The sequence below is a fragment of the Mytilus galloprovincialis genome, chromosome 6, assembly GCF_965363235.1.
Source record: "Mytilus galloprovincialis chromosome 6, xbMytGall1.hap1.1, whole genome shotgun sequence".
In the NCBI taxonomy this organism is placed as follows: Eukaryota; Metazoa; Mollusca; class Bivalvia; order Mytilida; family Mytilidae; genus Mytilus; species Mytilus galloprovincialis.
In genome coordinates this window covers 95,207,534-95,344,515 of record NC_134843.1, presented here as the reverse complement: position 1 = coordinate 95,344,515, position 136,982 = coordinate 95,207,534, and the positions used below count along the sequence as shown (strand labels likewise).

The 136,982-nt window shown below is 31.3% G+C and overlaps 4 protein-coding genes across 8 annotated transcripts; 2 read left to right on the top strand and 2 right to left on the bottom strand.

The window, feature by feature from the left end:
- Nucleotides 1–18,321: 18,321 nt before the first annotated feature.
- LOC143080796 (E3 ubiquitin-protein ligase MARCHF6-like) lies at nucleotides 18,322–44,543 on the bottom strand. Its single transcript, XM_076256833.1, has 25 exons — nucleotides 44,460–44,543; nucleotides 39,031–39,127; nucleotides 38,379–38,452; nucleotides 37,413–37,556; nucleotides 36,871–36,943; nucleotides 36,262–36,415; nucleotides 35,469–35,652; nucleotides 35,223–35,284; nucleotides 34,154–34,186; nucleotides 33,410–33,461; nucleotides 30,829–30,887; nucleotides 29,072–29,181; nucleotides 28,456–28,570; nucleotides 27,900–28,103; nucleotides 27,582–27,632; nucleotides 27,280–27,380; nucleotides 26,609–26,792; nucleotides 25,961–26,122; nucleotides 25,096–25,165; nucleotides 24,238–24,419; nucleotides 23,031–23,165; nucleotides 22,726–22,815; nucleotides 20,755–20,887; nucleotides 19,445–19,580; nucleotides 18,322–18,674 (listed from the first exon to the last, which is right to left on the bottom strand). Exons 1-25 carry the CDS (start codon nucleotides 44,491–44,493, stop codon nucleotides 18,590–18,592), a joined length of 2,724 nt encoding a protein of 907 aa, XP_076112948.1. The 5' UTR covers nucleotides 44,494–44,543; the 3' UTR covers nucleotides 18,322–18,589.
- Nucleotides 44,544–44,665: 122 nt separating this feature from the next.
- On the top strand, nucleotides 44,666–55,105 carry LOC143080797 (WD repeat-containing protein 88-like). Its single transcript, XM_076256834.1, has 11 exons — nucleotides 44,666–44,846; nucleotides 45,630–45,829; nucleotides 46,366–46,429; nucleotides 46,857–46,995; nucleotides 47,712–47,838; nucleotides 48,386–48,499; nucleotides 49,104–49,174; nucleotides 49,502–49,584; nucleotides 50,127–50,195; nucleotides 50,581–50,673; nucleotides 54,903–55,105. The coding sequence occupies exons 1-11, from the start codon at nucleotides 44,754–44,756 to the stop codon at nucleotides 55,035–55,037; spliced, it is 1,188 nt and encodes a 395-aa protein (XP_076112949.1). The 5' UTR covers nucleotides 44,666–44,753; the 3' UTR covers nucleotides 55,038–55,105.
- Nucleotides 55,106–60,257: 5,152 nt separating this feature from the next.
- Nucleotides 60,258–74,601, bottom strand: LOC143080798 (uncharacterized). The gene is made up of 5 exons (XM_076256835.1): nucleotides 74,127–74,601; nucleotides 72,925–73,059; nucleotides 68,700–70,739; nucleotides 67,936–68,019; nucleotides 60,258–63,189 (listed from the first exon to the last, which is right to left on the bottom strand). Coding segments are annotated over exons 1-5 (2,388 nt in total). The 5' UTR covers nucleotides 74,128–74,601; the 3' UTR covers nucleotides 60,258–63,061.
- A 20-nt stretch (nucleotides 74,602–74,621) lies between these two features.
- Nucleotides 74,622–122,976, top strand: LOC143080800 (TOX high mobility group box family member 3-like). 5 transcript variants are annotated; one of them, XM_076256839.1, is made up of 10 exons: nucleotides 74,622–74,720; nucleotides 85,438–85,499; nucleotides 98,302–98,388; nucleotides 101,437–101,856; nucleotides 104,601–104,725; nucleotides 105,267–105,402; nucleotides 109,323–109,403; nucleotides 114,450–114,899; nucleotides 118,204–118,334; nucleotides 120,084–122,976. In XM_076256839.1, exons 3-10 carry the CDS (start codon nucleotides 98,344–98,346, stop codon nucleotides 120,145–120,147), a joined length of 1,452 nt encoding a protein of 483 aa, XP_076112954.1. In that variant the 5' UTR covers nucleotides 74,622–74,720; nucleotides 85,438–85,499; nucleotides 98,302–98,343; the 3' UTR covers nucleotides 120,148–122,976. The 5 variants fall into 5 exon arrangements, with proteins under 5 accessions (XP_076112954.1, XP_076112953.1, XP_076112955.1 ...); XM_076256838.1 differs by lacking the exons at nucleotides 74,622–74,720; nucleotides 85,438–85,499 and adding an exon at nucleotides 88,444–88,557; XM_076256836.1 differs by lacking the exons at nucleotides 74,622–74,720; nucleotides 85,438–85,499 and adding an exon at nucleotides 92,726–92,897.
- Nucleotides 122,977–136,982: the final 14,006 nt, after the last annotated feature.

Below are 136,982 nucleotides of genomic sequence, written 5' to 3'. Positions count from 1 at the left end.
GTGTTATGTAATACAAAAGGTAAACGACCGAAGTTTTAACAAATACTGTTTACATTATTGCGAACATTGATTGTGCTTGAGCTATCTTTCACTTGTTAAAATTTCCTTGTTCTATATGCACGGTTAATATTTTGAAGTATATCTTTCTGTGTAAACAATTGTAAATTGCGGTCCTGTTATACGAAGCAAAATGCATTCAATAAAATTGAGGTCATATGGGAAAATATTGTCAATTTTTCAGTGATATGTTCATTTTATTAAAAATTTCCTCATCTCACTTAGCAGTGTCGTGTCCTCCTTATAAATCTCGTAGATGTAAAATTGTTGGGGTAAAAAATATTTTTTATGATGAAAGATGATTTAGCATATCACGGATTCTTTAAATTGCAAACGTGTGCCAATATATATTTGTTTAATCACGTTCTGTTCCTTGATTAGATCATATTGATGTTGATATTTATGATACCTGTTTTTGTATAACATTGATTCCATCAGAATTGATTGATTGAACAAGCATCACTAATCATTAGCCTGTACTTTTAATCATCAACTTTAACAGTATCAATTCTTCTGCATCTAACGCGCATTTTAATAATGTAATTATTGTAATGTTCGAAGCCACAATATTAGAAATTTAGAGAGTTATCAAAAAAAATGATTATAAACCAAAATCACAAAGTATAGCAAAAGCTCATAATTTCCCCAAAAGATGTAACCGCAACTTTTGTTAACATGGTTAATACAATATCCGTCTTTTTCATGCCGATATACTGGCTTCTGGACTCCTCCTTGGAAGCTAACAGGGTACGCTATTGGGACAGATTCGGTCGTTTGTTCACCTTGCGAAAGATACAAATCGAATTAGAATCGGATTGAATACGGGATAATCGGGACAAATTTCGGCTGGGAACAGCGGAATAATGAGCTTCCGGGGCAATATCTTATTGTTGTCTGATTCAATGAATATGTTTACAAATTTTAATTAAAGTTTGAATTTCCAGCAACAATTCACAGGATTTTTTTTCAGACTTTTGACAACTTTAATCAGGGATGGATCTGTCGAGGGTTTGTAGTAAAAATCGTGAATCCGTGACCCTGGCTTAAAGGACACTTACCGGTTTATTAGAAACTATAGTTTTTGTTATCAGTACTGAATTCAATCTCATTAATGACAATGTCGCTTTATTTAAATACCGGTAATAAATGAATTTGTTCTCGTCTTGAGTGGAGCAGTTTTTAGAAGGGCATAAGTTGTCATATTCGTGATTACCGATTTGAATTAAATTCTCATATTCAATTTATAACATGCTAAACTATAGAATATTTATTTCAAAAAGTTAAAAAGAAAGACTCTAAAATGCAAGGACTTGTTACAATATATCATGAACATTTTAGACTAGACGCCATCTAATTTACAATCACGGTAAACACAAGAAGACTGTCATGCGCCATTTACCCGATATAAACATTAATATCAATATAAATAGACTAGCAATCATTCGCAGTCGTAACATTGCGATCTTTCGAGATCTGTTTGATTTAATTAATTTTTTTTTAGGTAAAACTGATAACCAAAGTGTTACTTTTATAAATTGTTGGTCTTCAATGCTCTTCAACTTCGAACTTTATTTGGCCTTTTGAACTTTTTTTTATTCGAGCGTCACTGATGAGTCTTTTGTAGACGAAACGCACATCAGGCGCAAATAACAAAAAATTGTTCCTGGTATCTATGATCAGTTTATCAATCTCTTATTAAAGATTTGTTTGTGGGTCTTATCAGTTAATGGAATGGTTCTGTCCTTGTATTTCAATGTATATTAAGAAATATATACAATTTTTATTAAATATTTATTTGTTCCCATGCTCGGGCATACAATACAGTTACAGGGGAGGTAATGACGTTGCAAACGTAAAATGTGATTTTCGCGACGTCAAACTATGACATATCGGGAAAAGATGCATTTGTGACTGATTTTTATCATTCAAATTGATTGATAAAAAGAAGTCAATAATGTACAAGGTTCAAGAAGGGTTAAAATTGGCCGTAAGTTTTAATGTTTATTTTTAAAGGGGCCAAATTTGTGACTTGTTTGGTGTTTTATGATAAAGTTGATATTTTAGGCCATTTTGTGCCACAAGTGAATCTTGTCCTTTGAAAAATATACAGCAAAATATACTTTTTTTTCTTAATTCATGAACATTTTATACAAATTAGTTATTTCTTGGAAAAAATGAACACATTTATTGAATACTAATATAGAATAGATATTACAAGTAATTTAACAAAAAAACGCTTGTGTTTATCTTTTAAAACAAAAAAATGTAATTCTTCAGAAAGGAAAAAAAAGTCAACAAATCAGAATTTCGAAGAAATATCTGAAATGTCGACCTCATTTTACACAAAAAGTAGCACATGAAGGTATATTTTATATAACATATTTGATTTTATCAGGTACAAAATAGCCTACATGCAAATTTTCATCAAAATTTCAATATGGGATCAAAACTGTATCGTAGGCCCTTAAAAATACCACTCGAAACACAGCCAAACCAAACATGAAGTTTAAGAGCATTAAACAAAAACATCCGACAAGTTATGGAAAATATGTTTAAGGCACTCTATGCATTAAGGGGGAAAACTTTGTTTGACTTTATAAATATTTTTATATGAGCGTGACTGAGTCTTATGTAGACGAAATGCGCGTCTGGCGTACTAGATTAAAATTTTGGTACCTTTGATTAAGTTAAAATAATTTTAGTTTTTTGTTAAAAATGCGCCTTGAAAACATGTAATGTTAAAACCAGTATTCACACGGAGAAATGGAAACCATTCTATAGTATAACCCTATTTTTGATGAATATTATAAATAAAACCATTTACAATTTTTTGTTTTGATCTTTTATTGTCGTATACTTTTTATTTCAAAAATGCCGCATAGATTGCAAAAAAGTAAAATAAGAAAAATGCCAAAGCTCTGATGACAATTCAAAACGGAAAGTCCCTAATCAAATGGCAAAACCCAAAGCTCAAACACATCAAACAAATGAATAACAACTTTCATGTTCCTGACTTGGTACAGGCATTTTCTTACGTAGAAAATGGTGGATTAAACCTGCTTTTAAGGCAAGCTAAACCTCTCACTTGTGTGACAGTCGTATAAAATTCCATCATAATGAGCACGATATGTGAACAAAAACAAACAGACATAATAGTTAAAAATGCCAAAAATAGGGGTACAGTAGTCAACATTGTGTTATAATCCTTCAACACGGTGTACTTAGAAATGGATAAGATATAGGCAGATTATCATGATTCGCGTTTCGCTCTTGAACATTATCAAAAGTTTGCATTGGGGTTCCGAGATGTTTCATTGAGTCGCAGAAGTTACTAACGATTAAATAACTGTTTTCGTTAAATACTATTGTAACCATTCGATTTGTTTAACTTATCAAAGTATATCACTGACCTGTCATGGTTGTACGTTTGCTTTTTATCAAAGTCTCCTTGGGTACATATTATATGTCGAACCCTTTTTTTTCACTCTGATTTGCATGCTCTTAGTGGATCATATGACACTATCAAGTACTTTGATAATATCATTATCCTACAACTCGGTTTAGCCTTGAATAATCCATGTAATGCACGTGATAACTAATGTACAGTCCATATTTGATGACTATACATCTTTACAAATTAGTATCGACAACCCATCTTTAATGAGAAGGTTAGTTACTGCAGATTGATTATCACCAAATAAACTTGTAAACCATTATAGTTAATTACATGTGCAAATTATTTCCTCATCAAAGGTTTTAACTTGAGAAATCTCCTAGGACTTTTCTACCTCAGGAATAGATTATCTAAGGTGTATTTGGCAAAACTCTTACAATGTTTGGTCCTCAATGCTCTTCAACTTCGTACTTTTTTGGTCTTTTAACCTTTTTTATTCGAGCGTCACTAATAAGTCTTTTGTAGACGAAACGCAAATCAAAAATTTCAATCCAGTTATCTATGATGAGTTAGATTTCGAAAGGTTATAAAAAACGACTCTCAACCTCAAAAACTACAAATCTGGTAATAGATCAGAAACAGATTGATTGTTTGTCCTTTTTATGCTTGATATTCGTTTTGATCAAGGCAGTTAACTTGCTTCAATATATGTTCATATAACTTTAATTATGTAAATGTCTGTACTAGGCATACTTTCGGCAACAGTAGCAACAATTATGTCAGTGTCATCAGCGCCGTCTTTGGAAAGACGACTGAGTAATTATCACCCAAAACAGTATTTGATATCGATGAGAGGAGAAAGATACAAATAGGATATTTAAACTAATGATATTGCATAGTTCTTGGATTGCTGATTTTATATACTAGTGGGTTTGGTTGATAATAAATCTATCTGTTAAAACCTAATGAAAAAAAACCAGAGAGGATTGCAAAGGAGCAATAAAAACCTGTATGTTGAAAACAGACAAATAACACAAAGATGAACACACACAACCCAGGTTTAATCCACCATTTTCTACATTAGAAAAATGTCTGTAACAAGTCAGGAATATGACAGTTGTTATTCATTCGTTTGATGTGTTTGAGCTTTTGATTTTGCCATTTGATTAGGGACTTTCCGTTTTGAATTTTCATCGGAGGTCAGTATTTTTGTGATTTTACTTTTTACACAAGAAATTACAATATACTAAATAGAACACTAATGAAGCATTTAGTCAGGTATACCTGTCTAAAAATAGAAGCAACATGACCATCATCACTGATCTATTTCCGAGGTCAGATTAACAACTGACACACGGTCAATATCAAAGTTTGGATTGTTACGTAGTGTTGTAGCACTGATAAAATGACGTACATGTTTAACCTCACGATTGACTATGACAAGTTATGCAGTGTTACCCTATATTTCATATCTGTATATATATCTTTATAGGTTAACATTGCAAATTGATACGTTGTTGCATTCATGAAATAAACCTCATATGTTACTACATTTGTTAATGTTGAATGTATTTATTGTTCGACTACTCAATTTCAAGTGGACTTTTTGAAGAGAAAAGTGGTTAGGTTTTAGTCGTGGTTTGGGCGGGATCAACTAAATTATTTTGATGATGTGATGTTAGACCATATTTTTTCTTATAAACTACTGTCGACTACGTAAATGCAAATTTAACAAGGTTTTAATTACATACCGTTTGAAGTAATTTTGAAAGTCATCATTTACAATAAAACGATATGTTGGTGTCTACAATCTGAATCAACCATTTATTATAATTTATCTCTTTCACATCTGCTAAAACCCTTTCACAATTGCTTGACAAAAATCTCTGTATCTCTATTAACTTCAGTTGTAAATTCTGAAGTTGAGTAGATCGCGAAGAATGTTGGTAAAAACATGGTTTATATGTCGGTTGTCTTTTCCAGTTTATTTTTAGGTTATGCTGAACATTTACAAATAATTATATTTTTGATATTATACAATGAATTTTAATGCTACACATCTAAAACTTTTTTTTTTAATTTTTTTTTTTTTTTATCAAAATTATTTTTTTATCAAATGTTTATCAAAATTGAATTATGAACATCAACTATCATTGAACATTTTTCCATTAGAAATTATTGTATTGTGCCTTGTACCGATTAAGATTTCCTAAACGGTAACAACTGGCATGCAAATAATGCATATTTTTCTCGTTACCGCTCAAAATTCTTATTATTCAAACTGTTTTTTTGTCCGTATGTCGCTACTGGCAAATCACATTGTTTGAAAAAAGTATTTTAACCACACCTCACCTCATTATGTCTGTCCCAGGTAAAGAGCCTGTATGTCGATGGTTGCTGTTGGTACATATTTGGTTTTTTTTTTCGAAAATTGTTCTGTTTTTCATTTTACTGTAAGTTTTCTAGTTTGAATAGTTTCGCATTTTTCATGTTGGGACCTTTTGAAGCTGTCTATACGATATTGGGTTTTCTCATTGTTGAAGTCTCTATTGTTACCTTTAATTGCATATTTCATTTATTTTAACTTTGGTGGATAATGTATAGTTGTCTTATTTACCATCTCCATATTTGGTTTGGTTCCTATAATAGTCATGCGTTTGATAGGGGACTTATTATTTTTAAAATATGACATATGACATATCACGAATTCTGACTACTATGATAGCATAAAAAGAGGGACGAAAGATACCAAAGGGACAGTCAAACTCATAAATCTAAAACAAACTGACAACGCCATGGCTAAAAATGAAAAAGACAAACAGAAAAACAATAGTACACATGACACAACATAGAAAACTAAAGAATAAACAACACGAACCCCACCAAAAACTAGGGGTGATCTCAGGTGCTCCGGAAGGGTAAGCAGATCCTGCTCCACATGCGGCACCCGTCGTGTTGCTTATGTGATTACAAATCCGGTAAATAGTCTAATTAGGTAGGTCAAATTCATGAAAGGGAAGGGGATTGTAGTTACGACGTGAGGAACATATCCGATATCATTTGTGAAATGGTTATTCCATAACGGTCAACCAACTCGTGATGGCGTCCGTAAAATTTACGAAGGGATGATTTCAACTTCACCATTTGGAACTCTTGATTTAATAGCTTCCTTGTGAGCAGTAACCCTCTATCAAGAAAATCATGATAGGAAATGCAAGCACGGGAATATCGTATCAATTGAGAGATATATACCCCGTATGCAGGTGCTGCTGGAATGTTGCTACTTAGAAATGGAAAGTTCACAATTGGAAAGCTGAAATCATCTCTTTTGTCGTAAAGTTTTGTCTTCAACCGACCCTCATTGTCAATTTCTAGATGTAAGTCAAGATATGAAGCTGACTTAACTGTATCTGTAGTATCCTTTATCTCCAATTCGATGGGATAGATGCGTTCCACATAGTCACCAAATTTTGAATTGTTTAGTGAAAGAACGTCATCTATATAGCGGAAAGTAGAGTTAAAGGATATTGCTAACTTCTTATCTTTCTTCCTAAGAAGTTCCTGCATGAAGTCAGCCTCATAATAATAAAGAAACAAGTCAGCAAGTAGAGGGGCACAGTTTGTTCCCATTGGTATGCCGACAGTCTGTTGAAAAACACGTCCTCCGAACGTAACAAATATGTTGTCAATCAAGAAATCAAGCATCTTGATAATATCGATTTCAGAGAATTTTTTGTTTGAATCAGAGTGATTCTTTACAAAGTAGGATTTATCCCTCACTAAGACAAGATACTTGTATCTACGTTGGCCATTCTTTTTTATGAAGCAAAGTAATACCAACTCTTTTAATTTGTCTTTAAGTTTGGAATGTGGAATACTTGTGTAAAGAGTAGAGAAGTCAAATGTTTTAATACTGTTACAAGATGAAAGAGAGTTAGATTGTATGTACTCTAAAAGATCTTTGGAATTTTTAAGTATCTTTGGAATGTGTTTAGCCAGCTATAGATCACACTAGTGTTGGTATTTTCAACATACGGATTGTTTTTATTTATTTATCAATTTTACTAAGAAAATAATTAAACGGTATCAGTAAATTTAAAACATAAAAAACAATTACCACTTATAGTCGAATTTAATGATAAGAGTATAAACTATGAAGATAACAACTTATAAGTTCCCAAAATTCCCTTGGAATTATTTGTAAAAATTTCTTCAACAATAGATGTGTTAATTGAGTTCACCTAACATTATCAAAACGTAAGAACTAAACCGCAGTTTTAAATAGTTATAAATGTGCATGTGTGGTATTTTATTTCATTCATTTATTCGCTATTGTGCTTTTTTGTTGTTTTTTTTAATTGCCATTAATTTTTATTACTGTTGTGTTGACCTTGTTGAATCTTGTTAAACTTCTATGTTTTTTTCTATATTTATCTTGATCTCTGTTCTAGTGTAATCGACTTTTGAGTTCTAGATAAATCTGATTAAAACCAGATCTACAAAGTAAATAGTTATGGGATGAATATGAAAGTATAGTTATAACCAGATAATGAAATTGTGGGTTATAAACTCAATGCGATAAAGGAATAATAGAATGGACAGGTTTCAATACATAAATGTCAAGCTATAGCAAATAACTCAAAATATATATTTGTAAATAAGGATCAATACTGTATTAAATATTCTTGTAGAAGTCTGGACAATAAGCAAATAAGATATGGGTTCCTCAGGTACTAAAGTCCTTTGCTAGTCTTTCACTAAAGTGCTTTCTTTAGAATAGATGTTGATGTCCCGTATATGAAACATCAGACATGATATCTTCATATTCCTCCAACATTGTCATATTCTTAGAACCAAAACTCTCAGATTGTAATTCGTCTTTATGAATATAAATGGCCATTGCACAAAAATTAAAATAGATAAATTAAAATCATTTGACATTGTTATCGGGCCTTTTCAACAAGTTTGTGTAATCATTATCCAAGCTTTGGATAACAAAAGATTTAGATTTACTGCTTGAGTTTTGACTGATATATACATTCAGAAGTATCTAAACCCTTTGACAGAAGATTACCGATGGGCAATCAAGACATGTAAGTTGGCGACACAGGAAAGGAAAACGATCATAATTTCAGTACACATTCAGTATTATACCTGTCCTATAATAGGGGCAGTATGATTATTACCACTGAATTATTGCCGAGGTCAGATTACAAACTGACACAAGGCCAATGTCAAACCTTGGAAGTTTTATGTAATAATAAAGGACAAAACGACGTACACTTGATATTTAAACTTCTATTATCTTATTAGTTCATTTGAATGAACGAGTTAATACGATTTTAATTTAAACAATAATTACTAATTCTTTTCACAGATAGATTATTTTTGTTTGATTTTCAATGTGTTTAAATTGGCGTGTGAAGGATAGGTAACTCTAAAATAGTACTCTACCAAATATCAATAAACACTAAAATGGATGATATGGGTTTTTTTTGCGGGATAAGTTATAGGTGGCACGGTAGTATTTCCTGGCCCATAAGGGATAATGATAGCCTTTTTAGAATTTTCACCACTTTCTAACACTGCAAAAAATTCTACATTCACAGTTAACTGAAGTACTTTCATTTTACTTTTCATAAATGAATTTGAATATGTATCATGACCGTTTACTTTTTTTTGCTATTTTTAAAAACCTAAGGCCACTAGTACTTTTAGGTCTTTTATGGTGCAGTGAATACAAAATTCTCAAAAATTCTCAAAAATTCATTTTCATCTGTATGTAAAATTATCTCATATTTTTCTACACCTGATTCATCCCTCAGTTTGGGAAAGTATGTTCAGTTGATACTGTATTTTTTGTCCAATCACACTGTTTAGATACATTTACCTAAGTAGGGTACACAAAAGAGCAACCTACATTCTGGAATGCAAATACTACCGTGCCACCTATATCATTATAGTGATGTGACGTAAGAAAATATTTTTAATATCAACTACTGTCAATTATTTGCATTTCTAACGTAGTTTGTTCAAATAAACGAAACAATAATGTGATCATCTTTAAAAGCAATTTTTAACAATCTACAATTTGAATCATCCCCCGCAATGTTGTTTGGGTTTTTTTAATTGCTGAAAATTCACTGTTTACAATCAGTTTGCGAAATGTTATTTATATAAATGGCAATTAAAGTGTTCAAAATATGAAATTTGACGAGTTATGTAATTAATGTATTCTACTTTGATGACATACATGTGGAATGTGTTGTGCCATATACAGACACTGGTCGATAGAAATAAACAGAGGGAAAACATTCGAATCGTTTTATACCAATCGAGGTTTATTTATTATGTAATAAATTCAAGCAAAGAAATGATATTAAGCATAAGACACTTACCACTTATAGTCGAATATATCAGTATAATAATTTAATATCTAATAAAATAACATCTTATATATTAATCCGATATATTCGATCGGAATTTTTGTAAAGTTTTCCCTCACTATAGCGATGTTTTGACGGACATACAAAATAACACATCAATAATTATTAAAACGTAAAAAGAGATGTCGTAGTCGAAAACAAAACGCAGTTTACTGGTATTGTTACACATGAGTGTGTGTCTTTTTCAAATTGTATCATTTATTTAATGACTTAATAACTGCTTTGTTTGTTGTGGTGTTGTTATGTTGTTTTTGTCGCTTTGCTCGGGGTTTTTTCATGTTTTTGTTGTTCTTGTTGAATTATTTTTTCTCATCTTGTTTTCTTTCTATATTTATCCTGGTCATATGGTCTTTTGAAGGTAATCGACATTTGTGGTCTAGAAAAAACTGATTAAAACCAGATCTTTTATGTGTCGCATTATAAAAACAGTAACGGAAAATAAGTATAGTGAATAAATGGTAATTAGAATTATATGTCAATGAAATAGCCAAACAACTGGAACCTTAATGGGTCTGCAACAATTACTGCTTACAAGGAAGTGTAAGCAGTTTTTTCCGTGTAAGCAGTAAGTGTTCCAACTGGTCAAGTTGAAATCATTCCTTCGTAATTTTTACAGACGCAATCACGAGTTGGTTGACCGTTACGGAATATCCATTTCACAGATGATAGTGGATATGTTTCTAATGTCGTAACTACAATCCCGTTCCCTTTCACGAATGTGAACTAACGAGTAAGACTATTTATCGGGTTTGTTATACAATGAGCAACACGAAGGTACTACATGTGGAGCAGATTCTGCCATTCCGGTGCACCCAGGATCACCCCCAGTTTTTGGTTGAGTTCGTGTTATTTAGTCTTTGATTTTCTATGTTGTGTCTTGTGTACTATTGTTTGTCTGTGTGCTTTTTTTCTAAAACAAAATAGCCATGGCGTTGTCAGTTTATTTCTTATGTATGCGTTTGAATGCCCCTCTGGTATCTTTTGCCCCTCATTGACAAGTTTCAATACCACATGTCAAGTCCAAATCTGGACAGGTTAATCTTAAACTTGCTATAATACTTCATATTGAAAGAAGTCTAGAAATAAACAATTAACGTACGTTTGGCTAAAATTGATTGCAAACACTTTATTTGAACTTTGGTGGAAAGTTGTGTAATTGACAATCATGCCACACCTTCCTTCTTTCAATTAAGATATAAATAACCACAAGCACAAATGAGGCTCATGCTTTATTCGGGTTAATAACATTGACGTTACAGATTATGCATTTCGACAATAATTGTCTCTTCAATGATGCCCGCGGCATCATAACCGAATTTAAACTTTAAATTTGATCAAACCAAAAGAAACTATCGTTTAATCATATCTCGACAGGGAATCAGAACTTTGCAATGGGAGATATGTTCCTTAACTTTTAAAAGAATCAAAATTTATAACAGAACATTTCAATCATAAAAAGTCCATCAACAGAGGTTTCAATAAAAGTGATTTTCTTAGAATAAATATCAGTCACGAATATGATACATCAGTTAATTCATCTTCATATGTTTCATAACTTTATCATATGTTAAGCATAATAACCTAAGAAAAATAATTCGCATTTTCGTTTTATAAGTGGCTAATTATCCCTGTCTTTTGTTAAAGAAAAATTATGAACAAAACTGAAACAAAACATAACATTAAATAAAACAATCCTTACATACCTTTAAATCATTGTTATACCAAACATAACTATCATAACACGGGTTGTACGTAATAAGCTTTGTAATGAACTTATACGCACCATCTTCCAGTCTCCAAGAATTTGAAAAAAGTATGTAAACTAGTAAGAGAAACTGATTAGTCGTATTACACAGGGGTTGCAATGAACAGATTTGTCAGAAACCAACAAATAGAAACAAACATGAATGTCTGTCAATAATAAACATTCGACGAAAGACAGCTGGCCAGCAAACTAACACTGAACACTTAAGAAAGACGTCACTTACAAACCAGGATAACATAACAGAAAAGGAACTTACCAATAACATTAAAACGGAGACACAAAAAAGTTACTGCAACTACAAAAAAAGAGTTTACACGCTGAAATGTCTCGCCTTCTTTACTAACCATTGATCTCATGTTGATAGTCCTAAATATAAAGCTTTACTTCAACTATCACTTCAACTTAACATGATCCAAGAAAATGAGGTCAAGGTCATATAAACAAAACAAGAAATACATACATACATACCTTATAATCTTTCAATGCACTAGATTTAGTTTACCTATTGCTTATAGTTTTTAAGAAATAGACTTAACCAAGAAAACTAAACATTGACCAATGAACCATGAAAATGAGGTCAATGTCAGATGTACCAAGTCTGGTTCAACTTACAATCCTTCCATACAACAAATATAGTTTACCTATTGGTCATAGTTGAAGAAAATAGTACAAAATATAAAAAAACAAAATCTTAACACTTAGCAATGAACAGTGGAAATGAGGGTAAGGTCAAATAAAACCTGTGAGACTGTCATGTTCATCATAAAATACTTCCATTCGCCACATATAGTTGACCTATTGCATATAGTATTAGAAAAAAAGACCAAAACTAGAAAACGTAACTTTAACCACTGATCCATGAAATGAGGTCAAGTGAAAACTGTCGGACGGACATGATGACCTTGCAAGATACGCACATTCCAAATATAGTTGTCCAATTACTCATAAGAGACAAATTTACATTACAAAAAAATCTGAACGTTTTTTTTTTTTCAAGTGGTAACTGAACCATGAAAATGGGGATAAGGCATCTCTGTACAAAGGATGAAGACTCCTGGTCTTCCATCTTCTAAAATATAAAGCTTTAAAGAAGTTAGCTATCGCTGCCGTAGCCGCAGTCGCCGCTTCCGGATCACCACTTGTATGTCGCGCTTTCTGCAACAAAAGTCGCAACTCGACAAAAACGTGGTTAATATTTTTTCAAGAGAAAGCAGAAGGAAAACACGCCAATTATCAAAGGTAATTAATTGAGTGATTGATTGTTGATTGTTTATCGTACAACAGCGAATATTACATGCATGTTCATAACAATAATGTTTGTCGAAAAGGAATCTCACAAAGGAAACAGCACAAATGTTTACAAATAACCAGGACAGCAAGTCACAAATAAGTACAAATTTTAACTTATCATTAGTAATAAGGAAGCTTTTCAATGACCGACTATTACACCATATGCATGCATGCATACTAGTTGTCTATAGCCAGGGGACTTACAAGTTTCTTTTTTTAGAAGGAAACGATCTTTGTTATTTATATAATAATAATGTTAGAACTATAATCAGGTTAATGACAATAATAAGCCAATAAAAAAAGTAAAGCAGGCCGATAACCAGTGTTTAAAATTACATAGAAGTAGGCAATGGTTACAGCAAGTGAATTATTCAGTTTCAAAGGTTAAAGCAAGGACGCGTTCAGTTAAACGATAGCTTTAAAGAAGTAAGTATGATAATAATGAATAATTGTAATGATCTGAATTAACCCCATCAGACCAAAATCTGAATATAAAAATTAAAGCATATTCTCCGAATTATTTTAAGAGACTTGTCATCTTTCCCACCATGCAGTAACTGTGATAAATTTTCTTGGTCAATAACCGCTTAGTAGTAAATTCGTAAATCTGTGTCAACGCCTTATAAGACTTAATGATGATTTGGTTACATATGATTGAAACAAAAGGAGCATGTACTTTCCCAAGATAACATTAAAGAATAATGCCAGGAATAGAAACTTACAAATTAAATACTGTGACAGTAATCAACGATCAAATGCAAGAACATATCAATCATTTATTATTACAGAGAATATATTCCATCGAATAGTAAGAAATTTGGTGACTATGCTAACTGCATCTGTCACACAAATTTTGACGAACTTGACAGAAAGTATACCACAGATACAGCTAAGAGTGCCTCAATTCTTGACTTAAATTAAGATTTAAGGTCCAGGGAAAATTAAACTTTGCGATAAAATGAATTATTTCGGCTTTCTCTTTGTGAACTTTCTATTTTTATGGGGCAAGATTCCAGCAGGATGCATTTAAGGTATATACATGTATCTCTTAGTTGAAACAATATTCAAATCTTGTTTTCTTTTATGATTCATAATATAAAGTAACTGCATAGAATAAAATTGAGAAAGGAAATGGATGTGTTTAATTAAATGTTTCCATAACAGTCAAGCTGAGGTCATCCCTTTGAACGTTTAAGGGACACCATCATTATTTGGTTATGAATTATTTGTGTAACAGATGACGTCAGATATATAGTGCCTACAGTCCCTTCTTTTCTGACATAATTGCATCATATGTACTAGATTTCTTAGCTTGTTTTAATGAGGGTAACTCGACAGGTTTTTGGTGGTGATTGTAGTTACAATATAAGTAACATATCCTAAGTCAGGACCCTGATGTTTAAAAGTAGTTGACCAATGTTGATGTGGTTCATAAGTGATTCTTGTTTTTTTACATAGATTAGACCATTGATTTTCCTGGTTGAAAAATTTGACACTAGTCATTTTTGGAAACCAAGGCTATGTGTTAAAGGCTGTACTTTGACCTATAATGGTTTATTTTTACAAATTGTAACTTTGATGGAGAGTTGTTTCATGGACACTCATAAAACTTCTTCTTATATCTATCTTAATACTGGACATATTTTTACAATGATTATCTAATTTTCCAGGAAGATTAGACATACAGATAAAAATCATGTGTAACATTTCTTTTGGAACTCACTTTATTATAGGTTTTCCCCCTGTAGGTTTTTTCCTTTAACATATAATACCTAGTATTCTTAGCTGTGTAATAATAACAAAACACTGAACAAAGGTACAAATATTTACTTTCATAAAATAAACAAGAACAAATACCTTTAACTTTTACATCTTTTCTTACAGAGACAAAACATTGAATTAAAAATAATTAACTTTAAGGATCTCCAACAAACTCATACTGTTTCACCATGACAAATAATTTAATAAATTCAAAAATTATTGTGATGTTTTTATTGATGCTGATGTGCTGCAGTTTAAGGTTGGCATTGATAAAAACTTATGTTTATGATTTCAACAGTGATTTTTCTTCATAAATTTTTGCAAACAATTAATTAGATTGTGAATTTTTGTCTATGGTCAATGATTAACAAAAATAAATGCACACATTAATTTTTGAATTTACAGTCATGAGCTTTCTTCATGGAATACAGATCACGAAAGCAATACTTTTAACAGAAGGGAAGAAAGTTTTAATTTTTTCGTTTGATTTTCAGAAGCATCAATGAACAAGCACCACTAAATTAGAGTAACTTTCATTGAAAGTTTAAGTTCTAATTTTTGATTCGATGATGTACATCTGAGTTAATATGATAAATAGATTTAAGTAATATAGGTTAGGTTTGGTCTCTTAACATAATGACAATATGACACATGTTTAAGTAAATAAGGAAGATACTATACAGACATGCAGAAAATATCTAACAAATATTATCTGCAGGTCATATTCTTTACAGATTTTTTTGTATTTTATGATAAAAAAAAATAATGAACATGGTGACAAAATATTTGGTAAAAGTAAAATTTATGATTGACAATAATTTTCTTAGAAATCATGATCATAACCAAATGTTTAAATTATAATTTTTCAAACATGAATGTTTCAGAAATTAAATGCAAATCATTATTAGTTTCTTCAAGAAACACTTCACATGAAATTTAATTTAATTACCTCAATTTACTCTTTAACCAAGCACTCATTCATTCAATAGTCGATGTGAAACACAACTATACCAGGTTTTCACCACACGATCATATCTATGCACAATGTTCTACAACACACATATCTTTCAGACACATACCCACCCATTCCATTAAATATATTCTTCTATTAAAAATAAATACAGCAATTACATAAATAACCTAGTTACCTAGCTACTTTTATATCATTAAAATCTGAAGCCTGTAATCTAATCTAAATTTGTTTGTGCCTCGATGTTGCTCTTGCATTTAAATAATAGTCACCTGCGTAGAACTTTTTTTCAAGGAAATCATAATGATATTTGATATTCAATACCATATTACTGATTTCTTTTCAATATGCTTATATGATAACTGAATGCATTTCATATTACTTTGTAAATTAAATAAGTGTCAACCAAACATCCAAACCATTAAATTACTAGAACAAAAATGAAAATTAAATGTTTAAGCATGTGAAAATTTCTACTGTTAAGTGACTGTAAATGCTTACATACATAGAATATTATCACGAATGCTTTATATTTTATAATGTATAAATCTTTATAACTAAAAAAGTTTAAAAAACTCTTTACACTTCGGATTTTTTAGCAAATTTTTAGGGATATTAAAGATGAATTACTGATACATTGTACCACAAAACCCCTGAAAGTCCATATTTTTTTTTAAATAGAAAGAAGATTTTGTGTATTGACATACATGTATCCAACTTCATTTTTAATGACATCATTTTGCTTTACTATATATATATCATTTAAAAACATTTTGTAGTTCAAAGTAGTCTAAACAATAAACAATAACAACAGTAAACACCATAACTCACAGGTTAGAAATTTTAAAAGTCTGTACAGATATTCTAACTAGAAAATAATGGTTTCAGTAATGTACTGCACACACAACATACAAACATCAGGTACATACATGATATATCACAGCTTCCACAAATGTTGGATAAATATTATCAGTCAATGGGAAATTCATATTTCTTATCTATCATCATTCACATTTATAGGAATTCTGGTTAATATTGGTAAATGCAATTACCAAAAACAAAATATCATCCTATACAATTGACTTTACTTTTTTGTATATGCTTAAATTAATGGAATTTAACTAATGAATTTATCATATCATACATCTCAAGTCTGATTCATTCTCTTTTATAACAATGAAACAATAATTCCTCATAAGAAACAAATCTCTGTAATACAAAAGATTACTGATTAACATCTTCTTTAAAGAATATTAATATAGCATTACAAATTTAAAACAAGAATGTGTCCTCAGTACACGAATGCCCCACTCGCACTATCATTTTCTATGTTCAGTGGACCGTGAAATTGGGGTAAAATCTCTAATTTGGCATTAAAATTAGAAAGATCATATCATAGGGAACATGTATACCAAGTTTGGAGTCGATTGGACTTCAACTTCATCAAAAACTACCTCGACCAAAAACTTTAACCTGAAGCGGGACAGACGGACGAACGAACGAACGAACGAACGGACGGACGAACGAACGAATGGACGAACGGACGCACAGACCAGAAAACTTAATGCCCCTCTACTATCGTAGGTGGGGCATAACAAATGTACACAAAATGTAGGGTGTAAGGGACAACAAATTTTAATATACTCTCATCAAAATCTACCTAATTTGTTTATAATCATGATACATGTAAGTCTTATTGGAATCACTTATTTTGATCGATAGACAACAACCGCAAGGCATTCCAAAATCACATTTCCCAATAAAAGGTAACATTCATGATTGCACTTGCTTTCCATGAAAATGTCACAACAATACATAAATAAAAGCGGAATATAACTCATAACTTCAAAGTTGTGAAAACAAAATGTATTTAAAAGAATTGAAAGCTAACTTTTCTTTGTTTCCCCCTAATTTAATAGTTTGACACACTGATCTTCAAGAGATTAATCGTCCGATCAGAAGCCTAAATAAAATTGTCCCATCAACACCCAGCGGTGGCCCTCTTCTGATTAGCAATCCTCTTTGTAACAGTTAGCAGTAATTTTGTATTCTATTGTTTCCCTGTTTTTAACGTAAATACATCAGTTTATGAGCACCAATTGAAGAAAAGATCTACTTTCATAGGTATTATGCTTCCATCTTTGGCAAACACACATGTATATAATGCTGATTGCAATTAAAATAGATTATTTCAAGGTCCATCATATACTACTGATACTAAATCACTTATTACATAATCTAATTGACATAATACAATCCTCAACATCAAGTTTGGTATTTTAAATAAAAAAAATTTGAAAAGTTTCATTTTTTTCAAATACAATAAAACTATGCAACAAATTCTTACCAAAAAATTACAACTTTTATCACATCAAGTAATTAGATATTCTACAATGCAATATTGCACTTAAATAGAAAATAAAAATGTACTGTTATCATCCATTAATTTAAATGCCAATGGTTGGAAATTGTCAATTAAAATTACAATTGACCCTACAATGAACAAACAGCTCTAATATCATTGTTCATTAGACTAGATATCAATGACTATTCACCCATTTAACAAATAATTCATCATTTCCTTGTGATTTTTATCTACAGTACCATGGCTACAGGTTAATACAATGACTTCTATTAATTTTCAGTTTGAATAGACTCCTTTTTTATTGGTAAATATTAAATTGCATTAAAGCGGTTTATGTAATTCTAATTCTATTATGCTGGGAAAGCATCATTCGACAGATCACATTATCTGATTTATGAACTACATAAAAGCCATACACAAGAAATCATCAGCACTTTTAAATTATATACCCTTACAATGTATAAAACCTTACAGATGTATCAGTCTTGTTGGTAATATAATCAATATACAACTTGGTGGTTGTCAGAAAAACATGATAATGCTATGATGATGATTGCAAACTCTGAGTAGGGAGTTTAATTAATCTTCTTGAATCATAGTTCACCAATCTCTGACCTACCAGATATCTGAAACAAAATATCAAACTTATTTCAAAATACTGCACATCTTGTATCATCTATTAATGTGTCAACTGCTGATATTGGAGTAAAATTTGCTGTATTTAAACAAAAAATTATAGAATCATATAATTTTACATGAATATAAAATTACAACATCAGCACAAAATTATAAATGGTGTAAATAAAAAAGAATAAGTTATTTTCTATGTATGATTAATTAAAATATAGTTCTGTCTTTTGTGTTTCAATTACAAAGAAAGCCATATCGTGATATAATCTATGCTAGCAGCTGTTTGTGAAAGATTTAAATTATCTTCTGTCTCCATTTTGCTTGAAACTATTCCTGGTTACATGAAGTGGATAATTAACATCCTTTTTTGTGAAAATATATATTTTTAATTTAATTTGACAATAACCGAATTAGAACTTGCTTAATTCTAAGTTTTTCTTCACATTCCCATTCATCCCTAATGTTTTTGCATAAAACAGCAGCCATATTGTTTGATTAACAAGATAATCTTGAAAACATTGTTTTAAGTATACATTTTTCAACAACCCAGTATGATGATTAATGTCTAACTCATATCACTGTGTACCTTAAACAAAATATCTGTCCTGCTGCAATACTATAAAACCGGGTTGGTAGAAATCATGTTTACTTTATGTGGTCTTTATTGTGTATGTTTAAAATGGGCATTTAAATAATTCCTGTACAGTTATACTAACTTGTCATTTTTAATATGGTCATACAATCTCCTGAACTGTCTAGTACTTACTTGTCATTCTTAATATGTTCATACAATCTCCTGAACTGTCTAGCTTGGAATACTCCAAATAACACAATAATTAAACAGGCCAACAGGCATGGGTAAATTCGTCTTAGTACTAAAACTTGTGCTTCATAACCAAAACCTGTAGAAATATAAATACCTGAATACACAAGTTTGTGTCCATTGTACACGGATGCCCCACTCGCACTACCATTTTACATGTTCACTGGACCGTGAAATTGGGGTCAATTCTTTAATTTGGCAGTAAAATTAGAAAGATCATATCATAGGGAACATGTGTACTAAGTTTCAAGTTGATTGGACTTCAACTTCATCAAAAACTACCTTGACCAAAACTTTAACCAAAACTTTAACCTGAGCTTCGCACTATCTTTTTCTTTCTTCAGTTGACCCTGAAATTGGGGTCAATACTTTAATTTGGCATTAACATTGGAAGGATCATATCATAGGGAACATGTGTACTAAGTTTCAAGTAGATTGGACTTCAACTTCATCAAAAACTACCTTGACCAAAAACTTTAACCTGAGCTTCGCACTATCTTTTACTTTGTTTAGTGGACTGTGAAATTGGGGTCAAAACTTTTATTTGGCATTAAAATTAGAAAGATCATATCATGGGAAACCTGTGTACTACGTTTCAAGTTGATTGGACTTCAACTTCATCAAAAACTACCTTGACCAAAAACTTTAACCAAAACTTTAACCTGAGCTTCGCATAATCTTTTTCTATGTTCAGTGAACCGTGAAATTGGAGTAAAAACTTTAATTTGCCAGTAAAATTAGAAAGATCATATCATGGGGAACATGTGTACGAAGTGACAAGTTGATTGGACTTCAACTTCATCAAACTACCTTGACCAAAAACTTTAATCTTAATGCAGTACCAACAGACACACGGACGATGGAATAAATGGACACACAGACCAGAAAACATAATGCCCCTCTACTATCGTAGGTTGGGCATAAAATCTCCACAATAAATTATACGACGTCATTTTTTTATGTTTACTTCTTTAAGATTTTTCAATGGTTACCATGAAAATATTACATTAGTATTTTTATTTACATTTTGCTTTGACATCAAGGTCTTTTTGGCAGTCACATGATTTCTTTTTACATTTCAATGTTTTGTTGATCTCTAAATGTTTTGATGTCATTTGTTTGTTTGTCTCATTGAACGATTACACACAACTCCTTTTTGCTTTAATTTAAAGATAATTAACTGTTTACAAGAGGAAATATCCCCCCCCCTATTTAACACTGAAAGAATAATGAATGATATAAAAATACCTCACCTAAAAATGGTACAATACTATTGGCAACAACATAAGGGGCAGCCAAGGACATGCCCAGAACACCTATCACAGGAGCACACAGTTTTGTAATGATGAATCGCAGGTTGATGTTACGTATTCCATCATTATATATCTGCAATATAATCAATTTTTTAATCAAATTTAAAATACAGTTTTACAAATTCATAATAAGGGATTCGGACAACGAATGCATTCCTAAAAACATCTTCTTATATCTACTCAACATTAAAACTTTCAGTAACAAGAATGTGTCCAAAGTACACGGATGCCCCACTCCCACTATCATTTTCCATGTTCAATGGACCGTGAAATTGGATAAAAAATATAATTAGGCATTAAAATTAGAAAGATAATATCATAGGGAACATTTGTACTAAGTTTCAAGTTGATTGGACTTCAACTTCATCAAAAACTACCTTGACCAAAAACTTTAACCTGAAACATGCACTTTCATTTTCTATGTTCAGTGGACCGTGAAATTGGGGTCAAAAGTTTAATTTGGCTTTAAAATTAGAAAGATAATATCATAAGGAACATGTGTACTAAGTTTCAAGTTGATTGGACTTCAACTTCATCAAAAACTACCTTGACCAAAAACTTTAACCTGAAACATGCACTTTCATTTTCTATGTTCAGTGGACCGTGAAATTGGGGTCAAAAGTTTAATTTGGCTTTAAAATTAGAAAGATAATATCATAAGGAACATGTGTACTAAGTTTCAAGTTGATTGGACTTCAACTTCATCAAAAACTACCTTGACCAAAAACTTTAACCTGAAGCGGGACAGACGGACGAACGAACAGACGAACGAACGAACGAACAGACGGACGGACGAACGAACGAACGGACGCACAGACCAGAAAACATAATGCCCCTCTACTATCGTAGGTGGGGCATAAAAAATAAAATTTCAATACTTTTGAAATATTTGGCTTTGCTTCCAAACAGTAGTGCAAAAATGTTTAACTATTTATATACCATGTGACATAAATTATTAATTTAAATGTTACAATTTGAGTTTTAGTGGCAACAATAAAATATCAAATAAATTTTACCTTCATAAATTTAAATACGACTATGTTTTAAAATCTTTTTCAATACTTTTTTCGTCTTTTATATGAAAATAAACACAGGTATCTGAATGGTCATTTGAAATAAAGTCAGGTATCTGCTTACCCTCCGGAGCACCTAAGATCACCCCGTAGTTTTTTGTTGGGGTTCGCGTTGTTTATTCTTTAGTTTTCTATGTTGTGTCATGTGTGCTGTTGTTTGTTTGTCTTTTTCATTTTTAGCCATGGTGTTGTCAGTTTGTTTTAGATATATGAATTTGACTGTCCCTTTGGTATCTTTTGTCCCTCTTTTAAACTTGATTTATCATTATAATATGAGACATTTCCTTAATGGATATTGATAATTTGAACAGAACCTATTTCCTTTTTAACAGAATTTTTTCCCAGAATTATACATTCTGTGGATTCATTTATTTTCGTGGTGGAAGGAAAACTTGCATGTCTGTGGACAGTATATATTTCATGGTTTTGCCTAAGTCTTTATAAAAGCCTTTAGAAAAATTTGTCATTCGTTGAACATATAATTTCGTGGTTCACCAGTCCTATACCCACAAAATCCATTAAAAATGGTATTGGAGGGGTCCCAATCCTGAAATCCCGCATTTAAAGAAATTCAAATGCTGACATACCTAAATTTAAAACAAGAATTCCTGGATCCCCAAAGGATCAATCCCAAAATCCTTAAAAAAAAACCTGATCCAGTCATCCCAAAAAAAGGTCCTCCCCCCTCAAAAAAGGTTAACAGATCTATTGATATTCATTTGCGTGAAAGGTCGATTTCCATCTGACCCAGCTATTATGCAGTTTAATAAATCTTAAAGAAATGATTAACATGATAAATATATGAAAAACTAATTTGGCTGTTATAAAAAAAATGTACCTGTTCTATGACTCGTTTTAACCACCACTGTGGTCCCATCATTGTTATTGCACAAACTATCTTGGCATGGAGAACTCCTAGAGCCCAATCCTGTGTGAAAAAAAATACAAAAATATAGTTTGTTGTAAATTAATATTCGTTCATCAGTGTTTCCAATTCACTAAATACATGTATAAACAGAACATGAACTTATCATTATGCTTGTACATGTTGTATATCTCTTAAATATTGTGTGGCAATTAATGTTTTCTTAATTTCCAATCATTTCCCATTAGGTGATGAGGTGTAAAATTCAATAAACTCACCTGCCAAGGAAAGAAAATAGGAGATTGGTCAAGAGGTACTCTGAGGGGAGCTACTATGACTAATTCAAACAACAGCCCCAGGAGTAAAGGAACAAATCCTATCAGTAAAGCTGCTACTATGAAACACTTCATGGCCTGTAAGATAAAGAAAAGAAATTAGCAACACACACCTTTCATACAAATTATGGATCTGCATTCTTTTATTACAATATGGTATGGAGTTAATGTTGAAAAATAATATTTTTTAACAAGTGATTTTAAAAATGTTCAAAAGTTAAATTATTTGAGTATTGTAGTAAGTAGTAATAACTATCAATCTCACCCTTTATGTTATTGATGTTGAATTTACATTGTGTCATAGATCAAATTTATTCGTTTAGTGTATATTCACTTTGTTTATTTTCAATGTCTTTTGATTGAGTTAAGCCAATTCAATTGATATTTTATAGTGTGTCTTTCTATGTTGTGATGTTACACTAGTGTTCCAGGTAAGGGTGAAAGTTAATACCTATCAAAATGTTTAAACCTGCTGCAGTTGTTTGCACCTGTCTATGGTTTTACACTAGTAATTTTTTAGGAGCCCTTAATAGCTTGCTTTGGTTTGTGCCAAGGCTCTGTGTTGAAGACCATACTTTGACCTATAATGGTTTACTTTTACAAATTATGACTTGGATGGAAAGTTGCCTCATTGGCACTCACACCAAATCTTCTTATATCTATATACATTTTAGCTTCAATATTGCTTCAAATACAACTGTGGCAAACAAAATTTGTGCATTCTACATATTCATGTGATTTATACTTTTAATATTTTGTTTGTGAATAAATTTAGGTATGCTTTGTACTGTTATTTTTCAAGAAAAGGTGCAAAAATATTACAATTTTTTGGTACTTTTTCAACTTCGTACTTTATTTGGCCTTTTCAACTTTTTGGATTCGAGCATCACTGATGAGTCCTTTGTAGACAAAACCCGCGTCTGGCCTATATACAAAATTTAGTCCTGATATCTATGATGAGTTTATTTACAAAGAAATACCTTCATTGCAAAAGAAAATTTTAAGTACTTTTTTGACAAGGATCATATTTTCATGCACATTTTTATACAGCATATAAAGATTATGAAATTTTACAGAAATCTATCAAAAAGAGAACATTTGCTGGATAATAATAGAACGGAGGTTAAAATACTAAGATATGCAGACTTACAAGAAGGAACCATTCTTTGACTTTATTCAGTATGGCTACTGTTCCCTGGGGTATCCAGTTGTACATGACAGTACCAATACGTAGGAACATCCAACAGATATACAGACCACAAGCTGCTGTATATAACTCGTGGACCTTAGCCTCTCCCATCCACAGGGCCATCAACTGACGACCACACCATACTGTAATACAAAGAAGTATAGATAACAACAGATGTACAGACCACAAGCTGCTGTATATAACTCATGGACCCTAGCCTCTCCCATCCACAGGGCCATCAACTGACGACCACACCATACTGTAATACAAAGAAGTATAGATAACAACAGATGTACAGACCACAAGCTGCTGTATATAACTCATGGACCATAGCCTCTCCCATCCACAGGGCCATCAACTGACGACCACACCATACTGTAATGCAGTGAAGTGTACATTTCAGTTTTAGAAACATCTGATAAATAATTCCTTGTTGATAGAAATTTTTCAATGATCCTATTTTATTTAGAATAATATCAGAATGTTAAATATAACCTGGTTTAAAGGTATATCCAATCTCAGGCTGAATTGTCATTAACAAACAGTGGCATATTATAGCAATTAATTTGATAGGCAAGCACATGTCTCATACCATAATTATGAAACCAACATCAAAATAGATTTTTTTCAGCAAATGTCAACATATTTTACGAGATCAAAGTCTCTATTGGTTTTTTACATATTGAGTCTAGCATATATATGAAAACAAACATTCAAATCATATCTGCATTCAAACTGGTGTTTGAAAATTTTTGAAAAATTTAACGCTGGTAAAATACATGAATATTAGCTCCCTTGGCCACCATTATTAAAACTTACCAGGTAAAACCAAAGACAAAAGACTACAGAAGAATAGGGTAAAACACATCAGCAATACCAACAGAACAATCTGAAATTAGAAAATTATACAAGGTTACAACAATCTACTAAAATGTTGCATCTGTTTTCATCAGCAACTATTTCCTAAAGAATCACTCAAAACTTCAGATTAAAACAAAAAAAAAAAAATATACTAAGAATGAAAATATTGATAGCCGAAAATATTGCTGTATAATGTTGAAAACATTACTTTCAAATTATAGTGGTTCTGATTTAAATATGATTTTGTTATGTTTTTTTTGGTGCGAGATTATTTTTTTTTTATATTACAGCTACCAATTCCAATGGGTGTTACATGCGGAACAGGATGTTCTTACCCTTCTAGAGTAGGAGATCACCCCTGGATTTTGGTGAGATTCGTGTTGCTCAATCTTGTGTTTTGTGTACTGTTGTTTGTCTTTTTTCCCCTTTTTTTGTATTTTGCCATGACATTTTCAGTTTACTATTTGACTTGAGATGGTTAAATATTCCTTTGGTATTGATAAGAATTGCACATGAGGTGTTCCTGCTACCGCTCTCCATGTACATGACGTCACCATTGTTGTGACGTTAGCTATTCAGAGTTCCAATACAAGTATCATTGCAAACAGACGTTCTTTTTACTAAGCCTTAATTTGTGTCCGATACAACCACTCTACGATAGGTATCTTTTTACTAAGCCTTAATTTGTGTCTGATACAACCACTCTACGATAGGTATCTTTTTACTAAGCCTTAATTTGTGTCTGATACAACCATTCTACGATAGGTATCTTTCACACTATTTTTTGTTATTATAGATTCATCCAAAATCATATTTCACATACTCTAAAATGGAATACTGATGGTCTTTTATAGGCCTGGAATCCAGTTGGCCCACCTCCCTGGAGCATGGCTTGGTGAGCAGCTCCTAATCCTCCTGGCTGAGGTTGGGGCAGGTTAGCTGGGGCAGGATGCTGTACAGGCTGGTCACCCTCTACCACATTGTCCTAAAATATATTGTACAGATGTAATAAAATGTATGTCCAAGTGAATAAAATGGGACAGACAAAACTTTTGTTAAATAGCTTCAACATTTAATTTCTCTTTTATTTAGTAGTAATGATAAAAATATATATTTTTCAAATATAGATTTCATTTTTATAAACTCTACTACAAAAAATATAAAGCAAAATTATCTCGCTATGTTGAAGACCAATTGTCTTCTGCTGTTTTTTGCTCTTTGGTCGGGTTGTTGTCTCTATTGACACATTTTCCATTTCCATTCTCAATTTCATATGTTAATGAGATAAGAAACAGGACAGAATATAAAAATGTATGCATGAAATATGTATCACTTTGTAATCTTCTCTGACTGGATTACCCAACTTCTGTATGATTCTATACTTCTTCATATTTCTTTAAATTCAAAGTTTATAAAATCACAACCTTAACCCTATTATAATTCAACTTCAGGCACTTGATTAAATACTTACTGCATTGTTTATTGGTACATCCCCGAGTAGATATGATCTCAGGCCAAGAATATAAGCCATGCCCAGCGTCCATCCTCTGACCATACCCTTCAGCCACATCCTTGTGTGGCCTTGTTCCAGTAAAGCTGGTAGTACAACTTGTAGTAACAATAACTCTAAAGATAACTCACTAACTGGGGCATCACTGAAAAATACATATAAATTATTCATCCTCAGTATTGTTGATAATGATGGACTAATTTTATTTTAGCCTGTTCTCTCCTGCACTGGAAAAACACAATTTTAAAATCAACTATGGTAAAAAAAATAAAGGCAGTAATACAATACAGCAATCAAACAAATGGTCAAAATATTCTACAACACAGAAAAAAGAAGTTTGAAGATGTTGAATAATAGAAACATATCAAGAATAGGTAGAGTTCATAAAAATTTATTGCAAAGTGAATCCATGAATATATTACTCTGTGAATATATAAATCATTACATGATAGCATTCTTTATATTTACAAATTTGGGTTAGCTTTACATCACTTTAACAAATACTTGTTTTTTTGGTAACTTCTTACATCTGTACCACAGTACAAGTATATCTGTTGAATAAATCACAATGTTTTAATGTTTAATGCAGTATTGTAGTCACATGACTCCAAGGATATATGTATTCATAATACCTAGATAACATGACATGATAAGGCAGGAAACCAGTAAATATCTTCCTGACAACTCGAACTGGTAACCACAACATCAGTAGTACTGTACTCCCAAATATAATCTGCAAAAAACAAAGAATTACATTTTTGTTCAATTTGCTTAATTTTGATCTGTATAGCCTAGATAAAAAAGTTCTTAAATGGTAAAAAAAAAAAATGTGAAACTATCCCTTTCATATATAGTCATTTTCCGATAAAAATACATATAACGAATACAAATAACTAACAAATTATCTCCATCTATAGTGAAAGAATGAACATACCACTGAAGCTGTAAATCTTCTGGCATGTCTGTATACTGGAAGATGAATCATCTGAAAATCACAAATCATATTAATATAGAATAATGACAATAAATTGTAATTTTTTAAGATTAGTTTTTCCAAGTCTTCCCTCATATATTTTTTATCTTATTTTATAACAATTCCATGAATATTGAATAACTGTTCTTGTAGTTTAAACAAATTAAAACAGCACCTTCTTATTTTTTGCCTGACAAATAATACTTCAAACTTATAAAATAAAAAGCAATTAATATGCACGTTTAAAATAATATATTTCTTAAGGTATCACAACATTACCTCTTGTATAGGGTTAAATTCTGGGTCATTCAAATTCCTCAGGAACCACAACACTCCTGGTCGGAGAACCTCTCTCAGTAACAAAATAAAGGAAGCAAAGTAAAAAACATAAACCATTCCCACCAACCAATGGATAAACATGGAGGTTCCTGGTGCTAGGTGGAAACTATTCTTCCTGTCCTTCAGGGTAGCATCAAACATGGACTGAAAAATACATTAGAACAATAAAAACTGTCTTCACTCTTGCATCTGTACCATTATATTTTGTCTACATAAATATTAGAAGGAAAATGTCTAATGCAGCAATGTTTTTGAGATATTGTGTCTACCGTTAAGCTATTTATTCATAAACATATATCATGTATATAGAGATCAATGTTTAAATCATAAGAAAAATTATATTCACATCAACACAATTCTATAGGATTTTTTTTTTTTTCAATAACAAGTAGGAATTTTGTGTCATGAATTATTACATACATGTTCCATTTCATATGAAATTATACACAGCTTTTTACATTAACAACATAAGATTTAGAATAGTTGTGCTACATACCAAAGAACATATATCCAGCCACCACCCACAGATAAGAGGGAAGACTCCAATCTCTATAACTACCAGTAACATCACTTTAACTACAATATAACATAATCCTAGGACTCGTCTGAACCTACAAAATGTTAACAATCAGTATATAAATTTTAAAATGAAATCCAATTTTTTTCTACAAATTTACAGCAATTGTAACATTCTCTTCCTGTTTAATGAGAGTTAAGGTATAACAAAAGTTTATTTAGATCGCATGATATTTGTCTATGTTTGTACCTTTCTTTCATCCTTTTTTTTTTAGAGTTTCATGGTTTGAGTGGTTCTGTTGTACTGTCCACTATTTTTGGTGATACACGCTGTACCTTTTATGTACATATTTCATTGCAATTGAAAAGATAAGATATTGTTTTGTTCAGGTCAACAACAAACATCATGAAACAGAATTTTTTTATAGATTTTTTAATTACTTAAAATAAATTTCAGGTTCTTAAAGTGAAAATTGTCTAACTTTACAACATGAAAAATGCTTGATGTTTTATTCCCTGCAAACCAAAGACAGAATTCATTTCTTCATTTTTTCAATTCAAATAATATTCCAATAACCAGAGCAGTAATTACTTACTTTTTAAGCCTGGCAATGGCACACAACATGTATAAAACTACCAGAGAAAATGCTATCACAATATAGCCAATCATAGTCGTCAATAGTCCCTCATAATGCGTAGATTCCATCTGAAAATTTTTAAAATAAATATATGGGTTATTATAATCATGTTATAATATAATAAACAATCTTAATTAGGTCTTTCCACTTTTCTGTGGAAAGACCTATTGTTTTTCTTCTGATTATTTTTTTTTTTTTTTTCTTCCGCCTAATTTTGTTCTTGCGATAAACATTTGTTTCGTAATATGTCGCTTTGATATTTGGTATATGATATCGAACAGTTTATGCGCTTTTGAAATTTACCCTGCGTAACTGAATACTTTTCTTTGTAGGAGTTATCTCCCCAAACACTGTTTTCCTTGTGCTCACAACTCCTTCGCAACCGTAAAAGATAACGACAAATTTATTTTACAAAATTGCTCGTTATATCCTTTGCATGATTTGTCCTATTTTGACCGAAGCAATATGACCGCTCCATATGAGAGTTATTTCCCCTTATGCATCTGATATAAGTGATATGCATTTCTATCTTATAAACCATAAGTGATAGAGACCTAGGATCTTTTGATTTGAGGTCCTTGGTCCAAAAAAATGAAAATTAGGTCAAGGTCAAAGGTCAAGGTCATATTTTAATATTTGAATTTGGCTTATTTTCACTTATATCCAAAGACCGTATAAGATATCAACACATTTTTTTTACTAAATTGTTAGTTGCGACATGTCGTAACACATAAATTTTTATTGCAAGGGCACGTTGAACGTAAAAGGGAGTTTTCTCCCCTCTATTATTTAAAAATACGTGTTTGGTGATATAAGTCATTAACCAAATATAAGTAAGACCTATGGTCTTTTGATTTGAGGTCCTTAGTTCATGACCTTGAAATTGATCTCAAGGTCATAGCTTAATTTGACGTTCTAGATTTTGACCTTTGCTTTTATTTTATATGTATACATGATAAAGCTATGAAACTTTTGGAAAAAGGTATCAAACCATTTAACCTTGAAAGAAACAACCGGAAGTGACCTTTTGTAAACCGGAAGTAGCTATTTTTTATACTTTATTAATATAAAAGTATATAGAACCAGATATTTTTGGAATCAGTGTCAAGTAAATATCCAAATATAATCGTAAGTAACATTTTTCAAACCGGAAGTAACAAATTATCTCCCTTATTTAAAAAAAATGTATGGAAACCAAATATTTTTGGAATCAGCGTACTAGAAGCTATCATTTGACGATTCAAATGACATTTTAAACTTAGTTTCACAACTTTCATATCAAAATACATTGTTTTGATGGAAAGACCTTCAATTGTTCTCTGAACAATTGGTTTTTAATTTTGAATGGAGTACTGTTATCTTACTCTTATAATAGGATTATAGTATTTGACCAAAATACTTCCAGATCTAATGAAATTCATTCAAGGTGATAGGTTGAAATAAGAAATTAAACAGAACAACTATTAATTCAGAAATAATTTCATAAGTTACATTATTTCGAAAAATGGCAGAGATAGTTTTTGCAACAAATTCAGTTTGCTTGGCGGGCTTATGTTAAAAGAGCTTTTTTTTTTTTTTTTTTTTTTTTTATGTCCAAGAGCCATGGTATCTGTTACTTTCCAATTATCAAATAATATGGTCTCTTCTACATTCAGAAATTGAACAGAAATAAATGCAGGCATATATGTTCTGAAACTATAATAGAAATAACTTACAATGTCATCTAGACGAAGTCCAACTAACGTAAAATGTCCAATATGGAAAGGACAAAAGGCTGCAATCAAATATATATATCAAAATATAAAAACATATTTCAAACAACTAAAAAATATTTTAATTGGTGTTTTTATAATAATTATAAATACATTAAGGTGACTAAATATGAACAGCTGTAAACAAAATATTCTTTTGATATGCATATATATGTAATGTTTTTCATCTAATTAAGGAATGACTGTAATATTTTTTCTGTCTATGAAGAAATAACATAAAAAATTTGGTGCACACTGAATAACGCGCGTAGCGGGTTATTTAACAGTGTGCACCACATTTTTCATGTTATTTCGAATAGACAGAAAAAATATTAGTCATTTCTTACAGTTTAATTCTAAATTCCATTTTAAACCGTAGAAAACCATGAGAAACGTTGATGACGTCACGGTCACATGACTAAATTATGTCTATGGGCTCATAACAAAATAACGTCAGCCAATCAGAAGACGTGTTACATCCAAAATTAAATTATTAGAAGATAGTAATAACTTAACGTAGAAGTAAAGAAAATTAATTCATTAGAATTGTTTAATTATATGTGTATGTTACTACTATTAGTACTACTAGAACACACCCGCGAAATCGCGGGCATTCAGAGCGTAGTTTAAAGTATGTAAAGTGTTGTTGGAAGAATTTTGTAAAATACAGAATGACTGGAGAATTTCAGCAAAAGTATCATAAGTCATAGGTTATTGGGGACAGGAAAATGTTTTTTACCCTCCACCTTTATTTCCAAAGTTCCCAATTTTTGGTTTTCTATCAATTTCAATATGAACATACATTTAGTATGTTATGAACATGTATTTAAGTAAGGAGCCTGTAATTCAGTGGTTGTCGTTTGTTTATGTGTTACATATTTGTTTTTCGTTCATTTTTTGTACATAAATAAGGCCGCTAGTTTTCTCGTTTGCATTGTTTTACATTGTCATTTCGGGCCTTTTGAAGCTGAGTATGCGGTATGGGCTTTGCTCTTTGTTGAAGGCCGTACGGTGACCTATAGTTGTGTCATTTTGGTCTCTTGTGGAGAGTTGTCTTAACATGGCAATCATACCACATCTTCTTTTTTTTATGTAATCAATGAATTTTGTAAAAGATATAATGACTGGAGAATTTCAGAAAAAGTATCAAAAGTTCACATGAATAATTTTAGCGCTTATCTGTATATTATGAACATTCATTACTATATAAATAAAGCGTATTTACTTTCAATTCTAAGTTTACTAATCGATCCATGGTGATCATTGATATACTATACAGACCCTCTCTATTTAATAAACTCTGTGACCGCCGTGGATAGTAAACTTGAAAATGATAGCAGATAAAATTCTGAAAATACACTTTATTCGTAGTATATGTATGTTCAAAGTATACAGAAAAACGCAAACCGGAAGTCTAATCTGACTTAAAATTTCGTACAATGACGGGACAATATCCGGATGCCTTTTTTCTCGTTTTTCTCCTAAAATAACTCAATCTGAATAATCATATGAATGGATGACAAATGCGACTATGCACTGTACCTATAGGATACAGAGGCATGTTGATTAATTTATTCTGGAAAGAAGAGAAGCGACACCAAAAATGAGGTCTTCTCGTTTAATAGTATAGATACTATCCACATACTTATTGGGGTTTTTTTATTATGTTTTTCTTTGTTCTCTCTGTGTCCTTATTTTCAATCTCAAGCTAAAGGATTGAAACTGATTTTTCTGAATCCATTAGAGAAACATTCGCAATGTTGTCATAAGGTTAGGTAATTGATGTTCCCTCAGAAAATAGCAATATGCATATTATCTATGATCTCTTTATACTAAATCTCAGAGCTGTCCCCTTTCATTGACAATGAAGCCAAGTAACTCCTCCAACTTTTCAGCACCAAAGATAATCTATAATTATCATAAGTATACAAAACTTTCATGATTGACTGATATCAAGTCATTTAACTGAATAACAAATATATATTTAAGAATATATAAGACTTACCGAATACCAATATAAACAATATAAGACTTACCAAATACCAATATAAACAATATAAGACTTACCAAATACCAATATAAACAATGATATAAGACTTACCGAATACCAATATAAACAATGATATAAGACTTACCGAATACCAATATAAACAATGACATAAGACTTACCGAATACCAATATAAACAATGATATAAGACTTACCGAATACCAATATAAACAATGATATAAGACTTACTGAATGCCAATATTAACAATGATATATAAGACTTACCGAATACCAATATAAACAATGATATAAGACTTACCGAATACCAATTTAAACAATGATATAAGACTTACCGAATACCAATATAAACAATGATATAAGACTTACCGAATACCAATATAAACAATGATATAAGACTTACCAAATACCAATATAAACAATGATATAAGACTTACCAAATACCAATATAAACAATGATGTAAGACTTACCAAATACCAATATAAACAATGATATAAGACTTACCGAATACCAATATAAACAATGATATAAGACTTACCAAATACCAATATAAACAATGTGTTCAATGAAACCACCCAAAATACATGTTCCTGAAAAAGAACATAAATATTATTTATTATTGCATAACAATATAATATTTCCCACAGAAAGTAACGAAAAGTTAGCGTGCAATAAATTCTAATATTGCACTAGTGCAATAAATCTTCAAAATGCATGACGTCATTAACGACAAAATCTTAGTTTAAACCAGTTTTTACTTTTCAAATATTATATTGCTATACAATAAAAGGGTTATTGCATGAATATTGTTGAATATTGTCCCTCGTAGAACATATATTGCACTCGCAAGCTCATGCAATATACAATTCTACTCGGGACAATATTCCCCAATATTGATGCAATAACCCTATATTATGATATCAACCTGACTTTGAGTATTATGTATTTTTCTAATATTGAATTTAATAATAGAAAATTTACTTTTCAGATAGGGCTTCACTAGATTATGTTTGTGTTTAATAAATAAACGATAGATTGTTGATGCATACAAAGCAATACCTGGGCACAGGATCTCTTTTTTTGTGTACAAATACACTTTTACTATAATAAAAAAGTTCTTACATGCATATTACTAAGTTTTTCATGACTTTCAGTTTGTTCTTGTAGATAATTCTATATTAAACTTATAGTAAAAGTCTTGGAGGTTTCATGAGGTATATATGTATTTAAATTTTAAACATCTTGATTTTTCAACATAACTTTACATCTAACATATACTTACTAAGAATACCAATGATCCATCAAGTCCAAGAAGCTAAAAAAAAAAGAAATCTTCCAAATAAAATCAATAAACAAAATAAATTATTACAATAAAGCCTATACCTATCTAAACAAACAAGCCTATACCTATCTAAACAAACAAGCCTATACCTATCTAAACAAACAAGCCTATACCTATCTAAACAAACAAGCCTATACCTATCTAAACAAACAAGCCTATACCTATCTAAACAAACAAGCCTTAAAGTTGAAGAATTTTACTGTTCTGATAGGAAAGCAGAAAAAGCTAAATTTTATGAAAGTTTTATAATGCCATATCATTAATATATCAAATGTAATATTTAATAAAAGATGTGTGGCAATAAGGACAATATGGCACTTCATGGACTGGTCAGAAATCTGCCAAAAACTATATGGATCAAACCAAGCTGTAGCCCATATTATAATTTGTTAGAGATGATAAACTGCCATTCTGCACAAAGGGACATTTGTTATATTATACTGAACTGTTAAAGTGATAAATAAATAATTAGCACAGTTTCATTTGGACTATGACATGAAAAATAGTTTTAAAGCACACTATTCAGTACAAATCTTTTTTTATAAATATATTTAAATGTTATTGCTCTATTTTGGATTACAAACTGAATGGAATGATTTTTTTATTATCTTGAAACATTCATCATTTTTTTTATAAAGCAGACAAGGCGGTATTCTTAAAATTCTACCCCAATGAGTTCCAAGGCTGGATTGTATTTTAACATGATATTGCCTTCTACACAAGAAGGTATAGCTGTCAGTGGGGTTCCTGTTGTTTATTCTTTAGTTTTCTATGTTGTGTCATGTGTGCTGTTGTTTGTTTGTCTTTTTCATTTTTAGCCATGGCGTTGTCAGTTTGTTTTAGATTTATGAGTTGGACTGTCCCTTTGGTATCTTTTGTCCCTCTTTTGAAGATTGGCTGTGCCAACAAACATCTGAAAATGATACCAATATACGACCAAAAAATTTTCAATTTTTGCGGTCGTATAAAAACCATAAGTACTGCTAAGTTGACAATAACTGTTACCTACCCTTTCCCAAGTTAATTCTTCTGCTGCTCTGTCCCATTCTATTGGGTTCCAGTTTATTTCATCTGAAACATTGACATTGATGGCGTTCAATTTAGTTTTGTATTATAACCTTTCTTATACAATATTTAACCATATAATATACAAGAGAACATAATTTTCATTTTACAGATTACAATAATGTTCAAATGTAAAGGTAATAATATGAATCAAGTTAACAAATCAATATGAATCATGCAAATATCTGACCTTGAGCAGCATTGTTTCCATTGTTACCACCTTCAATCCCATCATCCTCTACTTCTTCCTCATTGACTTCTCCAGCAGGTGCTTGTTGGTTGTTATCTTCATTTTGATTGGCTGGTGCTGCTCTAGGAGCTCCACCTCCAAAACCTCCAACTAAGTTATTGACCATTCCTGCATCCAAGAAATTCTACAAAATACAATTATAAAAATTAAAATAAAAAGGTGCTTTAACTGCCAACCATAACTAAAGGCTCTGAAGAGCCTGTGTCGCTCACCTTGGTCTATGTGCATATTAAACAATGAACACAGATAAATTCATGACAAAATTGTGTTTTGGTGATCATGATGTGTTTGAAGATCTTACATTACTGGACATTCTTCTTGCTACAATTATCTCTATCTATAATGAACTTGGCCCAGTAATTACAGTGGAAAATATATTCTAAAAATTTAATGTCAGATTTGCTCCAAAATGCTTTGGTTTTAGAGTTACAAACCAAAATCTACATTTTACCCCTTTGTTCTATTTTTAGCCATGGCGGCCATCTTGGTTGGTTGGCAGGGTCACGCCACACATTTTTTAAACTAGCTACCTCAATGATGATTGTGGCCAAGTTTGGATTAATTTGGCCCAGTAGTTTCAGAGAAGATTTTTGTAAAAGATTACTAAGATTTACGAAAAATGGTTAAAAATTGACTATAAAGGGCAATAACTCCTAAAGGGGTCAACTGACCATTTCGGTCATGTTGACTTATTTGTAAATCTTTGCAAACCACATTAATTGATAAAGTATACCCTTTGAGGATTCTGTCCTTGGTCATCTTGTTCTAGCCACTCTGGTCCTCCACCATGAAGGATCTGTTCACGTAACCATACCAAACTTATAAATGCACATAATGTACAAGTGACAACAAAACACCCATAGAAACAATCTGATGCTATGTTTTCCCTGAAAATAAAAGTATTATGAACAGTATATCATGATTTATCAGATTTCAACACGAACAATACCAGGTTGGACCTGTGGCACTGCATGAAATTTTTTGAGGTAACATGTGCACTGAAGCATAACTGATGAAGACAATTTCCAAAACTATGTTCAATTTGACTTGAATGAAATACTGTTAATAGATAAAGTTTAAACATTCCCTGTACAATGAGTATTTTAAATTTGAAAATTTTCAGGAAGAGCCTGTACCGTATAATTCAACTCTACAACTCAACATAATCCAATCACAGATCAAATATGAAATCAGTCCCTTTCATAGAAGCCAAGAAACACTGACGACAATTTTCTATCCAAGAAATAATTGCAATTGGTGATTGCTTTCACATTTTGTAGTTAATATATCATGCATATTTAGGGCAACATATTTATATCGAACTTCTAGATCTATTACTTACGTTGAAAGCATATCTAATGGCAGTGTTAACAAAGAGCTGACAGATCCCGTAAACAAACATCTGTATATACGACCTGAAAAAACATGAAGACATTCTGGTGTATAAGAGCAGAAAAGGCAATCTATATAACATCTTGCATAGTTTTTTAATGTTGATATTTCTAACACTGTTGAGTTGCATGTGTGCCATAAATAATACTTTGCTTTCCATTAATAGATGTTTCAAACTGTCATAATGTCCTTTTTGTCCTCAATAAATAAGCAAATGTGTTTGCAAAATTTACAGAATGTGTAACATTAAAAAAATATGAATAGAATTTTGAAGTGGTAAATAAAGATTTATGAAAAATTCATACATTAGTATGTATTAGTATCTTTTCTCTTTTATTCTCCCCATTAAAAAAAAAAAGAAAAGTGTCAACATTAAGAAATTTTTCAAGAAATTAAAAGTCTTTAGACTGGGCATTAAATGATATTTGGATTTTATTAATTCAAACTAACTAGAAAGGAAGATTATGCAGTATTCGATTTGATCAAACTTACATGCTGTTAATGGTACAACTCCAAGCCAAGCAAAAGCTACCAATGTATAATGTAACCAGTATCTGACAGCTCTGCCTATGCTTTTCAATAATCCACCAAATATGTCCTTTACCGGTAACCTCTTTGGCATATCAGGGGAATAAACTGAAATTACAAGTCACATCGTTAATCTATTTTTACATGAGGATCTACCGAAGTTAACTAGAACTGTAAGTGAACTCACAAATAGGATACACCCAGCCCAGAAATACTGTTAGTTGTATAAAATATAAATCTTATAATCTATTATGGACATCCTGTGTAAATTTTACCGATATCCATCCTGCCATCAAGTAAAGTAAGATTTCAAAAGACCACATATAACAAGATTAAAGTAAGATTGAATACATCACTTTTACATGAAGAACTGCACATCCTCTTGTAGTGATCTATGACTGTGCAAAGATTTATCAATATCAATCCAGCCCTTTACTGCTTTAGTAGCAGTTGCACTTACAAGACAAATGAATGGACAGACAGACAGAGAGGGAATTCCCTTATTACCCCCATCCCCCCAAAAAAAAATGTTGTGTGTGTAGGGTATACAAATAAAAATTTCTTTCTACATCAGCAATACCAAAAATATTTAGAACTTAAATCAGATATATACATGCATATAATACTCTTTGCAAATCATTTGAATATTAAATGAATAATTTTGGATTCATCACTTGTTTCATAATGTCTCAAACTTTTTGTATTATCAATAGGTAATTTTTATTGATAAACGGTTTATTGGTTCTAATGTTTTCATATGACTTTGATTATAACATGTAGGAGTTATTGTTCATATTTCTTCATATGCCTTATAATTAGATGTATTGGATTAACTCTTTTTCTTCTTGTTTTGGGGAATTAAAATGTTCAACCAATATACTGATATAAGTAGATAAATCAACATGTAAAATATTATCAAAATAAACTTACTAGGTGTGAATGCATATCTATGTTTACATAATTCACAATATTCCTTTCTACTGTACTTCAACCATTGTACCAAGCTGTAACAGAAGGAAGATACATGAATATATATTATGTGTACATTTTAACCAGATAGATCAACACAGATACATTGTAAGAGATTAGAACATTTACCACATAACCTGTAACCATTTGATTTAGAAAATTTGTACCTAAATTACCCTGGGAAAACAAGAAGAAACACACATATCTTCTTAGCAGAACTTTTTGTCATTGATATACTACAGATGATTTAAAAAAGTAAGGAATGACTCCATCAGACACAGATGATTCCCCCACTTGAATATAACATTATAAAGGGACATAACACAAGATGGATAAAAGAAACCATACCCAAGTTCATGCTTGATCTAAGTTTTGTGGTAATTAGCATTGTGTATAAGTTTCATAACATTTGGTTGAGGAAAACTTATATTTAAGGATATTTTATTTTACCTGCAAACCTACAAAAAATGCGCACTTTACTGAACCTGTAAATTCCTGTGGTTTTTGCTTGACCTGCATTTTGTACATGATGTTTACCCATGACATTTACTAATTAATGTACAGTTTAAGACTTAAATATTTTAAAGTAAAATACAATTCGATGGAAACCTACCACTCTTGGTGCACAAACTTGATACTACCAGTACAGACACATGGATGGAACAATGGTTTGTCTGGTGTACTCTCACATCGACACACTCGACAAATGTCTACAAAATAAAGTATTTTTATGATGTGAAAAATTAGTTAACAAAATAATTATAGGCATTTACCTGTAATTAATTTAGCTTTCAATGGTGTGGTACATTGCACTATTATTTTGTATCTTCTGTGAACTGTGAAACTGGGGTCAACACTCTAATTTGACATTAAAATTATTAGAAAGATCATATCATAGAGTGCATTTGAACTAAGTTTTAGTTGATTGGATATGATAAAAAAAAAACTACCTTGAGCAAAAACTCTAACCTGAAGCAGGACAGACAGACCAACAGACTCACAGACCACAAAAAAAATAATGACCCTAGGTGGGGCAACAAAAACATGTTGACACATCTACAATGTATGTACTCCTATTCCATAAAGCACACAAGTGATCCCAGAAACCAACAGGCATACTGTAATAATGTGGGAAATCTGACAGAGTTATCTCCTTCTGTCAGGAATTGTGTTGAAATTGCAGGTCCATTATTGTACAAAGAAAACCAGTCATTCTATGACAAAAATTAAAAAAATAATCTAAAGGTAATGTCGTTTCCTTGCTGTGATTTGATATGGGGAATGAAATAAGTAATGATATAGCAATAAAATCTTATCTCCTTAATAATGCTTCCAGATCATATCAATATATCCCTTGAGTCGATTTCACCAAAAAACTTACAACTAAGATTGATTAAAAGTCATAAACAATTCAGTAAACTTACGACTCCTGGACTCGCCTTCAAAAAATCATTAGTAAAACAAGAATGTGTCCCCAGTACACGAATGCCCCACTCGCACTATCATTTTCTATGTTCAGTGGACCGTGAAATTGGGGTAAACCCTCTAATTTGGCATTAAAATTTAAAAGATCATATCACAGGGAACATGTATACTAAGTTTGAAGTCGATTGGACTTCAACTTCATCAAAAACTACCTCGACCAAAAACTTTAACCTGAAGCGGGACAGGCGGACGAACGAACGAACGAACAGATGGACGGACGGACGAACGAACGGACGCACAGACCAGAAAAAATGCCCCTCTACTATCGTAGGTGGGGCATAAAAACAAAATTCTGTATTCCTTCAACAGTAAACCGGGTAATTTGAATGTGACAAAGTCAATCATAAGAACAATACTTTATTCTATTCCTTTTTTCTATTTTTAATTTCTGGTTAAAACAAGATTTAGTTTTATTCATGACCAAAAAAACACAAATTCATAAAACATGTTAAATGGGAGCTAAACTACCAAGCATGGACAGGAATCTGGTCAAATGAATGAGTGTGAACATGAATCTGGGATACAATTTATATACATGTACATGTATGAATTTGATTATTTGTTTTTCCAGATACAGGAAACCAAATTAAATGACCAGGAGGAAATTACACAGAGGAAGGTCCACATAGTATATAAAACTCACCAAGGAGAACAGGTACATGTGCCATAAGATTGAGGACATATATGTACCAGAGTAACCATTGTTGAAGGCTGTACAGTGACCTATTTTTGTTAATTTCTGTGTTATTTTGGTCTCTCGTCAATGCTTGTGGAGAGTTGTCTCATTGGCAATCATACAACAACTTCTTTTTTTTACATTCAGGCATTGGAAATACGCCAACCTCACAATTTTTTTTTCATAATCGGTTGAACCACGGTCAATCTGCCTAAACAACATTATTGAACAATAGGTTCTGGATCTCCTGTAGTTGGTGATCGCAATACTGGTATACTAGTATTGTAACTTTTACAACAAAAAAAGCAATACTGGTTTGTTACTGTACAATTTGTAGCAGATATATCTACTGGTACAAATACTCAAATAATAATACTAGACAAGCACTCCTACAGTAAGAGAGCCATACAGGTGCTATCTAAACAAGCTGGAAATCTCATAAGTGTAAGGGAAAGTCCACAGACTGAATACCTAAATATCAATATAGGAAGTGGGGGTTGCAGAACTGCTGATGATACAGAAGCTATAACAGCATTAATGTCAATATAAAATTCGCTAAAATATACTATTGAGTCTTGGAAAGCAAGAACTGGAAGAAAAGTCAAGAGTTTGTTGAGACAGTACGGTTCCCTTTAGAAAAAAACATCAGATTTAAAACTTTCTTTGATTACATATGTACAATCACAGTGTACCATCTATGGCATCATCAGTTAAACACATATGTACAATTATTCCCTATCAAATTGTCATGTCATATGTTAATATCATTATGCATATATATTTGACACCTTTAATAAAAGATTAACTACTTATATGTATTGTTTATTTTAAAAAAAACACAATACTGGTACAATATTGGAATACAATACTGGTACACATTTTTTATACCAGTATTGTGCCCAATACTAGTGTACCAGTATTGCGATCACCAACTACAGGAGATCCTAGGTTCTTTCTGTGACATGGGAAATTGAGGGGAAAGTGGACGAAATAGAAAGTGATCTCTACATGTACACCTTAAGTAGGCTTACTGCTATTTCGAAATCTGTCCCGCTTGAACTTAACCCTTTCAACGCTACACAAAAAAATAGAAAAATGGCTGCTGCTGCTGCATTTTTTTTGTGTTCATTCATTAGAACAGTATTTTCCTTTTCAGACTGTTGTATCTTTTTTATTATAAGAGATACAGAGAAAGTTATTGCATGAAAAATGCTCAGGAGAGTATAAACTGTAATGTTAGACAGTTATTTCAGTAAAATTTCTATCAGGTTACCTGCATTTTCAGGTAATTAACAGGTAAAAGGTGTAATTTATTACATTTGTGTTGAATTTTGAATAAAAACTACTTTTAGTCTTCATCTATTTTGTTTTTTATCTGCCATATAATAAAGAAGACACCTATTGCTCAATTCCATAGCGTATTGTACCATACACAACCAGCGTATTCATTAAGAGCCGATTGCCGATTGAAATGGTCGTTTATAATCAAATCCCCATCGGTTGTTTTTCTGATGTCAAAAAAATATACTTTTAGTTTTAGATCGTCGGTCACTATCTAGGACAATCTAGAGAGATATATAACGGCATTTCTGATTGGTTTATAAAATTGAATTTCCGGTAAAATATAGATTTAGCTGCAAAGTACTATAAGATTTTGTACTGAAACCAGGAAATGTATGCATTTGTAGTAATAACGAAATTTTGTAACCAGTCAATAAAGAAAAAGTTTTCAGATTTTTTTCAATCAACAACAAAGCGAAAAAAAGGTTTGTTCTATGACATTTGTAATCAAATATTGAGACACCCTCCTGGGTAATTCTGTATATGATCTTCACCTCCTTTATAGGTCTGGAGATCAGTGATTTCAGGTAATGTTCATGAAGTGCATGATCGTCGTCCTACCATGAAATGAAATAAGGAGCAATGTCTTGTCTCGTAAAAGCAGACATCACATTATTTTCATCAAGTGATTTTCATTTTCTTGTTTTCAAGTGATAGAGCCTCTTAAAAGCACTCTTCATTTTTACCATAAATCAAATGTATACCTGCCCAGTGGCCCTTCTTTTGAAATAAAAGAAAAAATTGTATATACATTTGTACATGTACTTAGAAATCGATTATCTAAAAACATGCTCCAAGCCTGTATGAAAATTATGCATGTTTGTATAAATGGTCCTGATATGGACAGTCTAAAAAATCCAATGTTATACCAAAAGCAGTGGAAACATTGATAGGAACTAAACACAGGAGGAAACTTGCAGTTAAACAAAATTGTAGAATGATAAACCAACAAAATCCTATTCCAAAAATAGACAGAGCCTGTTAAGCATGATAACTTTTGTCCCTCAAAATACATGGGTAGATTTTTTATTGTCAGTGGAGCTAAGCCATGAATGTTTCTCATTGATAGTCATAAAAAAATATAAATTAGAATGTAAATATTTATACTGTTACACATAAAAACATCTCAGTCAAAATGAAAATATGGTATGATGTATGGGTGCAGCCTATGTTAAATTATAATATTTATTCATGAAATATAATAATATATTTTCTTGTGACAGACACAGTCAGTGTCTTGCAGGAAAAAACACTGAACCAAGAGGATTGAAATTTATGATTTAATCCTTGTACTACACATTTTCAAAACTTTTTTTTTATGCTTTCTGGTAACTCATCAAAGGTACAGCATTGAAAAAAATGCCAACATTACAAGTTATTTTTGATTAATTTGACCTATCTCCTTTTCCTTAAAACCCAGGAGCTTCCGGGGGGCGTTGCACCCCTGGACCCTACACAGGGCTTCGCCCTCGACCTGACCGGGAGCCTGAGCGGCCCCCTGGACCCCTCGCTTGATCTGCTAGTTTTCACCTATAATCAGTTACTTCAAAACTTATTGAAAACCCTGCACAACGTATTATGTAATCGTGGCACAAATCAGTGGCTCAGTCCTCAAAATTTTCAGTAGACCTCCGTTTTCCCCCCTTTTTCTACGTCTCGTTATGATCGATCAAATCATATTTCCCACACGAATTGAATGTAATACACACATTGAGATAACAAGAAACCTTTTAACTAATCCTCGTCGTCAGTTTCGCCATAGAAATGCTGAAATATTTCCATATTTACAGCTTCGCTTCCGATTTCCGCCATTTGCATTTGTCAAAATATTTGTTTTTATTTTCCTTCAATTTTCCTTCTACTGCATGATTTTACAATAAAAATTGCCGGGATTTCAAGCGCAAATGAGACCTTGCATATCCTCGATTCATACAAGGAAAAATTAGAGAGGACCCGAATGAAAACCGAATGGTTTATTTTAAGAGTCCTTATGAAAAATCCATTGTCTTTAGCAGTGGCGGACGGCGTATGTCATCGCGGCATATGCCGTGTATAGCGTTGAAAAGGTTAACTTCATACAACAGTCACTTTTCTATTGCGGTGTCAGATATTTTCTATCATGACGTCAAAATTTACTGGAACTTTTGTGAAATCCAGTAATAGCAGACAAATAGTGATACGGTGTATTATATCACATCTCTTATTTTAACATTATAAATGTTTTCACATCACATTACTATATATTCAAGACCATGGGTTAAGAATGGTATTGCCAACCATATTAATTTGTTATTTATAACTGCATTTTAACTGTTTAATATTTCTTTTAACCTGTAACATAAGAAATTGTAAATAATCTTTGCTGGATAATTTCTGCACCTTTGAGAGTTGGTCCGACTAAACATCAAATTTAGAAAGAAAGCTGTAGTGTACCAGCAATCCTTTCAAACTTAAATGATATGTGAAGCATATAGCTTGATTTGTGCAAAATATAATTGTTTCTTCTTCTATCATTAAAACATGATCCTTATTTTACCCACCTAAGAGTCCATCTGGATCCAGAGGCTCGTCCATTTTCGATTTTGTGAAAGTTCAAGGTCAGATTGTCGTTGTCGTAAACAATAATATTCGTCAAATTACATTTTATTCAGAATTTCAGTTTTATTTTCATTTTAGTTTTGTGATAATTCTTGAAATAAAGCTACAAATATAAATGAAATAAAATTAACATATTTTACGTCAATATTTATTCTTATTTCCGATAGGAAACCAGGGACGCGAAAATTTTCTAAACACACTTATGAAATGTGAGAAAAAAACATTGCATATGGACAATGGATGAAGAAGAATTATCAGTTGAAATAGTACAAGATGAGAGCGAGGCTGGCCGAACCACGGCAACTTGGGAACACGAAGATTTAGCTCAGGTTTAGATATCAAAATTTGATTTGAACATAATTTGTTTGGGCTATTCCAAGTTTAAGTCTCTTCCTGACGGAGGGACACATATGTCCATGTTTTACTTTATGCAATCTTCTCGTCAGTGCTGTACCTTTATCAAAATAAAAGACCGAAAATTAAAAAGTGTAATAAGTTTCTACAATATCTCTCAAATGTAACGGTCAATATTATACACCTTATCGCTATTTGTCCGCCATTACTGAATATCACACAGGTTCCCGTAAAATTTTGACGTCACAAAACAAAATATCTGACGCCACAATGGAAAAGTGATTGTTGTATGCGTCAAAAGTTCAAGCGGCCGGGTCAGCCGGGATTAGCGATAAGGACATTGAAAATCCCATTTGTCTGTTAACTTCAGAACACTGCTCATTTACAAGTCCCCAAGGAGCAATTTTGAAGGCCTTGCGGAAATACTTAGGATCTTTGCCAATCAGTCTCTTTGTTGAATTAGCGAGATGAAACATTGAACTCTAATAAAAAAAATTGAGCAAACCTGGGAAAAATCAATGAAGGCATGAATTTACATCTCAAAACTTGAGGACTTTTGTGGGATTGTAAGAAAAATTTACTTATAGAAGTAAATTTTTGAGAAAATTAAGGGGAGATTATTTAAACATTATTTATTTACTTATAGATGTGTATGTTTTTTTTTACTTCTTCAAGTAAATAAAAATAACTTGTACAAGTAGTACCCCTGACTGCCCTCCCTATTTTTATATGTACATGTATGTAATTTTCTTTTTCAGCTAAGAATAAAAGTTTTCCGTGGACATTTAGACACAGTAAGAAGTTGTAAATACATTGACAATGATAAGAAAATCCTCTCTGCCTCAGATGACAAGTCAATCAAGATTTGGGACGTAGAGACAGGAGAAGTTCTCCATAACTATACAAGATGTCATGATAGCATTATATCACAAGCTAATGTCAATGACAATGGAAGAAGGTAACAAATGAAATCTATATCTACTGTTACATTATTTATAACAAAAGAATATTAGTATTGAATAATCATGGAGTCGTAGCATTTTAAAATATCATTCTCAATTTTATGTATTTATTATTATGAGTTTAGTAATATTGCAACTGCAAAAGTTCAGTATTATTTCAACAGAAAAAGTTCATTATATTTCAACGTCAACAAATTTATAAAATACATGGAGTTAGCTATATTTTTATAGTTATGAGTTAAAGTAGATGTGAACAGTGTAGTATATATCATTGAGACAGCAACCCATCAACACAATCAAACATGAGTGGTGTAGCATAGATATAGTTTACTGATTAGAATATAAATAAAAGGAGAGTATACATTAATCTGACAGCAACCACACAACAAAAATAGCAATAACAAAATCTTTACATATTTTTAGATATGATGATCTTATCTAAATTTTATAAATGTGAAGGAATACCTATCAATCATAATAACCATTGTATGTTGGGATATTGAATGTTACTAAGATTATTCATTATTTCCAGATTTGTTAGTTGTGGATGGGATAAGAAAGTTGCTGTTTGGGATATTGAATCAGGAAATTGTGTGGTGAGTTAACTGGTTTTAAAATAAACTGAATTAACTGGAGGCTCTGTAAGGCTAAATGTCACCACGATCTGGGTTATAATAGTAAACAAACTGAATCAGCTAGAGGTGCTGTAAAATAAATGTCACTATGATTTAATATATTTCTATTTTGAGTACGAAGAAATGTAGTTAAGTAATTATCTTGTTTGTAAATGTGGACTACTTAAGTATCTCCACCTTATTCCAAAATCTACTAAAGGTTGTGGTTTTCTCCAGGCACTCTGTCTTCCTGGTCTATCAATAAAAAATGACTGCCACAAAATAGCACAATGGTGCTGAAAGTGGTGTTCATCCCCAATCTTTTAATCAGCCTATTTCTGAAAGATTGCAATTATTGAGTAGGTACTACAAAAGAAAAGAAAAATATGAAAACTTTAATTTCTTGCAGTGGTCAGGACAACATGCTGGTATTGTGACAAGTTGTAATTTTTCACATGATGGAAAATATGTGGTTTCTGGATCAGACTTGGATAACACGGTTAAAATCTGGGACTCTAATACAGGAGATCTCATACATAATGTTGACGGTATGTACCAAAAAATCTGTAATTCATTTTGATTCAAGACAATTCAGAATGTTAACTACTCATTGAAATTGATTGAATCTCAAAATTACCCAGGATATCTGAGTTGGACAAGTATCTAGTTAATGATTGTATTTACTATTTTGTTGAAATGTTAAATTAAAATAACCATGATAACAAGTAAAATGAATGTAAAAGATATGTCATCTATAAATCCAACAAAGAAACAGTTAATATTTTATGCAATTAGCTTGTCTTATTTTAAGGAAAAGGAGAGTGTGTGTATCAAGCCCTTTATTTTTTTTATTTTAGTGTTTGGCTTGCCAATATAAAAAAAAAAGATGTGGTATGAATGCCAATGAGACAACTCTCCACAAGAGACCAAAAGACCCAAAAATTAACAACTATAGGTAACTGCACGGCCTTGAACAATGAGCAAAGCCCATACTGCATAGTTCACTATATAGGCCCGGAAATGACAATGAAAAACAATTCAAACAAGAAAACTAACAGCCTTATTTATGTTGAATATTTGAATTAAACTATTGAGAGTGTAGAAATTATGTAATCTTATTAAGATGCCAAACTTGCTCTATACAGAAGACCAAGATTGATTTCTACAAGTTTATCCTAGGATTCTTTAAAGTAGTGACATGAACATTATTATGTGCTTTGGTACAAGCTTAAGATAATCCAACCTACATTTAATTTTATTTCAGACATTCATACCAGTACCATTACCAAGTGTATGTTTGCTCCTGGTGATGATAAGATTATTACAACCTCCATGGATAAAACTGCCAAATTCTATGATCTAAAGACCTTAAAAGTCACTATTACTGTACAGTAAGTAGTAAAAAGTTGCTAAATCATTGACATTGATTTCAGACAGATGAATTGAACTAAGTATTATGTAATAGTCTAATATATAATTATATAAAATTAGTATGTGTGATGTAATTTCCAATACGACAACTCTCCACCAAAGACTAAATGAGATAGAAGTTAACAACTAGAGGTCTGTAACTCACAGTACATGTACAGATTTCACAATAGGCAAAACCCTTACCACACAACAAGTAATAAAATGCCCCAATAGGACAAACAACAACAACTGAATTAAAGGCTCTTGACTTGGCACAGGCGAAAGTTTTCTAAAATCTATTTTGAAATAAGTATTTTAATGTGACCATGCAGGTATGAAATCTTGAGTTTTGTTTTTACTGATTGTATTTCTGATACTGTAAGGCAGTTTTAGAATTTACATATCAGAGTAAAATAAAATGATTTTATCAGAACTATATGATGTTAATTCAAGTGTATTTGATATATGATACTGTATTAAAATATTAAAAATAAATAGTAAAATTTATCATTGTTACTTTTCTTGCAGAGGACATATCAATATTATATCATGCTGTGATATCAGTCATGATGAGAGAAAGTTTGCGACTGGTTCCTGGGATAAAACTGTTAATATCTGGGATATAGCTACAGGAAGTTACAGGTAATCTATTCCTATATATCTTCATTAAAACCTTCAAATTCAATTATGATTAGAAAAGGTTGGCTAGCAAACTAAGGATCGTATAAAGCTTGTGAGGTGAGTTGTTCATAAGCTCCTAAAGGGAAGTAAATGGTCAATTTGGATTTGTAAACCATGGCCCAGAAAAACATCCCCAGCGTTGCTGAGATAAAAGTTCCTGTTAAGTGATCTTGTGTGGCAATGGGAGATTCTTTAAAAGAATTTTGATGAATGTATCATATGTAATATATACTATTCACAAATAGATATATTAACAAGTCATGTGACAATATAAAACTGGATTGAAGCAGGAGGTGAGCCACTTGCTTGTGATATATAAACAAAACAACATGAAATATCGGATAGTACATCAGGTCTGTTTCTTATTATGTTCTATGTAAACTACTGAAGAATTCACATTAATCGGCATACCGTAAATGAAAGGTTTTTTTTCCCCAAAATTGCTTATTCTCAATTAATGAATGTTCAGTCATACTTATGATTAAGTGAGAGTTGACTGCAGAAGAAGGACAGCCACTCTTTGCCCAAGATCATATAGTTTAAATTCTACTTTTTTTATTTATAGATCAAAAGGCCCTGGACAATTATGTGGCAGCCATGATGGTTCTGTTAGTTCGTGTTCATTTAGTCCGGATGGTAGGTCACCATTTTTCACTCCATTAAACTCAGAATACTGGAAAATATAATTATTTTTTGTAAAAAAAAACAATATCTAAAGGAGATTAAAAACAGAAAAGGAAAGAAATTATGAAGTAGGTGAAATAATTTTTATGCCAAATGTATAAAAATAAAGTGAAAATATAGGTAAAGGGAGATAAATCTGTAAATTTTCAAATGTAGTTACATAGGAAAAAATCTTAGCATAAAATATCAGTTTGAGGTAATGGTTAACCATTATTAGCCTATATATGATTAATAATATTTTCCTATTGGTTTTCCTTGATAAATTGTGTTTATTTTTAGGTTTACAGTTAGTTACAGGGTCTTACGATTCCACAGTGTGTGTTTGGGATGTTGATAACAGAGTGCAGAAAGTCAAACTTCAGGTACATTTACTGATATAAACAAGTGATCAATAAAGATAGAAAACATATTTTATTAGAAGTAAAATTCAAAAAGAACTAAAATTAGACTGAATCATATAAATCTTCTCAAAGGTGATTTTTATTGAGAAGGGGAAGTAATTACACTAAGTGTAAAGATATATTGTTCCATTTCCCTTAGATATGGCTATTTTAAGGGTTCACTTAACAGATGAATCTCTGTCCCAAATTGTATAAAGCTTAAACTCTGTACCTGATGACAGCTTAGCAATGCAAAAAATGAGCACCAGCTAAGTGATGATCTAATTTATTCCAGGTGCATTCCATAGAAAAAGTTTTTTTTAGAGGTTTGCTGTAATTCATACTATGAGAAATCCTATCACTTAACTGTATCATGTGATAGCTTAACATGTGTACTCTCTTTTGATCTTTTGCTGCTGTTTTCTCAACATATGGGTTGAGTCAATGATTTATAGCTTACCATTATATCAAAATAAAGACTCTTCATTGATGTATTTATAGTGAATGATATAATTTATTTACAGGGTCATGACGACTGGGTAGAAGATGTGTGTTTTGGTAGTGATCAGAAAACTGTTTTATCATGTTCTAAAGTATGTATGATTAGATAATTTGTCTTTTTCATCATAATTAATTATATTTTGTGAATCTTTTGGTATACCTGTATGTTTTACAAATGCAAGTGAATGTTTCTAGGGAATGTCAATGTGTTTAGCTTATGACATTTACCCATAACTGCAGCTTAAAATTAAATTGTAGTTTATTGTTGATATGGTAAAGATTAAGTCAAATTAGACTGTTTTCCATTACATAACTTACTTACATTTAATTATTGAAAAGAAGATTAAAGCTAGTATGTTAACAATTAGGCCAATATTTGACTATTGAGAACAAGATTTTGTTCAAATTGGGCCATAGGAAATTAACTGTATGTTAATTATACTGTGAGATCCTAATATGGTAAATATTTTTTTACAGGATAGAACAATAAGAATATGGAATGTAGAAGAAGCTGATAAATTACCTGTTGTATTAGAAAGAAGGAAAGCTATTGGTCTAAAAATCATTAAGGTAATTCATTATCACCTCACTCCGAAAAGTCCAAGGGATATGAAAGGAGTAGGTCCAGTAAGACCCCTTTTTGGCCCCCAAATATAGCAGTTTTACAAAAATTGATAAACTGTAAACTTTAAGTTATTAATTGGAAAGTAAAATGCTTCTACTATCTTAATATGGGCTGTTTTTGACAATACAATGCACATATATTGGGTACTAGCAACATTAAGTCATGCTAAATTACTGAAATCTTCACAATTATAGCATTACAGTTAAATTTTAGACGGTTTCCGACTTAAATGAATGTGGCCGCATTCTTTTTATACGCCCGTCGTCTTTTAGACGGGACGTATTATGGTATACCGTTTTCCGTCCGTCCGTCTGTCCGTCCGTCTGTCCGTCCGTCCGTCGTCCACACTTAGGACAATAACTCAAAAACACTTTCACCAATTTCCATGAAACTTAAGTGAATTGTTTATATTTATTGACGTAAGCTCCCTTTCGTTTTTTTTTTAATTTCAGATTTTAAGTTTTGGATTTATAGGGCTTTATTCATAAAAAAGGGGGGATTTTCAACACTTCGGACAATAACTCAAAAAGGCTTTCACCAATGTCCATGAAACTTTGGTGAATTGTTTATATCTATTGATGTAAGCTCCCTTTCAATTTTTATAAATTTCAGATTTCAAGTTTTGGATTTATGGGGCTTTATTCATAAAAAAAGGGGGATTTTCAACACTCTATTGATGTAAGCTCCCTTTCAATTTTTATAAATTTCAGATTTTAAGTTTTGGATTTATGGGGCTTTATTCATAAAAAAAAAGGGGGATTTTCAACACTTCGGACAATAACTCAAAAAGGCTTTCACCAATGTCCATGAAACTTTGGTGAATTGTTTATATCTATTGATGTAAGCTCCCTTTCAATTTTTATTGTTTATATCTATTGATGTAAGCTCCCTTTCAATTTTTATAAATTTCAGATTTTACATTTCCGTGTTATGAATTTTTATGCTTAAAAAAGGGGGGATTTTCCAATTTTGGGACAATAACTAACACTTTCACAAAATTTTATGCGACTTTGATAAATTGTTTATATCTATTGACATAAGCTCCCTTTCCATTCTTATAAATTTTAGATTTTACGTTTTCTTAAGTAATGAATTTTTATACTTAAAAAAGGGGGATTTTATGAAACTTTGGTGAATATATTAATGTAACATCCCTTTTGATTTGTATATATATTTCTAGTTGATCATATAAATTCATTTAAAGCATAAAGACAAGTTAAAAGAGCAACGGGTGTATCATGCGCTAAAGCGCAACCCTTTATTCATTCTTAATATTGAAATGTAAGTTGTATTTAATGATAATTCATAACATTTATAAAGGTTGAGGATGAATAGGGATGCGGCCACTTTCATTTTTGACAAAAACCATCTGAAAAGTGACATTTTTTTGGCATTTTTGATAGATTTTTCATATTTAAGCTAGAATCAGAGTGTTTTTAATGAGTGAATCATTTAAAATCTTTCACATTAACTAATTGTATCAACTGAAATAGACACTTACGTGTTTAAAAAGAGTCCAAAATCTTTCATCAGATGAACCTGAAATTTGAGGCCAAAATTGGCCCTTACCGGACCCACTCCTTTTATTAGTTTATACATTGTTTTTGATGATTTTCCTTCCAACCAAAATAAATTTTACACCATTAAAAGAATTCATTGAGGAATCATGTTTTAAAAATGATTATGTCTTAAGGATACAGAAGGTCTATTTAGAATTAAGTCACCACAACCTACTTTTTACTTATGAATGACTTTGCTGATAAAAGCAACTACATATACAAATTAAAAACCAATTGTTCAGAGAACAATTGAAAGTCTTTCCAAACCAAAGCAATTTGGATAAGAAGGTAGTTTCTTTATACTGATGCGATAAATGATGGATTAATTATCTTTTTGAGTGATATAAGGGAGATAATATGCTACTTCCGGTGAAATGAATGTCACATCCGGTCTCATATGATAGCTTCTTTCACACTGATTCCAAAAATATATAGTTTCTATATACTTTTGTATGTAGAATGGGAGATAATTGGCCACTTCCGGTTTGTTGAAAGTCATTTTTAGTCTTCAGTAATCTGTTCATGTATCTATATGACAAATATTATGGATTCTGAGTACTTTTATGTGAAAAAGTTGCAAAAAAAGCTACTTCCGGTTTTCTAAAGGTCACTTCCGGTAGCCATTTTTCAAGGTCATTTGTCACTTAACCTTTTGTATAAGGTCAAATGTCTTTATAATGAACTTAATTGAAGTTATAATCAAATAACTTCATATCAAGACATTTCAGGGGCACCAACTCCTATAAGATGCCATTTAATTGTATAAGACTAAATGTAGCATATCTTCATTCCAATAAAGCTGACATTTTGCACTTGTTCTTTTACATGTATCTCTCAAAGTGTCGGAGAAAATGCAAAAACAAGCAAAAGTCACAATTGAGAACTTGACCTTGACCTTTGACCTTGACCTCATTTTCTAAGTTGGGACCTAGGGGACTCAAATAAAAACATTCTAGGGTTATACGGTTAACTGTTGATGAGTTATATAAACATACCGACAAATTTATTTTGTAAAGGTAGATAACTCCTATAAAATTTCATCGAATCGCTTCGATCCAAATGCGCTAAAAATTACTGAGGATGTAACGAACAATTTGTAAAAAGAATTTTGTCGCTATCTTTTTTTGTTACGAAGGAGATGCACACAGATGATAAACAGTGAATGGGGAGATAACTCTTACAAAGAAAATGGTTCGGCTTAGCAGGGTAAAATTTAAAAGCGCATAAACTATACGATACCTTATGAGAAATATCTAAGCGACATATTGCGAAACAAACATTTATCGCAAGAACAAAAGTTGGCGGAAAAAAAAAAAAATAATAATAATAATAATAATAATAATAATAATAATAATAATCAGAAGAAAAACAATAAGTCTTTCCACAGAAAAGTGGAAAGACTTAACAATGGAGGAATGACATGTCATGGAGTATGTCTCATAAATAGCCATGAAGGACCATTTTTTTTCGGTTGTTGACTCTAGATGTCTTATGGTTTTTGTGTCATTGGGTTACTGTCCCATTAAGTTTACCAACATCTCATTTTGCACATGTAAATATTATCCATTCTCATGTGCCTATCCAGATACTGTGGATTCATTTATTTTCGTGGGTATCAATTTTCGTGGATAGAGAAAAAAAAGACGTTTCGTGGTATACGTAAATTCGTGGATTGCTGATTACAACACCAAAAAATTAGATACGTAATTCGTGGATTTCCTTTTGATTTAGGAGATCAAATAACCTCCTTGGTTTGATCAATAATAAAACAAAACAAAAAAGAAGGAATTCATTGAATTGTCAAAATCCTCGCTTGGCCATTCTAGGTTAAAGTGCTCATTGATAACTTCGATTACAATAATGGACAGAGACAACTAATTAATTGTTTGTTTTACAATTTATAAATTCTTGTCTGAATTCTATAAGGCATTCAAAACTTTATGATTGAAAGCTCATTTCCCTAATCGCGATATAATAAACAGTGATATAAGTATAAGGTGTGAAAATAAATGTTCCTGTCATAAACAATATTACCTACGGGCAATATCTCCGTACTTAATCCTATTGATTTTTAATCACTGGTAAACCAAACTATGACATGGTAATTAACAACTTGCAGTTTTAATCAATTTTAAAAAGTAAATTATCACTGATATTCGATAAATTTATTATAGATTTAATCAAATACTTGTATCATCTTTCAATAAAAAACACGTGTTATGTTACAATGTTTATCGCTAGTCAACACTATACTAGAACTGCCTAACATAACCGGAAATAAACATCCGACTCTCTACACATTTCTCGGGATTATTCTTCGTTGAATTCTTAAATTCGTGGTTCGCTGTGACCCACGAAAATTGGTATACCACGAATAAAAATGAATCCACAGTATCTAACTTTTCAGTTCCTACAAGATCCTTAATAATCAATGTCTAGGTCTGAATATTCAAAAAATATTTGTGGTTAGACTATTAATTATGTACCACATATATAGATTTGTTAGATTTTTTTTTAGCTTTTGTATAAAGTTTAAATGTATACTATAAACACATTTTCATGATGCATCAATATGTATACTGCATATTGATAACCTATGTATTTTGTATTTGCAGTGTTCTATGTGTGGGAAGCCTTTCTCATTAACTTCACTGGAAACTTACAAAGATGTTTCAGTATGTGTGTTCTGTAGGATGCAGAACAGAGAACAGACTATGTTAGAAATAATGAATATGGTTGATGAAGGATGAGCCATGAATGAAATTATCTCTTATCTGTGATACATTTATTTATTTTTAATAAAATTTATCTACTGAAAGATTTATTTATTATTTCTGCTCAGTTATTATATAGCAATGGCCGAGATAGCTGTGAACAAAAACATTATATTTCACATTGAAGCATATAACTTCCTGATATTTCTTGCCATCTGTAGTTCTGAGAACTAGCACTGTAAAAAAATCCTGGTCAGTATCACTATGTCAGTCTAAGCAAGGATTTGTATCACATGAATAGGATCTTGTCCTGAATATGCATGTAATAAATCCCATCCACGTATAGAAAAAATCCAGATCATATGAGTATTTGGACCATATGTGGATGGTCCAACCTTACGCCTATTGTCACACCATATGAGTATTTGGACCATATGCCGATGCTCCAACTTTATGCGTATGGTCGGACCATATGAGTATTTACTCGTTTGGTTATTAACAGGCTAGACCATATGAGTATTTGAACCATATTTGGTATTTTTTCAAATATGCATTAGAACCGTTTCAAAAATACAATAAACTTTATAATTCAAAGGCTAAATAAACAATAAATATCATCACTAATTGTATTCTTGTATTTATGCGTTGAGTGAAATTTATTTTCACACGGTAGAATCAGTACCATAGCTTTTCTGCATTTGCACGTCTTGGTTGAGCACGATGTGTCGCAGGTACACTTTTTGCTTTCGAGTGAAAAGTTATAACCTTCTTAGCAGCTTTGTGCAGTAATACTGAGGCCTTGGGAATTCCATAACATTTCTTTAGAAATTTTGGAAATATCTTACCAAGTCGTCATGTTGCCATTCAACTTGTGTAATAACAAATCGATAATGACCATAGGTATAAAATGTGTTTACTATTGTTGAGACCAGTAACTGCTTATTTTTTTTTAGGGTCTTACCTTATAAAGAGATGAGTATTAACTGTAAACTTCTTAATTACCCTGACCATATGAGTATATACCCATAGGGTCATGACCATACATGTATGGTCAAAATACTGATATGGTCCGGAACAGGCACACTGCTTTTAGATTAGGAACATGCATTGCAAAGAAAGGTAATTTGAATTTGTTAACATTCCCCAAACTCATGTCTGGTGTATGTAATTGTTCGTTTCTGTGTATGTTGCATTGTCGTTTGTTTTTTGTTGCACTTCATTGATCTGTTGTTTCGTTGTTTTCCTCTTATATATGATGTGTTTCCTTCTGTTTTAGTTTGTAACCCGGATTTGCTTTCTCTCAATCGATTTATGACTTTTTAACAGCAGTATACTACTGTTGCCTTTAAGTATTGCAAAATTTCAGATCCTATAAAATACTCCATTTTTCCTATCAAGGAAATAATTCCCCATCCATGCTTCTAACAAGATTATTTGGCCTGAAACTACCATATAAATTATTGTTTACTTTTCACGCATGTAATATTTGTTGTAGAGCAAACTAAGGAGCCTGTTGTTCAGTGCTTTTTGTGGAGCCTGCATTTTTTGTCGCAGAAAGCTTGACATCGGGATAGTGATACGGCAGCAGCCAGGGCATTAGCTAACCTCTTAAAGGCTTAATATTTCACAAAGTAGAAGACCTGGATCCTTTATACTTTGTATATAGATGCCTTATGTTTGGAAATTTCCCTCTATTATATGTCAATTGTCCTTAACCTCATTTTCATGGTTCAGTGACTACTTGGAAAACCAGATGCTCTGCAGGGCGGAGCTTTATATGACCGCCGAGGTCGAACCCTGAATGGTTGGGGCAAGTATGGACACAACATTCAAGCTGGATTCAGCTCTGAATTTGGATTGTGATTAAATAGTTGACACGGCATAGGTTTTTGACACAGAATGAATGTGGTCTAATGAACTTAAAAATTTTTTTTTTGCTTTTAAGCAATTCACTATGCTGTTGAATATTAATCCTCTCAAAAAAAAAAGTTAGAAGAAATTTTCTTTTTATTTCTGAAATCTGAAATGAGAAAAATTGACCCCCTCCTCCCACAATTTTTTTTTCACCTCCCCCTTTCCCTTATTCCAAAGCTGATCTTAATTCAAATTTCTAATGGAGTTTGCAACAATAACTACTCATTTAAATACATCATAAAATATTAAAATATAAAATGTCATATAGTCATGGTTTAAATTATTATTTATTAATAGTAACTTCTAAAAAAATAAATGGGGAATGTGTCCAAAGGGACACAGATGATGCCCTCACTAGCATATAACGTTATAAAGAGACATAACTCAAAAACTGTAAAAGTGAAGCTGCCAAAAATTGAACTTGAACTGAGTTTAGAGGTAATAAGCATTTTATACAAATTTCATTAAATTTGGTTGAGACAAACTTAAGTTAAGAGAACAGAAACGAAAAAATTCTTCAATTTTTCCACTTGTACAGGGGCATAACCTTAGAATGGTAATCAAAGTGCTTGTAATCACTGAATGGTAAAGACCTTAATTTATTAGTTGGTAGTAAAAGTGAATATTGCATTGTATATTGTAAATAGCATTGATTTAAGTTGATTCAACTACTATTCTGGACAAAGAAAGATAACTACAAATTTCAAAAAATATTCCATAAAGCATTGGTTTAAGGTGATTCAACAACCATTCTGGACAAAGAAAGATAACTCCAATTTATTGTCTTGAAACTACAAAAATGCTTGTTTTTGGCCCCTTTCTGGCCCTTTATTCCTAGACTCTTTGCCCCTTAACCCTTAAAATATATCCCAACCTTCTAATTATGGTATTAAACATTGTGGTACAATTTCAGAACAACTGAAATACTTATACACAACTTATTGTCCTGACACTAGATAAATGCTTGTTTTAGGCCATTTGGGCACCTAATTCCTAAACTTTAGGGACCATAACCCCCAAAATCAATCCCAAGCTTCCTTTTGTGGTTATAAACATGGTGTTAAAATTTAATTGATTTCTATTTACTAAGACCCCGTTCACACTAGCATTTTTTTTTAATCAATCTAATTTGAATCGATCTAAATAAAACCAGTTAGCGTTCACATTATCTTTAATCATAACGATCTCTATCGGTGTAAACCGATCCACTGCGTTCACACTACAATTAAAAACGCAATCGATCTAACCTTTTTACCCGTAAAACTGTAAACATTGTGTATAAATAGAACTGATTTATTAAATTCACCTATTGATACTCTGACACACACTTGAAAAAAATTGATAAAGTTATTGTTTCTCCTGAATCAGAAGTTAACATTTTGGTACAGGTGTTATTGCCGTTTTCTTTAATTTTGAAAAAAATATCTGTAGTAACGAAGTTACAACACGAGGAAATATTGCGGTTCCTGAAAAGAAAAAAAATCATAAGAAAAGAAGACACAGAAATCTATAGGATGGCGAAGACAAAATGTTTTCAGTTTGTTTTAAATGTCTGTAAACAGAGAAATATGGGTTAAACAACAAACCTTTGAGATAGTTTTGGCGCTTTACATGCGCATACGTTATTTTCAATTCAATCGTACTAGTTTGAACCGATCTCTGCGTTCACATTTAAAGTACAATCGGTTTACTTTAGATCGATTCAAACTAAACTACCTCTTTTGGTGTTTTAGTTTAAACCATTTGAAGATCGATTTAAATTGTTCACATTGGCCCTTAAATCGATCTAAAGTGAACCGGTCTAGTTTAAATCGATAAAAATGTCCTAGTGTGAACGGGGTCTTATACTAAAGTTATTATCCGGAAACCATCCGTCTTCGGACGACACTGACGATGACAACGTGATACCAATATATACAACCGCAAAAATTTTGCGGTCGTATAAAAAAGATAAGATTTTTAGCATTCTTAACTCTAACTACAAGTACAAGGAAAACAGTTACTACATTTGGTATGTGCGTACCTTTCAAGGTCCTCATGCCCATCAGACAGTTTTCACTTGACGTCGACCTCATTTCATGGATCAGTGAACAAGGTTTGGTTTTTGTGGTTAAATCCATATCTCAGATACTATTAACAATAGGTGTCTTATATCTTGTGTATGGAATGATTGTAAAGTTTACATGTCCAACTGTCAACTTACCTTGACCTCATTTTCATGGTTCAGTGGTTATAGTTAAGTTTTTGTGTTTTGGTCTGTTTTTCTAATACTGTATGCAATAGGTCTACTATATGTGTTGTATGTAATGATTGTAAGGTGTACATTTCCATCTGGCAGGTGTCACCTGACCTTTATCTCATTTTCATGGTTGTATGGTTATAGTTTAGTTTTTGTGTTTTGGTCTGTTTTTCTAATACTATATGCAATATGTCAACTATATTTTTGTATGAAAATATTTTACAATGCACAGGTCAGTCTGGTATGTTATTTTTTTTACCTTAACCTCATCTTTATGGTTCATTACTTGATGTAAAATTTTATATTTTTGGTATGTTTTTCTAATACTATTGGCAATAGGTCAACTATATTTGGTGTATGAAGTGATTATAAGGTGTATATGTCTGATTAGCCATGACCCCATTTTTATGGTTCATTGGTCAATCTCAAGTTTTCCAGGATTTAGTTTGTTTCTTCGATGTGCAATAATAGGTCAACTATATTTAAAGTATATTTAGATTGTAAGGTGTACATGTATTTCCAGTTTGGTTTATCTGACCTTGACCTCATTTTCTTGGATCATGTTAAGTTTTTGTGATAGTTTTAGTAAAGCTTTATATTTAGGACTATCAACATAATATCAATTGTTATTAAAAAAGGCGAGACATTTCAGCGTGTTCACTGTTGGTGTTTGTTTGTGTGGTTCATAAGTATTTCTCTTTTTATACCGTAATAAGATTAGACTGTTGGTTTTCCTGTTTGAATTGTTTAACACTAGTTGTTTTGGGGCCCTTAATAGCTTGCTGTTCAATGTGATCCAAAGTTCGGTGTTGAAGGCCATACTTTGACCTATAATTGTTTACTTTTTACACATTGTAATTGTTTACATGTGAATCCTTTATGTCTTCATACACTGGTGAACAAGGAGATGCTAGTTGTTGACACAGAAAGACAAACAGACATGTGGACATGACAGTACTTTCTCCCCGTGTTATTGCTAGGATAGCAGTGGTTAAATAAAGGCAGAAACTTCTTAGGATGGCTGGAGCAAATCATGAATAAAGTTTAACAGAAAATTGCCAAAATATACAAACATATTATATGATATAAAAGAAATCAAGAAAAAGTTTAAGTATTTTTTATTTATTTTTCAATTATTAAAAACAAACTCAACATTTTGATAAAAGTAATAATTTATAAATTCAATTATTGAATGAATACAAATCATATTTGTATTTATATAGTATTAGACAACAAAATAAATTAATATAAATGCAATAAAATCAACAAATAAATATGGTCTCATTACTTATAAATCAGATTTATAATCATTAAATAATGAAAGTGTTAAAGCTGTTATATATTACATATATTTAGTCTCCTAAATACAGAGTACTTCTGAATAAATGACCCCAAAAAATGTAAAATAAAAATGCCATTTTCAGTAATATTCAAATGTTATGTTTTTATTTGCAAAATTGCAAATGATTAGCTTACAAAATTATCCACAAAATTATTTTGAGATTTGAAAGCATTTACAAAGGACAACAAGCATGCTGTATCTTGAAACACATGAAATCTAAAATAATGACAAAGTTTTCAAGGAAAATAACGACTATTTGACCTTTGTCATTAATAATATGCAATTTATGACAGTAATTTGTAAAACATTGTGAAGTAAGCCAGAAATGGCTGTACACCAAAGTTACATTTGGAATAAACTGCAATGTTATTTAGAGCCCAAAACAAAGGAAATGAAATCTCCATTTACATTTTTTACAATTGAATGAATAATATTAAGGATGTTACATCAAAATTGCAAGGAAAATTTTTAAAATCTCGTCTGTGTTCTGTATACCAAGTCTTTAAGACCACACATTAATAAATAGGCTACATATTGTGTCAATTGTCTAACATTTTACACAACTCAAACATAAAATAAGTTAACAACTTATGATTAGTTATCACAAAATTTCTTTTTTCCTGCTGGTATGTTTGATTTATTTCTGAGTTACAAAATCATTATTGGAGTAAACTTTTAAAACTTGTTATTTTAGTAGATCAATTTCTGATGTGACTTTGATCTCTATCTAGTAACCTCAAAATTATTTTTTCTGTATGATCATTGTACTGTAAGACTGACCTACTGACCACCAATTCAATAAAGTTTTTGTTCTAAATAAGGATTATTCTTAATTAAGATTTGCAAAAGTTCAACAAATTGTTAGAAAATATCAACAACCAAAATTTTGACCAAAATAGCTGTTGTGACCTTGACTGTTGACCTCAAAATCCATAGGTTCTTCCTTCCTAATAGGACAATATTTATGATATTATTAATGGCTGAAGTATTTATTCATGAAAAGGAATGGAGGTATTACAATATATATGTTTTTGTTAGTTGATTAAGTAAATAAATCCTCAGCTCTGACAATGTCAAGTCAAAAGCCAGTAATTAAAGTAAATTTTAAGTAGGGAGCTTTTAAAAAAAATATGCTTGAACAAAAAACTTTACTGCAAACTGCTATTACAAATAAAACTATGGGTACATGAGATGACAAATAGTTTTACAGACAATTCAAGAACAAAATAATATAACAGGAAATCTATCTTTGTTCAGATCTTTAGATATTTGTTTTAACAATGATAAGGTACTTTCTGAATATTGATATTGTTTGACCTGAGTACAAAATATAGAAACACGTCAGTTTTGTCAGGTACAGTAGACAAGTTCAGTAAACAAATACACAAACATTCTTCTACTTATTTCTTGTTATTATTATTATCCAAGCAGTGGTTCAAATTATATGAATTGGCACATATTGGAATTGTCTATGATGATCACATGCATTATACCTATTTATAAAGCAGGCAAAAAAAATGTTTGGAATTAAAAATTTATAGAATGATGACATAAAATAACAAATAATTGTCATGTAGTTGAACACGTTATACACATAAATGCCTTGTCATATTTTGACATTAAACAAAGTTACATAGAAAAGTTTATATCTAACAATTGATATCCATTAACTTAAAGCCCAATTAACTATGGCTATGGATAAGTTTGTAATAACATACAAGAAAATCAACAACAATTAGTAACTGCAAATTTCAATTTTAGAATCAGCCCATTACCATAAAAGCATATGGCAACATTCCTAACAGGATGTTTCTTATCCATAAATAATCTTTTTTTTCTAGTGCCATGAAGATGTACTGTAGAAACTTCTAAATTTTTTTTTTTAAGATGTGTTCTCCTTTATTGAAAATGGAGTGAACATTAAAACTGATATCGAGGGTACAGGATGCAGGTTGTACTGAATTTTATTACATTCCTTCAACAACCATAAGATAGATAGAAACTATCATAATCTCTTATTAAATGTTGGAAAATGATATCTTTACTTTTTATTTCAATTCATATATATAGAGATCTTTTATTTTCTACTAAATATATGCAAGTCTTTTGATTAAAAATTTGGCTCAATCGGCTTCTTATGTTTTCATATATGGACTAATTACAAGTGAAAGATTATAGGCAGAGGATTAAAAGGGTGTGGTATATGTTCTTCAAGTTTTCAAACTGTGTATCGTTTTAATGAATTTCAACTGCTTCAATATGCTTTAAATTCAGGATTCAACCCAATCTGGAGAAATAACAAAGTATTAAAATTGATAATTTCATATCAAATTTAAATATATGTAATTTAAATTAAAAATTTCGTAACAATCAATGGTCAAGGTAATTTCTATATTAAAATACATCTGCTTGATAATTTTCTCTCCATCTATTTTGTGATCTTGGTTTATTACCAGAGTTCTGTAACTTTGAATGGTAGTCTGTTATGATTACTCCCATGATGATGTTCCGTAAGTTATGTCCCTTTATTGAGCACCTGCATATGATATTTACATCTGTTTAAGTCTAAACACTGGTAGGTGATTTATTTGCAGCACTAGGTGATGGTTTATGATGCCTCTTTAAATGGATCTTCAGCGTACTATTTTGAGCTGTTGCATACTCACAATAAGTACATTTAAATGGCTTCTCTCCTGTGGTAAAACAATTTTAAAAAAGATTAAACATTAAAAACATATGTATACAAAGAAGATTGAAGAAGTCCATAATAATACATTTACTGAAGTGAAAGCCAGCTAAAATAAAACTTTTCTTAAAGATGCTCCAGCCTATTCGAAGTTTCTATCAGAAGTGCAATATTTTTTGTTATCTTATTCTTTACAGAAAGTGAATCAAATTGCTCGAAAAAAAATAGGGGGTCACAGACCATTTCAGCTCAAAATTTTACTTTTAAACAGGTATGTATTGTCCATTTGACTTCTATATATTTGCAGAAAAAAATTCTTAAAAATTCATTTTTATAAATTAATAATTTTTTCCTCGATGTATGTTAATATATAATATATACGAACTCTGACTATTAATTTCATAATTTTTGGTCATTAATTAAAAAAGTTTCCCATTAGGTCTCTATGTTAATTTTATTTTTTGAAGTGTTGATTACCTGATGGAGTAAAGTATAAGTAGTGTAACGGCCTTCCAACCAAAACAAAAACAACATACATGTGCTTTTAATGTTTGTTTATTTGTATCATGTGACTTAAAGTCTTTGTATATTTAAATATTAAGATGACCTCTACTGACCATCAACCAAACTTAGATTTCATGTCATGTAATTGTAATAATTGTTCTATATATAATAGGAAACTGCATTTACCATTTTCTGTTAAAAATTAGATATAGTATAGACTAGTAAAAAAGTACTTTGTAGGCAAAAGATATGAAAATTAATATTGTTTTATATGTTTACCTTCATATGTTATGTTAGTGGACATGAGTTAAAACAAAATTTACAAACAATAAAAACAATTTTTTTATTTTCCTAAATTGTTTGCTTCTTAGATGTGCATTTTGCACATTAATAAATACCTGAATTGTATATTAACTTTAGTCTGTTTTTTTAATAAACTTTTCAGAGCCTCTTATTATACAACTCACCATGCTAAAAGCATGGAAAGCTTGTGTATAGTTCGTTAACTTATATACAATGATATAAAATCAATAATCAAAACTATAAAGAGATGACCATTTTCATTGATGTCCTTTAATATTCAAATCGGTATAGTCACATGATACAAATAAACAAACATTAAAAGAACATGTATGTTGTTTTTGTTTTGGTTGGAAGGCTGTTACACTACTTATACTTACTTCATCAGGTAATCAACACTTCGAAAAATAAAATTAACAGAGAGACCTAATGGGAAACTTTTTTAATTATTGACCAAAAATTATGGGATTAATAGTCAGAGTTCGTATGTATCATATATTAACATCCATCAAGGAATAAAATATAAATTAATACAAATGAATTTTTAAGAATTCTTTTTTGCAAATACATAGAAGTCAAATGGACAATAAAAGGAACCATTTTTCAATGAAATGAAAGGGAAAATAGAGGTGTTGACATATTTTTATCGGAATATCAAAAAATGTTCTATGACACTTGGTCCAAAACTGTAATATAAAAAGCTGAACTAGAGCTTCAAAGAATGAGCAAATAAAAAACATACATGACATAGGTCACCGATAAGGGAAAAAAAAAAATTTTGCCTTAAAACCCAAATTTTGGCGGGAAAATGGTTAAAATGGGTGAAATGTCATTTTGACCCTTTAACAAATACGGATAATATCGAAAATATTCTATTAGTCACATAACTACAATGATTTAACATTTCTAATCAATCAAAATATTTAAAATATTATCTCGAATTTACGACAAATACTTTTGTAATTCATGCGTGAAATTATGCGCAGTCGAATAGTCCCGAGCCACCTTAAGTCATTGTTTAGGGTAGACATATTAAGTGAATGAATAATAATCTTTAAATGCTATTAGTATAAACAAGTTTATTGTTGGTGTACTGAGCTAATGTATTAACAGCTTTCATTTGTATTTTTATCATATATACTGCATGTACTGCAGCTGTGCTATTTGAGCAGTCAAATTGCATTGACCGTATATATTCATATGTGATATACAGTCACTGACCATATATCACCTTTTTTATGACGCTGACAATGCGTTTCCGTAGAGTTTTATTTATGACGTCAATAAAACATACAGGTTCGCGGAAATTTGACGTCTTCCGCTCAAAATTAAGAAATGATGGTTTTTACCCTAAATTCTTCTTTAGAACAGTTATAAGAGTTGCAGTATATAAAGAATAACCATACATTGTCTCTAAATATAAAAGTTACTAGAACACATTTCGCGGGGAAATAGAGCGTATGTAAACTGTAAAAAAAAATATACTGACTGGAGAATTTCAGGAGAGGTATCAAAATGCAAAGGTACTTAGGGACTGGGCACATTTTTTTTGCCCTCCCACTATTTTCCAAATACCGATTTTTTTACCTTCTGTTTTTCTGTACTCTATGAACATGCATATATACTTTAATTACTATACAGAGAATTTCAGGAGAGGCATATATACATCAGTGAACGCCATGAATAGTAAAGAGCCCCCCCCCCCCCCCCCAGATAACCATTGGCATTTATAGAAAATTATAAAAAATACAGTAATTCATAGTAAATGTATGTAAGTATACAGATATATATTCGTAGTGACCGCCGTTGATAGTAAACCATAGGCCCCCCATTTCGTTGAAAAAAATTGTTGATTATATGGGGAATCACTGAAACATGAGAGGAACGCCCCCCCCCCCTTTTTAGGTCAGTCAGCGTCCCCCTCCCTTCTGAAAAGTTCTGGATACGCCACTGTAAACTAATTGATAGTAAATAGCAAATATTATTCATTTTCGTTTTCCTCTCAAAATAACCCAAACTGAAACACGTTAAACAAGGATGACACATGCTAGAACTCAAAATGATAGCAGAAAGCAAATTTATATACTTTATTTATAGTCTTTGTATGTTCAAAGTACAGAAAAACACAAACCGGAAGTCTTATCTGACTTAAAGTTTTGTCCAATGACGGGAAAATATCCGGACGCATTCTTTTTCGTTTTTTATCCCAAAATAACCCAAACTTAATGATCATAAGAATGGATGACAAATGCGACTATACATGTTACCTATAGGACACAGAGGCATTATGATTAATTTATTGTGAAAGGAGGAGAAGCGACACACAAAATGAGGTCTTCTCGTTTAATAGTATAGATTTATACTCGAAACAGCTAAAAATGCTCGACACAGCCTCGCTTTCTACCTGTTTCTAAGCCTTGTACAAATAACATTGATATTTCGAGACAATGTATGGTTATTCTATATGTATACCATGTATACTGCTTGCCACTAAAGTCATTTGTGCCATAAGTTTGTTCATTTGATGTAACATAAAATTAATACACAGACGTCATTGCCTTGGACATTCATACATATACATCCCTGTTCACACAGTATGCAAAAATAATATCGGTATACTCAAATTTGTATAGAATGCATAAAATGTAGAATTTTGAGAATGAGATATTATCTGGGTTTCTCCCTTGGCATCTGGACACATCTTCTATTTGTAAGGCATCTGGACACATCTTCTATCTGTAAGGCATCTGGACACATCTTCTGTTTGTAAGGCATCTGGACACATCTTCTATTTGAAAGATGTTCATATTTCCTGCATTAGTTTGACTTAGAACCCGACTAAAATCCCACTAATTTAGCAGGTTCAATGACTGTTTTCAACTTACATTTCAGCTATGATCCATTTTCACAATACATGTCTCTCAGGATTGGTGATATTTTCCATGGGGATTTGACATAATGTACACAGAAGATAAAGATCAGGGGCATGGTTTTCGAAAGTATCATAAGATATGTCATAGGATGAAAATCAAAGCTGTCTTAAGATAGTCATAGCTATGATGCTCTAATGACTGTCATAAGTGAACATTATTTTCTGTTATTTTTAATGATGATTAAAAAATGATAAAAACAAAATAAAAGTGAAAAGTATGAACATAATAATTATAACCATTCTTAATATTTATGAATGTTTTATATTTTTCATTATAATGAACATGAAATTTCACACAAAAGGAAATGAAATACGAGTTGAAACTTTGTTTAAATTTAGTTTATATTATATAACAAATCTTGAACTTCATGTTAATACTTCATGTTAATGTATTATCATACATGCATTGTTATTTAATTGTGAATACTTTTAAGATTGGTACATCAAGTATCCGCTTAACGAAATTCCTGTGCAAATACGTTAAATTAGTACTATACCAGGAAAAATGTAATATGTATATTTATCATACAAAACCATGAGTTAGAAAAGAATTCAAAATTGTATGTCACAGAAGATTCAAATTTTACTTCAAGTAGTTGAGAAAAATAAAATCTTTACTATTTAGCTATTAACTAAGAAACACAACAAATATTTTTATTGCAATTAACATGAAATTATACATGAAAAGTAATTTAAATTTCAGTTCACAATCATAAGACCATCATAACTCATGTCCCCATAGGTCTTAAGTTTACAACAACAGTTATGAAAAATCGTAACTCGGGGTTACGACTATGACATGTCCTAAGACCATCATAAGACATGTCTTAGTCATAAGATACTATCGAAAACCAGGCCCCTATCTTATATGAATAGACACATATATTTTTCTGTAGACCTATATTTTAGCATCTGGATTTGTTTTTTCCTTATTTGTCATTAGGTTACTGTTCTTTGTCATTCATCCTTTTCATAAATTTTAATGAGTACACTACAATCATGATATTATATACAAACCTGTGTGAATTCTTATGTGAACTTTCAGATGACTTCTCTCTACAGTGGAATAACTGCACTGTTGGCATTTAAATGGTTTCACACCTAAAACAATAATTCAATTTATTTAGAATTTAAAAATACACTTTCACATAAAATGTTAAGTTCAAGATATTATACATGCTGTATCTATAGACGTGTAATGTGGATTTAATGTGCATTCTAGAAATTGGTACATGTATTGCCCAATAAAAAACAAACTTTTGTTGAACATGACCAATCAGACTATGACTTTGTTACACAAGCAAATTTCTAAAATTTGCTTTATTTGGGTGATTTATCCTCTAATTCTTTTTTTTAATATATCAATTTTCTAAATCTCTAGAAAGTGAACCTTTTTCAGATCTATTTTCTAAAATGATCAGGGCATATACAGGGCAACAAGTCCATTTATGTTATCCTCCTGTTTGTACTTTTTTAAAATCTAATTTGCTTTATAGGTTATCTTTTTTCAATAGTTGAACATCTGAAACATTGTGTGCTGGGCTATCTTTACCATCAGCTGTGTGACATTACATGTATGTCTCACTATTGACAAATGTTTTACATAATGTATTACATCAATACATGTACTTCCCAGTCAATGATGAAGCTTAAAAACAAGCAACAATCTATCAGTTCATGAAGTATTTGAAAAATAATGAAAATTTCAGTACTTATATCTTGCAATTATACCAATATCTCATTTCATTCCTACCTTAACAATTAAAATGAAGTATACAAACCTGTATGTTTACTCATATGTTTTTTTAGATGAATTCTTTGGTTGAATGCACTGTCACACTTTTCGCACTTGAATGGTCTGGATGTTGGATAACGTCTTTTCCTTGATTGATTCAGATCCCCATCTTCACCATGATTTAAATCTATCTCTAACCTGCTATCGGTTCCATCCTCCATGTTTTCTGCAGCTGAATTAACAGATGTATCCATGGCACTGTTTCTTGCTTGTCCATTTTCATTTCCCACCCTGAATCCATTGGAAGAATTTGCTGTTAAGTGATTAGTCGTGCATGTTGTATTCTGGCTAACAGTAGATGCCTCTGTCGGGAATGTGTGCTTAGATATAATCAATGGTCTTAATGATCCATCATTTTGAGTACTGAGTGAGTAAGATAGGGGTATAGAGAATACAGCTCCAGCTGGGAGAATGACAGAGCCTTTCCCTTTAGATCTGTTTAGAAAACTACCACTATCTCTGGATAACCCAGACACTTCATATCCAATCCCACTGAAGTCTGCAGGGAAAGACACATTATCACTACCTACGGTAGATTTTTGAGATAGAGTTCCATCTTCATTGGGTTCAAGGTCTATAAATATAGTCCCCCTGTTCTTTTTATCACTACTGCGGTATGTCCTCAGTGTATTTGAATCAGAGAGTCTACGCATAAGTTTCTGTCTCATTGATAAAGTATGTTTTGTTTCAAAATGTCTCTTTCTCTTTTTTGGAACAACAGCATTGCAGCATTTTTTAAGATCTTCATGAGAACCTGGAATTACTGTTACCCCACATTTTTGACTATCACAGCAGCCATTGTTAGTATTTTCTGAAGTATCTCCTGTACTAACATTGCTGTTCATATTTGGAGTTGATGATGGTGATATCTGAATATCTTGTTCAATATTGTCAGATGATTGCGATGTGTTGCCTGCCATTTCTTTGTAAACTTCTAAATCCTGATTATTTGATTCAGTATGTTTAGTTACATTTTCAACCAACATTGGACTGGTTACCTGCTCATCTGTCATAGTGGAAACTAGAACAGGACTTGCCTGCTGTGATTCTATTCCTTGACTCCCAATCTCAACCCCTGTTAATACTTGACTAGATGTTTGCCCATTAGTCTGTGTAGTCGTAACATATGAAATATCTGGCTGTTTAATCACTGGTGTTTTTGGTGAATTGGTTTGATTGGCTGTAACAACATTTCTAACAGAGGACTGGTCTATCTGATTGATCTGTCTATTGTGGACATCTATCAAAGCTGGGCTGTTTTCTTGTTTATTCATATTCTCAGCAGCATGATACGGTTGTTGATTAACCTGATTGTCTGACACTGTCTGACTTGTGACCTCTTTAGTTAATACAGGAAAGATAACTCCGGAATTCATAATGGCACTTAACACATGGCTTGATATATTCTCACTAGTTATTGCTGTAGCATGATTTTCAGATGTAAAAACTGGTGAAGATGTTTGACTATTCCCTTGTGAAGAAATGTCTGATTTCGTTATGTCTTTCTGAGTGTCATATTGAGTTTTGTTGATCTGTTTATTTCCTAAACTTAGTCCTTGACCAGGATTAGTTTGTAGATTTGACAGCGGTAATCTAAGATTACTCATATTCATTTCATTATTTGTAGATACATGCTTGACCATTGCTGAAGAACTTGCTCTGCTTTGGCTTTCTGTTTGGATTTGGTGTTGATTGGATGCTACTTTTAGATTTGAGATGCCTTTTGCAGGCTGTTGTAAGTCCATGACATGTGGCTGATTTGAGGTAAACAATATTTCTCTAGACCTATTTTCTAACTGATCGTCCCTTTCTAAAGACCGGTCTAAGGACTGACTAATGGACTGAAACATTGATTGATCTATCATTCTTTTTGCAGCCTCTGTTTCTTGAGATACAGTAACCTTCTGTATCCCTGTTATACCAGAACTTCTTTGAAGGAACAGTTTAAACTTATGTATTGTCTGAGCATGTCTGAGAAGTCCAACTGCTGTCATAAATCCCTGAGGACAGGAGCCACACACTAACTCTACAAGTAAATATATACACAATGGGTGAACAAACCAACTCTACAAGTAATTATATATAAACACAAACACATTTGTAAGAATGTAATTTTGCTGTTGGTATTGGCAGATTTTTATATATATATCCAGTTAATGTTTTAATGCAGATTATGAAATATATATGCAGTATTTTGTCAGGTTCTAATCTTTTATAAGATAATTGACTAAATTAAACTGAACCCAAATTGAGCACAAAATTTTAGGACAGAAAGAAACAAAATTAAGTTCACCCTAAGCATTTGAAACATATACACATATGATATAGCTTAATGTTGGACAAAAATAATACTTGCATTATCAGAAAAAATTAAAATTCTTTAAATCAATCAAACAAAAAAACCTATGAAAATTCTGCTTCAAAAGGTGTAAAGGTAATTTCATTCTGACCAGAAAAGACCCACAATACATCCCTAAAATAAAAAATGTTTTTTATGTACTTGATGTATGATAAACATACATACACACATTTGACATATATTTTTTTGTCTAGGCACTAAAGCTTTATTAATTTATTTCGAAAGCCTTTGTCTGCAGTGATGTGTTTCACATTTGTGTGTAAAGCCTTTGTCTGCTGTGATGTGATTTGCCTTTAAATTTGTATGTAAAGCCTTTGTATGCAGTGACGTGTATCACATTTGTGTATTGAGCCTTAGTATGCAATATTAGTAATGAATTTAACATTTGACTGTGTGTAAAGCCAAAATTGCCTTTGTATGCAGTGATGTGTTTCATATTTGTGTGAGAGATGTGATTCTCATTTGTGTGTATAGCGTAAAGCCTTTGCATTACAGTGATGTTTCACATTTGTGTGTAAAGCCTTTGTATTAGTGTGGTTCACATTTGTGTATAAAGCATTTGAATGCAGTGATTTGTTTCACTGTTGTGTGTAAAGCCTTTGTATTAGTGATGTTTCACATTTGTGTATAAAGCATTGAATGCAGTGATTTGTTTCACATTTGTGTGTAAAGCCTTTGTATAAGTGATGTTTCACATTTGTGTATAAAGCATTTGAATGCAGTGATTTGTTTCACATTTGTATGTAAAGCCTTTGTATGCAAAGATGTGTTTCACATTTGTGTGTAAAGCTTTTGTATGCAGTGATAAGTTTCACATTTGTGTTGTCTTTGTTTACAGTGATGTTTCACATTTATGTGTATAGCCTTTGTATACAGTGATGTGTTTCACATTTGTGTGTATAGCCTTTGTATACAGTGATGTGTTTCACATTTGTGTACAAAGCCTTTGTCTGCAGTGATGTGTTTCACATTCTTGTGTAAAAAGTAAAATAACAAAAATACTGAACTCTGAGGAAAGTCCCTAATCAAATTGCAAAATCAAATGAAAAAAACACTTCAAACATGTGTAAAAAACTTTGAATGCAGTGATGTGTTACACATTTGTGTGTTAAGCCTTTGTATGCAGTGAACTGTTTCAAATTATTGTGTAAAGCCTTTGTATAAAGTGATGTGTTTCACATTTTTATTGTACAGCCTTTGTCTGCAGTAATGTGTTTCACATTTAAATATTTGTGTTAAGCCTTTGTCTGTAGTCATGGTAGTGATGTTTCACATGTGTGTGTAAAGCCTTTGTATGCAGTGATGTGTTTCACATTTCATGCATTTGTGTGTAAAACCTGTGTATGCAGTGAAATGTTTCACGTTTGTGTGTAAAGCCTTTGTATGCAGTGATGTGTGAAACATTTGTGTGTAAATCCTTTGTATCCAGTGATGCATATATAACATTTGTGTGTAAAGCCTTTGTATGCATGTTGTATGCAGTTATGTGTTTCACAATTGTGTGTAAAGCCTTTGAATACAGTGATGTGTTTCAAATATGTGTGTAAAGCCTTTGTCTGCAGTGACGTGTTTAAATATTATTCATGGGATACCAATTTCCGTGGTTTTTGTTAGTACAGTTGAACCAAAACGTTCAATGAATCACAAATTTGCTATTGGGTTGTTTATATAATCTTTGACAAAACCAGGAAATCCAATGTCCATGATAATCATGATAATGCAAGATTTCCTCAATCCACGAAAAATGATACCCACGAAAATAAATGAATCCACAGTATGAGTTGTAAATTTTGTACTCCAAGTACTGAGTAAATGTATACGACAGTAAGGCCAGGTATGTAAATGTACTAACCAGCATTTGAGGTTACAGCTGTATCCATTGATTCCTGACAGTCTTGTTGTTTATGTTTAATGAAAGATGTGATCCTATCCAGTCTAAACTCAGACATACATTTACCACACGTCAAATAATCCTCTTCTTCTTCCACTGAAATTATAAAAAATATTTATATCTTAGTTGTACGAACAATTTTTACTCTTGAAATATTTTTCATTTTTTAAATATGATAAAGTTATTTCTTTTTACATTCAGGAAAGTTGAGCCCAACAAATAAAAGCAGTTAGCACTAAGTTCAATGTAACAACGGAATTGTCATCTACTGATATTTTTCGTTACAATTTGTTTGTCCCTGCATGTACAAAATGTAAAGATGCAAACAGGAAACAGACCGGATGTTGATATGCAATTACTGAACAAAATCCCAATCAAGGTATCTGGTTGTCCCAGTCCCAAACCTATCCCGCCCTAAGTCAATCCGACCCAAAGTTGATCCGGCCCCACATACCAAAATAATGAATATATTATTGCGCAATACTTACATGACTTAGCAATCTGTTGTCAGACTTTAATATATAAAACTCCAAAACTCAAATGGTAAATTTGAAATTTATAAAAAACCAAAAGGAGATCACGTCAATAGAGATACATTTTGTAAATAAGCCACCAAAGTTTCATGCATATTGGCTAAAGCATTTTTGAGTTAATGTTGTCAACGAACGGACACGAAAATTGGTATCCATGTATATAAATAATGAATCCACAGTATATCTTCATTATTATTCCATATTTTAAAAAAAATATATTTTTTATTGGGGCCAGATTTATTTTAAACATTGGACCAGATAGACATGGGGCCTGATCAACTTAGGACAGATCAAACTGGGATTGGATTGACATGAAAGCCCAATCAATTATCTAAATCCCAACCACTTTTATTTATTCCAATCATTGGAACATCACTATATAGACCATTGTAGACTGACCATTATATAATGTGATACATATAAATTATCTCCTCTTGCTTCAATTTGATCAAGGATTTGTATAGTTAGATCTAACTATACAAATCCTTGATTTGATCTTATCACATATCACACTTTAATATAAGCCCCCATCTGATCTGTGATCTAACCAAATTCAAAGGGTGTCTAATGATATAGAGAAAATCTTGATCTCTCTATGTTTAGCTGTTAAGTCTGCTATATAAAACTTACTAGTTACACGTTGTCTTTAGTGCTTTATGAATATATGTAATGTGTGATGTGGCTTCACGATTTTTCACATTGCACCCAGTAGCACACGGCACCGAAGTTTTTACAGAAGGGTTCACATTAAAGCGTGTGCAAAATGTGAATCCGATGTTCTGATTTTCTGAGGGTACGCAACCTTACACAAACCATGTTCCCAAATAACTACTTTAAAATTCGATTCGAGCTTTAACGAATGTCGAAAAAAGAAAAAGGGTCTCCTCTTTTATAGCTGTTTCATCATAACAGAAATTTATATCGGTTTCGTGAAACTCGATTTGTTATCCTTGAGAAAAGTCTAATGGAAAATATATAATCATCGTTTAATAAAAACAGTGGCGAAAGGAAGAGTTTCATTTTGTTTACACTTAATTCAAATATTCATCTATGTTTTGTTTTGATGAATCATAAGGTACGATCTATTATAATATAAAACCTCTTGCCCTCAAACAAACCGAAATGACGGAAGTGCCTTCATTCGGAACGCCTCTTGCCATTTGCATTTTGGAAACGTGACCAGAACTTGCAGAACAGATTGAATAGATAACATAGTTCTGCTAGGTAATATATCAAAGTGTTATAATAGCCATTATTACATTTAATCTGCTGACAGAATTTGTCGCTGACAATATTTTGTTATTAGGGAAACCAACATAAAAATGTGATGGATGTGGTATTTATGTTCGGAACATCTTTCTAGTTTTCCTCGACATTAACGTCGATATTCTTACAATGATAGTGCGGCATGGACTCTCATATCTTCAGTTATAATTTTTTTTAAAGTTTAAATTGTGAATAGAAACATGGAATGTGTCAAATAAAAAAACAACCCAAGACCTTCAAGGAAGATACACCTTATTGCTATTCATGCTATTTGTCCGACAATAGCGACATAATTAAGTGGGTCTCAATGGGGTGTTAGCGTGATGCGGGATTGCCGTTTTTTTTGTAAGCGTGACACGTGAAAGTCAAATTATTATGCCAGGAAAACGGGAAATGACGGCTAGCGGGACATGGGAATTTCCAAAAAAAAATAAGAAATTACTTGGGTACATAGTGTAAGCGGGATACCGGAATCTGACAAGACAGTAAGCGGGATTCGGATCAGAACCCCCAAAGAGACCCCCATTTAACTGGACATCACTCAGGTTCCAGTGAAATTTTAACATATGTTGTCTGAAAATATAAAATTAATTTGTATAAGCTTTAGAAACATGACAAAAAGCAAGGCTCCACCGAGCTTTTCTCCTGTTTCATAGGGATAAGATAAAATAAGATAAGATATTGTAACGAAAACCGAGCAGTCAGGCTATGATGTTAAATTATATATGTGTAACCCTTAGTGTGTTGCTATAAGAATGTGTTTTATAACAATGTATAAGTATATACGAACTAAAGTTATATACTGGCGACCCTTCTTTGGTAGCGTGGTACTCTTGGTATCGTGGTATTTTGTGGTATTCCGGTAGATCTAAGGTTGGTTCTGTATAGGTTTTGTGGTACTTAGTGGTATTCTGGTAGATCTTAGTTTGATTCTGTTTAGGTTTTTGTAAGAATAACAGACTCGTTAAATAAAAATCAACTTGTATTAACTTTAAGATGCGTTAAATATCTACAATTCATACAAATAGTATGTTTCTCAGCAGTATTCAATTCTAACAAATAAATACCTTACTTTTTTTTAGAATATCATAAAGAAAATGGATAGCGGAAATATAAATACCTCGAAAGTTTAGTTTTGTTATCGGCAAATGGTAAATCAAAATCAATGTCAAAAGATAACGTTTCCCTCGAGAAGTTATTCTCTAAATGCAACTTGTTAAGGAATTAACAAGCCCACATTATACTGAAGTAGTCTGGTTACTTCTTAGTCTGGTAAATGGTTACGGTACATGTATAATTTAAATCGCTTGGAATAAGCGTGTGTAACTTGCCCAGGGTAAAGTCGTACTCAAGTTTTTTCGGTTTTCTCCGCCGTATTTATACTTGGTAAACCAATCTACCGATTTGGTTTACCATTTACCATTTCGGCTTACCATTTACCGAAATTACCAATCCAAAGCCATCGTCATAACAACAATAGGTTATGACGTCATCGTGTTGTACGACATATGAAGTAAACAATTCACAGGTGTTCCGATTGTAAAAACATGGACAAGAATAATAAAAGTTAACAAACATAGTTATGTGAGAAATAAATAATAAAAACAGTCAATTAACGGTAAGGTTTAAACAAAATCATCACACAATTTTAGGGAAAACAAGTTCCATTCCAAGGGACCCCCATTTCGTTACAATATTTTTATTGGTTTGAAATACAATATTACAGGATTTATACCAAGACAATACACATTGGTTATACACAAACATATATCTAACCACATTCATAAACATTGTATATAAATATTATTATATATTCATGATAGATAACTTTAGGATCCGTTTTGTTACATCTTGTGATCAATTTATTTGGCAATCGCCAATGGCAGTCCTCAGGGTTTAAGAACATCAGTTGTTCTACCTGTTAGTCAAATGCATTTTGTTAAAATGTACTTTTTCACTTTTTTGTCTTTTGGAAAATGTTGTTTGTGCTGTATTTAGACCCTTCTTCAACGAAATTTGTTTACCATGCACACTTATAAAAATTGCAGTTTTTATCCAACGCAATCATAGGTTTGAACGTAGTTTTCAATGTATTGTCAGCCTTGTATCACCATCACTGCTGGTGATCCGATGGATCAAATCTGTTGTAGAGTCGTCACTGGTTCAGACGTACTTATAATATAATTATTTCTGTGACTGCATCTTGCATTAATTTGTAGGATCCTTTACAATAGATAATTTAGCTGATCTGTAACAATTCCATCTTCATGTCTTATATATCATGTATTTTATTACAAAGCTAGATTAAAACTGACGAGGAAAGGTAACACCTGGCCACCGAAAGCTTATTTTTTATAAGCCTAGGTGGTCGAGTGGTCTAGCAGGTTGGATACAGTGCAAGGCGATTTGGTGCCACGATATCCCAGTAGCATGAGTTCGAATCCCGGCGAAGGAAAAACAAAAATTTGTGAACGCAATTTAACAGATCTAACATTGTTGGGCTAATGTTTAGACGAATTGTATAAATATATATATTTCTCAATTCCTCCTCAATTTATCCCTTTCTGCACCCATTGTTTAAAAAAAGTTTAATCCACATGTGGTTCGTTTGATCTCAGTTCTTCATTGGTTAAAATCCGATTATGACGTCAATTTTCTTGTTTTCCTCTGAATTGTGACGGCATGAAAAAAGGCGACCATGCCTGATGATGTCACATAGAAAGAACAGATCAGTTGCAAAGAAGGAATAAGTTTGCCTGCACATTGTTTGAAAATCATTAGAGAAAAAGATTCCACCGCCAAATCTCGTGTAATACGATATTTATCAACTCTCGACAGTAAAATTTTAAATATTTAAAACGTTCGGCGAGCCTTGCGTTTTAAATTTAAAAATTTAACTGTCTTGAGTGGATAAATATCGTATCTCACCTGATGCAGTGGTGGAATCTATATATATATGAGGAGGTGGTACCAAAAAGTTATTTAGTACTCAATAAAGCATTTCTAGAATTGTACATGTCGCTTATGAATTTAACAATAATTCTAATTATATCAGTCTCACCGCACGTATACAAAAATTTTAATCTTGCTTCATTAGTCATATTTAAAAAAGAGGGAATTATTTTGCTAATTTTGGAAAACAATTAATTGTTCTCTAGCAAAAATAATAAATTTTATATTTTCTTCCAATGTACATATATTGTGTTTATCCTGAAATTACTCCCAACACTTGAAAGTTTAGTTATTAAATCAAATCATTATGCATACACCTAATCGCTATGTGGAAATCTGCACCAGTTAACCTGTGTTGCTTGAACATGTTGAACTTTAATATAATATCTATAACAAATGTTTTGTTTCTGTTCTCTAACAGTACTTTAGACTCCCTCAACACTATGCTCATTACCCAGAAGCTGAACACAGATCAAGTTTGAATTTTGGTGGTGTCACTTTTCCTGTTCTAGAGTTATGCCCCTCTACAAATGGAAAAATTGCTGATTTTTGTTATTATGTTCTCTTACATGTCTTACTGTAGTTGTCTCCACCAAACATTATGCAACTTATACACAATACTTATTACTAAAAAACACAGGTCAAGTTCAAATTTTGGTAGTTTCACTTTTACTGTTCTAGAGTATGGATTAAAGATGACTTACATTTCTGTTCTCTAACTTTAGTTTGCCTCTACTAAATGTTTTCAAACATATACACAATGCTTATTAATACTACAAAACTCAGGTCAAGTACAAATTTGGGTAGAATCACTTTTACAGTTCTTGAGTCACTATAATGATATGAAAGCAAGGGCTTCATCTGTGCCCCATGGACACAATCTCCATTTATTTCTTCACATCTTCATATGTTGAGCTGATTTTTAGTATGTGAGTCTTCTAAGAGGGGTTGCTGGGAAGATCAAAACAAAGCAAAAATACTCTTTTTGTCCCCCATGTAACATGTTGTAACATCCGTCACTCAGCCTCATTAGGGCTCTCACAGTTTTTTATGAAAAAACTCATCATAGATACCAGGACTTAATTTTATATATACGCCAGACGCGCGTTTCGTCAACAAAAGACTCATCAGTGACGCTTGCATCCAAAAAAGTTTTTTAAAAAAAGCCAAATAAAGTACTTACGAACTTGAAGAGCAAAATTGAGATCCAAAATTCCTAAAAGTGTTGCCAAATACAGCTAAGGTAATCTATGCCTGAGGTAGAAAAGCCTTAGTATTTCCAAAAATTCAAAATTTTGTAAAACTTATACTAACGGTTAATATCAGCAATATCTCCTACAAGTTCTATAATGGTGGAAGATCAACTTTTGAAAAATAGAGTTATTTCCCTTAAAAATATTAAGTTTATGAATTATGGCCTTGTTAAGGCTCTCACAGGTACATTTTTTCTTGTCAGATTTTTGCTCAGCTGGGGAGATTAGAACTGTATTCTATGAAGTGTAAATAAAAGATACAGAATGAAAAAAGATTAACATAGTTTTACTTACTGCATTATTGTGTTTATTTGTAAATGACAAATTTGTTTCAAATTAAAATTATTTTTGATCTCAGATAAAAGTAAAAAAATTAATAATCAAAATGGCACAGTTTTGACAGGTAAGTTATTCTGACTTTTACATGTCTAAGGAACAGCTAGTTATAAAGCTGTTTTAGGCAAAGGTATGATAGACCATTGATATTATATGGACATATATTTTATTAATATTTATTTATTTAAGGAATGACTGTAATATTTTTTCTGTCTATGAAGAAATAACATAAAAAAATTTGGTGCACACTGAATAACGTGCGTAACAGGTTATTTAACAGTGTGCACCACATTTTTTATGTTATTTGGAATAGACAGAAAAATATTACAGTCATTTCTTATAATTTAATTCTAAATTCCATTTTAAACCGTAGAAAACCATGAAAAAACGTTGATGACGTTACGGTCACATGACTAAATTATGTCTATGAGCTCATAACAAAATAACGTCAGCCAATCAGAAGACGTGTTACATCTCAAATTAAATTATATATATATATATATATATATATATATATATATATATATATATATGTTAATTTTATACATGTAAGAGGCTCAATTTTATGTTCCTTTGACTTTGAATTACAGTATTGAGTATTAGTATTTCTAATCTGGTATTGATATTAAAGGTAATTTGAGAATCTGTAACATGTTGACCTTATGAGGACATGTACCAAAATTTATCTTTATATGAATTCGAAGGTATACTTCACTTTTTGTGGTCTTTTGGAAAATGTTGTTTGTGCTGTATTAAGACCCCTCTACCAAGAATTTTTTTTTTTGCATGCATACATATAAAAATTGATGTGTTTATCAAACCCATCATAGGTTAGAACTCCGCTTGCAATTTAGGAAACATAGTTATCAAAAATAATCAACAAGACAAGATCCCACTAGTAATAAATTAGATCGTTTGCCAGTTGACTCCTCATAAGAGTTATAACCCTTAAATGATTATATACCTTATTTCTGAATATATTTTCTGGCTGTTATGTTGAACTATTTACTCACTGTTGAACAAACAACAATCAAACCATATTAACTTTTAGAAGTAAAATATGTTAAAATTGATTGTAGAGGTTTCGTTGTACTATAAACAAAATACTAGCTTTACTGTCTTAGAAACATTTTAATCAAAAAAGATCTTTTAATCTTAGGTTGTGGACAAGTGAAGTTTGGGGTATTTGAGTTTGTTTGTACTTGATATGTTAAATAAGGAAAAGATCCGAAAAATGGAGTATTATTGGTTTAGAATATCTCCCATTATAATGCTTAGATTTTCGATGAACATCCTGCAAGCAGACAGTTGTGTAAGACCTATCTTACAGCTGTTCTTTAAAAAAAATTGTGATTCACTGTTTTTCATTAATCACATTTAATTATAATGAAGACACTTTTATCAGACACCTGCGTTTCAGCAGAGCATGGAAGTGCCTATTGTCCTAATTTGTCCTGGTATAAAGAAACAAATATTAATTTGTTTTTTATTGTGTACTCTTTACAAATTAAGGTAAAAACAGCAATCAATAATTTTATTGAATACACACTGATGAGATATTGGATTAGGCTAAACAGATTGAATTATTAGTTTCATGTCTGCTGTATTGATTTGAAGACTTTACTTATCTTGATGTTTGATGTCTAATTTATGTATGCCTTCAACCCCATTGGGGTATACCTGTGCATTATTGAATATTACTATATATAAACCTACATTTTCTACCTGAATGAATTTTGATTTAGATTCATTATTGAAGAGATGTTTTTTACGGGCCTGGCCTGTCGAAACAACCAAAAAACATTGGTGTCACACTTATTAAACTCTGGACTCCAATCTTAATTGACTAGGATTGTCAGTTTTCTGACCCAAGGTCATGGTTCTCTCTGAGCACTCCTGCTTCCTCCATCAATAAAATGACTTCCACGATAAAGCACAACAGTGTTAAAAGTGGCATTAAACACCAATAGGTCAATATTAAGTTTTCTGTTCTTTTTCTAAATATTTTGTCATGTCCAATTTTATACATCCGTTTACAGGACATATTATGGTAAACAAGTGTCTGTCCATCTGTCGTCATTATGTTGGACAATAACTAAAAAAAATGCTTGAACTTATTTGCTTGAAATTTTAGTGAATTGTTTATAAATAAATTGACATGAGCTCCCGTTAGATTTCTAAACATTTTATATTTTTAGTTTCTTAGATATGGGGTTTTATTCATAAAGAGGGGTGATTTTCCAGTTTTCAGACAATATTTTTAAGAGCTTTGAACATTTTTCATGAAACTTTGGTGATTGGTTCATATCTACATGTTACTTTTTGCTCTTCCCCTTTATATTGGGGTATAGCCTTTGTTGTTTTGCTGACTTAAGTTAAGTTCATTCTCTTATATGAAGCAATATCAAAATTATGACAATCAAATACATACATGTGTTTAGGGGTCATGGAATTTTTGAACGACAGCTTAAAATATTACTAACAAATGTTTGATATCAGGCAATCACTAAAAGTGTATTGTTGAACCTTACTATAAACATGATAAAGGAACATTTTTTCCAATGGCCTGAGTTAACAATGTTAGGAAAATCCAATTTAATATTACATTCATTGGGAAATGGTCATTTTCCTCTTGTGTGTTTGTTCTGTAGTATTAATGTGGTTTTATTGATGGGCATCATTAAAATCGTAGAATAACTGCACAGCATGCGCAGAAACTTCATCACATCTGACAATATAATACAATAATACCACATTGAATTATATAATTTTATCATTGTTTTGAAATTTTTGAACATCTCTCTAAAGGGAATTATAGCTTGTTGAAATATTGCCTAATAGTAGGGTTATTTGGTTTAATAGTCAGTGTTTTTATATGAGCAGGGGATTGACGACAGAGATCAGTATTTAGGCCAAATTAGGGGTCTAATAGATGTATTTAGGTATTTTTACACACTTGGCTTTCAAACTGTAGATTTTGATGAAGGTTAATCCAGGAAAAGTTTTTGGATGCACAAAACTTTATAAAGTATTATATTCTTTTTACAACCTTTTTTCTTAAATAAGAACAGTAATTGTAACTCAGAATTTCATCAAATTTTATTTCATATAGATTAATTTCGTGTTATATATAATGTCATGTGTTCATCCATGTCATTGCACTTTTTTTGTAGAGTCCCTTTAATAGCTTTACTCCAATCTGTTATATATACATATCCAATGAAAATAGTCATGTAAATTGTGCCATTCAAATTCCTAGAAATAGGTCTTATTATTAATTTTTCAAAATTTTATGGAAATTAAAAAAGCCTAATCTATTTTAGTCAAATTTAGGTGGGTAAAGAAAACAAATATACTACTCTGTTAATTTTTTTTTTGATAAGAAAATAAAAACCACTTTTTGTTTTACATGTATTTCTAATTTGAATAGATCCAGCATCAATAAGTGCCATAAAAAAAACATTGAAGTCTTAATGTTTTATTTTAATGTAAATTTGTGCAGATTATAAAATCATTTATCCTTTTAAAAGATAAAATTCAAAGAAGTTTTTTTTTTTCTGCAGATGTCTTTATTGTTGTCTTTGAAATGCAGTATAATTTCATCATTGCAGTTATTTGACTGACAATGAATAGTTTAAATCTGTCTTTGTTGGAACTACTGTTTGATCTGTGAGGCACCATTTCTAATTATAGGTTGGTTATGTAAAATTTATGTTAATAAATGCAGCTTGTTATTGCAATGCCAATCAACGAATTGTCCTTCCTGGCAACTAACTTATAATTTATGACAATTTTTTTTTACAAAAGTTCAAAAGACAAGTTTTATTCATTGGCATTTTATGGAATTAAAATTTGTATTTGATTTCTATTTATTTGAATTGATATAATTTCACATTTTTGATTGAAATCAACCAACCCTTTTTTCATTGATTTAAGAAATAAAAAGTTTTGCATATCTTTTGAGTAAGATGTTTTATACCACAAAATATCTGGTGCAGCAAAAAAATTATTTTACATGTTTCAAATATTGAATTCTCATGGTTGTTATGCCTTATTTTGCAATAGTTCGTTATGCAATAATTCAATACTGTTGATTCCGTTTTGTTTTTATTGGGTACCATGTTTTGTGGATTGAGGAAAACTTGCATTTTTGTAGATATTTAATTTTGTAGTTTTGGCAAAGTCTTCATACATATTCTTTTAGGAAATTTGTAATTCGTTGAACATTTAAATTTGTGGGTCACCTATTCCCACAAAATCCATGAAAATTGGTATCCAACGTGAACAAATCCTCAGTAATAAGTTTTTATGGCGTACACTTTATGTGTTATTGCATCTTGCTACAAGATTACAGTTTAGACAGGTGTTAAAGGTTCAGATTATACAGGTTGTACTGTATAGGGTGACAGCAAGCATGTCTTGAGAATTTTGAAAAAAATAGTTTGTAGTCCATTTGTTTTTTTATGCACTGACATCTTTTGTAAAATCTACAAAAAACAGAAGAATATTTGGAAACATATAGTAGACTTGAAATATATATTGAGAATAAATCAGATCTCTTAAAAACAACCAGAAAAGTACAAAAATCCCATAAAGTTTATGAGTTATGAGTAAAGGGTTAAATAAGTATATTACTTAAACATGTAATATTGATGTAAATTATTTAACAGTTTTCATACCAGACATTTCAATCATTGGTATATTAGCAGATTGATTTAAGTTAACTATAAAAATCTTTCTCCATTTCAGAGTACATCAATTTTCTGCAAATTGAAGTTATTATCTTCTTCAATGCATAGATAATCAGGTTATCATCTTTCAATGATCTTTTTTCTTCACTGAAATGTTTGCTGTTAACCTTTAAGACCTAAAGAGGAAACTCTCTGGGATATTCATACATACATACAAACACACAAACACACTACCATACGTGCCTTCTCATCTAGGTAGATTTTACATAAAATAATAATCTGTAGGTAGGTTATATTAATACAGTTGAAAAATGGATATAAGTTGCATTTATCATTCAAGAGAAACAATCAACTTCAAAAACGAGTAGCTAGAATTATTCTTGAACTTCCTTATGATACCCCATCTAATACAATGTTTAAAAAGTTATCATGGCTGCGATTTACTGATCGTGTAATTTACCACAAGGCCTTATATATGTTCATAGATGTTTATATGGATCTGTCCCAGAATATTTGTCTAACAAAATCTATGTTACAAATAAAAATGGAATGCAACTTAGATCCTTGTAGATCAAATACTACCCAATTACTTAATATACCAAAGGCAAGAACAAACACATTTAGAAGATCTTTTTCATATTCTGGCCCAACTTTATGGAATAAACTACCAGAAGCACTAACCCGACACATGTCAAACATAAATACTGTTAAAACAAACTGCTTTAAGTTTTTACTTGAAACCCAGGAATTATATAACTATGTATCAATTTTGATTATGTTTTCTTTTGTTTACCTTTGTTATGAAGAAATTTTGTGATGCATTGTGAGTGGAGTGTGAGGGCCTCAAGGGGGAATAGTGTGAGGGCCTCAAGGGGGAATAGTGTTTGTACTAATTGACCATACCCTCTTGAAATAAAGATGATTATTATTATTATAACTAAAAGATTACGAAATACAAGAACCAATATTTCACATCTTTAAATTTGATATCATTGTTTCTGTCATTTGTTTCATTATTAAAGACCTATAAAGGTATAGGATTTTAGAACATTTACCATAGTAACCATGTGTGAAATCTGCAGTTGATGATAACTGCTCAATTACAAAAATCACTGATACATAAACATGTAACACAATACATTTGGCCTTAAAAGGTCACTTTAAATACATATTTGTTAGATAATGATGTTTTATTGATAAATGACATAAAAAAATGTTTTAGGAATTCAAATAGCAAAGAAGTGACCTTTATTGGTCTTTAATTGCATAGAAATATAATAGAATTGTATTAATACAGTGAGTGAAGTTGATGAGCCTTGGTTATGGACATGTATGCTCACCAATGTTAAATGTAACTCTGATGTATTAAAGAATTTTTACTTATTGAAGCAAAATGATATATATACTTGTATAGTTGACCTATATGTTTCTTTTATTTTGTAGATTGTGACCAAAAAAAAAAACTGAAGAAGAAAAATTGGATACACTTGAAATTTTAAAAATGGGTAAGAATTGTATTTTATAGAGTTATTGAATATGGATAATTGGTGATGGTGGTTAAAGTCGCTCATTGAGATAGTAACTAAACTGAGTTTGTCTCCTTTTTAACTTAAAACAAGAAACATTAAAGCTGCTTATTAAATTCCAAGAACAATAAATATGACATTTTCAATGATTTTAGTGACAAAGAAATAACGTGGCCTAGATAAAATCTGCCTTGAAATTTTAACAACTTGTGTATTTGTTCCAAAAGAAAAAAGTTTATTACCAGTAAAGATTCTTCTTTTAATTGTACTTTGTTGTACAGTATAGGCATTGGCCTCTAGAAATCTGTATTCTTTAACTCAAAATTTCTAGGTTGCTGTCTCTTTAGTTCCACACAAAAAAATAAGCTCCAGCCTTATTTCTTGTTTAAATCTGAAGGAAAGGGGTAAAGTGGGAGGGGGTTCCAAACTCAGTCCCCTGTTCCCTCCTCTCTTAGTCTACCAATGAAAATTTGATGTATAATTGAAGATAGTATAAGGTGTTTGGTTGTCTACAAGACAGCACTTTTTTTCTTTTTAGGTTCTAAAACATTCAGTTTATATAATTTTGTACTTTTAGTAAAATATATTTGTTTCTTGAGGAGTTATATTGTTTGTATAATGAAAGAAATGCCCCATAATCTGTTTTCAGCAATGACAGCAAATCACAATATTTTAGTAAAAGTGTTGGAATACTTTATAGTGTAGCAGATGTTTTATGGGATGTTAAGTATTATCTTAGCACAATTTCTGTAGCTTAAGGAAAAAAGTAAAAAAATTCAGAAACAAATCGTTTTGTTGAAAATTTACATGTAACTGATTTTATTTGGAAGTGTTTATTTTAGCTTCAGGGGTATAGGGAACATATTAGGATCTTTATTGGTTGTAATTGTCACCAAAATTGAAACATATCATTCAACAACAAAAAGCATGACATTATTTAGATGATCAGAAGTATTTGATAAAACATTTCCTGACATTTCTGTACTTTTATACCACTGTCATACTTATAACCTAATTAGGATGTGATGATGTGCTGTAATAGAGACATGTAATACAGGAAGGTGAATATATGATGATCATTCATGAAGCAACTTATACAGCCAAACATATGAGGTGCAGAGAAACTGTTAGTTTGTTGTCTTTTTTCCATATTTTTTTTCACATGGTCAAAGCATTTAGACACTTCATTTTCAAATAGACCTTACATGTTTGTAAGAACAAATACAAAGCTGCATGAAATCTTTAAAAAAGGAATGGTAGATATGACTTTTAAAATTCTGTGAAAGTAATTAGAGAGGAATATCAAGAAACAAAATGTTTAAATTGAATTTAAATGATTGCAAAAGTGAGAAAAAAATTTGCATAATTTCCTTTCTGGAGAGGTTGTCATGTTAAAATTGTATAGTAGTATTGCAAATGTTAGTACAACATAACAGTACAAATGGTATTGAAGGTGCAAAGTATTTGAGTATTTCTAAGTGATAATAATTGATCCATGTGTTATTGGAAGTTGTGTATTGCCTTTAGGCATATATTTGTAATCATGTCATCGGCAGTTGCGTAATTACAATAATTGTATAATACCATAATAAAGAGGAACAAATGGCTTTGAACTGTAGGTGATCCCTTGGGTAATGGTGGATAATTGTTGTTTTATATGCTACTAAAATGTACTTATATAAGTTCAAATAGTTTCTAAAGTACATATTTTTACCAAATTTCTCCTTTGTTTCAAACCTTTCCAACCATAATTTCAATTATAGAACACTGCATCATGTATCACAGATTTTATCTATAGACTAGAACAGATACAATAAATTTTAATTGATGCCCTTATGGACAGGCTTTCTAGCTATTTAAAAGTAAAGTCCCTGTTGTTTTGTTTTTTGAGATGTGTACTTTTAGAAGTTTCGACCACTAGTATCAAAACTGTATGAATAACCCTATAGTATAATGTGCATTCTTTTATTTTCTAGGATACCAATTTTCATGGAGTAAGAGACAAAACATTTTTTTTTATGGATACTTGATTTCATGCATTTGCAAAGTCTGAATAGTACTTTGAAAATACACTATTTTCAATTTAACGACTTTTTACCTTGGATTATTTAATTACAAACAATATTTGATATGGTGTTACAGAATGCAATAATCTGCGTCGAACCCCCATTTATAATTCCAGGAAATCAGGTTGACCCTATAATTCATCTTCTTCAAACTGGTTTAATGGACAAATTCAACATTAACCATATCAAAAATAATAATGTCCAAAATAATTATTATAAAGGCTTTTTGTTTTAAAGAAGGGTTAAGGTAGACTGTTTTACATTGTCATTTCTGGGCCTTTTATAGCTGACTGTGTGGTATGGGCTTTGGTCATTGTTGTTAATTTCTGTATCATTTGGTCTCTTGTGGAGAGTTGTCTCATGGCTATCATACCACATCTTCTCTTTTATATGTGTTGGCTTTAGATTATCAGTATCATCTCTGTTGGTGCTCTTATTTTTATATGAAGAGTATTCAAACCCATCTTAATTTTATATGAAGAGTACTTAAACCCAAAGGTAGCTTTAATCTTATTGTTAGCCTGGTAAGACTTACTTTTGAGTCCCCCTCCTTAGGTACCTTTAATCTTATTGTTAGCCTGGTAAGACTTACATTTGAGTCCCCCTCCTTTTCTCAAGTATTTGGCTCATTTTGTCAACCTGGGATTGAAATGAAAGTCCTTTTGTTGGCTTTTAGTATCAAAAGATAGATTGCAATGAAAGCTGCATTAGTTGTGTCGGCCATGGATTTCCAAGACCACTTGCATCTGTAGGCCTCTTGTTTTAATTAACCAAGTTAACCTTAGTTGTGTGTGGTCAACCTTATACCCATTTTTCTTCTTAAAGTTGTTTCTTTTGACATAATGACAGTTTAATTATCATTGATCTTAAGGTTAACCTGTATGACCTTGTGACCCTAGTGTCCTGCCAATACAGGTGAAGAAATCATTTAACAAAATGGGAATTGAGAGAAAAACATCATTCTAAACATGGTAGGAATTCTTTTGTTAATTATATGTTAGTTGTATAGGAATTATTTATTAAAAGGTAACAATTTAATATTTGTTTTACATGTTTAAAAATAATGTGACAATTTTTTTTTCTATTTAAATTTATGTTTCTGGTAGATTTTAATGCTATTGACAGCCTGCTATTGATTTGTCAGAGTATAGAAAGGAGTTTAGTACCCTCTAAAAAACAGTAAAACTTTTTATCATAGGCATCAGAATAAATATTACCAATACATCTACAGCAGAAATTCAAAATTAAATTTAGTACCTACAGTAAAGAAATTCGTTTTCCCTGATTTAGTAGGAGATAGAGAAGAATAACATGATTAGGTAAACAGTTTAGATTTTCATAAACATGTGCACACAGCTAGAAAATGTTTACTTGCATGCAACATTTCTGCTTTGTCACAAAACATGAATTTTTTCATAGTTACCGTGGTAATCAACTTTGTATTAAAAGATAGGTTCTAACCTTTTTAGTCAAAATTGCAGTTGGTTTATTAAGGCTAATAAACCAACTGCTATATCCCTTTTGCTTATGCAACTTTTTACACATTTTAACAAATCGTTGGCCTTCAAAACTTATCAACGCTCCCTAAGATTTATATTAAAATTGCTCCCAGGATGGCCATCTTTCACTTTGAGCAATTTTGAAAATAAATAATTTGGCCATTGGTTGTCTCTTATGTTTTTATTTTTTTACATTGACTAACCTGGGGCTTTTTATAGTTTAGGTACTTTCCTGTATGTCTATTTGTCTATAAAGGTTGTACAACAAACTTTTGATACACAGAATGTTACACCTGTCCTTTTTCATGTTTTTGGTATAATTTAAAATTTGAATTTGATATGGAAACATGAATTTTAGAGCCATTATAAAGTTTTTTTTATGAATTATTTATGTCAGATAAAACAATTATATTAAATGAATTTATATATAATTGCTGTAAGTTTAACAATATTCTTTACATATCAATATCTATAAGAAGAATGTAAAATATTAATTCCATAAATATATAGTAGGGTGCTGTTATCATGGTTTTAGGCATATCCAAAATTTGGCCAAAATATGAAAGATATTATTGATGTGCTTTACAAGGATATTGAATATAAAACTTGTGTTTCATTAAATTTAAGTAGACAAATTAGAAGTTATGATTATGGATTGCTTAAAAATGGTGGTCAAAAATGAAAATTAATGAGGGATGAAACATAAGATGATAACAACAAACATCTACTATATAGGCACTTAGCAGGACCTTCGGTTATTTTAACATATACGGTAGATTATTGCAAGTAATTTTCATTTATTTCTATACTTACAAACAAAAATTATGTGATTGGCTTATAAGAGACAAGGGGGGATTGTGATTATAAATTTGTCATTATTAAGTCACATTAATAGAATCAAAATTTAATTTTGAATGTTCTTTTAGATGAAAAACTCAAGAATTGACAAAAGTATTTAATATCTTGTAGTCAACTTTCGGTATTTATAAAAAGTTGGTTACATGTTACAATATTGGACATTAGGATATACACCTTATTGCTAATCCCGGCTGACCCGGCTGCTTGAACTTTTGACGTCAACAACAATCACTTTTCCATTGTGGCGTCAGACATTTTGTTCTATGACGTCAAAATTTTACAGGAACCTGTGTTACATCCAGTAATGGCGGACAAATAGCGATAAGGTGTATTGTAACATTTAACATTTAAGTACACATATGAAGCTGTCATATTGTAAATTTTATTGGAAGACTTATGAAAATGACCACATTTAAAACTTGTGCATCTGTTATGACATTTTCTGTGTGAGTTATTGGACATTGTCTATGATCCTGATTATCCACAGCATTTTACATCATACTCACACCTTATGACTGTATTTTACTGGCCACATGGTTCAGGGGAATTATACCCCCCCCCCCCCCTTTTCTGTTTGGTTTGACAACTAATGCTTTTGTATTGGTACATTTAGTTTGAATCCCCCTTTTTATATGACTTGAGTATGTAAGAACCACTCTCTTTTAAAAAATGCTAGATCTACACCTGTGGTATAGGCTCATTTGCTATTGCAGGTTTCATCAATTCAGGGGAAAAAAGCATTAAACTTTGTGATAACAACAAAATACAAATGTACAGAAATGAATTAGAAATAAGGAATGGAATAGTAAAATGCAGTGGCCACTACTTTAGGCCCTTGTAATGTAGTGATAATGCCACTACTTTAGGCCCTTGTAATGCAGTGATAATGCCACTACTTTAGGCCCTTGTAATGTAGTGATAATGCCACTACTTTAGGCCCTTTTAATGTAGTGATAATGCCACTACTTTAGGCCCTTGTAGTGTAGTGATAATGCCACTACTTTAGGCCCTTGTAATGTAGTGATAATGCCACTACTTTAGGCCCTTGTAATTGAAAACTCCAAATGATTACAAATCTACTGTGGATTCGTTGATATTCGTTGAATACTAATTTTTCGTGACTTTCATGGGTACAAGGGAGCCATAAATTTAAATGTTCAATGAAGAATAAATGTTCAAAAGGAACTTGTATGTAGAGTTTGCCAAAACCAAGAATTTAAATATCCATGAATATGCAAGTTTTCCTCACTCCACGAAAATTGGTACCCGTTAAAATAAATGAATCCACTGTACCTCTCTGATATTCAATAGTCTTGAATCTGTTATTCATAGATTTGAATTGTGTCCGATGATATTTCCATCAGGGCAAAACTCATTTTCAAATTGTGTCATTGATATTTAGATATGATGATCCAAGATTTTATCCCAAAATCTGATTGTGCTGCAAAATATTTTATACATAGATTTTTTTGTGTGTAAATTGTCTTTTTGGGGTATTATAAGTATTGGATCATATCTATTTTTAAGCGGCTGTAAAGTGGGTCATTTGAAGTCAAATATGATATATGTCAATTCCCTCATGAGCATATGACACCTGAAGTGACCATTCTGCACTAAAGTGTCAGGATTATACCTGATCATTTATCAATAACATTCATATGATTTTGAAAACCTTGAATACTTTTACTAATTTGTGCAATTTAAGTTTGATACATTTAACAGTATGACCCCTTTCTTGGTTGAGAGGAAAATACATTTTATTCTTACAGTTTATACAGGTTTGAATTTTGAGGGATTTCTTTATAACTTTTTACCTTCCATTCCAACAAAGGATTACCTTATTTTGATACCTTATTATACAGTTCAATAGATGATCATATATCTGTAAACTTTGATAAGAATTTTTTAATAAAAATTTAATCGCAATTCTCATTTTTATGTTCTGGATCAAAGGACGTTTTAAGATTTAAAGCATTTATGAAGACGGTAAAATATGAATAAAAGAAAAATGCAATTCAAAGATTTATAGAAATTTGATGGAAGAATGAAATAGCAAGATTATAAAAAAACTGAGTAAGAAAATAAAATTTCATAGTCGATTGGACAAAATGCTGGAAACCAGTAAAAGGAAAAAGATATAATTAAATCAAAGTTAGTCAGGTGAAAAGAAGTAGAAAGGATCTTGAGAAAATCAGAAAATTAAAATAAATAAAATAATTTTAAATTAACTAAAGAATCATTGAAGTGTACAAACAGGTGATATTTTTGTATTTGTTTTCCCAATTGTTTTTTCCTTAATCTTAATAACAGTTATCTGATGTTGAACAAGCTTATTATTCAGCACAAGGGATATCTAATTGAAAAATAGTAGACTCTTAATTTGTACATTTTTTATTAATGTTTACTTTGAACTTTAAAAATGACATAAAATCAAAACTGTAGGGACAAGAAAAGCAGGTGCCATTTTAAAAGTATCTTGATTGCATCTGCCATTCAGAGGGGGATAAATAGAATAGCCCAGGAGATGACTAATGGAAAGAGTCTGATTGAATAAGGCAATGTTCTAATGAAATGGTTCATTCTCATTCACAATTTAGTTATACTGCCTTATTGTGATGACGAAAGGAAGGAATTTTAACTTAAAAAAATCTTCATTACTGCGTTTTTGAAAATTACGTATATAAAGTTTGAAATTAATATTTATTGATTTGTTTATCCGTTGGTTTTTTTTTCATGGATAGTTGTGTAAAAAGTGCTACAATTATTGGAATTTACATTTGAAATCACTCTTCTCTGATTGTGTCCATTTTGATATCGGTAGATTAAGGATAATGTAAAATATCGAAGAAAATTAATTAGATTGTAGCTGTGTGTATTATCGGATAAAAATGACTTTAGAAACTGTTGAGGAAATGAGAAGACCTAGAACATATTATAACTGTCAAATACCAAAGGTACTGTATCGCTATTTTAACATTTTAAAACCATAAGAATCAGTATGAATAAAAATGGGAGTTATATGTAAAAATTAGAATGTCTGATTTTTGTTTTGATACAAATGAACAATGTATTATAATAATTGTAAAGTGTTAAGAATATCTCTTGTTGGTTATTACCAGTGGTAGGTATTCTTCTAAATAAAAAAAAATACCATATATTTTAATTTTCAAATCTTCTTTCAGAAAATTTAAGCTTAGACACATAAACTATCAATCTAACTGTCTTCCTTATCCTGGGATACAAAAAACATTACACATTGTACATGGATAATTGGAATTTTTTTCATCTTTATTTTAGAAATTTAATTCCATGAGGTGAACCAACGCCTGTGTGAATCAAGTGTTGTTGTCAATTTGGAGTATTGATTTATTTTAGAAAATGTAAAAAAAAACACTTTTTTTCGAAACAATAGATTATATTTTCAAAAAACCAAACTACAAATGCAAGCTTGACGAAATTTACAAACCAAAGAGCCAACATATTAAAACAGATACATGTAGTTCAGATAACAATTTTTTATGTAAATTTCCATATTTAGCAAGCAATTAGCATTATTGTTATTGAAAACTAATCAGTTAATTGAAAAGATTAAGGTATAAACTTAAATAAATTAGTTAGATCATAAAGAATAGTGTATAAAATCATATATTGATGATTGATGGTTTATAATTTGTATAACAAAATGAAAACTAGCTTATGTGAAGGAGACAGTAACCCAGGAACACAAATTGACATAGCATTTGTAGTGTAGATAAAGAAACAAATAATCTCGAAGAAAGATCATTTTAATTATAATTTAAAACAGAATTAAGGAATAACAGTACTGTAGTTGAAGAGTTGCCACCGTCAATTGTAGATTTGACGGTCGCAAATGCAGTTTTACTGGCGACGCGTAGCGGAGACAGTAAAACGGAGATTTTCGACCGTCAAATCAAAATTGACGGTGGCAACTCTTCAACTACAGTACTGTTATTCCGATTCTAATGCATTACAAAAAGAAATAATACGATAAAACTTGAAAAAAGGTCTAAATTTGACAAATAAAAAAAATCCGCGAAACTTCATGAATGATTTTGGCGCAAAGACGTCATGGCTAAACGTGACGTCATACAAATGAAAACTTACAAACTAGAGATTTTTACGTTACCTGTACGATTCAAATTCGTATAAAATTACATTTAAACGGCGAATTCGAGGTAGGTGTTGTTTTATTTTCGATTATATAGTAGTAATCAAACATTTGTTGATTCAACAATTCAAAATGGCGGGTCCATCCTTAGTTACGCCTGGTCAACTGTGGATTTGACGGCAACTTTTAGCCAATGAAAAAAATTGTTACATACAAATTGCATTAGAATGCTCTTTTTAATGTTTTTTTCTATTGTTTAAACGGTATATCAGAAGAGTGCAGAAACAAGAGTCAGTTGACAATATGAAGTTTGGAAATATTGCTGTAATGATAATAGATATTTTTTTTAAATCTGTAATTACAAAAGATGTGTGTGTTACTGTTTCTAAGATCTCTGAAATCCAGTCAAACTATTTAAAACTTTTAAAGTTTCTCCAAGGATAAATGTGATCTAACCTTTTATGTTGAATTATGTTGCCTCATTGACAGTGGTAATAAAACTTAAATAATCAGTTAGACAAATTAATACATAGATAACCATGTACTTGAAATTTAAAAAAAAAAGGCATTTAAGTGCCTTCAAATTTGGAATTTAGCATGTGGGTCTTTTTTTCATATTTCAGATCCATAATTTCAATCTTCGTAATTTGATAAAGGTCAATGGGGAGTTGAGTCATCTATTAAGTTCAAGGTCACTTCTGTAAATTATCTGCTATAGTCTTGCTCCATAATTTGCTAAAAGAAAAATATGATATAGTTCTTTCAATCTCATAAATGTCATACCAAGTGTGATTGTCTATCACATTGCCAGTTGTTGTGGACAGCAAAAACTTCCATCCATGCCATTGAATAAGTGTTAAACTTACTTACAAAGATTTGACCTCTTCAGACAATGAATACATTATATTAGGGATGATTTAGCAGAAAGTGGAAGCAGGAAATTAGTAAGAATTTAAAAAACAATTGTTGTAAGTTATCTTTTTGAATCAATTAAAATTTTAAGTTGTAACTGGGTACAAAAGTAAGAAAAAAGCTAAAATTCAGTGTATAGTTTACTTAAAGTACTCATTGCTTAATTGTTATTGGAGTTTATTGCTGTTTTAGAAAAGATTAAAGACGAAAAAAAAACTTGACAAGAATAAAATGATGATAAATGTCATATGTAAAATGACAAGTAATAGTTGATTTTATCACAGTTATTTGTCAAGAGAACCATAATTAGGGCACCTGTCAATCAATTGTCCAAAAACATGATTTATTGATTGCATACATGATTGTACTCAATGTCCAGTTGTACAAAGTTCTGTGTATTGGCTACTGGAGGCAATACACATGGACAAAACATGTTTGCTTTGGAAGTTTTGTAAAACATGATAGTGCTCAGTATTGTTGAAATAATGGCTGTTACATGTTAATGACATAAGAATCATCTCAGTGTTTGTTTTTATTCATGAAAAGAATATTAGGAGTTACTTCAAATATAAATCTGAAAACTGGTTGATAGGTTGAATGAATCTAAGTGCTACTATTATTTTCAAGAATCATCTTTTAAATAATAAGAGAACTGACCTATTAGTGGTCTCATAGTACCATGCTCATATCAATAGCAGGTAATCAAAGACTCTTAACTAGCAAGTTTGAAATCGAACTCAGCATTTTAGGCTAGTATAAACTGAGTGTAAGCATGGTATATATGTTATATTTGCCACTGGACATTAAACAGCCATCATTCAATCCATTTACATGTATGATGAGAAATTGGGGTATATTTGGTAATCCAGTTAAAGCCTTAAAATTAGATTAATCTATGTGAGTGTTTTAGAAATATAAAAAAGATAACTTAATGTGAAATATCTAAAGATAATTAATAAAAAGTTAGAAAAAAATGAATACCTTACCAATCAGTATAGTAAATCTCATGAACTTTTAATTTAGGGAAAAGGGACGAGGACACAATTGTCTGATTAACATAAAGTTTTTGGTATACACACAGTAAAATATTAAATTAATATTTACATGCAAATTCATGAATTTTGAGCATAAGTGATATTCATGATATTAATAAAAGAGGAAAATGAATTATACAAATGTTGAAAGCAAGAGATTTTATGAATATTAATTGCTTTTGTTTTCTCAACTTGGTGATGATTACTGGATGGGAGTTTTTAACGACCTAATGACTGGATCTACTTGGGGAAGATAGGCTTGTAGATGGTTTCTGCCTCTATTTTACAAGGGTTAGACTTTTTTTTAAATTAATTTACAATGACCTGTTATTTGACCTTGTAATTACTTGAAGAGTGATATAAGGAATTTATCTCCAGGTTAACTAATCTGACCAAATTATTGACTTCAGGATGGTAAAACATTTTGATGTTTCATTAATTTCTACCTGAACATGAAAAGGCAATTGTAGGGTCATAACATTTTGGTCATGTGACAAAATGACAGGTGTTTAGAACAGGTGAACTTTTCTTATCTTGTAGTTAATACCTTAAATCTATTTGATTAAATTTAAATTTCAATTATTTAAGATTTGCCTTTATGTTTACACATCTTAAATATTTACTAATTTTCAAAGATATTCTTAAAGGATTATATTGTTTTGTTTTTGTCCTAATCGTTGATATATGGACAGAAAACTAGAGGTATCTATATGGTGTTGTATAATGATAAGAATATTTCTAAGTATGAATTTGGTATGGATTTCATGATATATAGAAGTTTGTTATTAGATAATTGAGTTCAATCTAATTGGTTTTGAAGTTATGTAGAAACTGGAGATGATCATCGGAGGTTACGAAATGATACCAGAAATTCTATACAAATGAATACATAAAAGCTAATGTTTTTGTCTCGCCTGAGTGGGTTGGTGTAGAATATGAGACAAAGGGTTGCTAATCTGGCAACAGCCATGTAAACTATTTGAATCAGAAGGTTGAAGACCTGGACACTTCAAATCTTTTATACAGATGCCTATGTTATGAAGTAATGGACCGTTGTCCTTGACCTTATTTTGTTGGTTCAGTATTAGTCAGCTTAAAAAAAAATGCTACATATGATTTTCTTGCTTGTGTGTAATAGGAAAACGATATTTATTATATAAAAGTATTGCAAGGCATACATGTCCATCTGACAGGTTTCACTTTACCTTGACCTCTTCTCATGTATAGGTCGATTTCTCCAATAGCTACTCTATATCAAGAGTAATTGTTACCTCTGAAAACTTAACTCATAAACTATCCATAAAAAATTCAATCATAATCAGTAAAGCTGGTAGGTCAATTCAGTGTTTGCTGCAACAGTTCTGTGAACTGCTTAACATATGAGACTTTGACTGAATGTTAACTTACATACCTTTTTGAGGGTTCCCTTTGTAGATAATCAGATAATGGTCTTTGACAATCGTTTTCTTGTCCAATTTGTATTCTCAATTCTCTTAAACATCTGATTAGACTTCATAGACTTGCTTTAAGTGGGGACAGAGGTATTGTTTTATGTGCTTTGCTAGCAAGTTTTGACAAAGATCTAAATTTAAATTTGACATCACAGTTCTTTTATCTTATATTTGTAATTTATTTTTACCAAATTTTAAATTTAATTTTTCTGCTTTATTTTAATCATTGATTCATCAAATGACCGTTGACCAACTTATTATAACAGCTGCTTCAAACAAAATGTAAACAAACTGTTATTACGTATATAGGCCCTCTGGACATTACAGGTATCTACGTATTATGGTCACAGTTCCACCTTTCAGTTATAGCCACTCAGAATTATAATCAAAGGAAATGTTTATACAGTTGATCTGATTATGCAGATTCTTTTTTTTTCTAATTTTAAGAAATATGGGTGTCTTCATCGTATATTGACACACGTAAATGTGAGAATATGTAAGGTTCATGTTGTTCAGGTCTCACTATAGTAGCAACAGGTGGTCCAGTTTACTACAGTACAAACAACTGACCATCCCTTGAGGCACACTCCATCATGATGTGGGGGGAGTTGTAACATTAAGTTTTGTTGTTATTTACATCAAATATTGTTCTGATGTTACAGTTTACTGTGTGGGTGATCAGAAAAATTAATGATTTTAATAATGATTATAACTTGCTGTCGAGTGTTGCTTCTAGGAGGATTGGGAACAATATATATATATTCAGATGTTAGTTTTGGGAAGATTTATTCAAATTGGTATCTAACTTCTTGAAATTGGTGTTTATTTTCAGAACCAAGTTCTGCCACCAGGATTTTTCCCACTGTCAGCAGTGATGGCAAACCCATCAAGTCATGGTAACAGTTACTTTACAAATGAGGTAAAATATTTTTCAGTCCTTATACTTCAAAAGATTATGCCATGCAAGTTGTTCCCCCTTTTCCTAAAATGTTAGTTGTTGTTTGATATAAGGTTGGTAACTAGAGAAGGCCGTTGTTTTTACCTCTCATGTAACAGTAGTCACTCATTATACTTAATATTAGTGAAGGAACTTGTCGACCTACATTGAATCTTGTGAAAGCCAAACAAAAATCCATTATTCCAAAAAGATTCATGTTGGCCTCATTTCACCATTTATAAGTAATTGGTTTGTAATGTCAATCATTCAGTTATATATTCATGGCAGTTTGTGTTATGGAATAGAATATTAGTTTAAAATGGAAGATTTTCCTGTAATTTTATTTCCATTGGAAGAAATATTTTGGTATTAGTAAACACTAGCAGAATAAAGGGTATAGAATATTTGTTCCAATAGGCGTGACAGGAACAGAAACTATCTGGAGCATTGTTTATAACAAAGTTTCTTATAATTTTTTAAAGAAAAAGCAAGTTTAAGTTGACAAATCAATCTTAAAAACCATACATGCCGACTGTCACTACATGTATTTGAAAAGAATTTCCCCCATGGAGGCACTTAAATGGAAATTTTGAAATAGCAATTATAACAACATTTTAAAAAAAAAAATCAATCTTACTGTTGATATATGTTGTAAAAGTATTAAGAAGCAAATACACATGTCTTGCAGTGGCTAAAACAGAAAAGGATCTTTAGTAACAAAATATAACTTTATCATTTTTTGAAAGAAAACAAATTTAATTCAACCTTTTTAAAACCATTTCAGATCTTGAATCCTATCACAGATATTTTATTATAGTTTCAATTTCTAAAAGATATTTCACTTTAAAATTACTGAATTGCAATTATATAATTCAATTAATTTCGTAAAGAATTAGATTTGAAAATTTTATAAATGTCTCTTTACCATCTTTAAGAATGACATTTATGATTTAAAATGTGAATAGAATAATCAATAATAATAATGTTTTAAAAACATAAATTTTTCCTACTTTGTAGAATTTTGATATCCATAAAGTGCAGTGTCATATATGCAATATTGTATTACGTAATCTTAGGAAAAAAATATTTTTAATATTGATAATGATTTAATTAAAACTTTGTATTCATTGAAGGATTTCATGATTTTCACCTTAAATCTTTAAAATACTAAAAAAGAAAATTTTAAACAACAGGTGTTTGGTGAAGTTTATTTGTTTTTAAAAGGTAACATTTTAAGAAAAAATTTTGAACAAAGATTCATTAGAAAGAAATCAGATAAAATGGGTAATTAAGTAAGGTTTGAAAGAACAAATTTGTTTTGTCACCTTAAAACGACAGGTGATGAATACAATTTTGCTGATTTATCGAATGTCGATGAAGGTACTTGAAGAGTTTATAATCCATTTACGGCCACTTACACATCATATTGATGTGGTTGCCATTACACTCTAAATCTTAACAGTCATTGGAGATCTGGGAAAAGTTTTTTTTTTAAATTGGTGTTTTGAATTTAAGAAGTTTGGATAATTAGGAACATGAGAACTGATTTGATTTGACTCTGTAAGTAGATGGAATTAAAACGAGAATTGAAAGTGTCACACTCTGAGTGGATACAGAATTCTGAAGCAAAAGAATGTTGGATGAATAAAAAGAAAATTGTATGAAATTTTCCAATAAAATACAGGCTACTGTTATAGAAGTTCCAAACAAGAGATTGATGCTGTGTTTTGGATAACCGTTCTTTGCTTCTTTCTAAAATGAAATCCAAATTGGAAAGTACTAAATACATGTATCTGATATTTGAAAAGCAAAATAAAATCGCAAATGCAAACATTTTCATGCATTTATTATGATTGTTGAACAATGTACACAAATAAAAGATTGCATATTGCAATTTGAAGGAAATGCTGCAATAATAAGAAAGAGAGCACAAAAAAATTGAAAGGAGAGTTTTAACTTTTGTGAAACCTATCCCATTAAATTTTTGCAATAATGAAAACATAGAAAAATCTCTGAATGTATACGGATCATTGTGTCAGTTTACTATAAAACAACAACCATTTCATGCTCTCATTTGAATACGATCAATTAATTAATCAGTAAATATAAGTGAATCAGATAAGGTCAAAGTGACCTACATTTTTAAATCTCTGGCTTCCAAGGGTTCAGTAATGAGTAACAGTATTTATAATAATTGACCTACATATTAAAACTTCAGGTTTTTTATGATGAAGTAAAGAGAATTATATAAATTGAGACTGCAATTATTAATCATCAAAATTATATACTGATTGATAAAATTAAATGTAAAACTATTCCAAGATAAGGTAATTTTTCCCTAATGAGTACCATTGATGCCCAATGATTAACAGATAATATTATACAGAAAATTATAAAAGATTGCTTCCTGTGTAGATCAATATTCTATCCATTTGTAAGTAGCTCCTACAAATTGCTTTATTGGTGAAATCCATTTGACTGTCAGTTTCTGTTAGATTTGTGTAATTACTCAGAAATACAATTGTTTTGGTAAGGAGGTAAAAACTGTAAACAAACATGGTGAAATATAGTCAGAATTTGCCATTAGATTCTTGGGGCAATTCTAAACTGACTTCCCAGTTTTGTAGCACAAGCACAACTTTGGTTATTGAAACGTGTCAACTTAAAGAAAATGAAATAGAATTTATAAACCTGTACATGTGTTAAATAATCATCTTTTTTTTATTTAAGAATGATATACATGTGAACTCACATATATATTTATATATAAAACAGCCATCAGTGACATTCTTTGAAATGTATTCACATCTCAATGAAAGAAACTGTAGTAATTTTCTGTCAAAGAATAACTTCACACAACTGTGGAGCAATGACAGTCTAGGATGGAAACAACAGTCAGTATTTGTTCTGAACAGTTATTCTGATACAGGAAATGCTAGAAAGTCAATGTGTATGTTACTAGATTAGTATTATTTGTACTTTTCATTATTACTAAGTAATACATTTATTATACATTTATATTTATTCCAGTCTTTTCACACACCTTGTTTTGGAGACGAAGATTTTGATATAACAAGTTTAAGTTTGCCGTCAGGCACAGTGGACAATTTATCTCACATTCAACCAACGATAACAGACTCTCACATTGACCCTGCCACTCTTCATTCACATCATAGACTTAACTATAATAATTCTATCATGAGCTCACCTAATAATAATTCTAATGGATCAAATATGGCGCCTCAGTTTCCGCCAGAAAACATGGAGATGCCTGATATCTCAATGTCAAATAGTTTGATAGCAGCTAATGGGATGATAATGGCGCCACCTGTACAGGACGGATGTGTTACTACATCAAGTTTTTATTCAAAGAATGCTTTAAATAATAAAAATTCTCCCAGGAGAGAGAGCAGTGAAGAAAGTAGTGATGACTCTCTTCCTTTAGCACAGGTTAGTTTGATGTCAGTTATAGTGTTTAAATATTTATCCAGCTTAGATAGAAAGTGTTACCAACAAAAAAATGACCAGCAATACAAATTGTAAACAACAACAAAATTATCAGCAATACAAATGTAACAAAAAAGAGATTATAGTCTTCAATTATATTCTTTTCTACAATGAAGGAGAGCGGCCATTGCTGACAATACTCAGTTACAAAGGCTCTTTTTAAAGTCAAGTGCCACTAGTTAGATTCATATTGTAATGTGTATTGTATGCATTATACATTGTTATTTGGATGGAGAGTTGTCTCATTGGCACTCATACAACATCTTCCTATATCTATAGAATTAATGGCAACTATTTTGGATACTGGTATTACAACAATATACATGATATAAGAAGCTTTATTATGAATTGTAGTAATCAATATTTGTATATTTTATTTATTAAGAAATGCACATTTATATCAAGAAAGGTTGAAGGCAAACAATACAATAAAGAAAAACATAATGTATGAAAAAACATAGATTGTGTGCACATTTAACAACTTTTATAACCACACTGGTATCTTTCGTTAAAGCACATGTATGTTCATATGCTAAATTTTAAAGCAAATACATACATTTAAAATTCTGCTTCTTCTTGATGAATACATTTTATCACAAATAAGTTGTTGTTTTTGGGATACGATTGCTTTCAAGCAATCTGTAGACTTATAATACCATTGACTCAGGGCCATGCCCTCACGTCAACTGTTTTATTCTAAACATTAAGGAACATCTCAGATTCTTATGATTGTCTTGCTTTAAAAGGTAAAAACAAGCAAAAGGATTGAACTTAAACAACTTTCCTATAATGTTCTTCTCATAATCTTCGTGTTTGATATTTCCCTTGACTTATATCCGTGTTTTGAACAACACGGAAAATCAGAATTAAGCAGTATTTATATTTAGTGTTTTTATAAATTTAGAAACACGTCAGAGGGAATTCCCCAGTTTTGATAAAATGCGAGAGTTCTCTGAATTCTGATAAATCTATTTCTGTCATATAAGAACTGAAGTGGAGTTTTTCTTATATTTCACCGTTATGAAACTGATATTTGATATTGTATTCTCATAAAGAAATGGAGAACCATCTAGGTCGTTTAATTAACATTTAATATACTTTCTTGCTGCAAATCACAAGTCTAGGGTTTGTTTATGTAATTATGCTCATGCATATAGTTTTCTTGACTTCAAGGGGCATCCGATTGAATGGTTGCTCTGGATTGCCCACTCTGTTGATTAATTTGAAACTCATGGGATCCTTTCTATGTCTGTCTGTTATTGAGGGTTTTTGTTGTTGCATAATTTTAAGTCATATGCATCATTTAAATTAAAATTAGTGTAGTCCACATCGTAAAGGTATAACTACAACACCCCTTCAGCCGAAATGGAGTCTTCCATATTATCTTTTCGAGTTTTCTCCCTTCCGTTATTAAATCAAATTACAATTCGACACGTCAAGAAAAATTAACTCTTCTGTTGATAAATGTTGTATTATATTAAAAACAATCGCAATTTAAACAGAGGAGTGTGTAAGGAAAGGAGTCATGCCCACTGACTCAAAGGAAATTAAATATTTAAAGAATTAGGAATGGGGTTCCTCCTAGAATTAACGTAGGAAAATAGGTGATAAAGCTCGAAGTGAAATACCTCCTCTCACTCTCAGTGACTGCTGTGGAAAGTAAACTTGGATTTGATAGAACAAAAATAAAACATAATAAGTACACTGTTCATACACTTGTAATCGGGATTGGCTATTTCTAAAGTTGAGTAACTATTCAGATTACGTAAATTACATTTTTATGATTTTACATGTGCAGTTGAATAAGTTTTTAAAATAATACTATCCAGTTATACTTGTGTCAATGAAAACGATGGCAATCAAATCCCTCAGAGCAATCTGCTCTTTGATTAAAACATCTCTTGCTGGTAAAAATGGAAATGAATGATAATGCCTGTTGTCTTTTGAAAAGAAAAAAAAAATCCAACATTAAAATAAAGTCACTGAATTATCTTTGAATTTTGACTGATGGCTGAACAGTGTCCCATTTCAAACTTTAGGAAGACTGTCAAAACAGGAAATTTGATTTACCTTACCGGTACAAGAAAAATGGGACATTGAATGAACTTTCACAGTATTAAAAGAAGTTTTAACTCAAAAAAGGATATTTTACTTCTGACAAATCTGAACCATTAATGGAAACATTTATAATATTACATATATTTGACAATTTTGAGTATTTATCGTAACAACCATGCATACCCTATGTATTCACTTTAGGGATTCTATTGTATAGATGATTTATAAGGTCCTGGTTGGGATTTCCCTGTCCTTTATCATTTATAATATATGGTAGTAACATCCAAACAGATCATTTTGACTTCAATTATATGATATTATAATTATTATTAGTATAAACGTATTTACACTTTTGGTATTTAGCTGTATCTTGCCTCCGAATGACCTTAGATCAACTCTGAATCAACCTTTGACCTCGAGCAACAATCATTTTTAAATTGTGACGTCAAATATTTTAAATTATGATGTCAAAGTTTATGGGAACCTGTATGATTTTACGTAATGGCGGACAAATTTGCATACAAGTGTAAATACGTCTATTAAGTTAGTTGATATAATTGATAATTTCAAATGTAAGATTAAAACTGTCAATGAATCTGGAAAGGTTAAAACATGTCATATTCTTGTAGCTTGCTTTCATGAAGAGACAAGCAGCGGCTGCAGCGGCCGTAGAGGAGGCTCAGAAACAGAAAAAAACTAGGAAACCAAAAGTGACGAAGAAAAAGAAGAAGAAAGATCCAAATGAACCACAGAAGTAAGTGATTTACTCTTCTTTTCAATCAAAACTAAGATTTGTTGGTTTTAACCCAGGGTTAATTTGCCCAATAAAGGAATTCTGTTAAAGCATAAATCATATATGCATAAATATTAAAATGAAAAACAGCAACATAAAACAAAAACTCGTTTATTTCATGAATTTGTATGCCCGACTGTCACCGAAGGGGGAATTAAATGTTACCCTTGTCCATTGGTAGGTCCCAAAATTGGTTTCTGTTCACTAACTTATGTCTGCAACTTATCTAGCTGCAACTAGATGGTATGAAACTTATATAAAACTCTTATCACCACAAAACTCATACCAAGTTCCAATTTGTGGTGTTACTTTTACCATTCTCAAGTTATTCCTCCCTATAACATTAAATGCAATTGGGGCCATCATTTGTGTCCCATGGACACATTCATCATTTAACTTATTAACACTTATTTTTTGTATGTCAATATGATATATTATTTTATGGTTTGATTAACTAAAGAAGTATATGATAGAGGTAAATATTTTTACTATCCTATTTCAGGCCTGTATCAGCCTATGCATTGTTTTTCCGAGACACTCAAGCTGCCATCAAGGGACAGAACCCTAATGCTAGCTTTGGAGAGGTATCCAAGATTGTTGCCCAGATGTGGGATGGACTTGATCCAGAACATAAAAATGTAGGTACACAAGTGAACTTGAGTTTTCAATACTTTTAAATGGAGAATTAACTTGATATCTGTACTGAAATACAGTGGGGAAAAATGATTTATTTAATGAGAATGTTGCAAAATCTTATTTGCAGACAAGAGACATAAAGGTGCCAGATATTAGTTTTTAGCTCACCTGCTGTATGGTACAGGTGAGCTATTGCTATTGCCATCACTTGACGTCTGTTGTCAACTTGTCATCCCCACTATCAAAACTCTGAATCCAATGTAGCAATTGCAACCAGTTTTGGAATGCATGATCTTAAAGAGTAGGTTAATGCTATTTGATTCTGACAATTAACCAAAATGACAACCATGCAAAATATAGACCAAAGGATGGTGGTAGCATTTATTGGTATTTTTCTTTTTTCTTTTTCAAGAAAACTATAAAAGATAGAGAGAGAAATTGTAAACATAAGAAATTATGAGCAAAACAAAATAGTCTTTTTACTTCTTGAAGGAGTTATTGCCCATACACTTGAACATGCTATGGTTTAAGTGCTAAACCCAATGGAGCCCTATATTCCTTGTTTTTTGGGCCAAAAAACTTCCTACTGAGCAACTATATAAAAAAAATCTCTTGTACCATGGGCTTCAAATTAAATCTGCTATTTATTCAAATGATAAAGTAAATATGATATTAGCTGTAATTGTACACATGAATTTTATTTCATACTATAAATAATTAATGAATAGTAGCGCTACTGTAGAAAATCAGAAAAATAATTTGCCTCTCTTGTAATGAATAAAAAATGAGAAAAACACAATATGGCATGTATTTAATCCATTATTTTTTCTGTTGACATTGTAAAATGGTTCGTGGAAGATGGAATTGTTTTGACACGTCATTAACGATTTTGATTAATTCCTGAAAGATTTTTCGAGGCCAGTGACACTCATTTGTCACCAATTGGAATTTTATTTGCTGAAATGATTTTTAATATTACCAAAGATTACAGCATTGTCAGAAGTGGAATTTTTATTTCTTCGTCTATTGTTTAATTTCTCAAGGGAGATAATTTACAGTGCCTCAGTGTATGATATATTTTATAATATTCTGTTACTATGTAATTTGGCAGTTGAAATGGCATTATTGATTTGCATCAGAAGTGAAAAATTAACAATTAATCAAATACTTAATCAATGAAATGTGTAATAAATTACAATTTTTTTCTCTTTTCATTTGGGAATAATGAAATTTAATCATGATTTACATCAATACGTTACATTAGCTGTTAATGAAAAAAGGGAACATCTCAAAAACATGAAATATGTTGAATCTGGGGGAAATAGCTTACGTTGGATTGCTGTGAATCAGGTAGTCGTGACGAATTTGTCACTTCGATAAAATCATCTGTCACTCACTGACAAACACTAGTTATAAGAGAATCAATAAAAATGGACAGTGGTCAAGAGATCAAAGAATTTGTCCAGACCTCACATTAATATCTATTTTTCTGAGTATAATAAAAAATAGTTTTTTTGAGGATGGATTAAAACAATAATGCGATGAGCAATAAGGAACTACCTACCTCAAACAGATCAGGGATGGTCTCACATTTTTATGTAATTTAAAATCCTTCATTACCTAATTAAACAGTGACTTTTTCTGGTCTTTTACATTCATATTTTGAAGGGTTTTTATATTTGTACAAAAATAAGTGGATCAAACTATAATTACAGGTCTTTTTCTTACAAACTTCTAGATCTCCTTTAAGGGTTTTGATGAATTTCTATTTGTCATTGGGTTGCTTTCTAAATTATTTCATTGTGTTTGAACTTTAACTCCACCCTTTCTGAGTGCCGTGATCGGCAAATATAACATTTGTTGTTATTTAATTGGATGTGTGCCCACATGTTTCTTTTACTTATCTTTGCATACTTAGAAGTTTAAGGTGTATCATTCAGATTTTTTCTTGCCCTCAATTGAGGAAACCATACACCAGTACTTCTGTTACAGAAATACAATTGAATTATTGATTGATTGTTGTTGTTTAACTCCACCTTTAGCTCTCTTTGCCATGGTTACTAGCTTTTGCTGGGGGAGGCCAGAGTGCTAAGAGAGAACCATGAGTTTTAAGTTATGAAAGACTGTCAAACATAGTCAATAAAGATCAAAGTCCAATACACCATGCTACAAGCAGGGTTCACACTCCCAACCTGAATGTTGTCAGGCTAGTGATCACAAGAACTACATAGACCAATTGCCTCGAGGCTCCAAAGACAATTACTAGACAATAGCTTTAGTTTATCAGAAGACAAACAGAATTCACTTCCTGGTCTGGTTGATTAATGGTTTGTTCCCTTCTTAAAACATCTAGTGGCAAATATCTCATACATATTCAGGATAAAAAACAAATTGACTACATAACAGTAGGTGTTATAGGAAGATTTAGTGGACAGGAAGATATATAGACTGCCATCAGAAAGCAGTGGAATATTATGTAAGTTTAGAAATTTTCTGTAAGACACATAAGGGCTCTGGAGGATTTATTGTTTGAGTTTTTTTTACTCTTATAAAATGTGTTTTTCTCCTTATATTGTCTCCAATCAGACAACACACAATGTTGGCTATGGAATGACTTAGTCAGCATAGCTTTGCTGTCTGTTTTCTTTTAAAAATAAATGTCCTAGCATCTTTTTTAAAAATAAATGTCCAAGCATCTTTTTAATTCAAACAAATTGCTTTTAGCATGTGTTTTTGGCATATACATGTACTATATTTGTATGCTTTTAACATTATACTTCTACTATTGAAACCTGTGGTCAGAAATTTTAGCCCCCTTTAATTTGGCCATGTTATCCAGTTTTGACACTGTTTCGTTCCAGGGGCCTCAGTGGCTGAGTGGTTTAAATAGTAGTCTACTTTTATCACTAGCATGTCAACACTTAAATAGTGAGTAGTAATCCTACTGGTCTAAGTTTTCTTACCAGGCACTCTGATTAAAACAATTTAAACTGACTGCCAAGAAAGGTGGTATTAGACAGTATTCAATTAATCTTTGGGATATTCCATCACAATTATCTGTATTAATTAAGTTAAAAATTTGGTGCTAATTCAGTGTTGACAATTTAGAGACCATACTACAAGAATGCTATATTAGGGTTGTAACATAACTCTATACTGCAAAGGTACTATCAGGAGATTTGTTCAGAATATGGGCAATAAAATTCAACTTAACATTTAAGTTATTGAATTTTATACAGAAAATGGTGCAATTTCGAAAACTGCAATTGTTGTCAACATCTGTTTTCAACAAAATCAACTTCCTTTTTTTTTTCTTCAATGCAGATGTTTTTTTTATGATTAATGATATGCAGTAGTAATAGTTTTGTAAATAGGGCAGATGTTTTTTCTAAGAAAACATACATATAAAGCTGCCAATTGAATACAAGTATCTTTTAATGTTATGCCATATCCTTAGTTAAGCTTTTGTATATAGATTTGTTTTTATTTAACTTTGATAAATTCTATTAATTTTCTTTATGTAAAAAAAAAACAAATGTTTTTGAAAAAATAATTCTAGTTTACAATGTTGATGCCAAAAATGTGTAGGTTATCTTTTTAGGGGTGTTACAGTAAACCAGCTAATTTTCGTGACTTTCACAAGAAGAAAAATAACATGAATTTAGATTATTGTGAATATGTATAACTTGGATCTTTCCTTATTTAACTACATCAAGTAAATTAGAAAATTGCTAAATTAATTGCTGTAAAGTGGACTAGAAAGAGCTAAATACCAAATAAAGTAGCCGGGAAAATAAGTTGGTTTACAGTCATTAATAATAGATAACTATCAGCTTAATTTCTGGTATATTTTTTTGTCTCAAGTTTGAAAATAAACACTATGCCACATGCTGTCATTTGCATTTCTGCGTTTTTATTGAAGGTGTACAAGAAGAAGACGGAGACCGCTAAGAAAGATTATCTGAAGCAGTTGGCAGCCTATAGAGCTAGTTTAGTCTCACAGGTAAATTACTGAAATAATGATCCCAAACTATGGAAAGTTTGACCTACATTACAAGTAAATACTCATTACTGTAAAATCAGAAATTAGTGTGATGTTTTTATATTAATGCGAATAAAAATTAACTCATTCTAATGTCTGTTTTGTATATCTGTACAAAGCTTTTCCTAAAATCGCAATAATCAAACTCGCAATGTTGTTCATTCTTGAAAAATCTCAATAAATGCAGGCAATAATTTGTGAATTTACAGTAAATTACATACAGTTGTTTCACTGTTTTAAATTGGACAGACTTACATCCAAAAAAAAAGGACCAAAGTAAAAAATTTGAGAAATTACCCCATTAATGAGAAAGAAAAGATATAGTAGATGAATTAAGATCAATATACAACACATCTGCTCCACAATTTGTTTTGACCAGATTATAAAGATTTCTGGAATAATGACAATGAACTATGTTCATCTATTGTTCAAGTACAAATTCTTATAGATATATGATGTTACTTTTAATCTAAACTGTTAATAGTGGAATGTTAAAAGTATTAAAATTGTAATAAACAAACATAAAATTGTCAAAACAAGCATTTTTATGCTTTTAATATTTGGCAGGTGTGAGTTTTATGACTGTTTTGATTTTATTTCCTTGTAATTACACCCTTTTAACAATGAAATTACAGACTTCCATACATGTCTGTTCAGTCCTTTGATTTTTAGGTGTTGAATTACGACATCTGATCCTGTTCCTCATATTATATAACCTATGGTTAATATTTTATGTGTTTTCAAGTATTGACTGAGAATATTTCGATAATTAAGTGATTTGTAATAATTTTAAAGATAAGATTTAAAAATGATATTATTTTTTATTTATTTTTTAAATTTCATGGATTTATATTTTAAACCTAGAATAATCACTTGAATGTAGAAAATCTGTATTTAGGGACAATTAAACACCGTAACATTCTGATGACTATGAGACTAGACATATTTCCTGTTAGTGTTAAAAACTTAAAGCAGACAAGCTGTCTTATATTAAAATAACAGAATCTAGACTAAATGTATTATAACTAATATTGAGATTTTAAGCAGAATTATGAATACATAAAGCATAGCTTCTACAGAGGCGGATTTAGAGGGGGGCAAGGGGGCCCGGGCCCCCCCTTTTTGGGAAAACATTTGGTTGCTTATATAGGGAATCATTGAAGCGTGATTGGAGCGGGCCCCCTCTTAGGTCAGTCAGTGGGCCCCCACTTATGTAAATTTCTGGATCCACCACTGTTCTATATATTGTATTTTGATATACATGTATTTATGTGGAATTATTCAAATGGCAAAATTATATTTTAAATTTTAATAGAATCATGACAATAAATCCCTGCAAAACTTTTTTAAAAGCTACAAAAAAAAAATCATCTCAAATTTTATTTATACTTTATTGTCTGTATTAGTTGCTTTTAGTGGAATTAAATTCCATTCCCTCATAAAAATCTGTTTTAGATACAATTTTACAAGTGTAGGATAATATAAATTATTAATTTGTCTTTTTTATGTTGATTTCTCCATTTGATTATTTTGTAAGTAATACATTCCATGAAAACAATTATTAACAATGGCAAAGTATTGTATTTATTCAACTAGTTTCTGGTAATTGGTCGTTTAAAACCAAGGACAGGCCACCATTGATTGCATATTACAAAAATCTTAATGATTTGTAATTAAATTTGTTGGATTGTGTATTGTTATATTGAACAAAGGATGTTCATCTCCTTAATGAGGGAAAATGTTTCTATTTGATGTCGGCCATTCAGATCCAAGAACCGCTGGTCATTAAATCGTAATATCAATCATTTGCCCAAGGCATCTCAAACCATCCATTATTGTATATTTGATCATTAAAAAGTTTTAATAGAATTATTTGAATAAGATACATATTGATTGTTGAGGAAATTTTAGATAGAAAAACAAATGTTTCATTTTCTTAAGTCGAAAATTGGTCATTTTATTACCATTAATAAGGTAATTATTTTGGTCAATTTCGAGGGTAAATGATAATCACTTCTATCATAATCAAGTCTGCAACAAATACAATTTTTCTGAAGGCTTATATGCTAAATTGTTCAAACTTTGAAAGTCACATAAAACACTATTTCCCTCTGAGGAAAATGAGTAAATCAACAGTAACTGATTTGAAATGTAAAGGTTACTTTTCAGTTTAAGCTTTATCATAGAGGAAACCCTATCTGAAATAACATGGAGTAAGACAAGCAATTATTACAAGAAGTTTTAAAAGCCATTGTCATTGTGATTAAAGGAAATAAAATATAGATTGAATATTGGAGAAACTAATAAATGTAACTAAACATGGAATAAACAAGATATTTTCTATGAATGATCTTATGAGATTAATCAAGGTAACTTATATTTTTTTAACCTGTACAATATTAACAGGTGCTCTCAGAACTGTTATTATAAAATCATTTCCGATACTAAAACCATTTGAAAATTTGACCAGGAAAAATGAGATTATTAAAATGCAGCTTGCATCAACCATCTGACATTCATGTTGTTATCTTTTGCGATAGTTTTAAATGATTTTTTCAGTGCGTTTGTTATGCACAATGCATTTGTTGAGTTAGATGCAGTTTTTTTGTTTGTAAAAAGAAAAGGAAACTGCTGCAAGTCTCTAGAATTTCAAAATGATCTCATTACTATTCAAACATCCACTTCAATTTGATGCAGTTATCAACAAAAACTATATGCAAATTATGTAATACCACAAAGAAATTGATCAAAATTTCTTTTACGATTGGCGCACAAGAAATAAAGGTAAATTTAAATATAAATAGAGAAAAATCATTCAGTTTGGGTCTATTTACCATCTGCTGGTATTTAAAATCGACAGGTGCAAGTTTCGATCACTTTTGTTTCCAAGTAAAGTTTTTAAGGTTGTCATTGTGATTTCTTTTCATCTTAAAAGTCCTTTAAAACAACGTATTACTTTAATTGTATTTTCCTATAAAAAAGAGTGGATTTTAATTTTTGAATGAGATATTCTGTTATAAATAATGCAAATCATATGTAATTATTATTCTAAAATTTGACTTTTAAGTTTTATTATTGAATAAATGCATTTGAAAGTACAGAGAAACTGAAAAGAGTTCACCTGAAATTGAGTATGCTGTTAATAAAGATATCTATTGAAGGACCATTAACATCAGCACTTTACAATTTGTCTGTTTCTATTATAGTTCCTATTATTCTATACACCAAACACAAAGTAGCAGCCCACACCTGATAGACATTTCTATTACAACGGTTTTCTTTCAAAATAAAAAATCTAAAGTACACAGATTTTTTCATGTATATTTACAATTGGTCAATGAAATTAGCTTTCAAAAGTAATCCTAACCTAATTTTTAATTATTTTACATATAAATACATGTATTATTTTTTGGCAGATAATAATCTAAATCTGTAATATAAAACCGAAAAGATAACTGAATTCAGTGGCGGATCCAGAACTTTTCATAAGGGGGGGGGCCTCTGACTGACCTAAGAGGGGGGCCGCTCCAGTCATGCTTCAATGATTCCCTATATAATCAACCAAATTTTTCCCACAAAAGGAGGAGCCGGGCTACCCCGGCCCCCACCTGGATCCGCCCAATGGAATTAGTCCATGTATGATTGGGTGGTGGCTCCATCCAGGCCAACATCTTAGGATGTGTCTGAAGAGGTTTACGTAGGATCATAACTAGAATAGTCTTTTATAATATTAATTTTTTTTCTGGAGAAATCTGACGAACCTCCAGAACTCCCCCTGACTATGGTTGTGAAAACTATCTATATTGATTGTACAGTATGCCTTTGTCAGTACTCTTTAAATTCTTTAAATTCTGTTGTCTTTTGTACTCTGTTCAGCTATGTTATGAAATAGTATAATAAAGGGAAAATGGTTTCATGTTGAAAACCAAATTCTTGGGATAAATATTGTAGGAAGTTATTCTGACTTTTGCATTCTGCATTCAGGTTTTTTATAAGGATTTTTTGAACGGAGAGTTAATGTGGCACCCTCAATTATATTTTTTTTTGTTTTTAAAGGTATTTCTTTAGGAAAAAAAGTGAAAGATTTCGTTTCACAGCTTAGGTCTGAATTTTTAAGGCAGGAGAATAACTTAATTAGATTCACACAAACATTTGTTTTTATTTGACAGAGTTATAAACTTGACGAGATGTTTTTAAATGGTGTATTACTGTCAGTAAATACTGAATATGATCAAGTGAAGATCTAATTTATTGATAGCAGTCAGATTGCAAATCATGTTTCAGAAAAAAACATCATAATAGCTGCACTTATTTACTCATACTTTGTAGGAATCTATGGCCCAGTAAAAACTAGTCTTTTCTCTGTAATAGAGAATGACACAGCTTTGCAGATGAATTGATAACCAATCAGTAATGTTAACAGATGTATTTGGTGAAATCAATATTCTTATGCAAATATGCAATTTTTGTATGAAATGACTTTTTGTTTGCGATTTTATAATTTTATTATTTTTGTTTAAATGGCTGTTTGAATTAGAAATTTTAGAATAACAAACTGGTATTTGTTTGAGTGGATCCAGTTTCAGGAAAACTCTCACAATATCCTCTTGTATTAGAAATCCATTAATTTCACTGGCTGCCTAGATATTTACATGTATCACTAATGAAGTAACTTGAATGTTATATTAACCCCTGTACATGTTGTATATTATAAGTGCAGCAAACCATTCAAAGGCTAAATTGTAGTCCTTCCAAAATAATTTATTTATGGCACCTCAGTAGGTCATAAGGTTTTTTTTAGATCACCAGGCCTCAAAAAACATGTCCAGGATCATGATGAGGATATAGTAGGAAGTCATGATTTAAAATATATTGTTAATAATCCGTCCTTAAATAGAAACACTGGTATCTTTGGTTAGTCTTTTTACATTTCAATTTTCACTACTAGAATTTAAGGTAATAGGATGTGTACATACCTTTTTTTAAGTCCTATGATATCTCTTTCAGAATGCATTAGAAGATTTGATGCCAGACAAGAGAAACTTAAGAAACATGTCTCCAATGCATCATATGTCACCGAAGAATCTGTCACCACAACATAATATGTCACCACAACATATGGGTGTGTCACCATCTCATTCATCAAATCATAGTAATAGTATGTCACCACCATGTGTTAATATGTCACCAAATCACATGAACATTTCACCACAGAATATGAATATGTCACCTCAACACATGAATATGTCACCACAACATGTGAACATGTCACCACCTCAGCATAACAACATGGCAACACAACAGCAACAACTAAATATGTCATCAGGTCCGATGGATGGAATGGGCATGATGAACATGAATAACATGGGAGGACAGAATAGTATTATGTACCAATTAGCTCTTCCTAAACTGGCTCCTAACATACAGCCAAGATCTCCTGTACTGGGAACACTCATGGTAAGTACCAGTCAACTCTGCCAAAACTGGCTCCTAACATACAGCCAAGGTCTCCTGTGCTAGGAACACTTATGGTAAGTACCAGTAAGCTCTGCCTAAACTGGCTCCAAATATACAGCCAAGGTCTCCTATGCTGGGAACACTCATGGTAAGTACCAGTAAGCTCTGTCTAAACTGGCTCCAAATATACAGCCAAGGTCTCCTATGCTGGGAACACTCATGGTAAGTACCAGTAAGCTCTGTCTAAACTGGCTTGAAATATACAGCCAAGGTCTCCTATGCTGAGAACACTCATGGTAAGAGCCAGGGAAACTTTAAAAATGACATTGACCAAGAAACAATTGCACTGTCCAGACAAATTCAGCTCATATCACTTGTTTGCAAAACTTTCGCAGGCAGGTCAGCTATATCAGTATTAGTAAGACATAGTAAATCTAACCACTATTCTGGTGTTATGCCCCTTTACAAAAGGAAGAATTCTTCATTTCCTTTCTCTAACTTTAGTTTGCCTCTACCAAATATTATGAAACTTATACACAATGCATATTACCACAAAACACAGATCATGTGTGAAATTTGGTGGTGTCGCTTTTACCCTTGTAGAGTTACACCCCTTTACAAATGGAAAAAATGCTGATTTTTTTCATTTTCATTCTTTAACTTTAGTTTGCCTCAATGCAACCAAATGTTATGAAACTTATACACTGCTCATTACCACAAAACACAGATCACGTTTGAATTTTGGTGGCATCATTTTTATACGACCGCAAAAATTTTAATTTTTCGTCGTATATTGCTATCACGTTGGCGTCGTCGTCGTCGTCCTGCATCGTCTTGCGTCGTCGTCGTCCGAATACTTTTAGTTTTCGCACTCTAACTTTAGTAAAAGTGAATAGAAATCTATGAAATTTTAACACAAGGTTTATAACCACAAAAGGAAGGTTGGGATTGATTTTGGGAGTTTTGGTCCCAACATTTTAGGAATTAGGGCCAAAAAGGGCCCAAATAAGCATTTTCTTGGTTTTTGCACTATAACTTTAGTTTAAGTAAATAGAAATCTATGAAATTTTGACACAAGGTTTATGACCACAAAAGGAAGGTTGGGATTGATTTTGGGAGTTTTAGTTCAAACAGTTTAGGAATTAGGGCCAAAAAGGGCCCAAATAAGCATTTTCTTGGTTTTCGCACAATAACTTTAGTATTAGTAAATAGAAATCAATGAAATTTAAACACAAGGTTTATGACCACAAAAGGAAGGTTGGGATTGATTTTGGGAGTTGAGGTCTGAACAGTTTAGGAATTAGGGGCCAAAAAGGGGCCCAAGTAAGCATTATTCTTGGTTTTCGCACCATAACTTTAGTATAAGTAAATAGAAATCTTTGAAATTTAAACACAAGGTTTATGACCATAAAAGGAAGGTTGGGTTTGATTTTGGGAGTTTTGGTCCCAACAGTTTAGGAATAAGGGGCCCAAAGGGTCCAAAATTGAACTTTGTTTGATTTCATCAAAAATTGAATAATTGGGGTTCTTTGATATGCCGGATCTAACTGTGTATGTAGATTCTTAAGTTTTGGTCCCGTTTTCCAATTGGTCTACATTAAGGTCCAAAGGGTCCAAAATTAAACTTAGTTTGATTTTAACAAAAATTGAATCCTTGGGGTTCTTTGATATGCTGAATCTAAAAATGTACTTAGATTTTTGATTATTGGCCCAGTTTTCAAGTTGGTCCAAATCGGGGTCCAAAATTAAACTTTGTTTGATTTCATCAAAAATTGAATAATTGGGGTTCTTTGATATGCCAAATCTAACTGTGTATGTAGATTCTTAATTTTTAGTCCCGTTTTTCAAATTGGTCTACATTAAATACCAAAGGGTCCAAAATTAAACTAAGTTTGATTTTAACAAAAATTGAATTCTTTGGCTTTTATGCTGAATTTAATCATGTACTTAGATTTTTGATTATGGGCCCAGTTTTCAAGTTGGTTCAAATCAGGATCCAAAATTATTATATTAAGTATTGTGCAATAGCAAGAAATTTTCAATTGCACAGTATTGCGCAATAGCAAGAAATCTTCAATTGCACAGTATTGTGCAATAGCAAATATTTTCAATTGCACAGTATTGCGCAATAGCAAGAAATATCTAATTGCACAATATTGTGCAATAGCAAGAAATTTTCAATTGATTGGAGTTATCTTTCTTTGTCCAGAATAGTAGTTGAATCAACTTAAATCATTGTTTTGTACAATATACAATGTATATTCACTTTTACTACCAACTGATAAATTAAAACAATCTTTACCATTCAGTGATAACAAGCACTTTTTGTTACATTTTAATATTTTATGATGTATTTAAATGAGTAGTTATTGTTGCAAACTCCATTAGAAATTTGAATTGAGATCAGTTTTGAAAAAAGGGAAAGGGGGATTTGAAAAAAAAAATGGTGGGGGGGGGGGGGTTAAATTTTTCTCATTTCAGATTTCATAAATAAAAAGAAAATTTCTTCAAACATTTTTGTGAGAGGATTAATATTCAACAGCATAGTGATTGCTAAAGGCAAACAAATTATTTTAAGTTCATTAGACCACATTCATTCTGTGTCCAAAACCTATGCTGTGTCAACTATTTAATCACAATCCAAATTTAGAGCTGAATCCAGCTTGAATGTTGTGTCCATACTTGCCCCAACCGTTCAGGGTTCAACCTCTGCGGTCGTATAAAGCTGCGCCCTGAGGAGCATCTGGTTACAGTTCTAGAGTTATGCCCCTTTACAAATGGAAATGGAAATTCCAGAATTTTTCATTTCCTTCCTCCAATTTAAGTTTGCCATAACTAAATGTTATGACTATGAGACTTATACACAATGCTTATTACCACAAAACTCAGATGAAATACAAATTTTGGTAGCATCACTTTTAAAATTCCTTTTAAATGTTATATATATACCACTGGGGGCATCATTTGTGTCCCATGGACACATTCCTCATTTATTTTCAAAGATGTAATAGGAAAACACACATATTAATTTATTTGACCAAATATAAAAATATGTGCATCCGTATACTAAATCATTTATGGTGTATTTCATAAAAAATAATGTGAAAAAAGTGAATACATGTAAATGGAGATAGGGCTGTTTGTGAGACAGCAACCGAACAAATCAAGCACTTACAGTAATAGAAATATGTATATGACCTTCACTTAAGTCGATGAAATTTTGGAGGCCCCTAAAAAGGGGTCTTCAGATATGTTGATTATTTGAATTTTCCTAAAATCTGTGTTTTATATTTTATATAAACAGGAAGAAGCTAATTTGGATACAAATATAATGGCGTCCATGTGTGTACGAAATGGTTGTATTAATAGAAGTATAGAGAACCCTGGGTGGGACAACGAATATTGCTCAACAGATTGTGTTGTAAGCCATTGTAGGTTAGTAGATAGTATATAGGATATATCAATAATTGTTCAGATCAAGTTGAAGTTTCTACTGATATCAATAAAAACATGTAGATAATATATAGGATATATCAATAATTGTTCAGATCAAGTTGAAGTTTCTACTGATATCAATAAAAACATGCATTTTTCATCTGCTGATCACGCATATGGTTTCTGGTCTAAACAATATACAAATAGGAATGCTGCCTAAAAGTATTAAATTATTACTGCATATGTATTTTTTTCACAGTGTGGTTATTTTCTAAATTTTTGCAAAATTAAATACATGTAAATTTATCGACAATATCAAATTCCTGAAAATAGGTATGTAAATGTGAACACTATTTTAAGGAAACTTTATTTGTACTGATATGTAAAAGTATGCAAACAGTGTCATTTACTGTAATATATAAGAACATATACAGGGCAGGGTTTTGGAAATGCTATGCTGACTCGCCCGACTCGTACATTTTAACACCTGGACAAGTAATTATTTTTGTCTTGGTTGCCCGTGGACAAGTATAATAATATACAAGACAAAGTTCAAATTCAACAAAAATATAGGATTAATTTCAAAACGTATAAAGATGTTTAATTTTTGTAAAAGACACCAATAATCAGCGAGTAAAAACATATATTTAAGTATAAACATCAATGTTCATGACGATAAATATTACATAACTCCGGAAATATATTGATTACCAAAATGAGTAAAAATAAGTATGCAAACACGAGCTGCATAATATTGCATTGGCTTTGTCCATTGACCCTGGATCGTCGATTATGTTTTATCCACTATTCACTGGAAGTGACATTTCTTAAGATTTTGAATCAAGATTCAGATTGATGAATACTTTTAAAATGAAAAATCGGGCAAGCAAGACAAAAAGAATGACGAGTCAGGTCGAAAGCATGAAACGCAAACGGAGATGGTCAGCGTCAAGGTGTATATAAAAAAATACGAAAGCGAGAATATCAGACATCGTGAATATCAGATTACCCCTTGGAAAGAAATTTAGATAATAAGTTTTGTTTTTGTGTTATTTATAGATCAAAGGCAACCTTATGTGTTGTCTAAGTGGTAAATAGAAGTGTTCAACTACCAAGAAAAAAACAAGTGTGTCAGTTGGTAGAAATAAAGAGTTAATCTATTATTAAGTTTCCATTTCTTCACTCACTGTCCTAAAATTTAGTATATGTAGTGTACCTACTGGCTACAATTTTTATTAAAAAATAATGCTGCAAACTTGTCCTTTACATGTCATTTCATTTACTTGGTTTGCTTTTGAGTTTCTGTCCCATTGATTTTATAAACCCATTTCCAACATTCCTAAATTTTTACACATATAAACCAATTGATTACACTGATTTGTTTGGGATGTAAAACAGTGCTAAGAATCATATATTAGCTTACAATAAAATACTATGTGACAATATTTATTGGGACCATCAGGGCAAGTAACTTTTTTTCCGGACAAGTAAAATTTACAGTTTTACGTGCCCAGGGACAAGTGCTCACAACAAATATTTCCACACCCCTGCATGGCAATTAGTTTTCTGATATTTTACAAGCTTCATCAAAAATATGTACTGTGTAGCTGTGATGTCATTAGTTATTTTAATAATTCTAAGAACCCACAAATACCTGAATATTTAGTTTTGTTGTTGACTTTAAACAACTTCACAGAAAACAATTTTGATATTATGATAATTTGTTATAACTCTTTCTTTGTGTTTCAGAGATGTATTCACTGCTTGGGTGTCCAACAGACAGGGAATGAATTTTGATTCCAAGGTCAAGTGAATGTCAACAAAAAAGAACATTTAGGATTTAATAAATATTTTTTGTACAATCATGTGAACTGTGAATATATTAAAGTTTTTTTAAAAAGCAGATGATAATGTCATAAAAGAGGCAATTCAAAGGTTGCTTCTGTTTAATGCTTGCATCATCTATTATCATTAACATTTTTGTGCAGTAAATCATGTGTCAATATATTCTTAAACAAAAAACTGTCAGTTGTAAAACATGTTTAAGAAAATGTAATTAACCTATATGTACAATGTTTCTGAAAGTCTACCACTAGTAAGCTTTATTACATATATTTTAATTTCTGCTTTCTGTAGTGCTTTCAGCTTTTCTTCTCAATTTAATTCTACCAAAAAGGTTTATGCTCATTATTTCAAAACATAAAAATGACCTTTTTATATTTACATATGTAAAAATAATTAATATGTCTGGTCAACTACAGCTTTTTGATGTGACCTAAATCAGTCGCCAGCAACACAAAGTTGTATATTTATAGGTTATCCATGATGTAAAGAGGAGACAATTTATATTCTTGGAACAAAAGGGAGATAATTTGTTGTTTTTACAAATGATTTGTCTAATGATCTGTAAGGGATTAATGTTTTTGGTTGATATTTTTGCGTATTTATGAACAATTGTAATATAAACCAAGGCCATTGTACAAATATTGATGAGTTTATGTAGATATAATGTTATTTATGATGTTAATTTTGCTTGAAATGAAGCTTTGACAGTATTACATAGATGTTTAGTATTGCTTGGTCAATGTTTTACCATCAGATATAGACAAAGCTCAGTCAAGTAGGCTTTTCATGTAAATCTATTTTTGTGCAATTAGAAACAATAACAATCATTGAAGAGAAACATATTATTAGATATGGAATTTTCTCAATGATCTGTTTTAATGTTTACAATAAGAATTTACAAGTTCAGAAAAACAAAATTTCTCAGTTACTTCCCTTTGTTTACTATCAATTGAAATAACATTCCAATAATTCCTCTTTGTGATAGAGTTGAGATAAAAGAATGTATAATAATTGTGCAATTGATATAAAAGATAATTTTTATTTTATTTTTCCCATCATATTAAGATTTACGTTTTTAATACAACCTCAAAGGGAAAAATAAAATAAAAATATTTTGCTAGTCATATGAACAAGTTTGTTTGTCATTAATATATCTCTTGGTAAAACATTGTTGTAAGATAGCAGTAATGTTGTTATAGGTCACTTATTTATCATATGGAAACACAAATATTCAGAAATTAAAAAAAAATTGTTTTTCTCTTCTGATTTGTTGTCTCACTTATTAAATCCATCAAGTTAAAAAAAACTCTGGGAAAAGGATACACCTATTTGGAAGCATGGTTAAATTTGGAAAGATGCTCCAAGCCAAAGCATTTGAAAATAAAAGAATTCAATTTTATTTAATTATTTTTGATATTTAAGTATATACTGAAGAAGGATTTGCAAAATTTTGTATGTGGTTTCTTTGAATTAACCCAATGCTTAGTATTACACTTAGCATCTTTGTAGGTTTTCTGTTTTGATCTTTATTGTGTTGTTTGCAAAGTTTTAAACTTGTTTTTTAAGTATTAATGTTATGTTATAGATATAATAGTTGATTCTGATTTCTATAAAATAAAAAGAAACCTAGATAAAAATTCTAATTGATTTTCCAGTTTGAAGAAAATGCCATCATCTTGTCTTAACAATTTATAAATTTCAGTTAATTTCCAATCTATTTCTAAGACAATAATCAGTATTGATTTAATTCATTAATACAACGGTTTCTCTTAACATGCTATAATGACTGTATATAAGATTTACCAAATGAATAAAATTAGATCTGAGATGTATTGTGGAGACGCTGTCACAATGTGAATGTGTAAATTGTCTTCTGTCTTTACCAGCTTTTGATTAATTTCTAGGTACTCCAGGTAGGCATCATATTTTGTAAAGGACAAAATCGATTTAAATTTGGTAGGATTAAGGTTGTATTTCTAGTACTCAAACCCTTCCTCTTTTCATATGTATAAGGGTATCCACCAAATGAACAGGTATAGAACGTTCAGTTCACCAGTATATGTTATATTAAATAATCATGCATTCCAATAGGAAGTACTTGTAAATCAAGAATGAATCAGCACGTAAAATAAGTAGGACATGTCCTTCAAATTGGATATTTATTCATTCAGTTTGTGAATTATACATTCCTAGATTGATGTCAGATAGGCCTAATACTAATAATTTGTTATTTGCTTGAGTCATAATAAATTTCTATTTCATAGATAGTTTACTTTGGGTTTTTTAATCATGAAAGTAAATGACAAATATTGTCCTTATCTAATCAATTTTTGCATCTAAAATTGAAGAATAATGCAGTCCATTTGACCATAGTTGTATGTATTACATTTAAATTGAAACGATATTGATTAAATGACTTATACAAATTATTGTTGCTTTTGTTTTTCGACCACTTTAATAAAGGGGACTTTTTACTATCAGTTCAGATGGTTTAATATTAAGCTTTCAGTCAGCTGTTATGTGTTTGTTCATGAAGTTTTGCTGTACATTTCATGGAAAATAAAAGAGGGGGTGAATTTTTCTGACTTCCATGCAAGGACTGTAAATTTAAAGTCAGTCAAGGTTGTTAAACACTTCCATCATGAACTGACTACCAAATAAAAAAAAGGCTGATTTGTGAAAATTTTGCATAATGTGTATCATGCAGTTATTTTGTTGAAAACATGTAAACCATTTGTAGATTGTCATCTTTATTCATTTACATATAAAATCATGATTAAATATTCTTCAAATGCAAGTTTTGTATTTCTTTCTGGTGAACTTATGGATTTGAAAAATAAGTGCTTTGTCTAGATCTAGATATACATTTTTGTACCATTACAACAGTAAATGCTGCAGATTACACTTAATCTTAGGAGAGTTAATAAAACAGAAATAATTTTTCTTTTGAATCTTTCGACATGAACTTTTAATAAAAATTGGTGACTTTTGAAAACAATATTATTCCCACAGAATTATGTTATTGAAATCAATCTGCTGATTTGAGTAGCTTGGAAAATAACAGCTAACAAAATTGGAAAACTTCTGTAGCAGTATTCATAATATATATGGCATCAAATAAAAATGGTTCCCCATCAATTGATTTTGCTGTAAAAACTCCCCTAGAGATACCTGGCTGATAATTTGGTACACAATAAACACTTGTTGTCTTCTTAAACTGGTCAGTGGCACTTGTATCAAAATAAATAAGAAGTTCAATAGCCTTTAAAACCCAAAAAATTGAAAAGTTGCAAAATACAGCTTAGACCATCTATGTCTTGTTGAGAAGACCCTGGTGGTTTGAGTTATTCAAAATGTATCAATTTGTTACAAGAAATTAGCATATCGTTGACATAATTTCAACACAGAAGTATCTCACTCTGCTGGGTATACCCTTAGAATGAAACGTCCACCATCAGTTGCATTGACCTTGTGGTTTTAAAAAACCCTCAAAAATATCAAGCTTATAATTTGTTTTACCGACTGGGCCGACAAGAGTGCCAGACTAGAAAGTAAATGTTTAAGAGTGTTGAAGATAACTTGCCTGCAAGACTTCAATTTGAACCCCCTGTACCTGTGTATTTGGCATTTGTCTGTTAACTGGTGGGTTCAAATGGAATGTTTACCTTCCAGCCTCGTCCTTTTGAAATTGATTCTTTTCCTGACCCGGCCTATTAATTTAACAAAGTCCATGGGAATATGGGACATCATATATTAGTATACCATTCCCAGCATGGATAAAATAAAAAAGGGCCGAAAATTGTAAGAGCCGTTCTTTTCTTTCATCCATTAGATGGCTTTAAGTAGAAATATTTTGGTTCTTTTGAACCTTATGTAAACGGCCACACATTGCAGTGGTAATGGTATGAACTCATCTAGATACCAGTCATAAATTATTCGTATAGCAGACACGCATTTACGTACCGAATATAAGGTTGTCTGCATGTTGATATCGTAAAATATCAGCTGCGAGACATAATATGAAGATTTTTGTCGAGTAAGTGCAGCGAACGAGATCAAAAAGCCTTCATATTATGTCGAGCAGCTGATATTTTACAATATTAATATGCCGATAACCTGATAATTGATTTATCGGGCTGTATTTGCGTCTTTTGGAAGTATTGTCTTAGTTTCACCAGCAACCGGAAGTTGACTTGATAAGTTCGGGTCAAACTTATCAACGTCGTTTCAAACATTATGACGTCGCTGATATGTACGGGTCAAAGTTATTAAGGCCACGTCAACGTATTTGACGTCACAAAGCCGTGATATGGAGTTTTATTAAGAGCTGAGCAGATTGATATAGACAGTTGGACGACCGATAACATACATTATACTCATCAGCGGCGTTCAGATTAGAAGGTCAAACACAATATGAAGTTGTAGTGCTTCAAAACCCAGAAAGTCGGAAATGTGCCAAATACGACCAAGGCATAAACCTGACGATAGTTACAATAAGTGTTTCGAATAATTCAACATTTTATTTAAGTTAATTTACAAAAAATGAACTTACCAATAATATTCATTTTGACAGCATTTTGACTACTAGGCTGATGATACTCTCGTGGACGAACAGACTAAACAATAAGTTTTTATGGTTATCCATGTCTGAGACTACTATACCACTATATTATAGCAGCCTTAGTCCGTATAGATATTTAATTGACTTTTTGATATATTTGTCCAATCAACAAAGCCTGCCATGCGAGTTTCCTTCTCAGATGACCAGCGTTTACCATAATAAAGTCTTATTGACGTCAAATAAAAACGGTTGTTTCTCCACTTCTATCAACTCTTCAGTTCAACAGTTATCTTAACCATTGTTGGCGTTTCTGTGGCTGCATGGTATAAGAAGTTTAACTTCTATATCACTAGCATGCCAACACTGTAATTATGAGTTCGACCCCAACACGTAGAACGAGTGTAAGTTTCCAATCTTAATAGACTATGATTGTCGGAGTTTCCCAAAAAGCACACCGACTTCATCCACCTTTATAAAAAAAAACTTGCCACCATGAAATAGTGCTGAAATTGGCATTAAATTTGGTAAAAAAATGAATGAATCGTAACTTTTATCATACTCCTTCCTGGCATTGAGTATTGATTTGTTGAACAGAAATTACAGATTGCATACTAGGTTTATCGTGTTTAAAATTCTGTTACCTAATTACCTTCTTTTATTAAGATTTTGAATTTAAAAAGTTACTATTTTGAATATTTCTTCCAATCGATTTTCATGTAAGCTTATTAGCTAATATCCTCTGGTGGGTGTTTTGTATACATATTCTTGGCTATGATATTTATATGAAGCCTAATCAACTTGCACTGATTTTGACTCAGACTTGACTGGTCTTTGCAAACACTTATAAAATATTGCATGTTTAGCATAGAAGAAGCAAATACAAATGTTGGTGTGAACGCAGAAATTGGACTCATAACCTCTCATACTTAAGAAGATTCTGCATAAACTTTTAATGCAATTTTTTGTATACCTTTTTATGATTTTTGCTTGTTTTGCATGCTTTTAACCTAGATTGCTATTTTTGTTTTGAGTGTTTGTTTTACAATGCTTATTTGTATTGACCTTTTATAATATGGTAGGTATGTTTGTTTTATATCTTATTTTAGTATTTGAATCTAAATAAAGGCAACAGTAGTATACCGCTGTTCAAAACTCGTAAATCTATGGACAAAAAACAAAATCGGGGTAACAAACTAAAACTGAGGGAAACGCATTAAATATAAGAGGAGAACAACGACACAACATCTAACACGGTGTATGTTTTATGTTTTTGTCTTTGATTTGTTTTAATTACCATGCTTAACGTACAGCGCCTTAGAGTATTTTTTTTATTTATATAGGGCGCTCTATCAATTTTCATTATCAATATTGCGCTATCATGAGTCTACAGGCGTTGTTCATATTATAGATAAATAATAAAATAACTGATCTGTTTTGAGATTTGTTCTTGTTGATCTACTTTGAATTATGTAGTGTCACTTGATGTTATAACTATTAATATATGAATACAATGGACCAAAATGTTTCTACTGTAAACAGTGCACCATGAGTAGTTAAAACAATGTCTATTTCAAATACAATCATGACGAGTCTTTTGTAGATGAAATTCGCGTTTGGCGTACACAATTTCAATCCTATCTATGATGGGTTTATTTAAACCTATCATTTTCTAGTATCATCAATGTTTGTTTTCTGCTCGCCTTAAAGTTTAATCTGTTAATTAAGTTAAATACAAGTAGTTTTTATTGGTCAACATTTTCATTTCGCCTTACTGGGTTGAACTTAACCTTTATAATGCATAATTCTAATGTTAAGAAATTGTGCGTACGACTGCAAATGAAAGCCACATTTGTAGTGAACACATTTTGTACATTTCAACTCAGATTTGTAAGTAGCTATTTTAATGTTTAAACTTCATTAACAGACCCGAATAAATCATCGATAGGTTGATTTAAATAATTTCCTGGTATGAATTGTATTTGTTTAACCTCTACGTATTTAACAGTTTTATCTGGAATTGTTTTATCTATCGATCTACTGGTATCAAAAATATCCGCGGCAGATGAGGAACCCAGTGTTTCACCTAGAAGGGTCTTCCTCTTCTCTAGTCCATTTTTTCGTTGTCTAATAGAATCTAACTCTTTTTTAATAAGGTCCTCTCTTGGTTTTCTTAATTTATCCAACTCTGATAAAAGTTTATCGGCATGGCGTATAATTTTATCTCTGAATTCTATAATGTTTTCTTTATTTTCTGTAAATTGTTTATTCTCTTCAGACAATATGTGTTGCAGGTTCGCTCCTTGTTTCTTACAAAAAGGAATTTCTGATTCAATTTTGCTTTTAATCTCCTTAATAACTTTTAGTTTTTTCTGGTAAACTATGTCCAGTTTACTGTATTTATGGTTTTGGTGATCTCCAATCAAGCACTCAGAACACACTGACCTGTCACAGTTATTACAGTATAATAAACACGTTTCGTCGCTATGTTGTATACAAGCCATTCTGGTTAAGTCGACTTGTCGGGTGGTTTCTAGGGCAACTTCACTTTCACAGTCCTTCCATTCGATAACTTTATGGTCCGTGGATGATTTACTTTTCGAATGAATACGTGAATGACACAGTTGACATAATAACAAATCACAGTTTATACACTTCCATTTAATGTAAAACGACTCCTCACAGAATTGACAAACAGATGTATTCTTTCGTATGCGTGTGAAAGTAGACAAGGCCATAATGTGATCAAACAAGAATGACTAAGTACAAGTTGATTTAATAAAAATAATGTTAATAATAGTCCGATTGTGAAAAACGTTAATTTTAATTTACCTCTGATTAAGCCAAATTTGGACTTAGATAACGTAAGGCCATGATAGATATATGTTTCTCTTTCAATTGTTGCTAGTTGTAACAGAATGTAGATGAACATTTGTCTCATTTTTATGATGAAATATTTCTTTTATTTTAATCAGTCTCTACCATTTGTAACTATGGAAACATTTCTTAGAACATATATACTTCGGTATATAATTTTTATCTTGCTAGCAATTAAATCGCACTAGCGAGTTCAATGTCTTTACTTTCAATGAGAGTGTGTTAATTTTTTTTTTGTTAGGTGAATTTTAAAGGAACTACTAATGGTAATAAATGTTTTAAGGCAATTACTTTTCGGTCTGCAGTTCTTTTAGCGATGATTGTCTCATTTTCATGAATATTATTTTGCCCACCTTCTGATAATGTTCTATTGACTTTGAAACTTAACATATTATAGAATAAATATATTACGATTTTCAACAGTGAATTTTATGACTAATTTTCATAATGGACCAGATATGTTGCCTACCCCTATCAATTTGCTGCCAAAAATGAATAAATTAAGACTTAAGTTGTATGGCCTAAGACGACTAAAACTTTTGTACTGAACCTCAATGATATGAGACTAATGATATGATGAAGTGAAAAAAACAAATATATTTGCATAGATTTTCAATCCATATGTAAATGTCTTTTAGAATTAATTTTGATATTATACTTTATCCTAAAATAAGGTCAAATAACGAAAGAACGCACTTTTAATCATGATGGGTATATTTACAGAATGCCTTGATTTTTAGCCGCCATAAAACATGAGACCCATTGAATACCTTTAGTTGTGATATAATTTTTAATCATTCTTGTGATAAAAGGCAATAAAGAACTAATAATGCGCAGTCAAACTGTCATGTATCCTTACATCATTTACGGAAAAGGAGATTAAAAAAAAACAATCACAAATCCGTCATTCCCACTTTGATATTGAGGTAAAATGGAGTTACGAGGAAGGACAGTTTGAATCGACGCTGCATTCGTTTTATGGTCACACACACAAACCTGTTCTTTGTCTTGTATCACTTAGGACAATTTTCGCAGTCTTAGGTTTTTAGATATTGGCGTGTACATTTACCGATTTTGTCCTTTGTTGATTATCACGTTTTGACTGACTGTGAACTATCATGCAACAACATGCAAGTATAGCAGGAGACGATTATCCTGTCGACCCACCGATCTAGATCGTTGCGTTTTGCATTTCATGCGATCCCCTAACTTTTTATTTGTAACCTTGATTATTCATTTCTGAATCGATTTACGAGACTTTAACATCTATAAACAACTTTTCCTGTAATGTATGCCGTCATGAGTATATCTTATACCTTATTACTAAGTCACGAACATTGTCAATAGTTGTTTTAGTTTAATGCTTTAATCTGGTAAAGAGGTGATCACAGCTCTTTGTTGAATTTACCCGAAATATCCAAAAATAACTTCATATATATTATAAAATTGAGAAAGGAAATGGGGAATGTGTCAAAGCGACAACAACCCGACCATATAGGTCTCCAATGTAGCGAGAAACTCCGGCACCCAGTGGCGTCCTTCGGCAGGCCCCTTAAAAATATGTATACTAGTACAGTGATAATGGACGTCATACTGAACTCCGAATTATTCACAAGAAACTAAAATTAAAAATCATAAAAGACTAACAAAGGCCAGGGGCTCCTGAATTAGGACAGGCGCAAAATTGCGGCGGGATTAAACAAGTTTATAACATCTCAACCCTCCCCCGATACATCTAGCCAATGTGGAAAAGTAAACGCATAACAATGCGCACATTAAAATTCAGTTCAAAAGAATTGATTAGCCAAGTGTTTGGAGACATCTTGTTAAAAGAAGATGTGGTATGATGCCAGTGAGATATCTATCTACCAGAGACCAAAATGACATAGATGTAAGCACCTATAGGTCACCGTCTTACATTTAACAATGAGCAAAACCCATACCGTATAATGATCATTAAAAGACACCGACATCTTTGATTGTTTCTTTAAAAATTAATAAAACACTTTATAAAAGTCTTTTCGTTCCCTATTGTTAAGTTTCCAATTTTGCATGGTGATGTTCCTTTGGCACCATCTTACGGTGTTTATACTTTACAACTTGTTAGCTATGTCCATGTCTGTTGTGACAATTTTTTTTATCTTAACGAACTTGATCTATGTATTACTGGTAAATCATTAAGCCAGGGATTACGTTACAACAAATTACTTACAACCTTTACGAAATTCTTCCATAGATATCATTTTTTTATTTGGTTTTAAAGTTTTGTTGCACCTGTAGAAAACTTATTTCAAACGGGATAGTACATCCTCATTAATGGAAATGTTGTTTACCGTGCCCAGAAATTTTGAAACGATCCTGGTTAACATATTGATCCTTTAAATAGACTTATTATCTAAAAGGTTACCAATTTAATACTGTAATTAGATCCTTGAATATTGTTTTTATTGGTATTGATATAGATTTTGTTATCAGTAAATTTAAAGCTAACTAAATATTCTTGTTATATGTACATATAGAGATTCATGGACAATTAAAAACGATCCAGGTAAACTTATCGATCCTTACATAAACATTTAACTAAAGGTTACCAATTTAATACTGTAACTAGATCCTTGATTTTTTTATTGGTATTGATATAGATTTCGTTATCAGTGAATTAAAAGCTAACTAAATGTTACTGTTATATACATATACACATTCATGGAACTACAATCTGTCGATACATGTATCTTGGCAATGTACAAGGTTATGTTTTTCTCTGACTGTTTATGACGTCTTGTTGGATGTGTACTGATTGATAATTTAGTGTTTGATGCCTTATTTGTTTTTATTAGTTGTTAGTGGCTTTCAAGTAGCTGTCAGTAACAGCTGCTAGTACTCTCAGATATGTACTTAGTGTCTTTTTGTTGTTAAGATATACAAGTACCCGTCTCCGTCCACTCTGTGTAGTATTTCTATTTGTACCCATCTGAATAGTTAAGCCTTTTTCAACTGATTTTTATAGTTCGTTCTTATGTTGTACTGTTACACCACTGTCCCATGTAAGGGGAGATTTGGGAACTCCGCCACATTTTGTATGTATGTGTCTGTCCCGAGTCAGGAGCCGGTAATTTAGTGGTTGTTGTTTGTTGATGTGTTACATATTTGTTTTTCGTTCATTTTTTGTATAGTTTTTTGTAGGCCGTTATTTTCTCATTGAATTGTTTTACATTTGTTATTTCGGAGCATTTTATAGCTGCCTATGCATGCGGTATGGGCTTTGCTCATTGCTAAAGACCGTACGGAGACATATAGTTGTTAATTTCTGTGTCTTGTGGAGAGTTGTCTCATTGGCAATCATACCACATCTTCTTTTTTCCTATAATACTTTATAAATTGTTTACTTCCCACGTTCTTTTCCTGCGTTATCTTCTTTTTGAATGCTTAAAGCTACGGATGTATTAGTACCAGACATGTTAAAAGATTTATGACCGAAAGTTACGTTCATATAATAGCCAAATCCATCAAAGGTCAGCTTTGTCGAAGAGAGTAGGAACATAGGTTTCTGTTTATAATTTCTAAATATATAAACGGAAAGTTTAAGAAAGGTATGTAAAAATAATGTCAATACTAAAACACTGACTACTGAGTTGATGATACCATAAGGACTTATAGTCCACCAACAGCGGAAATGTCAAATGTATTTATAACTTTCATAATCTCCAAACGATTTACATTTTGACATGTTGTAAAGACACCTATCTTTTTTAAGACTGTATGTACCCTCTAGATGTCTTTTGTTGAAGACTGAATTTAGCGTCTAGATGTCTTTTATAGAAGACTGTATGTATCCTTAAGATATTTTTTGTTGAATACTGTATATTCCTTCTAGATATCTTTTGTTGAAGACTGTGTGTTACTCCTTACCACTTAGATTGTGATTTACCAGCTACATCGTCTGGTCTTCTACGTACCCAACGTGACCTTTTCCCGAATATAACTGTTTTGCTGAAAGATAATTAGGAACGAACGCTAGTAGACGCGTCTCTGTATTTCTACATCTAACATGTATTTATTTAGTTCTGATGTTTTATCTGTAATTCTGGTTGGCAATAGCTCATGTACTAATTATGTAAACTGGTAATAATCTTATCATGTTGTTAGTTAATATCTATAAATAACAGTTTTTGGAAACCGTAAAACAACACATTTATTGATCAACAAAGATGTGATAATTACACTTACTGATGATATTAATCATTTTATGAATTTTATAGTGTGGTTGAACTCGGTGTGGTAAGTGTTAGCAATTTCAATTTTTGGAACGACATATCCAAATATGTCACTCATGGATTGATTTAAAAGTGTCCCTGGTGTGAATTTTCTATGTTCAAGTTCTGCATGACTGACAGTTTTAGCTGACATTGTTTTATCTATTAAACTACCGGTACCAAATATATCAGAGATAGACGAAGAACACAGTGATAGATCCAGTCGGGTTCTCCACTTCCCCAATTTATCTTTTCTTTGTCTAACGTATGGCATTGTTTTATCTAACGAACTACTGGTACCTAAAAGAGAGACTAAAGATACCAAAGGGACAGTCAAACTCTTTAAAATATCCGCGGCAGACGAGGAACCAAGTGTTTGATCTAATTTGATCTTCCTCTTCTCGAGTGTATTTTTTCTTTGCCGAACAGAATCGAGTTCATTCTTAATACGATCCTCTCTTGCTTTTCTTAATAGATCCAAATTTGATATAAGGTTATCAATATTTTGTATAATTTTAATTCTGAATTCTATAATTTTATCTTTATTTTCTGTAAATTGTTTATTCTCTTCGGACAATATGTGTTGCAGGTTCGCTTCTTGTTTCTTAAAAAAAGGAATTTCTGATTCAATTTTGCATTTAACATCCCTTATGACTTGGAGTTTTCTCTTGTACACTATGTCCAGTTTACTGTATTGATGATTGTGGTGATCTCCAATCAAGCAGTCAGAACACACTGGTCTGTCACAGTTTTTACAGTGTAATAAACACGTTTCATCACTATGTTGTACACAAGTCATTCTGGATAAGTCGACCTCGCGAGCAATTTCTCTGGCAAGTTCTCTTCTATAGTCCCTCAAATTAATAACTTTGTGGTTAGTGGATGATTTACTTTTCGAATGAATTCGTGAATGACACAGTTGACATAATAACAAGTCACAGTTTATACACTTCCATTCAAGGTCAGACGATTCCTCACAGAACTGACAAACCAATTTATTCTGTGATTCGAATGAGGAAGTAGAAAATTCCATAATGTGATCAAACAAGAAATGTTGATTTAATAAAAATAAGTTACATAAGTAGTTAATAATAATAACTTGTGAAAAAAAAATCAATTTACCTCTGATTTAAATAAACTTGGACTTAGATAACGTAAGGCCATGATAAATATATATTTCTCTTCCCATTGTTTCTAATTAGGACAGTTTGTAGATTATAGATTTGTCCCATTATGATGATGAACTGTCGAAGTTTCTTTTATCTAAATTACATTATCAGCCCCTACCATGTGCAACAAAGGAAATATTTCTATAACACAAATACTTTGGTATATAATTTTTATATTGCCACTAATTAAGTCGCGGAAGTCAGTGTGTTATTTATTCTTTTTTAGATAAGGTGAATTTTAAAGGAACTACCAATGGTAATAAATGTATCAAGTCAATAGCGTTTGGTTTGAAGTTTTTTTCGCGGTGGTTGTCTCATTTTCATGAAAACTATTCTTATAATGTTTCATCGACTTTGAAACTACACATAGTAAAGAATTCAAAGTATTGCGATTGTCAACAGTTAATTTTGTATCTAGTTTTCATGACGGAGCATACATAATGCTTCCTCCTATTAATTTGCCACTAAAATGAATATAAAGATTAGGTTGTAAGGCCTAAAACGACTAAAACTTTTGTACTGAACCTAAATGATATGATAAACTGCAAAAACCAACAAATTTGCATTGAGTATTAATCTCGCCATATATAAATGCCTTTCGTAATAAATTTGATATTTTATCCTTAAATAAGGTCAAATAACGAAAGAACACACTTTTAAGTTATGATGAGCGTATTTACAGAATGCCTGGACTTTAATTTGCCGTAAGATCATGATACCTATTAAATACCTCTAGTTGTGATATATGTTTAAATAATTCTAGTGATAAAGAGCAACAAAGAACTTAGATTGCACAGCAACACTGGGAATTCCTCATGTATCCTTACATCATGAACAGGACAGGAACTTAAAAAAACCAATCACAAATCCATCGTTCCCTCCTTTGGTATTGAGTACAAAAGTACTAGCGAGATACTCGAACTTAACAATAACAGTTATGAGGAAGGGCAGCTGGAATTGACACTGCATACGTTTTATTTACCTTTTTACTATTTCAAGAGGCCCAAATACTCACGTTACTGATTCTCGTTGTGCTTTGTATAGATTAGTTGAAATAATCATGGACATTGCTAACCATAGACTATTCAAACCAGTATCGACTACATCCAATAATGAGGAAAAACATATTTTTTTTTAAGGTAGAATTTGCCAATAAAGGTTTAGATGCTGTAAATATTAGCAATATTTTGCATCAGAAATCTGTACAAAAACTATACCAAATTACTTAGAAAATAAAGCTACATCTGTTATTTCTTATACTTGCACCAAGTCTATTGCATCCAAGATTTTTAACCACAAGAGGGTTTTAGAGGCCTTTAAGTTCAAAAATGTGAAATCCAAGCCTCCGGATTGCTCATGTGCATCGTCACAATAAATTAAAGTCCAGCTGGTCATGTCATTACTGGTGACCGTGGCATCGTTACCAATAAACAACTAAGAGAGTTGTTAGCCAAGGAACCAAAATATAGAATTCCCCATCCCATCAACTGGAAAAAGAACTTCAAGTTACTGATGGATGCAGTTACGGACTATGCAAGAAAATGGGTAAAATGCGAACCAGACGAACCAAAACTGGACACTTTGTCGGAATCGATCAAAGCGTTCAGAAGCGCATTCAAAGGTTACGATGTACTATGAGCACAAGAGTTACTAACCCTTTCAAGAATCCGGATGTTGTGGATGCTTTATCCTCTTTGCATGACAAATATGTTGTTGTTCTAGCAGATAGAGCCTTCTAATAATATTGTCTTTTGCAATGTCTCACAACGGAGTTTGGAATAAATAAAACAACTGGTAATCCTATATATTCTTTAACATCATTTACCAAGGTCAAAAGTTTACAAAATCACAAATCTGTCCTTCTTTCTTTTGGTATCAACATCAAAGAAAACTAAGAAAATTTACCATCATTATACTGGATACCAAAACCACACAGAACTCCATATAAAGAATGATACATAGCTGGATCATCAAAATGTTCGACTAAACATCTTTCTAGAGTATTGACTACTATTATTTCTTCAGCTAAAGATGGGCTTCAAAAATATTGTGATGATATATATTCTACCAGTGGTGTTAACGGTAACCAGATGTGGATTTTCAAACATTCGAAAGATCTCCTGCTTAATCTTCGATCACAATCTTTGCAATTTTGCAGCAATATAAAGTCGTTTGATTTTTCTACGCTTTACACTACTATTCCCATGCTCAGTTGAAAGATCGACTTCACCATCTCATTTAACCAAGATTTTTCTATAAAAATGGGAATCGTTGATACAAATCTCTTGTTTTGGGTTAGAACCACACTGAATCTACCAGAAAATATACTGAAGATGATAATATCAAAATGCTGGACTTTTTTATTGACAATATGTTTGTTGAATTTGGATGATTCATATTTCAAGAGACAGTTGGTATTCCAATGGGTACTTATTGTGCACCCCTACTAGTCGATTTGTTTTTGTACTCGTATGAATCAGAATTCATTCAAAAGCCTCTAAAAGACAACCAGAAAAAGCTCCTTGCGACATTCTTTAATTTTACTTTCCGATATATTAATGATGTCCTATCATTGAATATTTCAGCCAATATATGCATCTCATATATCCCAGTGAACTTGAATTTAAGGAGACTACAGAGACTAGAAGAACTGCTTCATACCTTGATCTTTTTCTCAATATTGACGCAGATGGACGACTTCACAAGAAAATCTATGATAAACGGGACGATTTCTACTTCTCAATTATCAATTTCCCATTTCTCAGTAGTAACACACCCTCTGCCCCTTCGTATGGTGTTTACATATCTCAATTGATACGTTATTCTCGTGCATGTTCACCTGTCCCTTTGGTATCTTTCGTCCCTCTTTTCTTTCACACTATACGGACTTCATATACAGGAGTGTGCTCCTAACGCAGAAGCTGCTCCGTTCTCCATCAAAGTTATGAGGAGGACAGATTAAAAATGACACCCTGTAAATTTTATGGAAACCATCACGAATTGGTTGATCCATAAGATGTATCTTTGTCCAAACTAACTACGGACATTTTTACCATGTGTTAGATTGTGGTTTTTCATTACGTCGTCTGATTTTTTTTTTATTACCAAACGTGACTTATTCCTGATTGTGACTGTCGTGCTGAGTGTGATTTCGCATTGCTATAAGACGTGTCACGGTACTTTTCTATCCCAAATTCATTTATTTAGTTTTGATGTTATATTTGTTAATGCATCGGATTTTGTAAAATGTCTTAACGTTTGTAGTTGTAAACCTTATAATTTTTTCTGTTGTATTCGTGTGTTATGGTAAAGATAATTAATCATCCAGTACATTTATTAGATTTTAGTTTGGATCAACGAAATTAACACGATATATTTGGTTTAGTTTGATTCAAAAGAAACACCGACATAGCTATATAATACAACTAATTATTTAATTACTACTACAATTTGATATTAATTAGTATTGTAACTTTCACTGTTATTAATAAATGTTAGATAAGTCATACAAATCTAATCTTGAATTCCATCCAAACTCTTTCTTAATTTTGGAGGTCGGTTTAGAAAATCAAATGCGACGTCACTTTGTGCGTTGCATTGGCTTTGGCTAAAACGGCTGTGTGTTTTTGTAATATATCCGTTTTTATTCTGTAGCTAGTTACCACTTCAGTTTAATCATGTATATCTATTATATAGTCATTTTATAAAATTTACTGTTTGCAAATGTATGAATTATTCTAAATAATAAGGATGTTCTTATCACAGGCGGATAACCGTGGTCGTATTGGTCACAACATTTTGGAACTTTTGGTCCTCAGTGCTCTTCAACTTTGTACTTGTCTTTCAAACTTTTTTCATCTGATCGTCACTGGTTATTCTTGTGTGGACGTAACGCACGTCTGACGTATAATTTTTGTTTAACCTAATACCTTTTGTTGGCTATTAT

What these genes read in the sequence shown, in the direction of transcription:
- LOC143080800 (XM_076256836.1), top strand. Translation starts at nt 92,832, where the DNA reads ATGACTTTAGAAACTGTTGAGGAAATGAGAAGACCTAGAACATATTAT. An exon ending in GAGCTAGTTTAGTCTCACAG is followed by an intron (nt 109,404 to 114,449) that starts GTAAATTACTGA and finishes TATCTCTTTCAG; the next exon opens with AATGCATTAGAAGATTTGAT. An exon ending in CTGTACTGGGAACACTCATG is followed by an intron (nt 114,900 to 118,203) that starts GTAAGTACCAGT and finishes TTATATAAACAG; the next exon opens with GAAGAAGCTAATTTGGATAC.
- LOC143080796 (XM_076256833.1), bottom strand. Translation starts at nt 44,493, where the DNA reads ATGGACGAGCCTCTGGATCCAGATGGACTCTTAG. An exon ending in TTTGTCTTTGGTTTTACCTG is followed by an intron (nt 24,420 to 25,095) that starts GTAAGTTTTAAT and finishes TTTGTATTACAG; the next exon opens with TATGGTGTGGTCGTCAGTTG. An exon ending in TAAAACGAGTCATAGAACAG is followed by an intron (nt 20,888 to 22,725) that starts GTACATTTTTTT and finishes ATTATATTGCAG; the next exon opens with ATATATAATGATGGAATACG.
- LOC143080797 (XM_076256834.1), top strand. Translation starts at nt 44,754, where the DNA reads ATGGATGAAGAAGAATTATCAGTTGAAATAGTACAAGATGAGAGCGAG. An exon ending in GTCAATGACAATGGAAGAAG is followed by an intron (nt 45,830 to 46,365) that starts GTAACAAATGAA and finishes CATTATTTCCAG; the next exon opens with ATTTGTTAGTTGTGGATGGG. An exon ending in GTGTTCATTTAGTCCGGATG is followed by an intron (nt 49,175 to 49,501) that starts GTAGGTCACCAT and finishes GTTTATTTTTAG; the next exon opens with GTTTACAGTTAGTTACAGGG.
- LOC143080798 (XM_076256835.1), bottom strand. An exon ending in AGCTGTAACCTCAAATGCTG is followed by an intron (nt 70,740 to 72,924) that starts GTTAGTACATTT and finishes ATTTACTTGTAG; the next exon opens with AGTTAGTGTGTGGCTCCTGT. An exon ending in TCACATAAGAATTCACACAG is followed by an intron (nt 63,190 to 67,935) that starts GTTTGTATATAA and finishes GTTTTACCACAG; the next exon opens with GAGAGAAGCCATTTAAATGT.